General features: G+C 42.2%; 2 protein-coding genes and 1 long non-coding RNA gene across 11 annotated transcripts; 2 read left to right on the top strand and 1 right to left on the bottom strand.

Annotated features, from left to right (window-relative positions):
• Positions 1 to 7,830: 7,830 nt before the first annotated feature.
• TTC33 (tetratricopeptide repeat domain 33) lies at positions 7,831 to 55,242 on the top strand. 4 transcript variants are annotated; one of them, XM_036279895.1, is made up of 5 exons: positions 7,831 to 7,960; positions 12,822 to 13,043; positions 45,733 to 45,814; positions 50,145 to 50,276; positions 53,537 to 55,242. In XM_036279895.1, exons 2-5 carry the CDS (start codon positions 12,823 to 12,825, stop codon positions 53,888 to 53,890), a joined length of 789 nt encoding a protein of 262 aa, XP_036135788.1. In that variant the 5' UTR covers positions 7,831 to 7,960; position 12,822; the 3' UTR covers positions 53,891 to 55,242. The 4 variants fall into 4 exon arrangements, with proteins under 4 accessions (XP_036135788.1, XP_036135790.1, XP_036135787.1 ...); XM_036279897.1 differs by having other exon boundaries at positions 7,831 to 7,951; XM_036279894.1 differs by lacking the exon at positions 7,831 to 7,960 and adding an exon at positions 8,005 to 8,190.
• Positions 55,243 to 62,765: 7,523 nt separating this feature from the next.
• PTGER4 (prostaglandin E receptor 4) lies at positions 62,766 to 76,461 on the bottom strand. 2 transcript variants are annotated; one of them, XM_036279497.1, is made up of 3 exons: positions 75,917 to 76,461; positions 74,580 to 75,492; positions 62,766 to 66,839 (listed from the first exon to the last, which is right to left on the bottom strand). In XM_036279497.1, exons 2-3 carry the CDS (start codon positions 75,447 to 75,449, stop codon positions 66,255 to 66,257), a joined length of 1,455 nt encoding a protein of 484 aa, XP_036135390.1. In that variant the 5' UTR covers positions 75,450 to 75,492; positions 75,917 to 76,461; the 3' UTR covers positions 62,766 to 66,254. The 2 variants fall into 2 exon arrangements, with proteins under 2 accessions (XP_036135390.1, XP_036135389.1); XM_036279496.1 differs by lacking the exon at positions 75,917 to 76,461 and having other exon boundaries at positions 74,580 to 75,907.
• A 2,405-nt stretch (positions 76,462 to 78,866) lies between these two features.
• LOC118642899 lies at positions 78,867 to 112,298 on the top strand. 5 transcript variants are annotated; one of them, XR_004961817.1, is made up of 7 exons: positions 78,867 to 79,037; positions 80,051 to 80,179; positions 82,282 to 82,341; positions 82,979 to 83,107; positions 83,942 to 84,047; positions 85,371 to 85,469; positions 86,442 to 86,506. It is a non-coding gene; the product is annotated as an uncharacterized LOC118642899 (long non-coding RNA). The 5 variants fall into 5 exon arrangements; XR_004961813.1 differs by lacking the exon at positions 82,282 to 82,341 and having other exon boundaries at positions 86,442 to 86,489; XR_004961814.1 differs by lacking the exons at positions 82,282 to 82,341; positions 83,942 to 84,047; positions 85,371 to 85,469; positions 86,442 to 86,506 and adding exons at positions 111,825 to 111,859; positions 112,153 to 112,298.
• The last annotated feature ends 31,881 nt before the right edge of the window (positions 112,299 to 144,179 follow it).

The raw sequence follows: 144,179 nt of genomic DNA on the forward strand, positions 1-144,179 counted from the left end.
TTCCTAAGAGTTCTGATTTAAAGTCTTTTTTCTTGCTCTTAGTAATAACATTACATAACAATGTAAATGAAGATTTAAAGTCACCTCAGATAAACTTGGTATCATGTGTATGGTAATAAAAAATAAAAAGTATTACCCATATTTGCCTTATACTGTTTTCACTTCAAGACATGGACCTTTTTTCCTATTAATAATTTTTCCATTGCAACAGAGCTCTTTTCTTCTTCTTCTTTCTCTTTTAAGACTGTTTTTTGCAGATACAGTGAGCCCCATGTAATGAAGCAGTAGTTTTTGGATGTCATAATAGCTTGCACAGTTACTATAGTTGTAGATTTGGCTCCAGAACCCCTAGAAACATGCACTGAATTCACAAGAAAAATCTTGGCTTCTGTTTGTCCAGGGCTTGTTCTATTCAATTTAGAATCTGAAAGCTGTATAAAATAGTGGGAGTTCCATTTAAATAGAAATTAAAAACTGTATTTTAACTTGTACATGGCCCTCTGTTTTGAAGATACTGCTTTTACATAGGCTCTCTCAATGCAGCGATGTTCCTGATGTGAAGAACAGAGACTGGATTTTTAAGGTTACAAATTTGTATATAGAACCAAGACATTGTTGTGATGTCTCACAAGCTGTTGTGGGGAGGGGGGAACACAAGGAGGAACCAATTAAATAGGACCTTCTGAAAATTGTTCATTTTGTAAACTTTGCTTCTTTTTAAGTTATTGTGATTCCTTTTAGTTACTGAGTTTTATTTTGAGGATATTTAAATATTGCACTTGTACAAATAGTATGATAAATGCACAGCCTATTGCAGTAAATTCTTTTTTAAGCTGGGATATTTGAAATGACAACTTTTGGTTGAGTATGTAAAGGTTGCATCAGAATTTTCACAAATTGTTGTTTGCAAATTCTTACTAATTGAAGATGTAAAGGAGTCAATGCAAATGATTTTTAATCTTTTTTTATTTTTTCAGCAATTTATATTTTTTGTGATTTTATGCAACCATATTTTTACTTTGTTTTGACAACTGAAAGATGTATAAGGTTTTTGTCAGAAATGTACTATATACATAGTTTTAAATATAACAGATTTTACTGATATGTAAAAATTTTGGCATTAAAATAAGTGATTTCTCACTGAGAGGAACTTTTCTACCAGGTTGGGGGATATGGGAGCTTAATATATCATATCTAATTTAAAGTAATTTCACTGAAATAAACTCCATTGCTTTTACTTTGATTATATATTCTCTTGAGATGCTTTTATAATTTTCAGAGTTTTAAATGATTTTATGAAAATCCTGCCCTCTCATACCCTGCCCCACACTGAGTCCTGGTAGGGACTGTGGCGATGTGTAGGGCTCCAGGCGGCTCTGCTCGGACGGGCACCTTGGAAAGGAATGAAAAATGTGTGTTGTTGAAATCTTTCCCCCTTAATGTCTTCCATTGCCCACACCCTCAACAGAAATCCTTCACAGTGTGAGTCTGGCCAGATGAATGAAATTCCACATACAACATAACTGTAAATTGGTAGCAGGGTAGATATCAATCTTCGTGGTGCAATATTCTGAGACATGTTCATGCTTGTTTTGAAGGAGTATATTTAAGTATAAAATTTAAAATACTTTGATTTAGAAATGGATAGTTTAAAAAAAAACAATTTTTCATGTTTTAAAATGTGCTTAACTTTTTTTTTTTATTCCTCACCTGAGGATATTTTTTTCCACTTATCAGATAGAGTGGGAGGGAGGGGGAGAGAGAGACAGAGAGAAACATTGATGTGACAGAGCCGGTTGCCTCCCGCACCACCCGACCAGGGCCAGGGACGAACTGCAACCGAGGCACGTGCCCTTGGCCAGAATCAAACCCGAGACTCATTGGTCCGCGGGCCGACGCTCTAACCGCTGAGCCAAACCGGCCAGGGCGAATGTGCTTAACTTTTTTAACCTCTGGGAAAACTAAATGAAAAAAAACAAAACAAAACACTTTTAACCTCTGTTTACCTTCCTTTTAAAACATGCCTAAATATAAAATACAGAGCTTGAACAAATTTTAGCACTCAAACGTAATTATTGTCTCAACTAAATTAGCTTTGATTTCATCTGAAAATCAACCACCTGAACAAAATATCAAGATCTATGTGAGGAAAGGCAAAGCCGCTACCGTCTCTCTGGCTACTGGCATTAGACTGTTACAGCTCAGTAGTACGTCTGTGTCCCATGGGCGGGGTGTGTCTTAGAGCAGCGATTTTCCACCTTTTTCATCTCGGCAAACACGGGCTAATCACTAAAATTCTTTGGCATGCCAAAAAATATACTTTTTGCCAGTCTGGCAAAAAAATAGGTATAATTTTGATGCGTTCACACAGGACAGCTACTGCGTTGGCTGTTGTCACTTTATTTGACAAGGTAAGGGAGAAGAGGTCAGTGCTCCGGACCAAAGACGTATGGCAGGTTTCAAATTTTTTGTGGCCACAGGTTGAAAATTGCTGTACTAGATTGTTGGCATTCTAAATCTTCAAAATAGCTAGATAACTGTAGCAAAACAGTACCAACGACTATTATGAACTGCACATATATTGTTCTTTTATGGAACTTATAAATTGTTCTAGGTATTTACCCTGACTACACAATTGTATGAAAATTATTTGAAAATTAGCATTGAACTGTTCTATTTATTGTGAATGCCCAGAATTTTAACTACGATAAATTTAGAGGATTTCTAGCAATTAGGAAGATAATCATGTCTGTAGACAGAAGGCATGGTACATGTATTAAATTTATCAATAGGTGTGTCAAGATCATAGACCAGTCAAAGTGATCAGAGAAGTAATGGGTGGGGCAGCCTTTACCAGAGCAGAGTGGGTCAAGGTTGAGGAGACACTTAGGAAAGACCCCTAGAAAGCCGTACAGCTTCACACATCCTTTGGTTACTCTGCAAAGTGCATCCCCTCATTCGGCTACTATGGGCGATGCACTACTAATGTGGACCATGTGGTATACATCCTGCTCTGAGTGTCTTGTTAGGGAGATAACATGCATTTTAAAGATTTTTATAGAGGTATATGCCAAAAAGTACATAAATCATAAGTTTGGCTCAAATTTTCAGTGTTTTAGGTTTGTGGTAAACTGGAGGGGTAAACCTCTATGCAGCTTAAGAAACAATGCCCCCACCTTAGTATCTTCTACAATTAATAACGGAAGTGATGTCCTATAAGCAACACAGAACAACCCTGGTGCAGTGTGGGAAGGAGCCACAGCACTGAATGCCAGTCCAGGCTGGGCTCTTGAGACCCTCACTAAGTTCACTGAGCGTCCCTATAAACAGTGTTTTTAACTGCTTATCTCCATTTTGTTTAGTTCCTTTCCTGGAGTTTTGTTCTGTTCTTTCATTTGGGACATGTTTGTCTCCTCATTTTGGCTGCTTCCCTGTGTTTTTTTCTATGTATTAGGTAGAGTTGCTGTGTCTACCAGGCTTCCTAGGGTGGCCTATTGTTGTAGGTGTCCCGTAGGATCCAGTGGCACAGCCTCCCTAGTCACCCCAGCTGGGCCCTCGAGGTACACCCCTAGTGTGGACTGTACACCCCTCTGTTGTAATTGAGTCTTGATTGTTGTTGGCACATCAACAGGAGGGGTTTACTCAGGCTGGTCAGCTGCAAGGACTGGCTGTGCCCACTGACCACTGACCGCCTTGGAGAACCAGCTGTGCAGGGCCCACAGAGCAAGACTTACCTCAGCAGGGCTCTGGTACCCACCGAGTCCACTCCTTGAGTGTGTTGCTTGTGGAAATGGTTGGGTGGTGGTTCTTCAACATGGTCTGAAGCTGTCCACTGGGTGTGCTGGCTCTGGGGCAAGGTCAGCCACTGCCTGTGTTCTACCTGGGGCCACCAGGCATAAGCTACAACGCCATCTGTAGGTGGCTGCTGCTTGTGCTGGCCTAGGTGCCCAGGCAGAGCCAAGCTGTGAACCAAGGCTGGCTGCTTCCAGTGCCAGGCCTGGGGCCACTTAGCTAGAGGTATGGGGCCCAATGAGGCCAGATGCTGCTTGTTTGAGAGAATTTAGGAAAATCTGAAGCAGGAGCCAAGACAGGCCAATCCTATGGTAAAGCCACTGGCAACAGCTTGGGTGGGCCTGAGAGTTGGGTGGGGCGGGGCCTGAGGGGATCACCAGGGTGGGGCAACCAGTGTGAGCCAGGTTGCTGGAGTCCCAGATACGGTGCCCATTTGCCACCCCGTGGGGAAAGGACTCACCGAGGGAACAACAGCCTCCACCTGTGCTGACATGTTCATAACCCCATAATTGATGGTTGGTAAATTATTGTGCTGACTTGTTTATAGCTCCATAATTGATGATTGGAAAGTCACCGTGTGCCCTCTAGCTGAACCTGTTTTGTAAAGAATCCCTGACCCAAGAACTTGTTGGGAGCCGGCTACATGTCTGACAGAGTCCACGGAGCCTAGAGGTCTTGAGTCAGAGACTCGACCTCCCACACAATCTCAAGGAATTAGGCTTGCATTGTGTTAGTGCAGCTCGGGGCTCAGTGTGACCCCATGTACCTCGAAATACCTGGATGTGCCTGTTATCCGCAAGGCAAACTGATTCTATACAGCATTATTGTAGCCCTGGGCATTACATCAGGATGATCCTATTTTCTTAATATTATTAAACTTTTGCTGTAAGGTATAAAAGGCATGTAATAAAGCATATCAAGGCTGATCTGTCACAGGGGTGTTCAGAAATCAGACGCCGGCCGGCTAATAAATGGCTCTTATTTGGACTTCAATTCTCTAGTGGTCTTTCTTTGACTCTGTCGCACCACAACACACCAGCATGTCTGTCTGGGAGAAAGCTGTCCTTCCAAATCTTGCCCTGATAACAAACAACTCAGTTCTTCCCCATATGTCTCTGATGTCTTTCAAGCTGCCTCCCCCATGCTGGAGCCTGAAAGGAGCGAGTCTGAGTAAATCCATGCGTGGGCCCTTTAAGAGGAGCTGCTTAGCCCTGGCCGGTTTGGCTCAGCAGTTAGAGCATCAGCCTGCAGTCCAGAGAGACCCGAGTTCGGTTCCCCCTAAGGGCACGTATCTTGGTTGCAGTTTGTCCCCGGCCATGGTTGGGTCGTGTGGGTGGCAACCACTCGATGTGTCCCTTTCACGTTGATGTTTCTCTCTCCCCCCATCCCACTCTATCTGAACAAAATACCAAAAAATCTCCTCCGGTGAGGATAAAAAAAAAAAAAGAGGAGCTGCCTGGGGCTACGCAGCCTCAGCCTCAGTTCCTGCTGGTTTTACAGCCAGAAGTTATGGGGACTCTCTTCCTGGCACTGGAACCCTGAGCTGGGCACCTGGTGTGGGATGGGGACCCCTTGCCCCTAGAGAGGACCTTCACAGCCGAGGTGTCCTGATTTTATCCACCACACATGGGTGTGGGACCAGCCCGTCCACCTCCGCCCTTCTACCATGTGGCTGCTGCTTGAATTCCGTAGCTATAGGCCTTCCATTCAGCTGGATTTCAGGCACTTCTGAATGATGGTTGTCCTGTAGTTTAGCTGTAAATTTGATGTGGCTGTGGGAGGAGGCGAGGACCATGTTTACCTACGCCGCCGTCCTGACTGGAAGCCCCTCATTTGTTTTCTTGGAGAAACAGGCTCCCTTTGTTCACTATCCGGAAAAGACCCGTCCAATACCCACGCCTGCAGAAGCAGCTGGCCCGTCAGTTGTGAGGGGAAGCTGTGTTCCAGTGAAAACGTATGCACTTCGGTTTGTAATGTGATCAGATGCTTGTTCTCAGGACATCACACGTCAGGGCGCAGCGCAGGGCCCCTGTCGTGCAGAGTATTACTGAGCAGCGTACTCAGAGGCCATTTTAGTAATCTTTACTGCTTCCTCAAGGCCACTTTTGAGTAACTTGTTTTTCATACTATGAGTGTGTGGGGAGGAAGACAATGACCACTTGTACAGCGTGTTATCATTGCCTTGAGGGGCGCCAAGGGGCCAGCTTTCACCCGCTAATGCTCTTCCACTCAGTGCAAATGTCGACATTGTGAGAAGGGCAAATGATGTCTTCAAAGCAGCATGAAAATAGTTTTGACTGAAAGAGTCTTGGGGTCTCAGTATTACCGGACAGGAACTGCCTAGACAGGGTCTGCCTCAGGCTGACCTGTAGTGTGTGGGTTCTTGATTTCATGTAGGAAAGATTTCACTACCTAAGTCCAGGTGGATTTGAAAATATGTTTATTAAAGCTGGGGACAGTGAAACAGAGGAGGGACTTAAGGTAGAAGAGCAACAGGAGAGTCTGAGTGGTGCTCTGCTCTGGCTCAGAAACGTTATAGGAAAGCAGTGAGCCAAGGCGGGGCTGCTGTGAGCTCACTGGGCAGAAAAAGGGGGGGGGGTCTTGGAGACAGATCAGGGGTGAGCCTGAGCTGAGCTGCCGCTGTTCACTACTCCCCTGATTGCAAGTCTCATGGGGATCCTTGAGTTTAGGAAGAAATAAAAGGTTTATGCCCAGGAAGGAGCATGGGTGCACTTTTAGAGCGAGCCTGCACTGAGTCTGTCCTGGGGGCTTATGATCCCTATTTTTTTTATGCAAGAATCTTAGGGGAGGGTTTTGGTAGAATATTCATCAGCATTCCAGGTGCATTTTTAATGTGCGGATGCATCAAAATGAGTGAATAGGAGGTTTTTGTATTATTCTTTGGTCTGTTTTACTTTTATCTTAGGTCCGTCTGGTTCTAATGGGGTTTTTGTTAAGTGTTCCCGTGGCTTCATCTGTCTTTGGGTTTAGCTGGCACAAAAGGCATATAATTGGGTCTTTGTTCTCTATTTCCCAGGCCAGGGTGATTTAAGCTATGTACTCTCTGGTTAGGGTGGGGAGGTCTAAACCATTTGCTTTCAAGTGCCCTTGGTTGGGGAAGGTAAGATCTTGCGATTCACAAACTGGCTGTAAGTTGTCCAAATTGTTTGGCCTTATTTACTTTTCTTGCCTGTTTCCTTAGCATTTGCCCAGGAATTTTCCCAGCTTCTTACTATTCTGTCACATGAGGATCACCTCTGCAGAATCGCTGGTTCGCATCAGTGGCTCTCAATGGGGCAGCAGGGGGCAGAATTGCTTTTCTTACAGGGGACAGGGGGGCCATTTGGAGACGGTTCTGGTGGTGGTAGTGGTGGTGGACAGGAATGCACCTGGTGGGCAGGGCCCAAGGCTGGGATAAGCACCCTGCAGCTCACAGGTGAGCCCCTGTCCCCAGCCAGGTTACAGCGCTGGGGCAGAGGAAGCTTGTGTGCAGAACTGGTTTTCCTTTGCACAACACAGCTACCCTCAAAACAATCGCAATTCTTCACCTGTCTAAACACTTCCCAGCGTGGCTTTCCCGCGCTTATTTCTTTTCAAGACACGAAGCACCGCTTTTTTCTGACCGCAATTCTCCCTCTTTTGTGGAACTCAGGTTTTCCCATGTGAAGTTCACAGTCGAGCCACAGCGCTCCCGGATCGGCTCCCCTGAACCCTTTTTCAGGGAGTCCGCTGGGCCGGCCTCCATAACTAGGGTGTAAACTCTTTTAGAGCAGGGTCATGTCTTTATGCAAGAAATGGCCCCAGCTCGTTTTTCCCGCGCCTGCTTTCTTTACCTGCGAACCAGCTGGGTCGCGCAATTCAGTCGCGCAGGCTTCTGACCGAGCGCATTTCAGCCCGCGCAGCCGCAGTTCCCCGTGCTCCCTCCCGCGAGCGCCTGCGCACTGGACAGTCCCGCCTGCAGGGAGCGCCCTGCCCGGTGGCCCGGACTACAAATCCCAGAGGGTAATGAAATAGGGCGGCCGCGATGACTTCTGGGATTTGTGGTCCAGGGAAAGGGACTGACGGACGAGAAAGGCTTTGAGAGGCGCCTCTTCCCTGCGTGTTTCTCTGGACGGTTCGGGCGCCGCAAGTGGGCCAAGCCTGTATCTTGGGAGCCCAGGTATTAAAGGTAGGCAGGTCGGAGGTCGGGCATGATGACTTCCGGTTCCCGAGGGCAAAGGGCAAGCGGAATGTAAACACGGGACCGGAGGAGTGGTCCTCAGGTAGCTGGCTCCCGGGTCGTTGCTGGAAACCGGCGGGAGAGCAGGCGAGGCGGGCGAGTGGGTCTTGTGCGCGGGGGAGTAAGGAGCTTCAGAAGTCGGAGATTCAGCTGGGTTTTGGCAAAGCCGGGACGCTAAGGTTGGTGCTCGGGACGAGCAGGTGTGCGGGTCGGGCCTCCCTGGCAGCGGCCGCGGGGCGGCCCCTCAGCCTTCCCGCGGTGTGTGCGGCTTTGACCTTCCCGTGGCGGAGGGACAGCGGCGCCGGGTGCGGGTGTCTGCGGCCGAGCGCGGGCTGGGCCTGGGGACGGTAATGGCAGCCTTGGTGAACTCCGCACGCTTTTGTCGTCGTGAATAATGAAGGAAGTCGCTCCTGCTGGTTGCAGTCTTGCGGTGACATTTTCGGATACATCGTTTCTTGAACCCCTCATCTCCGAAAACATCCCTGTCCCCGGAAGGGGTCTGGTTTGATTTCCTGACCGTGTTCCGCCAGCGGGTTCTCGCGTGGGTGTCGCACTCTCCACGCGACGAAGACGAGCCGCCTCTGGCCGGGCCGGGTGAACGGTCACGCCGGCAGCAGGCATCGAGCGCCTACCGTAGGGACCGTCGTACGTGCAAAAGAATGTAGAAAACAGCGCCGTTGTTTAGAATTTTCATGGCATTCGTTAGTTGTGCGTAAAATGAATGTGTTGTTTTATAACATGAAACACATTTGATTACGAAATAGCCAGATGATTTTTTTTTTATCCTAGTGAAAATGTAAAGGTTCGCGTATTCGTGCCTTATGCATCTAACCACCGATTGAAGAAAAAAAAATTTAGAGAGAGAGGGAAAAAGAGGGAGGGAGAGAGAGATAGAAACATCTATGAGAGAGGACATCCATTGAACACCTCCTGCATGGCCTCCACTGGGGATTTGGCCCACAACCCTGGCATGTGCCCAGACCTGGAGTCCATCTGGCGACCTCTTGGTGCATGGGTCCACACTCAACCCCAGAGCCACACCAGCAGGGCCAAGAAGCCTTCTTTATAAGAAGTTTTTATTTTATTTTATAAACTTGTATTTATTTTATTTTAATTGTTAACAGTATTACACATATGTACCCCAATTGCCCCCTTCCTTAGCCTTCCTCCTCCCAGCCCTTGCCCCACCCCAGGCCTTCAGGACACTATTGTTTGTGTCCATTGGCTATGCATATATGAATATAAGTTCTTTGGTTAATGTCTTCCGTACCCCCTCTCCCCTCCCCCCCTCTGAGATATGAATTCATGCCTCTGGACCTGTTTTGTTTACCAGTTTATGATGTTCATTAGATTCCACATGTAGGTGAAATAATGTAATGTTTGTCTTTCTCTGACTGGCTTATTTCACTCAGCATAATATTGTCGAGGTGCAACCATGCTGTCACAAAGGGTAAGAAATCCTCCTTTTTTTTTTTGCGGGGGGCAGTATGTGCCCCTAGCAGGAACCGAACTCTGGGACTCTCTGGTCCGCAGACCAACGTGCCAACCGCTGAGCCAAACCGGCCAGGGCAAGAAATCCTTTTTTTATAGCTGCATAGTATTCCATTGTGTAAATTTACTACAGCTTTTTTATCCACTTATCTACGGATGGGCACTTGGGCTGTTTCCAGATCTAGGCTATTGTAAATAGCGCTGCTTTGAACATAGGGGTGCATATATTCTTTCTGATTGGTGTTTCAGGCTTCTTAGGATATATTCCCAGAAGTAAGATCACTGGATCAAAACAGCAGTTCCAATTTAATTTTAAATAGCCTTAGAAGAACAGTAAACTTATACTATTTAAAATACCTGAATCAATTAGGAGTGTTAAATTTTCCCAGGTGGAAAGCATGTTGTATATGTTATATGACTTACTCTTCTTTCAAGCCTGGCTAATTTTTATTTTTCAAAATAAAGGCTGAAGTGTTTCTTCTCTGACATCCTAGCATCCTTTGTTTACTCTCTTATAGCACTTATCCTGTATTGTAATTTAGTATACCCATGTGGTCTCCAGACAATTTTGAAGAAAATATAAACTGTAGTAATGGTTTTTGATAAGAGATTCATGTTTTTTAACCTCAGTGCACCCTTGTTTGGCATCTTTACTATCCCTTACTGTTTCTTTTCCTATTCTTCACAGTGACTGTTTCAGATCTTTTCTACTCTCATGTCTCAGATTCATTTCTTTTCCCTTTACTTGGGGCCAATGACTAGCCTCCTATTTCTCTGAAAAAATGTGAAGCTTGAGGTTACGACATTTGCCATTTTCTTTTTCCTCTACCTCTAAAGTTGCCTATACTTTTCATTCAATATTAGTTCTTGTCCGAGAGGAATGTATTCTTGTCCCTCTCTTTAGGGCTAAACTTCAGTTGATAGGGGTTGTCAGGCCATTTATACTCTAAAACCTCATTGTGGCCTGACCTCCCAGCTTCAGATCTGTAGAAGATCTTTAATTAAAGGATTTGTGGAGGAGAATTGTAGAAACACCTGATGCAGCAGGGTGTGTGGCTTGTTCATTCATGGTTGAGGACTACCATCTGGAGCCTTGACCTGTACCTGTCTACAGCATTTAAAACAGTGGTTTAGGTTACAGGATAGAGGATGGTAACGGGAGTCTAAATGAACTATTACTTTTTAAAAAATACATGTGGGTCTGCCTGTCCTTTTTTCCTTTCCTCCTACCCTAATCCCTGCTCCCAGTAATTTACAGACCTGACCAATGAGGTACAATGTAATTTGCCTTTAGTGAACATACCAGGTATTAATAGAGTTCCCACCCATTAATAGGGTGCATCACAAAGTTCCATTTGGACTTGAAACCAGGAAGCTAAATCATTCTCATTCTAGTCACCTTTAGGAGCATGCATAAATAGCCAACTTCTTTCTTTTCTTGAATTATCCTGATATCTTGTGAGATTTTCCAAATGGTCCACTCTCTCATGTTGTCCTCACTCTGCGCCTCTGGACTTCTTTTCCATAGTAGCCACACTTCTACTTTCATCCATTTCTTGATTCTTCCCCTAAGTTACTTATAGTTACTTCAAATATAGGGATCTCATTCTCTCATATTATAATGGGTCTGGGGAGAGAGCTTGGCATTGTCTTAATTCCTGAGTATAGTTTATAATCTGTTTCTTCTTTAGGCTTTTCTAAAAATCTCTGCTCCCTTGGAAAATATCTGGTTCACCCTTATCAGCCTGTACATTTCTTGATTGCTGTAATTTATTGGAACTCACTCATACTCACTAAGAACTTAGGCACGTAACGCACAATTTTCTTAACCTTCCCAGTTCTGCCATTATTTCAAGCCTTTCCATGTGAACGGCCTCACAACTACCCTTGCTTTTTTTTTGGTCCCTTCCCTTCTCACGATTACTTATACTTCACTTCAGCCATGTGCCTCTGTGGTGAAGGCCTTGATATCTACCTACGAGAACTTACTACTTTCATTTCTCTCTCTTCCTTCTTCCCACGGTGCCCGTTCTTTGATAGTTTTATGAAGACTTCTGCTTCATTACTTTCCCTATCCCTCAAGTTGATCAGTCAGTTGATCATAATCTTCTTGGGGTCATAGACTCCATATACACAAGTATATAAAAATATAAGAAATTCAGAGGTTTTTCAGCATTTTTAAGCACATCCATATAATTTGTAAGAATTCTTGGGTCCCTCAGTAAATCCCTTCTCTAACTGAATCTTTGTGGATTTCTTCCAGGGTTTCCTTCAACTTCGTCCCATCAGTTACTCTTTTTCTTATCTCTTACATTTGTATGTCATTGCAGTTTTACAGAACAGTTTAACATTTGTTATCTTTTCTATTCACCCACTTGAATTTGCCACGTGTGAATCTTTTAAAACTTTTTATTATGGCAAATTTCAAATGTATGAAAAGAGAGAAAAGTATCAGGTATCTTATGTCTTTATCAACTAACTTCAACTGTCAACACATCAATCTTCTATATTTCTCCTATACTGCACCTCCACCCCCACTGGTTACATCAAAATAGTTCCTAGGTATCATAATTTCATGTGAAATATTTTAGTATGTATTCCTAAAAGGTAAGTGTTTTTGGAGGGGGGTATGTGCCCCTAGCGGGAACCGAACCTGGGACTCTCTGGTCCACAGGCCAACACTCCAACCACTGAGCCAAACCGTCCAGGGCTTACAAGATAAGTTTAAAAAAAAAAATAAACATAATCAAAATGCAATTTATCTTACCTAAAAAATAACCTTAATGTCATCAAATATCAAATCAGTGTCCTGATTTCTCCTGTTTTCTCCCCATTGGCTGTTTGAACCCAGAGCTAAACAAGATTCATGCATTCTATTTAGTTAGTATGTATTTTAGTTTCTCTTAATCTAGGGGTTACCTCCCATCTTTTTCTTCTTTTTTTCTGGCAATTTATTTCTTGAAGAAACCATCTTTCTTTTTATTTTTTGCTGTCTGCATCTCTGTAGTTATGCATGCTCATCTTGATTCCATATATAGATATATTTTATAAACTAGAGGCTCAATTTGATTCAAGATTAATTTTTGGCAAGAGCACATCATGGCTGGTGTGCCCGTGTCCCTTCTATCAGGGCATGCATACTGTTCATTTGTCTTTCTTGATGTTAGCAGCCTTTGATGATTATTTCCTAGGGCCACTGTTTAATTAGGAGTTAAAAACTAGTGGTAGTCTGATCCTGTTATTCTTCCTTTACCTAGTTGGAATACTTCTATAAAAGACGAAGTTTGAAATTCAAAGCTATTTCTTTGTCATTTTCCAGAATGGCTTCCTTTGGATGGAAGAGGAAAATTGGTGAGAAGGTCTCAAAGGTCACTTCCCAGCAGTTTGAAGCTGAAGCTGCTGATGAAAAGGACGCCGTTGAGAGTGATGAAGGGAACTGGCTTCATGCCATTAAACGTAGGAAAGAAATTCTCCTTGAAGACTGTGCCGAGAAAAGTAAGCAGCTAAAGGATGAAGGAGCCAATCTGGCTGAAAAGAAAAGGTATGTTTTTAGAGTTTTCTTATAGAAAACATTGACGTTTTCTGACTTGCTGTCGGTAATGGGATGAAGAGTTATGAATTCTAGAAGTTCATGTTTTTAAACTCTGATCTAGGTGCTAAATTAAAGAAATAGGTTTTATTTTTTTTTATTATTATTATTTTTTTTAATCCTCACCCGAGGACATTTTTCCATTTTTTGTACAGATAGAGTGGGAGGGAGAGAGAGGAAGAGAGAGAGAGAGAGAGAGACATCGATGTGAAAGGGACACATCGAGTGGCTGCCACCGCACGACCAACCAGGGCCGGGGACAAACTGCAACCGAAGTACGTGCCCTTAGCGGGAAACGAACCCGGGTCTCTCTGGACCGCAGGCCGACGCTCTAACCGCTGAGCCAAACCGGCCAGGGCTAGAAATAGGTTTTAAACATTTCCAAAGAATCTGAAAGTTTGTAAAAAAAAAAAAAAAGTCTTAAAGATGCTTATAATGTCTCTGCTTTGCCATCCCTTTTGTTCTGTCTAGAGTAAAGGCTCTGTAAAATGGAATCCAATGTACTGGTTGGTAGGAGATGGTGGATGGGGTCATTCCTGGAAAATTTCTCTTTGTCATTGTGTGTGTATGTGTATTTAAATAGGTGTTCAGTTATTTCTTTTCCATTGACTTCTTATATGCTTTAGTAAATACGGAATTTGATAATAGCTTCATTTATACTTAGCCCTTCCTCAGCTAAGCTCTTTTTGTTTGTTTATCCTCACCCGAGGACATTTTTTCCATTTTTTGTTCAGATAGAGTGGGAGGGAGAGAGAGAGAGAGAAACATCGACGTGAAAGGGACACGTCGAGTGGTTGCCATCCACATGACCCAACCAGGGCCGGGGACCAACTGCAACCGAGGTACATGCCCTTAGTGGGAACCAAACCCGGGTCTCTCAGGACTGCAGGCCAATGCTCTAACCGCTGAGCCAAACCGGCCAGGGCTCAGCTAAGCTCTTATACGTGTACTTCCCTTATATGTACTGTTATTTCTTTTTTCCTCTGCTCTTTTTCCTACTTTTCTTATTCCTTTTCCCATTCCTCTGCTTAGCTCTTTTTTTTTTTTATTTATGTATTTTTTCCTTGATTGATTTTAGAGAGAGAGGAAGTGAAAGGGAGAGAGAGATAGAAACATCCATGAGAGAGAACATTGATTGGCCGCCTCCCACATGCCCCCCACTGGGGGTTGGGCCCACACCCTGGGCATGTGTCCTGGCCAGGAATCTAACCGGCGACCTCTTGATGTGGGTTGACGCCCAACCACTGAGCCACACTGGCTGGACTGCTTAGCTCTTTCAATGGAACCAAATATCATTCTTCCACAAATCAGTGGGGAAAGGACAGATTGTTTAGTAGATTGTGTAGAGAAAGCTGGAACTTTATATAGAGGAAATAAAGTGATCTGTATCTCATACCACATACAGAATGAACTCTAGACGACTCAGAAATGTGAATGTGAAAGCAAAGCTACACAGTTAAGCAAAGAAAATATAGAAGGGTATCTCTAGAACCTAGAGGTGGAGAATGACTTTTCTGTTTTTAAACATTTCAAATCTATATTAAAGTTGAAAGAATACTTGAATTTGCCCTGTTCTTCCTGTCTAGACTAAAAGATTTTTTTAATTTTATATTTTAATTATAGTTTACATTCAATATTTAAAAAAAATTTTTTTTTCTTTATTGATATTAGAGAGGAAGGGAGAGGGAGAGACAGAAACATCAATGAGAGAGAACATCGATCGGCTGCCTCCTGTATGCCCCCCACTGGGAATTTGGCCCACAACCTGGGCATGTGCCCTGACCAGGAACCAAACTGGTAACCTCTTGGTGCATGGGTTGACGCTCAACCACTGAGCCACACCAGCCGGGCTACATTCAATTTTTTTTTTTTTGCATTAGTTCAAATGTGTATCAGTGGTTAGACAAATATATACTTTATAAAGTGATCCCCCTGATACTTCAAATACCCACCTGGCACCATATGTAGTTATTAAAATTATTGACTGTATTCCCTATGCTGTACTTTACATTTCATTAAAAAATTCTCAATAATTGCTTTATCTCTTCACACTCACACACAATTATATACTTACAATTTTTTCGTTGATTTATTTGAAAGTAAGTTGCAGATACTGTACCACCTGGTTCCTAATTCAGCATACTTCTCCTAAGAATAAGGATGGACCAAACACAAGAGCTATCAGACCTATGAAAATGAACAATTCTGTAATATGATATCCAATTCACATTTAGATTTTTCCAGTTTTCACCTAAGTATCTTTTAATGGTGTTTTATAAAAACCAGGATTCAAACAAAGTTCACACCTTGCATTTGGTTATTTTGTCCCTATAGTGTCTACTTGGGTCCCCTACTTTTATCCTCCATGACTTTGACTTGTTGAAGAGTCCAGACCAGTTTTCTATTTGATTGTTTCCTTAACTTGTTCCTCTATCTCATGTATTTCTTGTATACTGAAAGTTAAGTGTTAATGTTTGACTTAGATTCTGAACAAACATTTTGGGTGAAAATACTTCATGTAATGTTTATGCTTTACACTAGGCCTATGTGCTTTTGGCTGGTTTCTTCCATGTGGTATTGAAGAGTTTGTGAAAATAATAGCAGTGGTGATGCCTGGCGGGTGTGGCTTAGTGGTTGAGCTCAACCCATGCACCAAGAGGTCGCTGGTTCAGTTCCTGGTCAGGGCACATGCCCGGGTTTCGGGCCTGATCCCCATATGGAGGCAGGCAGGAGGCAGCTAATTGATGTTTCTCTCCATCTCCCTTCCTCTCTCTTTCTAAAAATCAATAAAAACATATTTAAAAAAACAAGCAGTAGTGCTGAACAAGTAAGTACTACACCTTTTCTTTTTATTCTGTTCTTTTTTTATTTCTCCTAATTGGTAAGGGTGGTTAGAAGATTTGTTAATCATTTTTGTCATAAATGAGTCAAAGTTGAAAAACAAACATTTTAGTTTCTAGGTCTTTTTATTTTTTATTCTAGGTATAATATTTTATTAATATATTTAAATATAAAAACATAAAAGGGTATTTAAACACTAATATGTCAGCAGCTCAAATTGGGAAAGAAGGGCTGAAGATAAATAACCATCAAGGCAATTAACAGCTTAACAGCGTAATGTTAGATTGTGAATTCTCATTTGTGGTAGTTTAGGCCCAAAGATTTTTTTTTGTCCTGTAAAACTTTGTGAAATTAACTATTCTGTCTTAGTCATAAGAAAACCAACTCTAAAATTTCCACATTTATGAAATCACTTTCAGAACATCCATAAAACATTCCTGTAAATGCCTATTAAAATTTCAACTTTGTTGTTTTTGCCTTTTTCTCTAGACCACACTAGTGTGTAGAAGGGAAAAGCTATTCATTTATTGCCATGGTATTCCCCATGAATGTCCTGTGAAGAGGAGAGATACCAACTTTGTCGATAAACAAACTAACTCTTAGTTTTTTGCTTGCATGTCAAAACATTAAGTCATTTCATTAAAATCAGCTGGATTAGATGCTTTATTTTGAATGAAGACCACTGAGATCAGTATGTTTCTTGCTCATTAGCATTTGTTTTAGAGTAGTGTGTGCACAGATTTAGAAAACAACTAAACAGAATTAAAGGAATACAGTGGAATTGAGTAGTTGGGTGACTTGATGCCAAAAATAAGTAGAAATAATAGTTTAAAATATCTCAGAGAATATTAAACTTATTTGAAAATAATAGAAGTAGAAAATAATATAAGCAGAAATAGTGAAGTTAAGTTATTAATTTCGCCTTATTTACTTATCTTTTTATTTATATGTGCTTCACCTGTCTTCTGTGGACATATAACCTTCAGGACAGGAGGGATTTTGTCTGTGTGTCTTCAGCTCTTAGAACGATTTGTGGCACCTACTAGGCTCTCAGTACATATTTATCAAACTGCTGTTTTTAGCTATATTATGATTAAATAGATTTTTGTGGATTAACTAGCATTCATTATATTGTATCTATGAGAGTATTCTGAGAATATATTTTATTTTACATCCCAACCACAACAGGCCTTTGAGAATAGAGTTTTCCCACCCTCCTCCTGCATGAGAACACGGCATTTGAGGGTAATCGCTCTTTTCTAGGTCTCGTTCCTTTCCCCATAACCCATCATTTCCCCCCTTGTCCTCCAAGTTGTTTTGTGTGCAGAGGCTTTCCTTTTTTTTAATACAATAGGAAAATAACAACAGGTTTTACACTGTAGCAGTTTAAGGGGTTTGAAGGGGTTGGGCCTTAGAGCCAGATAGCTGGTTCCTTATCCCAGCTCTGCCCGTTTACTGGGGTTGTGACATTCGGCAAGTTATTCAGCTTCTCTGTGCTTAGGTTTCCTCTTCTGCAAAAAATACCTACCTCGTAATGCTGTTGTGATGATGAAATGAACTTTTATATGTAAAGTACCTAATATGTTGCCTACCACATAGTAAGTAGTCAGTAAACACTAGCTACTGTTGATACCATTTGCTATAATATTCTCAATTATTCTGCATTCTTTATTGATAGTATATATTCTCACTGGCAATATTGTTTGCTTCATGGGGTTCTTGTGAGGCTGAAATCCTATGATGGATATACAAATACTTTAAGAATTAGGTGTGGACTTCAACTTGCAGCCAGGAGACAGTGTCAAGAACTTGATTTGGACAGCCCCAAACAACTAGAATATTAAACAAAATATATGAAACAACTGCTTTCAAACACTGGATAATAGTCAACATAGGACTCTGATCTTTGAGGGTAGGGACACAAATGAGATGATCCTTATGACCTCCTTTACTTTCTACCTGAAGTCTGTTTCCAGGCTATAAGCACGTGATGGAGAAACCAGACACACCATGGTGGTCGTGCTGAGTTGAGGAGATGCAGATTGCGTTTTGGAAAGGCTAAGGCAGCTAGAAGCTGTGGACTAGTGTACCAGAGAAGAGGGAGCTACTCAGAGAAATTGCTCCAGAAATTTGTATGAGGTTCCCTTGAGTATTTGGGGGGGGAAATTCCACAAATCCCGGTAAGATGACTGGAAGTTGTAAACTGAACTGTTCCCAGAGTTTGTACAGACCAAAGAGATAGATGTTTAAGCTTTAACCAGCCAGAGTGAAGATTCTTTGGAGATCCTGAGGGACATTAACTGGAGTCTGCATGGAATCTGCTGAGCCTTAGTAGAGTGACTACACTCTCCTGGAGGGACGCTGCTCTAGAATTGTCCTAGTGGGGCTTAAAAACAGAGTCTGAAGGGTTCAAACTGATAGTATGTCAGAAAAGAGCCCCAAATTCCAGATAGTAACATATAACATTTACAGTATCCAACATCCAATAAAAAATGATTAGATGTGCCAAGGATGAGAAAATTTTGACCCATAAACAGGAGAAAACTCAGTTGATATATACTGAGAAATGATATAGTTGAGAAAAAAGTTAAAATGATAATGACTGTGTTCAGATATTTGAAAGGTAACACAAACCTAATCAAGAGTGAAATGAATGATGTAAATAAATGGAACATCTAGAGGTGAAAAATGGAACATTCTGTATAAAAAATATACCAGATGGGATTAACAGGTATGTTGTTAGTTCAGTCCTTGGAGAAACAGATGCCAAGACCAGATTAAATACCATGCAAAGATTTACTAGTGGAAACACCTGTATGAGAGAAAATGGTAAAGGAACTGGGTGACCTGGGAGGAGCCGTCAGTCTACAGTGTTCGACCCTCAGTGAAGGAAAGAGAGAAGAAAGGTTGGGTGGAAGTACCATAGGCTGTTGGGCAAGACCTTGGGTAGTCTTTAAGTCAGAGCCATCTAACAGAGAAGTCCCCCGCCCCCTAGGAACTGGCCTTAGCATCCCTGCGGCTCTCAGTCAGTGCAGGGGACAGCCCATGGGAAACTCTTCCTTCCTGCAAATGCGACTGGATTTCAGAGTGTAGCAACTGAGGTGGAGGTCTTTCAGAAATAAGGCAAAGTAACTTTATCAGACAAACCGAAGCTGAGAAAACTCAGTGGTGGTAGGCCTACACTTCAAGAAATGTTTATAAAAAGCTCTTCAGATTATACCAGATGGACATCTGTATTAAAACAGAAAAATGGAGGGTGCTGGAAATTGTAAACATGTGGGTAAATAGGAAGATGAATGTTTTAAACTTTTTCTAAAGCCTTTTAAAAGATCATTGATTTTAAAAAGCTATAGCAACACATCAGAAGTGTTGTGTTCACTTCCAACACATGGTAATAATAGTAATAAAAAAGCAGGTGGAAACAAATGGAATTATATTGCTGTTATGCTCTTGCATTATATGTGAAGTCATGTAGTACTATTTGAACCTAAACCCTAACCAACAACTGAAAAATAAGAGGTCCATAAACCAATAAGGGGATAATAAATAATTGGAAATTTAAATGTAAAAAAGTACTATTTACAGTACCATCCCCAAACAAAATCATTAGGAAGGAAATTCAACAAATTGTGTGTAAGAACTGTACACTGAAAATTATAAAACTTTGCTGAGAAAAATTTAGGAAGACTTAAATAGAATCATATATGTACCATGTTCATGGATCAGAATAAGTTTCGTGAAGACATTAGTTCTCCCCATATCACGCTGTCAACTCAATGCAATTCCAATGGAAATCCTAGCAAGCTTCCTTTTGTAGTAACTGACAAGCTTATTCTAAATTTTATATGAAAATATGGAGAATCTGGACTAGTTAGAACAATTTTATGAAACAAAACATACTTAGTGAACTTATACTGCTTTATTTCACACCACATTCTTGAATGCTAGACGTTTATAGTATTAGTATATGGATAGACATATATAGAGCAATGAAAAGGATATAAAATACAGAAATGGTTCACATATATTTGGTCAGTTAATAAAAAATTAAAACTAGTTGTCAGAAGTCATAATTAAGAAAATGAAACGTCAGGCCACAGACTGGAAGAAAAGATTTACAATATGTATCTGACAGAGGACTTCTTTCTTTTTTATTAATTTTTAGAGAGATTGGAAGGGAAAGAGAGAGAGAGAGATAGAAACATCAGTGAGAGAGAACATCAGTTGGCTGCCTCCTGCATGCCTCTCACTGGGGATCGGGCCCGCAACCTGGGCATGTGCTTTGACCGGGAATCAAACCTGCAACCTCTTGGTGCATAGGTCGATACTCAACCACTGAGCCACACTGGCCGGGCCAGAGGATTTATTTCTAGAGTATGTAAAGAACTCTCACAATTCCATGAGATACTATCCAATTAAAAAATGGACAAAATATTTGAACTGAAGCTTTAAAGAGAAGATATGTGAATGGCCAATAAGCACATGAAAAGTTGCTCAGCATGATTAACCATCAGGGAATTTTAAATAAAACCACGACATACTACTACATAACCACTAGACTGCTGAAATTGAAAATATTGACAATGTCAAGCGAGGATGTGGAGCAACTGAAATTTCATACATTGCTCATAAAAGTGTAAAGTAGTTTTACTACTTTGGAAAATAGTCTGATTATTTCTTATAAAGTAAAACATATACCTTAGTATACAATCCAGCAGTCTAGATATTTACTTAGGAGAAAAGAAAACTTATGTCCACGTGAAGCCTGGTCTGCAATGTTCTTAGCATCTTAGTTCATAGTGACCATGAACTGGAAAGAACCGAAATGCCCATCAACAGGTGAATGGGTAGATAAATTGTACTGTATCCATCGAATGGTATCCTAGTGAGCAATGAGAAGGAATAATTGATGCATCCCAAAATCATTGTGCTCACAGAAATCAGAGAAAGTACATATAGTCTAATTTCATCTGTGCAAATCTCTTAAAGACAAATCTAATCTATAGTGACCAGGAACTAGAGTGGGTGACTGAGAAAGGGCACAGGAACTTTTGGGTTGATAGAAATGTTCTTTGTTGTAATAGTTGTGGTATTTGCATGGGTGTATACATTTACCAAAACCCACCAAAGAATAGGCTTTAAACTGTTTTGGTATAAAACTATACTCCAGGAAATTTGATTTAAAAAAACAAACTTGGATTGTTAAATCTGTATTTGTTTCATATATGTCTATAAATGTTCAGGATGTATTTTTGTTTAACATTTGCTCTTATTTCACATGTTAATTGACAGAAGGAATGATTTAGGTTTCACTGGATATTGCGATTTGGGAGTCTTGGTCATTGTATCACCTTATTAGCCTTCTTCAGTCCATTCTGTTCTGGGAGCAGTGACGGAAGTCCCAGTCTTAATCCAGATGGTGGGTGGGGATTTTTGTCATTGCATGTATTCACAGATCTTGAGTTTGAATCTCATGTCCTTAATTTAGTATTTCAGAGGATGTATAACAGTCATGTAATATGTTTTGGGCTTTTTCTTTTGTTTCCTTCTTTCCTTTCAAATGATGGTGAGCATGGAGTGAAACGACGTACGGAACGGCTTTGAAGTTGGAGTGAGTGGTCACCCTCAGAGTGGTAGAGAAGATGGGGTGCCTCGGAGGGATCGCTTAGAGGAAGCGGCAGGGAGGAAGGTTGATGAGGAGGAAGCCACTTCTGTTCCTGGGATGAATTCTTTTGCTGCTTATGGTTTTCTTCTTCTTCTTTTTTAATTCTCAGCATTGTCTCACTTGGTTTTATTTAGCACAGGGAGAGTTGTCGGAGCACTTTAAATGTAGCGTGACCCCAGTGCGTTCATGTTCCTTCCTCCAGAGGAGGCTCCTCGGTCTCCTGCCTCCCCAGGACTGACTAGAACCACTCTTAGAATATTTGGTTTGCAGTGGGATGGTTTTTAAACTCTCAAGTTCTGCCTTGTGGTACTCACAAGTCTTTGCAACCAAAAACTGGTTTACTGTTCTACTCAACCTCTAGATAATCTGGGTGTTTTATAGAGATGGTATAGTGAGTCTAGTATTTGCGTGTGGATTTTGAAACCATTTTACCTCTTGTCAGATCCTAGCGTTATCATTTCTGTCATTATAAACATTAGCAGGTTATTAACTTTGAAAGTGTCAGTTCCCAGTTCCTCAGGTGTAAGCTGGTGAGATCTCACCGACTCGGGGGATCGAAGTGCATGTAAAGGTTGGGCATGCCACCGGGCACCTGTAAGCACTCAGGACACATACTTTAGATATTATATTTTTGGATTTTACGTGTGATTGGTACATTTTATGTAGCATTAATGTTTTTTATAAGTTATTTTGTTCAGACTTCTTTTTCTGGAATTATTACAAACTAGGATATACTTTCTCAGGAGTTACAGAGCGGGTCCTAACTTTGATATGTTGGCTTTTAAGGTTTCAACCACTAGATGGTGATGTTTGACTATGTAGCTAAGTGGTCTCTTTTTTCTTTGAGAATTAGTGTGCATGTGTGAAGCTGGAATATAGTTAGAATCTACCATGAATTTGTCTTTTGTCTAGAAAACTGTATGTGTCAATGTGAACTTGAGGGTGATTCGGTCGTGACACGCGTTGTCCAGAGTGCCATCGTGGCTGTATTCAGTGATACAGTGATCACATTTTGATGGCTTTGTTTCTCTTTTGGCTCTGTCTCCCTGGTAGACACGCGCACCCTGATGGCATCCATTTAAAGGCTTCCCTTGACTCCACGTGCGCTCCCACATCTCTCCTCGTCACCACCCACTCCGTTCCCGATGAGTCCTCCTGTCCAGTGCAGTCAGCTTCTGTCTCCACCAGTCCTGACCCACTCTTACAAAGATTAGCTCTCTGCTCTCATTACTGTACCTCTACAGCCCAGCACACCACCACCCCTTCCTAAACACACTGCTCCGTGATCTTCAACGCTGCCGTGCTTGTCCTCTGTCCCAGTGTCCACTCCTCCTTCATTTTCTCTGCTTGGTCTTTTCTTTTGCTCATTTTCTAAATATTGGTGGGCCCCAGTATGTAGAAAGTACTTGTTATCCTTTCCAGTCTTTTCCTTCTTAATCTTACGTGATGTCCTGCTCTTAGCACCTTCTCTAGACCAGTGACAGTTGAGTCCCTGTCTGCAGGGCTGTCTTCCCACCTGAATCCCAGACTCTCCCATCTCGGATGCTTGCTTTAGACCCACTTGGATGTCCAGTTCGTATCTCAGACTTAACATGTATTAAGCAGAACTCTTGCTTTTTCTCCCAAACATCTGGTCCTTTCCAGTCTTCCCTACGTCGGTAAAAGGTCCCACCCTTTACCCAGTTACTTAAGCCCAAATGCCAGGGGTCAGTTCTGCTGGTTTATGTGCTAACCAACGTTAGTCTCCCCCAGTCACCTCCAAGTCCCTGCCTTTGAGACCATAAAGTCCTGGCAGCTGCTGCTGTCCTCACAGACCACAGAGCCCCACGGGTGGTGCTGACTGACAGAGAAGACCCTCCCACCTTGACGCTGGCCGGCTTGGAGCTGTGGATGCTCCGGAGGGCCTGGCTCACACACCCAGGAGTGTGAGGGGACTGTGGCCTTATGGGGAAGACTGTGACTGGCCGGAGACGGGGTATGAGAGGGTGCCTGCAGATAAATTCTGTTTCCTTCATCCCCTCGCTGGACTGTTTCCAAGACACAGGTTCCCTACAGTCTGAAGGAATTCTGCAGGATGAGCCGTCATCGGTGCTGGTTTTGAAGCTGTTGCCAGCTTAACATACATCTTGTATTTGTTCTTCCTCCTTCCTGCCTCACTTCTCCTTCTCCCTCACTCTTGCTTCTCTGGGATTCTGCTCCCCACAAAGAGTAAGCTTAGGCCTCAGACTCTCTTTCCCAGGTAATCCAAACTAAGACATCATCCTGCATTTCTTTTCTTTTTTTACTCATATATCCAATCCAAGGTCAGATGACTTTATTTTTTCTTTCTTTTTTTTTTTTTTGTATACAGATAGAGTGGGAGGGAGAGAGAGGAGGAAGGGAGAGAGAGAGAGAAACATCGACGTGAAGGGACACATCGAGTGGCTGCCACCCGCACGACCAACCAGGGCCGGGGACAAACTGCAACCGAAGTACGTGCCCTTAGCAGGAACCGAACCCGGGTCTCTCCGGACCGCAGGCCTACGCTCTAACCGCTGAGCCAAACCGGCCAGGGCAAGATGACTTTATTTTTCAATCATAGTCTAAATCTCTTTTGTCCTCCCCTCTGTTGCAGTGTTGCCATCCTCTCTGCTCTGCAGGCATCTCTTACTAGACTGCTAGCGAGCCTCCTCTGTGGTCTGTGCTCATCCTCACACCCCTGTGGTCCGTTCTTCCTGGGAGCGGGCTGATCTTTCAAAGTGTGAATCCGTGACTGTGTCTGTTACATAAACACTCCACAGGGTCCTCATCACATATATGGTTAAATCATCCTCATAACCATGGCCGCTAGTCCCGAGGTGGTTGTGGCTGTGGTCTACCTCTCACCTCTCACCTTTCATTCCCCCTCCTCCTGCTGTAGCCATGTGGTTTTCTTTCCTTTCCTGAAAACATGGGGTGCTTAGTCCTGCCGTGGGCTCTTTCTGCCCTTTGCCTAGAATGAACTTTCTCCAGATCTTCAGTTGGCTGAGGACTTTTAACACTCAGATCTCAGCTCAGAAGTCTTCCTAGAGACCTTCCTGACCATGCATTCTGAGTAGCCACCAGTCACCCCCCATCACGTCGCTTCGTTCGGTTTTTATCATGGCACTTACCATATTTTAACTATGTTTGTTGTCCTTCTCTGCCTTCTCGCCATATGCAAATATTCTAGAATGTAAGATCTAGAAGAGTAGGGTCCGTTTATATATTTTAAAAAATTTTTATTGAATTTATTGGGGTGAAATTGGTTAATAAAATGATACAGGTTCCAAGTGTACAATTCTACAATATAGCATCTGTACACTGTATTGTGTGCCCACCACCCAAAGTCAAATCTCCTTCCATCACCATTTATACCCCCTTTACCCTCATCCACCTGCTCCCACACCCCCAGGTCCATTTATATCTTGTTGAATGCTGCATCCTCAGTTCTTAGAATCCAACCTGGTCCAGAGTAGGTGCTCAATAAATGTTTATTAAGTGAATAAGATAACTATAGAGTTGATTAAACTTGAAGCTACAGTAAATTAGAAATTTAATTAGGAGCAAAGGAGCTGAGCACTGACATTTCTATCTAGTAATGAGTGTACTATTGAGCTTACGTGGCTTGATCGCCAGCTGTTCCTTGCCTCCGTGCAGGGCATTATCTGGCCCTGCCCTTGTGCAACCCCTGCAGCCCTTCGTTTTGCTTCCTTCCTTGTGCTGGTTCAGTTGGACACTGTTAAGGTTATCTTTAAACTGGCTGATTCAGACTTCGGTCACTTATTAACCATAGTGACTTTAAACCAAGTTTTTATCTTTTAATGCTTCCTATGCAACAGCTGCAGTGGTGCTGTGTCTGCTCAGTGTGTTCCAAAAATGACGTTAGGTGGAGAGACACTGTAGAGCATATCTGCATTATGCTCCGGGAGCCTTGAGTATGCGGCCGTCCATCTACTAGGTGCCAGGTTTCCTGTGACCCTTTATTTGTAGGCTAAGAGAAGTAAAGCAAAGAGAGAAATGAGGGAGTAGGGGGAATTCAACTAGCTGATGACAGTGAAGTACATGCCCACCATGGAAAACAGCTCTCTTGTTCCTGTAAACTTCAGTGTGCCCTGTGGGCAGCAAAGCACATTTCATTTAGCAGTGCCTGCTGTCAGGAATGGTCATGTTGTCATCTATCCATTTATTTATTTAGAGAGAAAGAGAAACATTGATTTGTTGTTTCATTTATCATTTTTCGGTTGCTTCTTTTTTTTTTTTTTTTATCCTCACCCGAGGACATTTTTCCATTTTTTGCACAGATAGAGTGGGAGGGAGAGAGAGGAAGAGAGAGAGAGAGAGAAACATCGACGTGAAAGAGACACATTGAGTGGCTGCCACCCGCATGACCAACCAGGGCCGGGGACAAACTGCAACCGAGGTACATGCCCTTAGCGAGAACCGAACCTGGGTCTCTCCGGACCGCAGGCCGATGCTCTAACCGCTGAGCCAAACCGGCCAGGGCTCGGTTGCTTCTCATATGTGCCCTGATCGGGGATCAAACCCTCAACCGTGGTATATTGGGACAAGGATCTAACCATTTAGCTACCTGGCCAAGGCAGGAATGGTTATGTTTTCAAAATAAAAGCAGTGCGTTTGAGGGGAGAGGACATTTTTCGTCTTCCCTCAAACCCGTGTGCCTGGTTTGCACATGTGCACGTTGGTACGTGAGTGCACATGTTCGTGCCTGCCTGACGAGAAGGGGAATCGGGACTAGTGATGGTCAGTGTCCTCTGGAACTTAGGTCATTTTGTGCTTTGGGATAACATAAGTGTAAGTACCCAAGCAACTCTGTGGGGTGGGGATGGGGTAAGCACCCTAGCCTTCAGCAGTAGTGCCTGTGGCATTTTGGGCAGGACGGTTCTGTGTGCAGGGTTGCCCTCTACCTTGCAGGAGCATCCCTGGTCCCCTGCCACTAGTGCCTCCAGGCCCTCAGAGTGAGGACCGGAAACGCCTCCATGCATTGCCTTAAGTGCCCTCCACGGGCTGATAACTTCTCCGGGTTGAGTTAGGCGGAAAATAGGACTGAAAATGAAAGGACGTTTGACGAATGTGACAGGCTTGAGCAGTAGTCGGGCCAAGCAGAGCAGGGTCGGCAGGCCACAGCCAGCTTTTATAAAGTTTTCCTCGGGCACCACCGCGCACATTAGTTCATGGAGCGTCTGCGACTGACCGTGTGCCGCAGCAGGGTCCAGAGCTGTGGCTGTGACAGACTGTGGCCCTCGAAGCCTACACTGCTCGCGAATGGACCTCTGTCTGCTGACCCTTGGTCTAGGGACCAAAGCCCTTCCTCAGAAGGCACAAAGACTGCTGGAACCTCAGGCATCCGTTTCTCAAGGTCCCTCTGCTGTGCGTGGCTTTCTGATCTCTGGTTTTTTTCTACCCATATTCCCAATCCTGTAGTCTTGGGATTTCTGTATTTTGAATGGTGAAATGGAAAAAGTAAGGATTAAAGAGCTTGCTACTTTGTTTTAGGGTAGAATATTTTGTTTTTCCTCCCTCCCTCTCTCCCTTCCATTCCTTCCTTCCTTGTGAACTGCATGCTAGCTCCTGTCCCCTCTTTTCATGTCTCCGTACTTCTCTCGAGGCTTCCCAAGCCTTCTCTAGGAGAAGGCAGGACGACAAGTAGAGAGATTCTGTGGATTAGCACCACCTGTGTGCCCAGCCATGGTCTGGAGGGCATAGAGAATACAACTAAATCTACCCTTTGGCCTCTGAACTCATTAGGAAAGAGAAGATAAAAGTACGTGGGGGAATTAGAGAAACATTAAACAGGAGACGACACTGGGGACGACGAGAAAGCTTTGGTCTTGTAGTTAAAGAAGTAGCTTCAAGTCCTTGTTTTTGTAAGATTAATACCATGTGCTTTAGGGTTAGCCCGGTAGCTGCTTTCAGCCTTTGTTTCCTCATAAGTAAAATGAGAACAAATAATGCCGATCTTATAGGACTTGCATAAGCACTTACTTAACTTTTCGTGAAAATAGTTGTATGTTAAAAGCATATTTAAAATGCTTTTGAAAATGAAGTACTTTGGAAATATGTGTCATATGTGCTCAGTTAAGTGGTATTCATGGTCTGCATGAAGAACAGGATTTAAAATTAAAATTGGTGGAAGGGTTGAGAGAGAGCCTTCGAAGAGGTGAGGAGGGGACCATCCTGGTTGCACATGTGCACTGGGGACCTGCATGCGCAAGGGCAGCTGAGTGGAGTAGAGGTAGACCCACAAGTGGACAGACAGGCTCGTACTGGAAGAAATCTATCTGCTGCTCTTAAGTCCTGCAGAATTACTGCTACTTCATTTGTTAGAAAATTGTGAGTTAAACAATTATTATTAAGAAACAAGTTAATTTTCCAGAGAAGGAAGACAGAACATCGCATATTTCCAAAGTTTTTCATGTTGTGTCTTTAATGACATTTGGAAATATTATTTAGATAGGCTTGAAAAAACCTACTGCTTTTAGAGGTAATATTGAAGCTTAGTGGATAATAGCACCAAGGGATTAAAACTCATGTATGACTTCAAAGAAACATATATACTTTTTTGGTTAAGGACATTATGGGGAATAGCTATAAACAATCAGAAATGGCTGTTAAATCATTTTAAGTATAGGTGAGTGTCATATACTCCCCCCCTCCCCATTATCTGTTAGATATGAAACCTTTCCTAAATTTTTTTCTGAGATGTACTCTATGTGGTCATGTGGATTTTATACATTATTTTTTAAATCACATTTTTACAAATTTATTTTTATTTTTTAACCTTAAAAGAGGCTAAATGTCTTTTTCTTTCTTTCTCTAAACACAAACAGAGAAGAATGTGAATAATGTACATACAGACGGGGGTTCTATCAATGACAACAGGGACCGTGTTGGTTCATATCAAATCCAAGAACATGAGACAACCAATAGACACAGACAACAGTGTGGTGATGGCCAGAGGGAAGGAGGGTGAGGGCGGGGGATGGGGACACTGTAATAGTGTAAACAATAAAAATAAAATAAATAAAATGCTATAAATTACACCAATGGAAAAAATTATTTTTATTGAATTTATTGGGATAACAATGGTTAATAAAATTATATAGGTTTCAAGTGTGCAGTTCTTTGATACATCATCTGTGTGTTGCATTGTGTGCCCACCACCCAAAGTCAGATCATCTTCTGTCACCATGTATTTGACCCCTGTACCCTTTACTACCTGCCATCCCGTCTCCCACAAGTAACTACTGTACTGTTGTCTGTGTATGAGTTTTCATTTGTTTGTCTTGTTTGTTCCTTTGTTGTTTTCTGCTTTATATCCCACATATGAGTGAAATCATGTGGTTCTTGACTTTTTCTCTGACTTATTTCGCAAGTCAGATATTATATTTTCAAGACCCACCCATGTTGTCACAAATGGCAGTATTTTATATTTTCTGGCTGAGTAAGTAGTACACACACACACACACACACACTACATCTTCTTTATCTAATCATTTATTGAAGGACACTTTGTTTGTTTCCATGTCTTGGCTACCATGAGTAATCCTGCAGTGAACATGGGAGTACATATATATTTGTTATTTTATACTTCAATAAATTGCTGGATTTACTTTGCCAATCCTTTATTTAGCATTTTTTTTTTTTTTTTTTTATCCTCACCCGAGGACATTTTTCCATTTTTTGTTCAGGTAGAGTGGGAGGGAGAGAGATGAACAGAGAGAGAGAAACATCGATGTGAAAGGAACACATTGAGTGGCTGCCACCCGCACAACCCACCAGGGCCGGGGACAAACTGCAACTGAGGTACGTACCCTTAGCGGGAACCGAACCCGGGTCTCTCAGGACCGCAGGCCGACGCTCTAACCGCTGAGCCAAACCGGCCAGGGCTATTTAGAATTTTTGTGTTTATTTTATGGCATAGAAAATTTTCACTGATTACTAGGATTCTCTCTTTTTAAATAATGTATCTTTCTTAGAATAAAAGTGAATTTTACTTTTATTGCTAGATTCTCCAAATATGCTGAGATACACTAGGATTCTTAAGACTACAGTTCTACTTGTGAAGTTTAAACTTTGCATTAGGCAATGACAGCTCTTTTCCTGTCAGGGCCTGTTCCCCATTGTCCTATTTCACCCACAGAGACTGTCCACGTGTGTTAGGTGCTTTTGCGTTGGGTGGTACAGTGAGCATACACACAGAAATAAACGTAAACTTTAAAATTATTCTATAAAGAAAAAGAACTGGGTACCATGAGCCAATATTACCAGAGTGAATTGATAAGGGGCCACAGAATTCTTCTTCCAGGAAGCAAGAAGACAGGTGATTGAGTTCATCCTGGTGAAGGGAGGAAGTCCTATTTGTTGTTTTGCATTTTTCATACTTTGTGATTTTTATGTCATATTTACCATCAAACTAAGGGAACTTGCTATAGTCTTGCCCATTCACTAATATATATATTTATTTGATCCAAATTATTCTATGATACTGAAGTTAATTTCTGGTGAATTTTATTTTGTAAAAATGAATAAAATAGGTGGTAAAATATTTTAAATTATTCCTGTATTTGAGGTAGAAATTGGGAGATTAAAATTGTGACTTTTTACTTATTTCAGAAAATTCATTGTCTAATGTAGCAAGTAGTGTAATAGAGTAGTTGCTTTCAGTATAGTAACAACTAAGCAATGTCCTGCACTAGGTAGAAGTTGGCATCGTTGTTTTAATTTGCTTTGGAAAAAGGCCTTTATTCAGCGTGTATACACTTTCATGTAATTTCAGAACTGCTTCCTACTGTTTCCAGAGTGAATTGATCCATCCTGAATTGTTTGTTCTTGTCTATACTGAATAAGAAACTTTTAAAGACCCATTTGTTGTTTTGTGTAAGTAAATAGTTTAAATTATTACTGAAAGTAGATTTTATGACTTAATCTAATCCTATGTCTGCATACTTTTAATAAATGACAGTGAATAAAACTCAAAGCAGTTTAGTATTTATTTTTGTTTTGTTTTTTATCCTCACCCGAGGACATTTTTCGATATTTTGTTCAGATAGAGTGTGTGTGTGTGTGTGGGGGGCATCGACGTGAAAGGGACACATTGAGTGGTTGCCACCCGCATGACCCAACCAGGGGCCGGGGACAAACTGCAACTGAGGTACATGCCCTTATCGGGTACCGAACCCAGGTCTCTCTGGACTGCAGGCCGACGCTCTAACCGCTGAGCCAAACCAACCAGGGCTAGTATTTATTTTTAAAGTATATTTATATGTTTTACTGGAACTCAAGTCTGCATTTAGCATCCTCTCAGCACTTCTTCCCAGTCCATTCCCCTTTTCCTAAATAGGGCTGTCTTGAGAAAATATGCAATTAGGAAACATGTTTTTTCTCTTTCTTTTTTTCTGCTACTTTTTTCTTTATTTCTGAGCTTTTCTTAAGCTATGGGAAATTATTTTTCTTACAATGAATGTAAGAAATTATTTATTGTATGTAACTACACATTATTTTGTCCTTGGTTTCTTTAGAATGCAGCTCCAGATTTTAGAATAACTCAGAATAATTTAGAGGGGTTTTAAATTTGGGGTTAATTCAGGTAATTGATCATTGTCTAAAAGTTAGAATCTGATTTACCTACATTGGAAATCACATGATTATTAGTGAAGCTAAATCTGCCTACAACAATTTTCAGTATCATTATAATGGCTATTTAGAGGTTCCCACAAAAATCAATGAAGTAAACTAAGCTTTATTTTTTTATTGAAGTATAATTGACATAACAATATAATAGTTTAAGGTATACACTATAATACTTCGATGTTTGTGAATATTGCAAAAAATCATGACAGTAAGTCCAATTAATATCTGTCAACATACATAGTTACAAAATTGTCTTTTCTTCGAATGAGTGCTCTCAAGATCTACTCTCCAAGCTACTTTCAAATATGCACTACAGTATTATTAGCTAGAATCACCATGCTATACATAGTCTCATGACTTACTCACTTGATAACTGGATATTTGTACCTTTTGATCTCCTTCACTCATTTTTGTGCTCCACCCCCACTCACCTCAGGCATCCATCAATTCGTTCTCTATGTCCAGCACCTTGTTGTTTTTTGTTTTGTTTTGGTTTGGTTTTAGCTTTTAGATTTCATATATAAGTGAGATTATACACTGGTTATCTTTTTCTGTTTATTTCCCTTAGCATAATGCCCTCAACGTCCATCTATGTTGTCACAAATGGCAAGATTTAATTCTTTTGAGGGGGGGCTGAATGATATTTCATTGTGTATATGTACCACATCTTCTGTTCATCCTTCAATGGATGTTTAGGTTGTTTCCATGTCTTGGCGATTATAAATAATGCTCAGTGAACATGGGGGTGCACATATCTTTTGGAATTGGTGTTTTTATTTTCTTCAGATAAATACCCATAAGTAGGCTTGCTAGATTATATGATAGTTCAATTTTTAGTTTTTTGAGGACCCTCCATACTGTTTTCCATTGTGGCTGTACCAATTCACATTCCCACCAACACTGCACAAGAGTTTCCTTTTCTCTACCTCCTCACCAAAGCTTATTTCTTACTTTCTGATGCTAGCCATTCTAATAAGGTATGAGGTGATATCTCATTGTGGTTTTGATTTGCATTTTCCTGATGATTAGTGATGTCGAGTATCTTTTTATGTGTCTGTTGGCCATCTGTGTGTCCTCTTTGGAAAAAACGTTTATGCAGAGCCTCTGCCCATTTTTAAGTTGGATTGTATGTGAGTTTTTGATATATTTTGGATATTAACCTCTTATCAGATACATTATTTGTAAATACTGTCCCCCCTTAAGTACGTTGCCTTTTCATTCTGTTCATGGTTTCCTTTGCTGTGCAGAGCTTTTTAGTTTGAGGTAGTCCCGCTTGTTTACTTTTGCTTTTGTTATCTTTGCTTTCAGTGTCAAATCTAAAAGTTCATCACCGCCCTGGCCGGTTTGGCTCAGCGGTCAGAGCGTCGGCCTGCGGTACGAAGAGACCTGGGTTCGGTTCCCGCTAAGGGCGCGTACCTCGGTTGCAGTTTGTCCCCGGCCCTGGTCGGTTGTGCGGGTGGCAGCCACTTGATGTGTTCTTTTCACATCGATGTTTCTCTCTCTCTCTGTTCCTCTCTCTCCCTCCCACTCTACCTGAACAAAAAATGGAAAAATGTCCTCGGGTGAGGATAAAAAAAAAATAAAATAAAATAAAAAAATAAATAAAAGTTCATCACCAAAGCCATGTCAAGGAGCTCACCACCAATGTTTTCTGACAGGAATTTTATGGTTTTAGGACTTACATTCAAGTCTTTAATCCATAAACTTTTAATTTTAAATACTACATGCTGAACAAAGGAAAGTTACGTCTAATAACAAAACCAGACTGAACTAGAACTGTTATTTTTATCATTAAACAATTTAGGGTAAAATTATTATAAATATTATTAGAAACAGTATAAAGCAAGGTAAGACCTTTAAAGTTCATGACAACATAGTTTTTTATTTTTATTTTTTATTCTCACCCGAGGACATTTTCCATTTTTTGTTCAGGTAGAGTGGGAGAGAGAGGGGGGGGGAGAGAGAGAGAGAGAGAGAGAAACATCGATGCGAAAGAGACACATCAAGTGACTGCCACCCGCACGACCCAACCAGGGCTGGGGACAAACTGCAATTAAGGTTCGTGTCCTTAGCGGGAACCGAACCCGGGTCTCTCTGGACCGCAGGCCAGTGCTCTAATCGCTAAACCAAACCGGCCAGGGCCAACATAGTTTTTTATTTATCCTCACCCGAGGACATTTTTGCATTTCTCTTCAGCTGGAGTGGGAAGGAGAGAGGGAGGAAGAGAGGAGAAACATCGACATGAGAGAGACACATTGAGTGGTTGCCACCCACACATCCCCAACCAGGACCGGGGCCAGGGACAAACCACAACCGAGGTACGTGCCCTTAGCAGGAACCGAACCTAGGACTCTCTTGTCTGCGGGCCAACTCTCTAACCTCTGAGCCAAACCAGCCAGGACAATAACGTAGTTTTTAATAAGGAAATAAAATGAAGAATCTTAATATTAGTTACTGACTTGCTATAAATGTAGCTATATAGGAATAATTTACATTTGTTTTGATATTTCCACATAAGCTCATAAACTTGTGTTGCAGATAAACAATAGGAATCAGGAGTCTATTATGATATTAGTGGGAAGTGATAATCATTTGTGGTCATTTATGTTTTATTTGACATAGACAAAAATACTATAATAATCTGAAATATGTTCAATTCTCATTATTCATGGATTCTGTATTGTTTTTTTTTAAGTTTCAGTAATTTATTTTAAACTTATTGACTATAAGGGATTTATGTATTATTTTATATCTCAAATTGCCTACTTTTAGACTCAGTGGATTTTCTATTTGCATCCCTTGCATTCTTATGAAGATTCTTTTTTCTTTTTAATTAATTAATTAATTTTTGTTACAGATGTTTCTCCTTTCCCCCTCACTGATTCCCCATCCTCTCCCTCCCCGCCCTGTCCCCAGCTTTGTTGTTCATGTCCATTGTTCATGCATAAATGCATACAAGTTCTGTGGTTTATCTCTCCCCCACCACCCCTTCTTCTGGGGATTGTCAGTCTGTACCCCACTTCCACGTCTCGGGGACTACCCCATTCCTCAGACTGTTATGTTCATTATATTCCACAAATAAGTGAGATCAGATGATACTTGTCTTTCTCTGTTTGGCTTGTTTCGCTTAGGATTCTGTATTTGTGAGTTCAGTCACTCACTAGCGTGTATCTGTGACTCCAAAGTCAGTACTTGGGTGTTTTCAGTCATTAGCGGACATGCAAGGAGCTGTGAGCAGTTTGAGTTGCCTGATGTGTATGTCCTCAGTTTTGTGGATGATTTTGCTATTTAAAGCCCCCAAGTTTAGTGCAGAAATGCTCTCTAGTGTTCCTAAGCACAAGAAGGCCGCGATGTTCCTTACAGAGAAAATATATGTTAGATAGATAAGCTTTGTTGACGCCTGAGTTAGTTCTGTTGGCCATGAGTTCACTGTTATTGAATCAGCCATATATGTTAAATAAGATTTCTTTAAACAGAAATACACATCAAACAAGGTTATATATTAATCAGTTGATAAAAATGTAACCAGAACTTTGCTGGAACTTAATTCTGCATTTCCCCTAGGAGCAGTGATTCAGTATTTGCTAATTCAGTCTTTATGTCAACTTTATAAAACATAACTACCAGGAATGAGAATTAATTGTATCTAGAGTAAAGCTTTTGAGATTTGTAGAGCTTTAATATATGCAACTTCTCTTTTTATCAAGAATTTAAATAATCAGGACACATAATTAAAATTTACTCTAGCACTGGCTGGTTTGGCTCAGCAGTTAGAGCATCGGCCCATGGACCAAAGAGTCATAGGTTCGATTCCTGTCAAGGGCATGTACCTCAGTTGCAGTTCAGTCCCTGGCCCCAGTTGGGGTTATGTGGGAGGCAACCAGTCAATGTATCTTTCTCACATGGATGTATCTCTCTCTCTCTCTCTTTCTCTCTCCATCCCTCCCCCTCTATTAGCAGATACATGGAAAGATATCCTCAGGTGAGGATTAAAGAAAATGTTTTACTCTAAAGCTGTATAAAATCTAAATCTCTCTGATTCAGCAAAGATAAAATTATGTTCAAAATCATTTGACACTTGTTTTATATTCTTTTAAAAATTTTATTGTTAATCCTCACTTGAGGATTATTTTTTCCATTGTTTTTAGAGAGAGTGGAAGGAAGGGAGATAAAGCAAAACATCGATGTGAGAGAGACACATCAATTGGTTGCCTCCTGAACAACCCCGATGGGGGCCGGGGATCAAACCTGCAACCCAGGTACGTGCCCTTTGACTGGAATTGAACCTGAGACCCTTCCATCCCCTGGCTGACACTTTTAACCGCTGAGCCAAACTGGCCAAGGCTGTTGTTTTATATTCTCCTCCCCTCATATCATCCAAATTAGCTTAGAACACTAATTTCTTACATCTTTTTGTACTCACTGTCACTGAATATTTATTTGTTTAGTCATTCATTCAAGAAATCAAATACATTTTATTTTAGAGCTAAATAGTACAGACTGAATAAAAGAAATTTTTATTCTAAACTATCCCAATAGGTTTTCTCCCCAGAGCTCCATGTTATACCGATTTTAACAGTCCCATCAGTGGCCTTCAGAATATTCACAAAGGATGTATAAAGTGTGTCATTTGGTTGAGGAGTCATGTTTGAAAATAACAATCTTTATGCTTTATTTTTTAATTTAGTTTTTTTATCCTCACCTGAGGATATTTTTGCATTTATCTTCAGATAGAGTGGGAGGGAGAGAGGGAGGAAGAGAGAGAGAGAAACATCAATGTGAGAAAGACACATAGACTGGTTGCCACCCACAGGACCCCAACTGGGGCAGGGACAAACTGCAATTGAGGTATGTGCCCTTAGTGGGAACCGAACCCAGGACTCTCTGGTCTGTGGGCCTACGCTCTAACCACTGAGCCAAACCGGTCAGGGCAATCTTTGTGATTTAGAAAAATAATAATAATAATTATTATCATTTTCTTTATTGATTTTAGAAAGAGAGGAAGGGAGAGGGAGAGAGAGATAGAAACATTGATGAGAGAGAACATCGATTGGTCGCCTCCTACCTGTCCCCCACTGGGGACTGGGCCCACAGTCTGGGCCTATACCTTGATTGGAAATCAAACCAGCGACCTCTTGGTGCATGGGTCGACACTCGACCACTGAGTCACACCAGCCATGTAGAATAATTCTTTTTTTTTTCTTTTCTTTAATCCTTACCCAAGGACATTCTTGCATTTATCTTCAGATGGAGTAGGAGGGACAGAGGGAGGAAGAGAGAGAGAGAGAGAGAGAGAGAGAGAGAGAGAGAGAGAGAGAGAGAGAGAAACATCGATATGAGAGAGACACATTGAGCCCTGGCCGGTTTGGCTCAGCGGTTAGAGCGTAGGCCTGCGGTCCGGAGAGACCTGGGTTCGGGTCCCGCTAAGGGCACGTACCTCGGTTGCAGTTTGTCCCCGGCCCTGGTTGGTCGTGCGGGTGGCAGCCATTCGATGTGTCCCTTTCACGTCAATGTTTCTCTCTCTCTCTCTCCCTCCTGCTCTATCTGAACAAAGAATGAAAAAGTGTCCTCAGGTGAGGATAAAAAAAAAAAAAAAAGAGAGAGACACATTGAATGGCCACTACCCACACGACCTCAACCGGGGTTGAGGACAAACTGCTACCGAGGTATGTGCCCTTAACGTGAACTGAACCTGGGACTCTGGTCTGCGGTCGACACTCTATCTGCTGAGCCAAACCAGCCAGGGCTTGAACAATTCTTAAAACACATTTATTCGAGTAGATGAGTGGATAAAAAAGCTGTGGTACATATACACAATGGAATACTATGCAGCTGTAAGAAAGAAAGATCTCTTATCCTTTGACATGACATGGAGGGACCTGGAGAGTATTATGCTAAGTGAAACAAGCCAAACAGAGAAAGACAGAATCACATGATATCACTTATTTGTGGAATATATTTAACTAAACAAACTGATGAACAAAATTGACCTAGAGACACAGAGGTAGGGTACAGACTGACAAACCTCAGAAGAGGGAGTGTTGGGGGCGGGGAGGGATAAACCACAGAACTTACATGCATGTATGCATAACCAACGGACATAGACAACAAAGCTGGGGATGGGGCGGGGGGAATGGGGAGGAGGGTGTCAATGGAGGGAAAAGGAGAAACATCTGTAACAAAAACAAATTAAAAAATAAAATAAAACATTTATTATGCTCCATGCTCATAACTGGTCAATTAAATTTTTTTTCTAAAATAACTTAGAACAAGGAAATAATTTACTTTATAAATATTCAAAACCATAACTCATCCATTCTCTCCAGGGTTCCATGGTCCGACCAAACAGGTGTAAGAAAAAAGTATGTTTTTTATTTGGGTTTCTGTGTTTTAATGACCAGAAATTAAATCCTTTGTTGTTTGCATGAAAAAAAATTGAGGCCCTGGCCAGTTTGGCTCAGCGGTTAGAGCGTAGGCCTGCGGTCCGGAGAGACCCGGGTTCGGTTCCCGCTAAGGGCACGTACTTCGGTTGCAGTTTGTCCCCGGCCCTGGTTGGTCGTGCGGGTGGCAGCCACTCGATGTGTCCCTTCACGTCGATGTTTCTCTCTCTCCTTCCTCTCTCTCCCTCCCACTCTATCTGTACAAAAAATGGAAAATATCCTCGGGTGAGGATAAAAAAAAAAAAAAAAAATTGAGTACTATATTTCAAAATTGAGTACGATATATTACAATAAAGGGAAAAAAATTGAGTACTATAAAAATTGAGAACTATATATTGCAGTTTTCTTCCTTCAGATCTTGCCAAGGGGTTTTCTTTCCTGGAGCACACAGACTGCAGCGGACGACGTGCACCCAGGTCCTCCTTCAGGCCCGAGCAGGCGCCGCCCCCGTCTTGTCATCCTAACAGGTCTTGACATCCTAACAGGCGTGGCTGTGCCTCCCACTCACTGCAAGGGCCACAGCCGTCTTTGTCACTGAACATTTGTTTAGTGCCTTTGTTAGCCATTGATGCCACCAAGAAAGTACTAGATAAGCATCTTCAATGGAGATAAGCATCTTGAATGGGTGACACACAGAGGAAAACTTGGGTATGGAGTAAAGAGGACTATTTTAGAGGGTTCCTTGGATGGTAGAAAAAGAGGACATTTAGCTGAATGGGGGAGCAGAAGAATTAGAGAGTGCTGGAGATTTTTTTGGAGATGGTATCAGAGCAGAGTCATGAAAGACAAATGGGAATTAGCTGAAGAATGGGCAGAACAATGTGCCATCTGCATTCACAAAGCCAAGAGGAGGCCAGAGCTAGCTCTCCCCAAGCACATCAGAAATACATAGTTCAGCAGAACTGGAATGAGCTACGGCACAGTAGGTGGAAGGGGTGTCTGGGGTGCAGAGACTTTGGAGAGAGACTGCGTCTGCAGTCTGTTGAATGAATGCCTTGCTAAATTTAAGAGGCCTGACCTTCAGTGCCCAGAAGGTAACCAGAAGCTGTTGAAATATTTTACCCAGTAATGTAAACCTGTCAGAATTATGTTTTAGGAAAATCTTTCTGAGATAGAGGAGAAATGGGTTGGAGTCAGGCAAGAGTGATCTCAGGAACAGTAACTGAATTTTGATACTCCCAGCAAGGGTCACTGAGGACCTACACCAAGTGGTAGCAGTGATGTTGGGTTAGAATGAATTCGAGAAAGAATTGATGTCTAAAGTGACCCAGGGCAGGGAAAAGTGGAGTCAGGAATGACTTCAGGGTTTTGTCTTAATGATTTGGTGGTGATATTCTGTAAGCCAGGGATAGAAGAGTAGAGTAAGTTTGGAGTAAAGGAGTTTACACCAGACATGTTTGAGATTATGTATTTCTTCTTACATTCTTGATCTTATTATATTCCTGCCCAGTTATCTTCTCATTTCTCTCTGTAGTGTTCACAGAAAACCTTCCCGAATGAGCTGTCAGCCTTCATTGTTCTGCTGTCTTACTTCCAGTTCACCTTTTAGTCTGGTGTCTGTTCCTGCTGCTCTAAGAATACTGTTTTGGTCAGTGTCACAATGACCTGCATGTTAATAGATCTCTCCGAGATGTTCAGTACAACTTGTCACTCTCTCTATGATAGACTGGGTTTATAGTTCTGATAACTAAACCAACCTGGAACTGAAATTATGTGTATTTAAAGCTGGCAGGTCATATTAATAGAAAATCTGAAGGGGAATAGTATAGATAAGTAAATTTAATATTATTTCTTCCCTCATTGGCTTTTTAAAAAATTAAATCACTGAGGATATCTTGAGTTATACACCCTTCCTTTTTAATTGATCTCATTTCTAGTCAATTTTACATAAAAAAATAATGTGTATTATATTTGACTTTCAAAATACAATTTTTCTTCTTCAATACTTATTATTCATGACCCACTTTCTTCCAAAAGAAAATTGTAATGGCCAAAGGGTAATTTCTTCCAGCTTTATGGTAATAAAATTGACAGATAACATTGTGTAAGGTGAAGATGTACATGATGATTTGATACACATATGTATTGCAAAATGATCACTACAATAAGGTTAATTAATACATCCATCACCTTACATAATTCCTTTTTTGTGTAATGAGAACTTTTAAGATCTACTCTCAGCAGCTTCGAAGTATATAATACACTATTGTTAACTATAGTCATTATGCTGAACAATAGATCCCCCAAACTTACTTATCTTATAACTAGATGTTTGTACCAAAGGGTAATTTTTAATGTCTAGTGATAGAGGACCCATTTGAATGGATTTTGTATTGGAGTAGTAGTGATCAGGCTTTAAGCATTAGAGAGAAGCATTTGATAATTTAAAGACATGGGAAAGTGTGTGTGTGTGTGTGTGTGTGTGTGTGTGTGTGTGATATACAATACGTTAAAATAAACCAGAAAAATATGTAATAAAATGTTAACTGTATTAACTATGGTTATCGTCTTTGAGTGGTGAAATTATGAGTGTCTTTAATTTGTGTGTGTGTTTGTGCACATGTTTTTCTCAGATACCGAATACAAGCAAGATCTGTTTGAAGAACATTTTGTGTTAAAAAAAATTGAATACCCAGCGCAGTCTTCGGCTGCCTTAATAAGTGTAGCTGGGCAGATTCAAGAAGGAAGGTGGGTGGGATCTGCAGGTCAGCTGCCCGCCTCCTTCCCTTCCCTGTCCATTAGCTGTGGTTTTTAATCCCTTCAAAAGTCCATCAGTGAAGTTCAGACATTCTCATTCCTTTTTTTTTTTTTTTTATCCTCACCCGAGGATATTTTTCCATTTTTTGTACAGATAGAATGGGAGAGAGAGAGAGGAGGAAGGGAGAGAGAGAGAGAAACATCGGCGTGAAGGGACACATCGAGTGGCTGCCACCCGCACGACCAACCAGGGCCGGGGACAAACTGCAATCGAAGTACGTGCCCTTAGCGGGAACCGAACCCGCGTCTCTCCGGACCGCAGGCCGACGCTCTAACCGCTGAGCCAAACTGGCCAAGGCTCTCATTCCTTCTTGGTATGTTCTTGCTAAAATATTCCAGCTGAGGTCCTTGCATCTTTTCACCATTCTTCTTTTTTTCAAAGTACATTTTTCTTTCTGTCTGGAAGGCTGGGGAAGGAAGGATGGTAAGAATGGGAACCTTGAGGGTTAGCATAAAGGCCAGGCAGTGTGATCTGATAGGTGGTAACCCTGCTGAAGCAGCTAGTTAATTCTGTATAGTTGACGGTATTTTAGCAGATTAATTGGAATTCATAAATAAAGGATTTTCTTGGCACCTGAAAAAATACCTTAAATGACTTACTTTGAATTGCATTAGGCAGGTTCTCACCTATTATTAACGTGGAAATTATCTAAAATAACTGAACCTCAGATTCCCATTAACTAAGACTCGAAAGTGGGACTCGGTGGTTTAGCCAACCCATGTCCACAACCCCCGAGCAGAGAGTGTGTGTGTAGCATTGGTGCCAGGCGCTCAGGCCTGTGGGGACGAGCTGATGGGCATAGCCTGACACTGTGCCCAGGTACAGGAAAGAGAGCAGCGCAGGATCTGTGAGTGGGGCGGAAGGAAGAGCATTGGCAGGTGGCACCCAGTGAGGCCACATGTCTGCACTGTTACTTCCGCTTTGGGGACCCTGGCTCTAGACAGATCCTTGAGTTTGGCAAAAGCCTTGTTAGAGAAATAATTTTTAGTTAGTGAAGCTCTTAGTGATTTGACTTGTGGCAAAAGAATATTTCTGATGCAGGCAGAAGCAGAGAAAAGTGACATTAGGGTACCACATCATAGAAATGAGGTGAATAATGCTCACACTGTTCAAATCACCCAGAGTTAAACATGGTATTGAAACAGGGATGTGCTCAGGACCTGCCGGGTCCTCTGTTAGGGAAGAGGATACTGATCGCGACCCATGCAGTGGATCTGGCACCTCTCTGCGTGCTCGGATGGGGTTTGCCTGGCAACAACGACTGCAGCCTTGTGGGTGAGAGAGCAGCAGCCACTGCCGCCACCTCCCGTGGCAGGTACGGCGGCTCCGCGAGCACACCTGCTCCCCGTCGGCCCTCCCTGCTGCTAGCCATGGCAAACCCACCCGAGGCTCCCTGCAGCCGTTTGCCATCTGCCGTGAGGGCGTAAGCCTCCAGGAGTGACTTTGCCTCTTCGTCTTACTTACTAGTAAAGGAAGTCTATAGCAAGGTGAAAACAGAGAATGTACTTCTTTATGTTCTTCAACTTTGTATTTTCTCCAAATTTTGCCTTTATTTCTTTAGTTCTCTACTTAAAAATTAGTGCATATCAGCTCACATTTTGGTTGTTATGTTTGGTTTGGATCTTCTCATATTAGGTAAAAAATTATGCACATACAGCATATGAAGGGACTGGCAAATAGGTAACAAGAAGTAATTCAAGAGAAGATAGCACATAATGGCATTTTTATACACCAATAACAAACTCTCAGAAAGAGAAACTTAAAAAAAATCCTATTTACCATTGCAAGAACAACAAAAAAATAAGATGCCTAGGGATAAACTTAACCAAGGACATAAAAGACCTATATACTTGGGCCCTGGCCGGTTTGGCTCAGCGGTTGGAGTGTTGGCCTGCGGTCCAGAGAGACCCGGGTTCGGTTCTTGCTGAGGGCACTGCCTCGGTTGCAGTTTGTCCCCGGGCCTGGTTGGGTCGTGTGGACGGCAGCCACTCGATGTGTCCCTTTCACGTCAATGCTTTTTTCTCTCTCTCTCTTCCTCTCTCTCCCTCCCACTCTATCTGAACAAAAAATGGAAAATTGTCCTTGGGTGAGGATTAAAAAAAATTAAATTAAAAAAAAGACCTATACTTGGAAAACTATAGGACATTGGAAAAAGAAATAGAGGAAGATATAAATAAGTAGAAGCATATATTGTGTTCACGCTTTGGAAGAATTAACATCATTAAAATGTTCATACTACCAAAGCAGTCTATAGATTCAGTGCAATCCCTGTTAAAATACCATGAGCATATTTCACAGATCTAGAACAGATATTCCAAAAATTTATATGGAACCAAAAAGGACCCAGAATAGCCACAGCAATCTTGAGAAAGAAGAACAAAGTTGGAGGGATCACAATACCAGATAACAGGTATACTACAAAGTCATTGTAACCAAAATAGCCTGAGACTAGCATTAGAACAGGCATATAAATCAGTGAAACAAAACAAGAGACCCCAGAAATCGACCCATGCCATTATGGTCAATTAATGTTTGACAAAGTAGGCAAGAACATACACTGGAATAAAGATACTCTCTTCAATAAATAGCGTGGGGAAAATTGGACAGGTACATGAAAAAAAAGTGAAACTAGACTATCAGCTTACACCATACACAAGAATACACTCAAAATGGAAAAAAAGACTTAAATGTAAGTCATAAAACCATAAAATCCCAGAAGAAAACATAGTAAAACCTCAGACATCTTATGTAGCAGAATTTTTGCTAATACATCTCCTAGGGCAAGAGAAACAAAGGAAAAATAAGCAAACAGGACTACAGCAAACAGAAAGCTTCTGCACAGCAAAAGAAACCATCCTCAGAATGCAAAGGGAACCTACTGCATGGGAGAAATATTTGCCAATGAAACATCTGATAAGGGGTTAATTTCCAACATACATGAAGAACTCACACAATTCAACAAAAGGCAGATAGACAGTCCCATTAAAAATGGGCAAGAGACCTGAATAGACTGTTCTCCAAAGAGGACATACAGATGGCTAACAGACATGAAAAAAATGTTCAATGTCACTAATCATCAGAGATGCAAATTATAACTACAGCTCGGCTGGTGTGGCTCAGTGGTTGAGCATCAACCGATGCACCAAGAGGTTGCCTATTTGATTCCCAGTCAGGGCACATGCCCAGGTTGTGGGCCTGATCCCCGGGGTGGGGCATGCAGGAGGCACAATTGATGTTCTCTCTCATCAGTGTTTCTATTTCTCCCTCTCCCTTCCTCTTTAAAAATCAACAAAGAAAAAAAAAATTTTTTTAAGACAAAACTAGAAGGAGGTATTACCTCATACCTGCCAGAATGGCTGCCATCAACGAATCAGCAAACAACAAGTACTGGCCAGGATATGGGGAAAAGGGGACTCTAGTACACTGCTGGTGGGAATGCAGACTGGTGCAGCCACTATGGAAAACAATATGGTGTTTTCTCAAAAAATTAAAAATGGAACTGTTTGACCCAGCAATCCCACTTCTGGGAATATATCCTAAGAATCCCAAAACACCAGTCAGAAAGAATATATGTACCCGTATGTTCATAGCAGTGCTATTTACAATAGCTAAGATCTGGAAACAGCCTAAGTGTCTATCAATAGATGAGTGGATAAAAAAGCTGTGGTTTATTTACACAATGAATAATATGCAGCTGTAAAATAGAAGGGTCTCTTACCCTTTGAGACAGCATGGAGGGACCTGGAGATTATTATTCTAAGTGAAATAAGCCTGTCAGAGAAAGACAAATATCACATGATCTCACTTGTATGTGGAATCTAATGAATAGAACAAACTGATGAACAAAGTAGACCCAGAGACATGGAAACATGGAACAGACTGACATGTCTCAGAGGGAAGAGGGGGAAGAGATGAACCAAAGAACTTATATACTTATATGCATAACCAATGGACACATATAATAGTGTGAAGGCCTGGGGTGGGGTGGGAGCCAGGTATAGGTAGGCAAAGAGGGAGAAAGGGGGGACATCTGCAATACTCTCAACAATAAAAATAAATTTAAAAAATAATAAAAAGAAACACAAAGAGAAGATAGCATATGATAGGGCTTAATATACTATAAGAGATATTAAAAGTGCTTCATACCCCTAGTTTTAATCAGCATTACCTGGGAAACTTTTAAAAAATACAGATGCCTGGGTCCTACTCTGAAATTTTCTGTTTTAGTTGATTTGAGGCAGAGACCAGTGTGTGTGTGTGTGTGTGTGTGTGTGTGTGTGTGTGTGTTTCCCCCTCCATCATCTCCATTCTGTAGATAGCCAGGAATGAAAACTGGTGGATTATATATTTTCTGTTTAGTTCTAGAAAAGGTATAAGATAGAAAAGTACAATGAAAAATGTCCTGATAATTGGAAGTGTCTCCTCATAGAAATATTCAAGTGTACATAAATGTTAACTCTGTGAAGGCTGCTGTGATGATGACTGCTCTGGATAACGTGTAGGACTTAGTCACCCCTTAAGTTGTTTTGTAAAAAGGAGGAGTACTTCTGTGCCTCTGTAGACTTGGCGTGGAGTGCGCTAGGATCAGTTTGGGGTGCAGGGAGTTGGAGATATTTCTGGAACATCTAGGTGGAGATGTTAGTTGACTATATGGCTTTGGAACTCAAAAGAGAGACATGACTAGGAGAACATCTGTGAAAAAGCCATAGTGGAAATGACCATCTCCATACTGTTTTTCATTTATTTGACCCATATCTTATAAACTTGCCATGCAGTAATAGTGATGAGGAAGACATGGTCTGTGTCCATGGAGCTTATAGAAAAGGAAACTGAAAACTGAAGAGTCTGTACAAGATTACCTGACAGCTTCTTAAACTGTCATCTCTGTCAGCCAAATTGTGTTGTCTAGAGCCCAGCGTTGCAACTAGACTGTAAAGTCCTCAGAAAAGTTCTTTGTAATACATCTAAAATGAATGACCACATACGCAGACATGGAGGTTGATGAAGAATAGCACTTCTTGTGGTGACTTCTCAGCCTAGGAAATAAAATCTTCGAGAAAGCTTTCAAGATCTTTTTTTTTTTTTATATTTGGCTTTTTCTCTTTTGCTGTTCTTTCCCTTTATTTCTTAAAATTTCCTGCTTTTTGTAACATCGTTATTATCAGTTCTTGAATAGAGATGTTGCTTGATAAACAATTATTTCTTAGTATCTGGTTTTCACATTTCGTCATGTATTCTCAAGGACGTATTGGAAATGTGATATAAATGTAACTTTAACCACCGCAGATATCGAGAGGCGATTCAGAAGTGGGATGAAGCACTGCAGTTAACCCCAAATGATGCCACCCTGTATGAGATGAAATCACAGGTAAGGACTGTGAAGTTCGCTTTCATCATGAAACTGTATTTGCGTGGTGAGCATGAAGAACCAAAATAGCATTTCCTCCCCTTTTCTTTTTAAAATACAATTTATTTGGGAACAATTTACAACTTTCCTTATGTATCAAATTAGAAATTTGTTTATCTTCACAATGAAGTTAACTATGATTTCAGTGTAACTGTGGTACAATATGAGCAGGTGGACATCTTTTCAGAAGTCACAGGTGCTCTCCTAAATACATGAATGTGTTTGCTTCCCTTGGAAACTAATTGCAGTGGGCTTAGCAATCACTTAGTCTCTTCTGATGAACTGGATTCTAGATGATGATATCTCCCTGCAAATGGCCTCGTCCTTAGCAAAAGGTCAGAATAGACTCAATTTATTAATAGTTTAAAAATAACATTTGTACTTAAAAATACATTTCTGATATTTTGTGGGAAAGTTTATAAAGAAAACCTCTGGGCACTTGGATTAAGTTACCGGAGACTTCAAATCTCAGAGCACTGGACGTGTTTTTGGCAGGAATCGCTGCAGTGCCGCCTTCGTCTACTCACCGAGCCTGCCTTTCCTGGTGATGGTCTCAGACACAGGACACTTTCTGTATCAGCCGTGACTTAGTTTATCCAGGAAAAGGCCAAAGTAGATCTCCTGAATAGAAGTGGTACGAGGACCTTCATGTGGATAAGTCGTTTACAATCTTGAATATGTACCTGTTAAAGGCAGGATTTCTGGTGAACTATATGCTGTCAGTTGTTTAATTTGGAACTTGATAATGATGTTTGTTTCATACATTTTGTGAAATGCATATGGTCCCAAAGATTTTAGACACTATCCAACCCTTTTCCATAGACTGAAAATGGCAGGTTTTGGAACTCACTGATTTTTCTGGTGTGTGGTATGAAGAACCCAGTTGCATGATTTTTATCGCAGGAAGGTGTTCACTAGGGACTGGATGGGTGGTTGAACAAATTTAACTTTACCTAGTTTATCAGCAAGACCTGGAGTGCCCTAACATCCACATTGTGAATAGAATAAATAGAAGTGGCCTGAGAGCTCAAAGAGCTCGGAGCTGCCGTGGCAGGAGTGTGGCTGCATGGTATTGACCAGATGGACGTAGGCTTCAGTAACTGGAAAGGGAATAGTTTACATTTTTATAGTAGGAGGAAGAATCTAACTCCTGACCCTGAATGACACTGGAGAGGGTCAAAACCACTGAAATGTTCAGTTTACCAGACTAAAAGATATTTTTAAAAATAAAAAGGGGGTGGAACTTCCGGTCAAGATGGCGGCATAGGTAACATGGCATCGCTTCCTCCCACAACCACATCAGAATTACAACTAAACTACAGAACCATCCGTCAGAACCGCCTGACATCAAGCTGAATGGAAGTCCTACAACTACAAGATTAAAGCAGCAGCCACATGGAGCCTGGTAGGAGGAGTGGATGTGTGGGACGCTGCTCCCACACCCATGTGTGGTGGATCAAAATCAGAAGGACACCTCGGCTGGGAAGGTCCTCCCTGAGGAGTGAGGGGTCCCCATCCCACACCAGGCACCGAACCCAGGGTTCTAGTGCCAGGAAGAGAAGTGCCCATTATTTTTGGCTGTAAAACCAGCAGGGACTGAGCCTGAGGGAGGCTGAGGCTTCTGGAGTCCCAGGGAGCACCTCTTAAAGGGCCTGTACATAGACTTACTCAGACTCGTTCCTTCTGGGCTCCAGTGTTGGGGAGGCAGCTTGAAAGGCACCAGAGACGCACAGGGAGAACTGAATTGTTTGGCATTTGGGTGAGAACTGGAGAGGTGGCTTTCTCCTGGACAGACCTGCTGTGGGAGGCCCTTGTTCCTTTGGTGAGCCCTTCCCTGGGGCAGCAGACTGATGCCATATCTGGGACTCCAGCAACCTGGCTTATAATGTTTGCCCCGCCCTGGTGATTCCCTGAAGCCCTGCCCCACCCAACTTTTGGGCCCACCCAAGCTGTTTCCAAAGGTTTTACCATAGGATTGGTCTGTTTTGGATCCTGCTTCAGATTTTCCTAAAATCTCTCAAACATCTGGCCACAGCGAGCCCCATATCTCTCTCGTTAAGTGGCCCCAGGCCTGGCACTAGAAGCAACCAGCCTTGGTTCACAACTTGACTTTTCCTAGACACCTCCAAGCCCAGCACAAGAAGCAGCCATCTGCAGATCACTCTGTAGTTTATGCCAGGTAGTCCTGGATAGAACACGGGCAGTGGCTGACCTTGCCCCAGAGTCAGGACACCCAGTGGACAGCTTCAGACTACATCGAAGCACCACCACCCATCCACTTCCACAAGTGACACACTCAATGAGTGAACTCAGTGGGTACCAGAGCCCTGCTGAAGTAAGTCTTGGTCTATGTGGTGGGCCCCTGCACAGTTGATCCTCCGAGGTAGTCAGAGGCCAGTGGTCAGAGGGCTTAGCCAGTCCTTGCAGCTGATCAGCTGAGTAAATCCCTCCCATTGATTTGCCAATCAAGACTCAATTACAAGAGAAGGGTGAACAGTCCACACTAGGGGTGCACCTTGAGGGCCCAGCTGGGGTGACCAGGGAGGCTGTGCCACTGGACCCTACAGGACACCTACAACAATAGGCCACCCTATGAAGCCTAGGAGACAGCAACTCTACCTAATACATAGAAACAAACACAGGGAGGCAGCCAAAATGAGGAGACAAAAAAACATGTCCCAAATGAAAGAACAGAACAAAATTCCAGGAAAAGAACTAAATAAAATGAAGATAAGCAATCATTCAGATGCAGAGTTCAAAACACTGGTTATAAGGATGCTCAAGGAACTTAGTGAACCTTCAAGGAACTTGGTGAGAACTTCAAGGAACTTAAGGAGACCCCAAGGAACTTAGTGAGAACATCAACAACAGAAAAAAGGACCAGTCAGAAATGAAGGATGCACTAACTGAAATAAAGAATAATTTACAGGGAGTCAATAGTAGAGTAGGTGAAGCCAAGAAGCAGACCATAGATTTGGAATATAAGGAAGCAAAAAACACCCAATCAGAGCAGCAAAAAGAAAAAAGAATCCAGCCCGGCTGGTGTGGCTCAGCCCATGCACCAAGAGGTCAGCAGTTTGATTCTCGGTCAGGGCACATGCCCAGGTTGGGGGCCAAATCCTCAGTGGGAGACATTGAGGAGTCTGCCAATTGATGTTCTTTCTCATCGATGTTTCTATCTCTCTCTCTCTTCCTTCCTCTCTCTGAAGTCAATAAAGAAAAAGAAAATTTTTTTTTAAAGAAAAAGAATCCAAAAAAATAAGGACAGTGTAAGGAGCTTCTGGGACAACTTTAGGTGTGCCCACATTCGCATCATGGGAGTGCTAGAAGGAAAAGAGAGAGAGCAAGCAATTGATAACCTATTTGAAAAAATAATGACAGAAAACTTTCCTAACTTGGTGAAAGAAACAGACATACAAGTCTAGGAAGCACAGAGAGTCCCAAACAAGATGAACCCAAAGAGGTCCACACCAAGACACATCATCATCAAAATGCCAAAGGTTAAAGACAAAGAGAGAATTTTAAAGGCAGCAAGAGAAATGCAGTTAGTTACCTACAAGGAGCTCCCATAAGACTGTCAGCCAATTTCTCAAAAGAAACTTTGCAGGCCAGAAAGGAATGGCAAGAGATATTCAAAGTGATGAAAAGCAACAACCTACAACCAAGGATACTCTATCCTGCAAAGCTATCTTTGGAATTGTTGGCCATATAAAGAGTTTCCTATACAAGAAACAGCTAAAGGAGTTCATCACCACCAAACAAGTATTATATGAAATGTCGATGAGTCTTCTTGAAGGATAAGAACAAAAATATGAACAATAAAATGGCAACAAGTACATATCTATCATCAATTGAATCTACAAACAAAAAGAGCAAGCAGAACAGAAACAGACTCATAAATACAGAGAACTTTTTGTTGCTTGCCAAATGAGAGGGGGCTGGGAGGATGGGTGAAAAGAAGGAATTAAGAAATACAAATTGGTGTTTAGATTGATGAACCTAAAGGGAAGGGGGGAGGGAGAGTGGGATGAGATAAACCAAAGAACTTCTATACATATATGCAAAACCAGTGGACACAAGCAATAGTGTGGGGAAGGCAGGAGGAGGGCGAGATTGGGGAGGAGGGGTCAGTGGGGGGAACATAGAGGGGACATCTGAAATACATTCAGCAATAAAGATAAGTTTAAATAAATAAAAATGAAAAGGGTTATTTATGTGTGGTTATCTATTAGTAGTTTGCTAGTTTATGAATATTACTACTGACAGGTTTTGTTTCTTTTTTTGACTGTAGGTCCTAATGTCGCTTCATGAAATGTTTCCTGCAGTTCATGCAGCAGAAATGGCCGTCCAGAGAAATCCACATTCATGGGAGTCTTGGCAAACTTTGGGGCGTGCTCAGCTTGGATTAGGAGAGATAGTCTTGGTAAGGAGGTCATATGATTATAATGCTAAAATTTTATTTTGACGTGTTTTGATCAGTTGAACCCCAAAATTAGTCATTTATAAAATCTGTACAAAATTAAGTAGCAAATTACTTCTTAAAGGTATTAAACCACAAATACAGATCAAAGTTGTTATAGTTATTTCTATCATAAACACCAATTATATCAGGGTCAGAGTATTTTTCAGGTATTTGGAATCAAGGAAATTAATAAAACATTTTACATAAAATATTGGCATTTGGTAAACCGTATTTAGATATAAAATAAATAATTTTGGGGTTAGTTCTTTTTATCTTTAAAGTTACCACATTATAAAGTGGTATGAGAATCACCATAGAGATAAACCACTAAAAGATTATGTTGGAGAAGGAAGAAAGTAGAATATGGAAGCATAATGGTGATAAATATTTGGACTGAAAAGTTGCTAGGCTTAGGGGGAAAATGGGGAATGATAGAAGCTTATAAAAATGAAATACGTATTGTGTGAAGTTTACTATAAACTAGTACTTAATGCATCTGTCAACTTGTTTGGACTGTGCCTTGTAGGTCAGAAAGGCCACATGGGTGAGAGTTAGGTGTGAGAATCATCCTGTTTTGTTTTGGGGGGGCTTATATATTCCTGACAGCTAATTGCCTAAAAAGTGTTTGCACATCTAATATAGTAGTGCCAAATTTCTTTTTTGTCATTAAATTAATATTTTCCTTGTTTTCATGAAACAAACAACAAAAAAACAAGTTTCTTTAAAGGCTAAAATTAGTAAACCCTGAATTTAACTTTGCTGGTAGTGGCTTAGTAAGTTGTAGAAACTTAGGTTTTTCTGGTACTCTTGTAAATATGTTATTTCTAATTACAAAAAAAAAAAAAAGGTCTTTGTCAAATACTCAGAAATTATACATAGGAAATTTTTAATTGAAAAGAATTGATTGGAGTAAAGTAACTTAAAAAGGTTAATCTGAAATGAAATCACAGTAACAGATACCTGTTTAACCAAAGGCCGTTTTCTTTCCTTGCCATTTAACACAGGCATCTTGCTCTCCTACAGACTGAAATCAGACCTGAGTTGGAAAAAAGTTCAAGGAATTTGGTTTTCTAATAGGTTAACAGGAAAACAAACAAAAGTGAATATAGTACTTTTCCCCATCTCTCCTTTATTAAAGATTTACAAGTCGTTATGCTTTTGTGTATGACTGCCTCTGGTAATGGGGAAAAAAATCTGTAGGACAGAATGTTTAACAAAAAATTGTCCTATAAAGAAAATAGACAATAAGTGAGATAAAAGATACTTTGACTCAACCAATAAAAGCAAACTTATTAAAATTTTAAGTTTTTTTTTTTAATCTTTACCTGAGAATATGTTTATTGATTTCAGAGAGAGAGGAAGGGAGAGAGAGAAGGAGAGAGAGAGAGAAACATCGACTGGTTGCCTCACATACATGCCCCGACCAAGATCGAACCTACAACCTAGATATGTGCCCTGACTGGGAAATGAACCCTCAGCCTTTTAGTGTAAAACTTCTAAGTTTTTAAATAAGAGGTACTATTTGTTCAGCTGTTATTTTTTTTCTATTGATATGGTTCTGTTCATTATATTTGGAAATTCTTGGAGGAATTAAGAGTGTTATTTTGTTTTTATTTAATGTTTTTTAGGGCTCTATTTGGAAAAAAATACAAAGTTGTAATTTTTATGTAAACTGTTCTTTTGAAAGACTGGAATGGCGAGAGAGAAAATCAATTATTGTATATATAAAATAAAAACTACTTTTATTTGTTAAAAAAGACTGTAATGGTTAAACATTACTCAATGTCATAATGAAGTGATGCTATGGAAAATATATTGAAAACAAGCTAAAATGTTTGACATAAAATAATTTTTACTACAGGGGTGGGCAAAATTAGGTGGGCAAAAGTTGTTCGAATGGAAAATAATACAGTAATTAATAAATAATAATACAAGAATAAACTCTGTGTTTTGTATAGTCCAAATGTAAACCTACTTTGCCTACCCCATGTATAAAAACATAAGAAAATACATAAATAGAACTGGCAATAAATTAAGTCAATAGTTGGGGATATCTCTATGAGTAATTATTTCAATTTTTATGCAGAATTGGGTGTATATGTTGGAAAATGATTATAGGCTTTGTTTGGTCTTCATTTTCTAATGTTTTGAGGTGTAAAGGTAGGTTTTTTTCCTTTTACTTGAGACCTTTCTTTTTTAATATAGGCATTTAGTGCTATAAACTTCCCTCTTAGTTCTACTTTAGCTGCATCCCATAGTTTTAGTGTAGTTTCATTTTCATCTGTGTCAAGATATTTTCTAATTTCTTTTGATTTCTTTTTGAACTTACTGATTCTTTAAGAGTACATTAATTTCTACATAATTGTGAATTTTCCAATTATCATTCATTTGTAGTTTTATTCCATTTTAGTCAGAAAAGATGGTTGTATGTCTTTTTAAATTTATTACGACTTGTTTTGTGGTGTAACACATAATCTCTCCTGGAAAATGTTCCATTTGTACCTGAGAAGAATGTCTATTCTGCTGCCATTGGGTGAAATGTTCTATGTAGGGCTGTTTGGTCTCTTGCTCTGTAGTGTTGTTCACGTCTTCTACTTCCTTATTGATGTTCTTTCCTTCAGTTATGTCAATGTTTACTTTATATACTTAGGTGTTCTGATGTTGGGTACATATGTATTTATTAGTGTTATATAATCCAGGGGAATTGACTCTTTTGTCTTTATGCAATGTCTGTCTTTGTCACCTGTGACACTCACTACGTGTTAGCATTATTGTGATCTGAACTCTTGGCTTCAACATTGTGCATTCCTGGTACCTTCCTGACCATGGGGTAGCCCAGGAAATCCCTAGATTTATGTCTTTGCTGATCGGCAGAAACTGAGTAGTGTATTTGCCTTGTATATCAGTGCCTCTATTTTGATGGACTTTTAATCCTCATCAGCAGTTGTCAGCTGCTTTCATGCTTTTGTACCCTGTGTTTTTTTTCCTTCATCATAATCATTATCAGTGGTTAGGGTACAGCCCTAACGTCCATCCTTACATTCTTTCATGGTAAAAGGAAGATATATATGTATATTTACATAATGTGTGTGTGTGTGTGTGTATATGTATATATATAGAGAGAGATAGACAGACAGATATAGATATTGTGGATTATGTTAAATATATTATTCATTTTTTAAAACAAAGCAAACGAAAAACCTGACCTTTTCTTTTCCTAGGCCATTCGAAGTTTTCAAGTGGCCCTTCACATCTATCCGATGAACCCTGAGATATGGAAAGAAGACCTCTCTTGGGCGAGAAAGCTCCAGCAGCAGCAGAAGGTGGCCCAGAGGGTGAGAAAGAGCGAAGCACCGGCCGAAGTCACACACGCCTCCCCAAAGTCCATTCCCGACTATGACTTTGAAAGTGATGAGATCGTTGCTGTTTGTGCAGCTATTGCTGAAAAACAAAAGCCAGTTTCAGCAAATAAAACAATGGTTATTGTGTCAGCTTCTGGGACTGTAGAGACTGTAACGGAGAAGGAAGATGGTGCGGCACCCCCAGATGGCTCTGTTTTTATCAAAGCCCGATGAAGCTTAGCAGGAGCTATTTGAATCTACCCTTTTGCTTTAAGGTTTAGGCATACGGGCATTTGCTCTGGAGAAAACTCCTGTTTGTAAAATAAGTTTTTCAGATGAGACATATAAAAACTAAAGGGTAGAATTGTTATGCAGTGTTTGGACTATGCTTTGATAAGTTAATGATATAACTTCTTAAGATTAGTATTCTGACTACAGTGGTTTTTGGCTAATAAACTTAATCCAAATATATGAGTGAATACCTTTAAAGACAAACTTGCAAGTGAATGCTCAAATAGTGACTAACTTGATGGCCAGTGTTATTGAAATGTTGACTTGTTGGCTTTTTGATGATAAAGCAAGTAGGTGATTTTTCTCCCTCCTAAAAATACACTGCTGTTGCTATTCACTCTCTTTAGAGTAACTTGATCACAAAGCTTGAGTATTTTTTATGTTCATTTTGACTCAAAGTTGTTACTTGGTTATATGTAGAGTCTTTGAAAGTTTGGCTGGAAATGCATGCAAATGTATACATTCTGGATGTTTTCTATAGATACTCTTAATTCTGACCTATGCTTGTTTTGACTGTAAAATTATTATAACCATGGTAGTTACCACCTTCAGTATTTGTTGGACCTGGGAAGTGTACTGATAAATAGTAAGAATGATGGTTTTATTTTTTTAATTGTTAAAGTAGATAGTCCTTACCACAAGCGAGTCATTTTTAAGACGTGCATTTTTTAAATGAATGGCTCTTATAGTTACATCATAAATTGTATCGCAATGTTGTGCCAGTCAAAAGCAATATTTTCTTTATTTTTACAAGCTTAAAAACCTTGCCCTGGCTGGTGTGGCTCAGTTGGCTGAGCGATGTCCAATGCACGTGAGAAGTGTCCAGTTCCATTCCCAATCAGGGCACACGCCCAGGTGCCGGCTCAGTCCCCAGTAGGGGGCGTGCAGGAGGCAGCCAGTTGATGTTTCTCTCTCTCTCTAAAATTAATAAACACATATTTAAGAAAAATAAATAAATAAAAGCTTAAAATCTTAAAAGTAACATCTTTTGCTTATACCTTTTCAGCTGATGGTTGAGAATTCCTTTTCTAGATGACTTGTTTGGAACAGCTCAATAAAATGAGAAATAATCACAATTTTAAATAACTAAATTATATCTTTGTAAAAATAAACCATGTAGGTATGTTATTAGAGTTCCAATGAGGGAATAACTTAGGCACAGCATACAAGGAAACTGAAATGTGGTTCATAGTACGATCTCATAAAGAGAAGGATATACTGAAGAAATAGTTAATTGAAACACCATGGTTCCATCCACAAGGCAATATTGTCATTACTAATGTGGATTATTGTTTTTCTAGTGCTCACAATGGAGTGCAGTTTATATAGAACTGCTGGGTGAACTTCTGACACTCAGGATCCTCTTATTGGTGTGAAATTAGTTTTATCCTTTTTGGAGATGAAAGTAAGTTATTTTATATGAAGAAATCTTACCCTGCTGGAGCATGTAAGTAATGGTTTCTGTTCTTCTGAGATGATTTTAAAATTTTTTTCTTCTAGTGGAATGTTTACCTCTCTTCAGAATCAGAGGCCTCGGCACCTGCCTTGCAAAGTATTTCATTTGCTCCCAAAGTTGTCCTACAAAATTAGCTCTGGTTGAAGAGGTTAATTTTAGAGTGATTCCCCCCCAAAAAACAAATATTAATTATATTTTATTTTGTTGAATAAGAAATATTCTCAAAGGGTGGATAGTTGGGTGTCTAGAGAAGTTATGTTGTTTTGAGTTAATAGATATTTGTTTATTGTGTAATTTGTGAATTAGTTTTTTTCTGTATTTTAAAGATTTGCCTATTAATTTGTGCTGTTAGCTTTGGAAAAATTAGATTAATTTATTTCTTTCTTATGTGAAAATAAAATATATAAAGCACTTTGTATCTCGTATGTGAAATACTCGGTAAATGCTCGCTTTTTCTATGAAGAGCTTGAATTAGTTTGGAGATATTTGCCACTTTCTTCTGATTTTAAGCAAGGAAGAGAACTTCTTTGTAATTGTTTTCTTTATCTGAAAGTGAGAAGTCACTGCTTTTGATATTGAGGACCGATGGGTATCAGTCGGGGGTTGCTCCTGGTGTGAGGTTATGCCTCGGCCCCAGGAGCGGCGAGACCCAGGGCCGCATGTCCCACGAGATGCTGCTAGGAACCGTGTGTGCTTCGAATGGACACCGGGGGGCCACGCTCGTCTCTCCTACTCAGTGTAAGACATAAGACGGCTGAGACTGAGATGGAGGGGAAAGAGAAATACTGAATTAGGAGAAGAAAGGCAGCTCATTTCTCTAGGCCCCAAACGATGCTTATGCATGAAGAGGAAAGTGCAAACTTTATTTTCTAAGGATGTGAATACTGATACTCAGACATTTACTAAACTTACTGTAGTAATGAATTCTTCTGAAACAGAAAGAAAAATAATCGATGTTCAAGGTAGCCATATAAAGATGTTTAATATACATAATACTACACACTAAAATTATATTGAATATGATTTGTATTTTTCTTGGTTGAAAATTGTATGCTCAGACACTCATTTGTCAGAACACTATACATTCTATATGCCTGATCATTTGAGAATCATATATTCTATAGATAATAGGTTCTTAGATTGGAGAGTATTTATCTTAAATCTGCTAACATGTGCCACATAAACATTGAAAAGTCGTGCAAGGTATAGATCACAGAACCCAAGTCTGTTGCAGTTGGGGTGCATGTACGACATTTTATGGCAGTAGTCTAAATATGAAAAGCTTTTAACTTGATGTTATATAGCAAAACTATAATGAAGACTTAAATCAAAAAGTGTCTCAGAAAGCTGGAGTTTCCATGATTATAACTGATCAGTATAGCTTTTTCTGTTTGAAAATGATGCTTTATGTCATGATGTCAAAAGGTTGTTTCATTACCCTTCCCAGCAGTAGGAAAATGGTCAATCATTTCTTTAATTTCAGGCTTTGTGAGTCAGAAACCCTTCTAAATTAACTCTGGACTTTGGTTTCATGACATAATGTATCTCAGTGAGTTGTGAGTTGACACAAGAACCATAGTTTCATAATCATCTTCAAATCAATGGCTATATTAAATGTACTTTTTCTGAGACATTATTAAACTGATGGTGTATTTTGTAACTGATGTCATTTTAGGATTGAGAAGGTAATGCATTCCTTTTTAACAAATGATACGGAAAGTTGTAAATGATTTAGTCATTGCTAAAGTAAATTGAAATATGCCCCTTGAGTCACTTGCAATTCAGTATGTCCACTAGGTAGCGTGCCATGACTTGTGCCTTCATGTGTGTGGTGTGAATTTCAGCTGCTGTGTGTGCCAGGGTGGAAGAAAGGTTGGTTGAAAACGTTGGTCTTCACCTTGTTCTCTGGGCATCCTTTGACCAAAGAACCCTGACCTCGCTCTTCCCTCCCACCCCTCAGGAGGGGGCGTTTAGCATAAATAACTGGACAGAAAAGCTCCTTTCTCTCGTTTTGGATTTATCATGCCTGCAGAGAGCCACCACTGCAGATGCGTAAGCTCGGCAGTGAAGGCTCGCCGCCCCTCTGCGTCTGTGCAGGCCTGCCATGCTTGATGAGCAGCTCTGTCTGAGTCTGGGTTTGATATTAGGTGCATTGTTGGCACAAACCTAAATCACATCTCCTAACCTAAGACTTCTTCAGCAATAAATCTGACATACTGATTCTCCATCTGCCTGACTCCTTTCGTCTCTCAAGTGGCTCAGGCATCAGGATGAGGCAGAAGGTATTGTAGGACTTCCTCTAACCCCAACAAAGATTAGTGCAGATTCTATTTCAAAGTAAGCATGAGACAAAAACCAAATTGGAAATATTTTCTAATTTTAGCTTTTTCTTAAGCCATTTTCAATTCTATTGAAAATGGGCAATGTTAATTACAAGGTAACATGTAAACATTTGTTCAGGATATTTAAAAGGCCTACTGACTTGGAATTGTCACAATATCGACTCTAGTTTTACTTGGGAGGAAAGAATGTGAGACGAACCATGATATCCTCTGTGAACACAGTCAACTTTCTTAAAGTATAATTCACATATAATAAAACGCACCCACTGTTTGAGGAATTTAGACAAATGTGAACACCTATGCAATCACCGTTACTATCACGATGTAGAATATTCCCATCACCCAAAGAGTTCCCTTACATTCATGGGTTGTCATTCCCCTCCACCCCAGCAACTAGCACTGTTCTGCTTCCTGCGACTGTAAGTTACATTGGACTTTTCTAGAGTCTCAAATACAATAAGTACTCTGTGTCTGACATTTTTTGCTCAGTATAATAGTTTTGAAATCCATCCATGTTGAGCTTCATCCATGATACTATGCATATCAGTAATATGTTCCTTTTTATTGCTGAGTATTATTCTGTTGTATGGATATACCACAGTTTGTAGCTTTTCATGTTGATGGACATCTAGGTTGTTGCAGACTATCTTGAGTCTTGATCTATTATGAATAAAGCTGCCATGTGTGGGTATATGGTTGCCCTTCTCTTGGGTCAGTGCCTGGGGGTGGGATTGCTGAATCTTATGGTAAGTACATGAGTAACCTTAGAGGAAACCGGGACACTTTTCCAGTTTGCATTCCTACCAGCAATGTAGTACAAGGTTTCAGTTACTCCACATCTTTGTCAATGCTTGGTATTGCCATTGTTTTGTTTTTTTATCCTCACCTGAGGACACTTTTTTTTTTTTTTTTTGCATTTATCTTGAGATAGAACAGGAGGGAGAGAGGGAGGAAGAGAGAGAGAGAAATGTTGATGTGAGAGAGACATATCGAGTGGTTGCCACCCACACGACCCCAAACAGGGCCAGGGACAAATCACAACTGAGGTATGTGCCCTTAGCAGGAACTGAACCCAGGACTCTCTGGTCTGAGGGCCAATGTTCTAACCACTGAGTAAAACCGGCCAGGGCAGTATTGCCATTGTTTTTTGTTTGTTTGTTTGTTTTTAATTTATTAATTTGTTTTTGTTACAGATGTTTCTCATTTTTCCCCCATTGACACCCTCCTCCCCTTCCCCCCATCCCATCCCCAGCTTTGTTGTTTATGTTCATTGGTCATACATACATGCATGTAAGTTCTGTGGTTTATCTCTTCTCCCCCCAACCCCCCTTCTCTGAGGCTTGTCAGTCTGTACCCCACCTCTATGTCTCTGGGATAATTTTGTTCATCAGTTTGTTTAGTTCATTATATTCCACAAATAAGTGAGATCATGTGATATTTGTCTTTTTCTGTTTGGCTTGTTTTGCTTAGCATAATACTCTCCAGGTCCTTCCATGCCATCTCAAAGGATAAGAGATCTTTCTTTCTTACAGCTGCATAGTACTCCATTGTGTACATGTACCACAGCTTTTTTTTTTTTTTTTTTTTTAATCATCCTCACCTGAGGACATTTTTCCATTCTTTGTTCAGGTAGAGTGGGAGGGAGAGAGAGGAACAGAGAGAGAGAGAAACATCGATGTGAAAGGGACACATCGAGTGGTCGCCACCCGCACAACCAACCAGGGCCGGGGACAAACTGCAACCGAGGTGTGTGTCCTTAGCGGGAACCGAACCTGGGTCTCTCCGGACTGCAGGCCGATGCTCTAACCGCTGAGCCAAACCCGCCAGGGCATGTACCACAGCTTTTTAATCCACTCATCTACTGATGGACACTTGGGTTGTTTCCAGATCTTAGCTATTGTAAATAGTGCTGCTATGAACATGGGGGTGCATATATTCTTTCTGATTGGTTTTCAGGTTTCTTAGGGTATATTCCTAGAATGCCATCGTTTTTTCATTGGAGGTACTTTAGTGGATATGTAGCGCTCTCTCCTTGTGGTTTTAATATGCATTTCTCTGATGATGGAGGGTATCTTTTCATGTGCTTATTTGACATTTGTATCTTTTGGTAAGCGGCTGTTCAGATATTTTGCCAACTTTTTTTGGGTTATCTTTTTATTGAGCTGTAAGAATTCTTTTCTGTATTCTGGATAAAAATCTTTATGAGATGTATATATTGTAAATATTTTGTCCCTATCAGTGGCTTGCCTTTTTGTTTATTTGATACGTTTTGAAGAGCAGAAGTTTTAAATTTTGATGAAGTCCAATTTTTATGCATTTTTTTCTTTTATGGTTTATACTTTCTGTGGGCTGAGAAATCTCTGCTTACTCCAAAATCAGAAGGATTTCTTATTTTCTGCTAGAAGTTGTGCAGTTTTAGCTTTTATAGTTAGGTCTATGACTCATTTCAAGTTAATTTGATGTTTGGTATGAGGTAAAAGTTGAGTTTTTGTTTTATTTTTATATCCAGTTATTCAAGCCCTATTTGTTGAAAAATGGCCCTTTTCTGCTGAATTACCTTGGCATCTTTGTTGAAAATCAATTCACCATGTAGTGAAGGTTTGTCTGAGCTCTATTCTAGTACACTGATCTGGATGTCTACTCTTATGCCAATAACACACTGTTTTGATTATTAGCTTAAAAATTGTAGTCTTGCCCTGGCTGGTTTGGCTCTGCAGTTAGAGCGTCGGCCTGCAGTCCGGAGAGACCCGGGTTCCGTTCCCGCTAAGGGCATGTACCTCGGTTGCAGTTTGTCCCCGGCCCTGGTAGGGTCACGTGGGTGGCAACCACTCAATGTGTCCCTTTCACGTCGATGTTTCTCTCTCTCTCTCTCCTTCCCACTTTATCTGAACAAAATATTAGAAAATGTCCTCAGGTGAGGATAAAAAAAAAATTGTAGTCTTAAAAATCAGCGTGGTTTTTCCAACTTCATCCCCCATCCCCCAATTATTTTGCTCTTGTAGTTTCTTTGTCCTTCCATATATCTTTTAGAATCAGCTTTTCTCTATTTAAATGCAAGTCTTCTGGGATTTTGATCGGAATTGTGTTGAATCTATACATCAGTTTGGGAAGAGTTGCCATCCTATCAACGTCATGAATCCACGATCACGGCACAACTGTCACTGTTGTAGGTCTGCTTTCACAATGCTTTTTCGTTTTCTTTGAGTAGCTCTTCCCATATTTTTAAGTTTATCCCTAAATAGTTCATATTTTTGATGCTATTACAGGGAGTGCTTCCAAAATCTTCTTTTCCAATCTGATACTATTACATAGAAATACGGTAGATTTTTGCATTTGGCCTTGTAGCCTATAAGGGTCAAATGTTCTCCTGTGTCTCTTCTGTCTGGTTCCATTTCTGGTGTAGCTGCAGAGCAGTCATGAGATGCCACTTAGAGCATCTCAGGCTCAGGTTTGGTGGTGGTGGGAGTGCCGGAAGGGAGCAAACGCCATGGCTCATTTTCTTTGGAAACTAGTACCGGTAATTCAGGGAAGATGAGTATTTCTGTGTTAAGGTTTATGCCCAAAGGGATAGCTCTCAGTAAATGCAAATTTGCCTTGATTTTTCCATGGCCCTTTGGTTTTCGATTTTTTTTTTTTAATTATTGATTTTTAGAGAGAAAGGAGGGGAAAGGGGGAGAGAGATAGAAACATCGATGAGAGAGAACATCGACTGGCTGCCTCCTGCAGCCCCCCACTGGGGATCGGGCCCACAACCGGGGCATGTGCCCTGACCGGGAATTGAACCAGCGACCTCTTGGTGCAGGGGTCAATGCTCAGCCACTGAGCCACACCAGCCAGGCTTTCCATGGCCCATTGTATGTGTGGCCCCAGTAAGACACCTGTGGAGAGCGGTGGCTGTGCTTTGGGAAGGACTCTTGCTTCCTGTGGTTTTCTGGTCCAAGTGCCTTACTAGCTCCACCAGTCTCTAATTATTCTCTCAAGTATTTGACCTGATTGTTTAGATTGTTTTAAAGATTATGAGATGGTGTTAAAATTACTCATCTGCTATATCCTGTTGGGGCCGGATAAGATTTAATAACAGTCAGACAATCAGAACTTTTCTGTACAGAAAATATGAAGCTCTAAATGGTCTGAACAAGTTTCCCATAACAAGAAATCATCTTTGCATAATAAAGCTCTGCTCAGCCTTGTGAGTCAATGTGGAATAAGGAATACATGTGGATGACAAACAATACTGGAGTTTTTCTTCTTTGGCTTTTTTTGGTCTTTATTTCATTGTATACTCTTGCCTCCTTTGTCCAAAAAAATTTTTTTTAATTTTTAATGTTGCCTGGCCAGAATGGTTCAGTGGTTGAGCATCAACCCATGCACCAAGAGGTTCCTGGTTCGATTCCTACTCAGGGCACATGCCCAAGTTGTGGGCTTGATCCTCAGTAGAGGTGCAGGAGGCAGCTGATTGATGTTTCTCTCTCATCTATGTTTCTATCTCCCTCTCCCTTCTCTCTCTCTAAAATCAATAAAAACATTAAGAAAATAAAACTTTTTCATGTTGACATTATTGCAGATGTCCCCCATTTCTTCCTTTGTCCACCTCCACCCACCCCTCCCCCCCTTGGCCTTCACCACACTGTTGTCTGTGCCCGTGGGTATGCATACATGTTCTTTAGCTAATGCCTTCACCTTCTTTATTCAGTCCCCAACCCACCATCCCCTTGGGCACCATCCAGTCTGTTCCATGTATCTATCTATGCTTCTGGTTCCATTTTGTTCTTCAGTTTATTTTGTTCATTAGATGCCACATATAAGTGAGATCATACGGTATTTGTCTTTCTCTGACTTATTTTGCTTAGCACAATACTCTATATGTCTATCCATGATGTCGAAAAGGTAAGAGTTTCTTCTTTTTTTTTACAGCCATGTAGTATTCCTTTGTGCAAATGTACCACAGCTTCTATATCCACTCATCTGCTGATGGGCACTTGGGCTGTTTCCAGACCTTGGCTGTTGTTAGTAACTGCTGTGAACATAGGGGTGCATATATTCTTTCTCACTGGTGTTTCGGGATTCTTAGGAAATATTCCCAGAAGTGGGATCGCTGGGTCGAAAGGATAAAAGGATATTCTAGTAAGAATAAGCCAGACCCAATAATAAAGACATTTTTATGAGCTGCATTGCACCCCCAGCCCCCATTCAGATGGTGAAGCTCTAACTCCCAATGTGACTATTTGGAGATAGGGCCTTTAAGGAGATAATTAAGGTTCAATGAGGTAATAAGGTTGAGCCCTATTCCAACATGACTAGTGTCTTTATAAGGAGAGAGACACCGGGGTTGTGTGTGCCCAGAGAAAAGGGCGTATGACAATACAGCAAGAAGGTGGCCATCTGCAAACCAGCAGGAGAACACTCACCAGAAGCCAGATCTGCCAGCACCCTGACCTTGGACCTCCAGAACTGTGAAAAAATAAATTTCTGTTCAAGTTGCCCAGTCTGTGGTATTTTATTATGGCAGCCCTAGCAAACTAATACAGACGTATAACCCAACTAAAATGATTTGAGTAGACATTTTTTTTCCAGATAAGATATACAAATGGCCAATAAGCATTTGCAAAGATTCTCAGCATCATTAGTCAAATAGGGAAATGCACATTGAAACCACAGTGTGGCCATGCACACACATTAGGATGACTATAACCAGAAACTTGGACAATAACAAGTATGGATAAGATGTGGAGAAATTGGAACCCTTGTACATTGCTGGTGAGAATGTAAAATGGTGTTGCCACTTGGGAAAATTGGCAGGTCCTCAAATAATTAAACAGAATTACCATATGACCCAGCAATATCACTGCAGATATACAGAATTGAAAACATATTAACACAAAAAGGTGTACAGCATTAATAATAATCATGCTGTTGGCATCATTAATAAGAGCCAAATGTGGAAACCCAAATACCCATCAACTGATGCATGGATAAACAGTAGATCCATGTGGAATATTATTCTGCCACGAAAAAGGAAGTACTGACATACTACAATATGGATGAACCTTGAAGACATGCTAAGTGAAAAAAGCCAGACAGTTAAGGCCACACACATATATTGTTTGTATGATTCCATCATGCCCAGAATAGGGAAATCCATGTAGTGCCTGCCAGGGACTGGGGCAGAGAATAAGGAGTGAATGTGAATGGGTATGTGTTTTCTTTGTAGGATGATGAATGTGTTCTGGAATTAGATAGCAGTGATCATTGCCCTCTGTGAACGTAATTAACATACAAGGCAAATTTTAAAATACGTGAATTACATTTCAGTTACAAATAAGCCAGAATCAGTATGCTGGATGGTGAGCCTGAAGGAAAGGATGATTGATTTTATGTCCTGATATTAGTAATACTAATTGTGAATGAGCTTTAGTTTTCCCCCACGAACATGAGTGTTAATATATTCATTTATATATAAATCCAGGTGTTGTCTCATTGTGTACATGGGAGAAAAAAGCCTTTCACAAGTAAAATATTTTCTTGGGCCTTGGTTAGTATACATTGGTGAAACAACTCTTTCTGCTGGTGAAATAGAACATTTTAGAAGTTTGAGCTAGATGCTCTTTTTCTGAGCCATCCCTGCCTCAGCTGCGAATCACTGTTCCATCAGGTCTGTGAAAATGAGAGTCTTGTTTTTCTGACATCATCCAAAAATACATCAAGAACTTGCAAGTAGCAAATCATGACCTCGCTTCTGGGAACTATTGCTCCTTGAAGTGTGTCCTCCTACAGGCTGAGTCAGCATCAACTAGGAGCTTTTTAGAAATGTGCACCCCCCACTCCAGACCTACTGAACCAGAAACTGCATTTTCAAGCTCACCAGGTGACTGATACATGCTAACGTCTGAGAATCACTGATCTGGAGAACTTACAAGCAGGAAGTCACACTGTCTCTCCCACCACCCATGCAAATGAGTCGTTCTGAGTGTGCCTCACACCTAGGTCTTGGTTTCTAAATACCGTTCTCCACTAAGTAGATCCAAGGCTTTGTGCTATTCTTGCAACTTTTCTCTAAATTTGCCATTATATCAAAATAAAACGTTTTAAATTCCAATTGAAAAAGATGCAGAAGATAACCTGAAACAAAAACTGCACTGTTCTCCAAAACCGAGGATATGGAACTCAGAGTGAGTGTTTATTTATTATAATCTCCAAAATAATTTGAGTTGATAAAACTGCTTCTTGAAACCATATCACTATCAGGCTCAGAATTTAATTACAACCAGGCAATTCACAAAAACACTGTAAGCAACAAAACATGCTTAATATTTCTTTGAGAAAGTTTCTTTCACATACGTGTACAGCATGACAGGGCGTGGCACAAAATTGTCAGAAGGTGACCCTTATGTGCCCACGTCTGTGCCCCGTATCTTGTTAGCTTCTTCTAACAGCTGGGAAAGGCTAATTTAACCAATCCTTCCACATCTCAAAGTAAAAGTTGTTATGGTGCATGCAGTCTGTCTTCCTTTTAAAATTTCAAGGATGCTCTAGATCATTCCTTAGGAAAGTAACACAATGCACAATTTCAGGGGGGAAACAAGCTGTTTCGACTTTTTCCTTTTATATTGTACACGTCAACTATGGGTTGTTTATTCAAGGCTTTTAAAAATTTGTTACATTTTAAAAGTACCAGTCTGTGGGGACAAAAGTAGAAACTATTGGCCAGCATGTTAGGCTCTCCAGAAACCAGCATTCTGGATAAATATATGTAGCCAGCACTAAACATTTTCCCCTAAGTATGCATAGCTTGCAAAAGAACTTGAATATTTTGGGTTGTAATTTTCATGTCTTAAATAGTATTTTTCTTTATTCCTTTAATAGTACTAAATTATTTCTCTTTTTTAAAAAAAAAACCTGTGTCCATTTATCACATATGAATGTCACTGTGCATTTTCAATACCTCGGCCTGAACTCGTTTACGAAAAAAAACTAACATCTAGAACTTCAGCTAGTTATACCGGGAGGAGAGGGGTTACCATAATTTTTATCATACCTTGTATTAGCAATAAACCTTCTCACAGAGAAGAAAATACTTTAAATACCTTAAATCATATTTACAACAGTAAAATTCACATTTCATGCTTTAGTGAGACACTGGAATCTTCCGTAGACGGTCCTCCTGGCTGGCCGGCGGGAGCCCTGCACACCTGGCCCCGTGCGCCTGCCAGGGGCTCCCGATGTCCTGAAAGGAGCAAAGCTCCTGCCATCTTCCCGGCAAGGGAAACGGAGGGTCCGTCTTGGCGATCAAGTTGTGACCGAAATCCACCCTCAAGAGGTGGCAACCAATGTGTTTCAGGCCTCAGGAGCCAGGAGACTCAACCTGATGGTCTGAAAAGTGCTCAAAACCAGATGTCCTCTCACGTGCGTCACAGGACAGACGGACAGGCCTGAGCGCAGCCGGACACTTCACTCGTGTCTATTGCACAGGGTTTAGGAGCTTCCAGAAACAGTGCTTCCCCCTTCGCTGCTATATGCATTTCTCCGACACGTTCAGCGTTTCGCTGGGAAACGTGACCTGCAGGGCGCTGGCCTTGGGCGCCGGCCCAGCGCTGCCCCCGAGCTCGTCCACCAGCAGGACGCTCTCGGAGTCCGGCCCCTGCGAGGAGTCCGAGGTCTCGGAGGCCCGCCACGTCCTCAGGGAGGCGGAGTCCGCGGGGGGCGGGCCCATGCCGGGCACGCCGGGCAGCAGGGTCCGGCCCGCCAGGCCCGCGTCGCTGAGCTCGGGCAGGTAGAGGAGCGTCTGCGAGGTGCTGCTGACCTCCTTCAGCTCGCGGGACAGGAAGGAGCGCGAGTGGCCCGACAAGGCGGAGGAGGTCCGTCTGCTCTCCGAGCAGTGCTGGCCCGAGCGGTCTCTGCGGGAGCCGCCGATGCGGCAGAAGAGGCATTTAATCTTCTCCATGGCTTTACTGAGCACCGTCTTCTGCAGGAGGATATATATCCAGGGGTCCAGGATGGGGTTCACAGACGCAATTCGGATGGCCTGCAGATCCGGGTTTTTGCTGACTTCTAGTTCTAAACTTGGCCGATACAACTGGTTGATGAACACTCGCACCTGCACAAACCAGACGCCCACGGTTAGACTTTCTCACTGAGCAACTGGGGCACATTTGTGTGCAATGTTTAATCGGACAACATTAGGTAACAGCCCTCTTTTCTGGTAATAATTGCTCCCCCTCCCCCCCCAAAAAAGAGCAGCATAAGCCTCAGAAAAACCACTAACTGTGAAATTACATTTCCGTTTTGAGTTAGTAAAACTTTCAATACTTTTGTAACTGTCATATATGTTTCCTAGATCAAAGATGTCAAAGGTGCAGTATGAGTACAGGTGATGTACGCATAAAGTTCCCTTGAGAAGCATTTTATTAACTTCATTTCTGAGTGCTTTTAAGGTTTGGTAATTCTAATGAAGTGTTTTCCCCCATAGCCTTTGATTTCCCTTATTCCAGCTGTCTTTCATATATTTATTTATTTTAATCCTCACCCGAAGACATCCCCTCCCCCCCATTTTTGTTCAATAGAGTGGGAGGGAGGGAGGAAGACACACACAGAGAGAGAAACATGGATGTGAAAGGGACACATCGAGTGGCTGCCTCCCGTATGACCCCAACCAGGGCCGGGGACGAATCACATCCGAGGTACATGCCCTTGGCCAGAACCGAACCCGCATCTCATTGGTCCAAGGGCCAATGCCTTTACCCCTGAGCCAAATCGGCCAGGGCTGTCATTCATATATTTAAATGAAACTCATTTTGTAAATCAACTAAGCTAGTCATCACAGATAAGCCAGAGATTCCTTTATTTTAGAGTCTAGAAAGAATGTATGGGAAATGTTTAAGCCAACTTCTGACTCTCCCATCATCCAGAATGACCAGGGAGGTTTTTTTTTCTACCAGTCTGTTCCCCAGTCATAATAAACTCTTCCTTTAAAAACCTGCCCCAGCACTTTCCATCTGGATCATCACACCAGCCACAAAACTAGCTTGCTCTGCAGTCCGTCCTCCAAACTGCCGGCCAGACTATTTCTGAGATGCAGACCTGATCAGGCAGCTCGGCTCCCTGCTGTTCGCGAACTTTGGTTCTGCTCCACAGCTCCGCTCCGTGACCCCACCCTGAAGCTCTGACGGGAATCCTGCCTCCGTGCCTGTGTAGCATTTGGGCTGGTCAATAGCTGGGGCTAGAAGAGCACTCTGGAGGCCCCAAGTAGGGATGACAGCTCCTTCCAGGGCAGTGTGAGCTGCTGAAGGCAAGAGGCACGTGGGCCAGCCCACACCTTCGGGCCAGTGTGGCTTATGAAGTAAACACAAGGAGACCCTATCAACCTGCTTGCTATTTTGGAATCTTATTTTGGCAGTAAAAAAAAAAAATTGTGCTCTTACTGTAATCACTATTTACTCTTTTTTTTTTGGTTGTAATTTTCATTCCGGAAAATTTTAATTAAAGCGCATTTTAATTAAAGTACACAATCTTGTGAAACAAAGCATCTTGGTTTCTTCCCACCATAATAATCTCTTTTGAGGTTCTCAGCTGTGTGGACACTGAGAGATTTACTTCCCTTAGATCACGGGCCTCTTCTCGGATGAAATGTGGATGAGACCTAGAGGTTTTAAGACAATTATCCAGGTCCCCCACTCTGTTGGTGGCCAACTCTAGTCTGGGCCCCAGGTCTCCAGATGACTGATCTCCATATAGCTTTTTCTGCTCTACCAGGCTGACTGGTTTTCTGTTTAACAATTATTTCCTGGCAATGGAATTATTGGTAAAAAGCATGAGGTTTATATTTTACTCATATCATATACTATTGTTCCTAAGGATAAAGGAAATAAGGGATTCAATCAGGCCTTCTGTGTGTACCTAGATAGATTCTGGGGGGAAAAACCGATGGCAGGGTTTCTAGAACTTGAGACTTGCAGCCTCTAGGTGGCAGTGTTGCTCTACTGGGGACTTTTGGGTCCCACAGAACCTTCCTAAGCAGCATTTTGACACACCATTTCCAAAGACTCTTTTCAGAACAGAATCTTGGTTAAGTCTGAACTTAGCCCGTATGATATTTTTAACACTTAAATGTTTTGTTGCTGGTTGTGCCTCCCACCACTACCTCAAAGAAAACATGGGTACTAATGAAAGGAACAACATTTTTGAGCAGTTAAAATGGAAATAAAAGGAAAGAAATTTGTAGCTATTCAAAGGAATGTATTAGGGGTTAGCATTTTCTTTTGAAATTTCTACGAGTTTTTAGAAAAGCCAGACTTTTGTAAAAGAAAGGTAATAATGGGTTTTCATATTCAAAGGTGATGACAGGCAAGGAAAGAATCATTTCTGAGCCTCACTTCAACCAGGGCAGTCATTTGACTACTGTAGAAGGAATGAAAAGGAAGCCCTAGTTAATTACATTTCTTTATTTTGACAGCAGAAAAGGAATACAAAATTTATTAATATTTTTTTTATGTGCACAGGAGTTCACAAAAAAGTGAAAAAGCTTATATACCCATCTTAACAAAGAAAGGAGGGTTTGGCTTCCAGAGAGGTCAAAAGTGGGATAGTGAAGTAGGGAAAACATGGGCGACTAATGGAAGAGAAGAGTTTTTTGTTTTTTTTTAGGGAGGTTTATGCAGGCTCATCTTGGTGCTGACTCTGTCTCCCATGATAAGGGTCACTCTCCTCCTCATCCTGGTCCTGGGGCGGGAGGGAGGACATTTCTGCCACCTTCATGAAGGGAAATTTATGCCATGTTCTTAGGCAGATAAGGGCAGGAAACGAAGAAAGCCCTATTTTAGAGTTCCATGGGGTTGAAAACACCCTCCTTACAATTAACACAAGGCACTGGCCAGGTCACTGAGCATTGTTTCAGTAACAGGGAGACCACAGGAGGGCAAAAAGATGCGTAGAAAGAGCAAAATTCCAAATTCAGGTAAAAACATTCTCAAAAATATGTGAAATTGTTGCAAAAGACTCAAGACCAGTGAATTTGCCTTTGGCAGTCTGTTCTCAATGGAGACTGACTTTAAGTACAGGAAAAAAAAAAAAAGACAAAAATGAACACAAGCTCCATGAGCTTCATAACATTTGAGAAATCATAGCAACCTCTGCCTCACTTTCAAGGCTGCCTGATTTGCTCTTCCCAAAGGGGGAAACCCCAGATTAAGAAGGGAATAGCCACAGCACTGTGGCGTGAGTAGGTGAAAGCTCTTTGCTGTGGTTCTCCTCTGACGGGCCGTACGTGTTACACAAACAAACACGTCCGGGCAGTGTTCAGGGCTGGAAGAGTATGTGCTGATAAAAACAGAACCTCTGAGTCAGGGGGGAAACACCATAAAAAAGTCCACCAAATATAAACAATATACACAATCTCTTGCAACTTGAAAAGATAATCTACTTTTCAGTAGCTGCCGAGTTGTGCATGTAGTTTATTGCTAAATTGGCATCCCTTACAATATTCTCAACTTCTTGAGGCTGACTACAGTGTAGGGTGATACGTTCAGCAGAATATGGGACAACAGTGACCTTAGGAGCAGGTTATTTGCTGCCCAAGCTTTGGAATCAGACAAATCTCTATTCAGATCCTGGCTCCTTTTAATTTATGTAAAAATTATGAAAGCGCTTAGTAAAATGGCTAACGTATAACATATCTGTTGGCTGCTCTCACTCTTTTGGTAACTTGTATGTAGAAACTTGGCCACTGTGGAATCTCTCAGTGATCGCTTTTGGGTACAGCTAATGACGAGGTGTCAAAAACGTGTACTTCCTGTTTAAGAAGAACCTGTTGGCAGGGAACGTCCAATTGAAAAAGAATGCTGAAGTCTTGATCACACAGCTGTAGGAACTGACTATCAAGGTAGAAATGCTTTTCCAATAAAGGACACGGTCCCGTCAGTGGATTTGTGTGCATCTACTCGGTCTGTGCCTAGGACATCAGAGGAATGCCCGTGTGTGCTCAGCCAACAGCCTTGCCAAGAGTCCAGAGTAGGCACAGCAGTTACTAGAGATTACTACCTTTCTTTTTAGTGACAGAAAACACTTTACATAAAGAAAAATGGAACGAGTTGATTGGGTGGTGGGAGCTCAGTTCACCTTCCCTCAGTTCACCTTTGAAAGGGCCGTTAACTGGCCAGATACTACAGGCAAATTACTTAATCTCTACAGGTCAGTCTCTATTGAAAATTCCTGAAGCATATCTATTAACAACTCTAACTTTCAACATTCTACTAGGAGACTGACTATAAGGCTCACTTCAGCTCTGGGGAAAAGAAATCTTGTTAGTAGATGTTCAATAAAACCAAGTCTTGACAGGTTAGCACAGCGTGGTGGGAAGAGCATGATGGAGGACTCGCCCACGGCCACCCAATACGTTGCAGAGTAATATAAGTTCTTCATCTGCAGTTGAGGAAACAGATGCAGAGAGCGTGAAAATATTGGCCAGCCCTGTTCTCTTCCCAGAGCTTTTTTTTTTTTTTCAATGAGATGCCAGATGTGGAAATACTTTTATGTGACCCTGCAGTCTTCAAGGTACAATTAATAGGTCTGCAAGGTTAGGTTACGACTAAAAAACTGCTTTTAGGAATTGCTATTTTAAAACTCAGCTCAATGTATTTGGGGGGAAAAATCATCAAATCCTGCAGGTTCTGCTGTAATAGTACCCAGGTCTAAGGCAGTCTTGGACCTAGGGATGTGAATTTCACTCACCTGAAATCCATCAGGTGTTTGAAGACTCCTTTGCCTGCGGGGGAAACAGTGTATCTCTTTCCGCAGTTTTCATCTGCCCTAATAAACCTCTGCTGATCAAATGCTGGGAGAGCTTTATACAGACAATTCATTTATGCTAACCAGAAACACTAACAGGAAGCTATTTCCTAAAGACCTGAGATTCAGGCACCAGACTAATCACATTGGCCATTCTAACCCTAACAGAGAAGAATACTTGTTACTTCAGGGTAAAAAGAGAGAAAAACAAACACCGGACTTTATGAGGCTGTCTTGCTTGCATATTTCTAAAGAATACAGTCCCTTTATCCTAAGCATAGACTCTCATTTTTGCAGCTTCTGCATTTAAAAAAACCAGAGACTGCTTGACAAAAAGCACCTGCCCACGACACCTTGTCATATAGTGCTCCTCGTCGTAGGCTGTGCTCACACCTGTTAGGTGGTTATGAGTCACTTGAGAACATTTTGCAAGTTCAGCACAGTTCCTTATCTCCACAACTAACTTCCCAGCTTTTCTCAAATTTCCAATCAGAGCTCTGTTATGAGACATACACATTAATATTTACTTTCATACCGAACTCTGTATCAACAGCCCTGTAATAGTCACCCTGGCTTTTTCTTCCCCGGTTTCCAAACGACGAAAACTTGGCTGCTTTTCAGCAACCGTCAAGCTTTCTGAAATTCCAATTAAATTGTAGGAGCGCTACTGGCCTTTCCAAAGCTTTTCGATGTTTTAAAGAGTTGCTTTCCTCACATAGGATTAGTGACCAACTTGATTTGATAAAGTTAAAGAAAACGAGAGATGCTGAATTAGTTTTTTTTTTTTTTTTTGGAACTGAAGATAGGTCTGGCTCCTTTAAATGTCAGCGTTCTGAAACTTTAAGTTTAAATTACAATATGAATATGAGAAACATGAAAAAAACAAGAAAGTTGTAAATAGAAGCCAAAGAAGACTGGCGCTGTAGATAAGTTTCCCTTTTAATTCTTCCGGCAGTTGCGGAAATGGGGGTGGGTGGGGAGTGTACATATCATTAACTGACAATTAAATTGACTCTGAAATTCGATTTTGGTAGCCAAAGCTAAGGGCTCTCAAAACTGAAGCTATTGCCACTTACAGGAGTGCTTATCACTTAAAATGTGTTTGCTCCTTAGCTGAGCCAGTTGCAATTTTCAGGTTAAAATTACTTACTATGTACTACACGTTGATGACTTTCTATAGAGTGGCCAATATTCATTACTTAAAATGTGGTTGATTTGCAAGCCACAAATACAGCTCCTCCAGTTGCTCGCCTCCAGCTTCTCCAGTAATTTCAAGGCTTTGTGATAAATAGCCCTGCACCGCGGGACCAGTGGGCCCCTTCGGCAGGAAGGAAACAGTTCATCTGCGCCTGCAGTAATCAGTGGCTTCCCATGCTTACCTCCAACTGCAACGCATTTAAAAAGTACGTGCAGGTTGCTAGCTTCTAGCTCTAATTCCTCTGTTCCTTAAAGTGGATATTCTGTGAGTAACAGCCACTCACGCTGTCACTTATGGTTCTGGAAAACACCAGGCAGAGGCCGGGGAAGGAGCCCCAGCAGGAGTGTGGTCTCTTCCAAACCCTCACTTGACTCTGAGTTGCCATCACACACAGTAAAATGTATTTATGTGGCTCAAGTGAGACTTAAGTCTCTAAATTATATTGGGTCCTGGAATGGTTGAAAGGCCCTTTTGGCCAATTATATTTACTCCTGTTTATACAAACTGGCAAGAAGCTACTGTATGCTGGCCGTCAGCCACCTCCAAGTTCCTTCCATCTACAGTCACTTTTATCAGAGATGTAATATTTGTATGTTAAATACCCCTGGAAAGTATTAATAAGGGAAAGAAGGGAATTACATGTTATATTTACTTCCTCTTGCTCTCAACTAGCATAAGAAAGAGAAGTCATCTCCTCTTGACTTCGTAGTTTAGGACTTGCAGGCCTGCAGTGCTTTGAGAGATGAAAAAACTCAGAAGTGGTTGCTTTTAAGGCAAATTCTAGATAGAGTATTATGTGCATTGGTTTCTGCTGTGTTCCATTTTAAGGACAGGCAAAGTAGAGGAGAACTAGGTAGGTTTTCAACTTGTCTGCCTATAGCATTTTAAAAGTTAATCCAGAGGTGATGTCCTATAAACTAAGTGTACCCAAACGCAAACACACACATAGGAAGGCCAAAATTAGAAGCGTTCCAGAAGGGAGGCCTGAAGTAATACTGTAAGGGCAGGGTTGGAGGCAGAGCGGTGGGAGCTTCATTGCCAGCCGCAGAGCTGGACACACAGTAAATAAGACGACCGTCTCCGTCTCCAAAGCATCGTGTGCCCAGAATGGCACTGTACCTTTACGATTGTTGAGAATTCAAATTCAACACCCCATGTCCCTCAGCCTGCCTGTAATAGAGCCCCTGAGAAACCCTGCTTTCCTCACCCCACAGAGACTGAAGGTACCCGTGCCCGCCATCCCCTGTAGCAACTGTCACTCACACTGGCACTGAGATGTCCTCCCAGGCACAGCATGCTAAAGAGCAAGGTATCCAGCTCCACTGTGAAGTTCTGATAGATTATTATAAGCAAGTCACTTCCTATGTAAAGTGGAGTTAGACTAGATTAAAAGCATCTGTCTTCTAGTCCTAAAATTCGACAATCTAGCTCCAAACCCTACATAAATCAAAGCACCCAAACCTCACTACCCTAAGCAATGGTGTACACCCAGAGACCAACACCCTTGGTGTTTTGGATTCTGCTGTTCGGAATAGAGCATGGTTTCCCCTCCACACCGGACAGAGAGGCAGGGTTCCCAGAAGGCTCGTGGCCAACGTCAGGCAGCAACTGGGGACGGGCTGTCCTGGGAGCGAAAGGAAACGGGCTTTCGGGAAGCACCTGCTCCATCCCCTTGGGGAGGCGGCCTGAAGGGAGGCTGGGCCTGCTCTGAGAAGCTGAGTGCGGGGATCCCAGCCCCGACCTGCAGCTGCCCTGGAGGAGCCGTGCCTCCTGCCAAGGAATGAGAGGGAAGGAGGCGCGCAAGGCGAAGGAGGGAGGTGGATGCGGGAGAGGGGCCGAGTGAGGCCCGCCACTCACCACGAGCGGGATGGAGCAGATGAGCACCACCAGGGAGGTGGCGATGAGTAAGATGACCATCTGGATCTCGGCGCCCGCGATGCGGCGGAAGCTCCGGCGGCGGCGAAGGTCGGCGAGGCGCGGCAGGGCCGGGGAGGCGGCGGCCGGGTGGCCCCGGCAGGAGGCGGAGGCGAAGGCGGCGGCGGCGACCGCGTGGTGCTGCTCGGTGCCCAGCGAGGTGCGGCGCACGAACTGCCGGTGCATGCGGAGCAGCGCGCCGCACACCAGCACGTTGCAGAGCACGGTGGCGAGAATGAGGAAGGAGCTGAAGCCCGCGTACATGTAGGAGAAGGCGGCGTGCGCCGTCACGTTGGTGGTCCAGTCAATGAAGCACCAGGTGTCCGGGTACTGCCGCCGGGAGCTGCCCAGGCCCATGTTGGGCAGCGCGCAGAAGAGCACGTTGGACGCATAGACCGCGAAGAGCGTGAGGCCGGCCAGCCGCTTGTCCACGTAGTGGTTGTAGAAGTAGGCGTGGTTGATGGCCAGGTAGCGCTCGATGCTCATGGCACAGATGATGCTGAGGCCCGACAGTCCGAAGAAGAGCAGGATGAAGGTGCTGTACTCGCACAGCGCCTTGCCGCCGGGCCACTCGCCCTTCATGTACGTGGCAATGGTCACCGGGCTCACCAGCAATGTACCCAGCAGGTCGGTGACGGCCAGCCCGCATACCAACGTGTAGAAGGTCGTCTCCTTTTGCTCCTTGCGCGATTTGCATAGCACCACGATGGCCACCAGGTTGCCCACCACCCCGAAGATGAACATCACCGCCGGGATGGTCACCGGGCTGTTTGGGATCAAGGAGACGGACGCATTGGCCGCAGGGGTGGACATGGTGGTGGCCGGCGGTGCGCGGCCTTGAAGTGCGCGGCTGGGTCTGGAGACGGTAGAAGATAGACACAGGCGCCGTGAGCGTAAACTACCACCAGCGAGGTGTCAGACCCGCACCCCAGAAACAATATACTGATGAGACAGAGAGGACACCTCGAGCCTACTTTGTGAATTGTAGCCACTTGCCAACTTTGGCCACCCAAATCTCCGGGCTCCACTCCACTCGCATTAATATTTATAAGTTGATCCTGCCATTCTCTCCTCCTCCCCCCAACTCAACTTCACTCCACTGCCAAGATGAACAAGACCTGTCTCAGGGGAAAAGTGGTTCGCTCTAATTCCCGACAGATTCTGAGTCAATAAAACTCTCATTGAAAACAATTATGAAAGACAATTTGGAGAGAGCGCTTTCGCCTCCCTGGCTCCGCCTGCCCTCTGCTCTCTGCCCAGTGCCCCCAACCCCATCTCACCTGTGGTGCCTGCGGCGGCGGCAGCCAGAGCCAAGCCTCAGGGGTGCTGGACACGCCTTCAGCCTGCCCTCGGCCTCGCCCCGCGCACTGGGGATCTTGTCTAGCCGCCGCCTTCTCAGAGCCGGGTCTCGGGGGCTGCTCGTTCTGGAACTGGGGTCAGAGTGGCCAGCTTTCACGAACTTGCGGAACTAGAAGGGCAGCGGATAGGGGTCTGTGAAGCCTGCTCTTGGGTTTCTTTCTATGTTTCCGTGCCTCCAAGGATGATCCAAGCCTGGCGGAGCCCGCGGGTCCAGTCCGTGGGCGGAGAGCCCTCAGGTGTGAGGCCGCGGGCGCAGGTGGCACTGAGCCTCGGTCCCCGGCTTGGGCCGACCTCCTCGGCAGTCCTGGGGAGCGCGGGAGGCTACCGGGGTTGGCGGCTGCCGCGGAGGCCGCTTCTGGCTTCCTGGGGGCGGCTTGAGGTCCACTGGGCCTGAAGCTCTGACCCGGGACCGCTCATCTTCCTCCTCTCCAGCCGCCGGGTTCCGAGCTCCGCTCTCGCCCTTCCAGCCTCTCTGTACAAACTTTTCTCCTGCTTCAAGTTTCCCTGCGGAGGCGGGATCGCAGTGCGCGGCCGGGGCGCCCATTGGCCGGGGGGCGGGGCGGGGCGCGCCCTCCCTCGGCGCCCCGAGGTAGCGAGGCAGAGAGGGCGGGGCTCGGGCTGCGCGGGTCCTACCACGCCGCGCGGGGACGCTCTCGGCGGCATCCCCGCCTTGCCAGGGCGGGAAGCTCGCGGAACCTGCTTCCCGCGTCTCAGGCTGATGGTGCCGGGAGGCCGCCGGGGGCGGGGCGACTGGGAAGCCCTGGTGCTCTCCCGGGCACCCTCGTGGCCCCTCTGAACTCGGCTTCCAGGGGCCAGCTCCGAAACCAGCGTCTCTAACTCGCTGCTTCCCGCCCCGAGTGGGCTCTTTCTCGCACCTCTACACGGGGGTCGCAGCATCTGGTGGCTGGGAAGGGAGGTCAACTGCTTTAGGACTCTGCCTGGAGCGACTGAGGGGTGTGTGAGCGTGCGCGGGGCCCCGGGTTGGAAGTAAGGTGCGCGCTACCGGCCTGGTGGGTGGATGGGCACCGGGCGTGGGCGGGGAAACGAGGAAGAAGTCATCCTCTCACCATAAATGGGTTTAGTTGGCAGTTCCCAGGCTGTGGGCTGTACTCCCTAGGGCAGCCCCAGGCAAGGAAGGGGCCGGGATGGCAACCTCTCTGGGAGCAGATGGTGGAGCCCAGCAGCCGAGGGGAGAGGTGGCCCGTGGGCACCACGTGGGAAAGGTGGAGAGCGTGGGAGGGCTGTCTGTCTAACTGCCCAGCGCCCGGCCTTTCTCCTCCTCCCGGGATGTCTGCCCTGTAGGAACGATTAGACCGAGCTCGTGCCTTTGCCTCGTACTCACGTTACCTTCACCATGACTTTTTTGAGAGGCTGATGAGGGTGCGACAGCACGGACTTAAAAGTTCTTAGAGGAAAGGAATTCTCCAGTCATTACCTCCATGATTAACTCTTGGAAAAGCCAATTTGCTCTACCTTCTTTCTTTTAATTATAGTTTGATTTCTTTTATGGTGGGAACAGTTTTTCTATTTATGTACTCATTGTTCACTTCTTTCTACTCTAGTTCCTAAAATCAGAACTGAAAACTGAAAAAAAAGAGAGAGAGAGAAAAGATTGTGAAACTTTATGGTATCATTATAACCGTCTCACCATTAAAAAAAAAAAAACACCATAGTGAGACTGCGTGAACCTTCACAGAATTTAAGTTCCTAGAAAAACCTCCTTCCTTGTGCCCTACACATGCATTTTAACATGTTGCATTTCCTCACAGGGTTAGTAACTGTTCTTTTATATGATAAACAGGCACTGAGTCCTTAAATGTTATTTCATGAATGAACAAACCTAAGAATTTATCAGGTTCTTCAGTTATTCTCAACTGGCACAGTAACACATGAGTAATATAAACAAAGAGGGCATTCCATGTTTCAATTACAGGACATTAACTATCTAGACTCCCACTGACTAGTGTAAGGCACCATGTGGATACAGTAATACAGCATCATTCTATTGTTTATATTATTTCTTCATGGATCTCAGGGATTCAGAAACAAAAACACACTTGTTAGCCAACATAAAAAGAACTGAGAGCGACTGGTCCATTTCTCAGCGTCCTCTCTTAATCACCCATGGCCACTTCTGTTGCCCATGCTTCCTTTTTAAGTAGGAACTTCTATGATTATGTCAGCTTTCAAAACACGCTAAAAATAGGAAACTGCACATTCTACCCCCATCCTTCTCTAACCACATTGCATCACTGTCACCCTGTCAGGAGGTTGTCAGTAAATATATGAAGGGGAGGTGGGAAGTCCCACCTGTTTCACTTTCTGCTAATAAAAATATCTTTCCAGTTTTCTTTTGAAGTTTCTAAAATGGAAAACAATGAAGATAGAATATTTTAAATAAAAAAATTGAGGCACACTGCTAGATAATTGCGTAATAATCAGAAATAGTAGGTATTACAGGTATTAGCATTTCATTGATAAATTGGGCTGATCAATGGAGCTGTTTTTCTTACTAGTCCTTTAAATTGTTTTTCCTTGCAGTAGCTTTAGGAAGATACAAATAAATAAAAACCCAGGACACAAGACTAAAAAAAATGTAGTGAGGTTTACCTGTATCCTCTTTTCGTGCACGATTCTTAAAGCTTAAGTTTAGCCTTCAAAAGTAGCAGTCAAAGGTTTGGGAAACAAATCATTCTTAATTTGTAAAACTGGGACAGTGTAGTTCAGTTTCCTGTACGCTCTGCCAGGAATCTTCATTGCAAAAGGAAATGAAGAATTGCTGTGATTATGTGGACACTTGTTGTCACTGTTCATATGTTTCCAGTGAAGAGATTTTTATTCTAAACCTTGTTTTCTATCCTCCCTTGCAGTTTGTGCCTCAATCCCCACTTCTCTGCACTGGGAGACCTAGGTTCAATTCTTCAGAACTGGCATCAACTTCTCGCTGAAGGTTTGAACTAGTCCAAGAATGGCCTGCCTGACCAGTTTGATTGCTCTCGCCTGGCTAATTATTTGACAACTCTTTTGAGTAAACACCATAAGGTGAGAACCCAAAAGCGAAGGCTGCTTGGGGACTACCAACCACATCCCCTTTGACTCGGTTGAATTGTCCTTGGGTCAAAGGAATGGGTCAGAAAGAGGATAATGGCTGGGAGGAAGCCAGCAGAATGAGTCGGGTCTGGCCTGGACCCCTTACCGAGCCCAAGTGGGCCAGGTCTCAGCATTCCTAAAACAATGACGTTCATGGAGCAAAGCCTGTGCAAAGTGTGTTTGCTCTCTGTCTTCCATCCAGGCCACGCGGATACTCAAACAGAGCGGAAAAGGCACCTATCTGGTGCAGTAACACAGCGGCCTTCCACACTCGCCCAGTTGGTCTGGTGAATTACCAGCATGCCCATCCCCTGACCTTGTGTGTGAAAGGCGATCCATGATTGTGTTTGTGGTTCTGATGAGCACACTCCCATTTTAACAGTGCAGGTCAAACGTGTGGCCTCCTAATCCTTTTCATTTCTAAGCATGAATGTCATGCTGAGTCTAGTGCGTGGCGTTGTTACACATGCCAGTACTGTGATTAACTCCCCGACATCTTCACGTGGTGATAAATTACTGCTGGGGAGGCTGGTTGCCACCAAGTGATTGCTTCAGGCTGCCTCCTTCTCTGCCAGTTATCTCCTCCATGTGATGGCTTTCTTTCCTTTTGTTCTTTCCCCGTTTTCTCCAAACAAATGTTTCCACTGCACGCCTATTGGAGATTGAGCTAATGAGCAATTAAAGGGGATTATTGACTTATTGTTGCTTATTTTTGAAGATTCAGCTGGAGAGGTAAAACCTTACGTGTTAGGTGTCTTATCTACATGATGGACATTGTGATTGTATTTCAGTTTCTTCTCACCGTGCCCCCCCGCCCCCCCCACCCAAGTTGCTCTATATTTTAGCACTTCAGAAGATACACACAGACTCCCTGGTTGAATCACCCACACCACCATCATCTGTAGCTTGTTAATCACTTTCCACGGCATTTTCACACTTGCTATGATCTTATTTCTCCTCCTGAGGGTGCTCGGCAGGTGTGATGCAGATTGCCGTGTTTCCGCGTCTTCCTGAACTCAGCTGGGTGTTATTTCTCATGCTTCTTGTGGTTAAAGTGAAGCCCGTGCGACTGGATTCCAGGCGATGGAATACAGGTAGAAGTGACATGTGCCACTTGCAGGCCTGGTCCTTAAAATACCCTGATCCTCAGAGATGCTCTCTGTCTTCCTTCTTCTGCCACCAAGATACAAAGTCCTGGTGTATCGCAGAGCCATTAAATAGAAGGTGACTGGGTCGCTGAATACCTGCATGGAGTGGTGGCCTCATTCCAGTCCCAGTGACCCTCATGAGGTGCAAGAGGAACAATTCACTGAGACTTGAGGGGCTGCTTGTTTCAGCGGTTAGCCTATGACTCATACAGTATGATTGGAGTCATCTCTCTTTAATAACAACAGTGTAGGCACAGAAAAGCTATATGACTTGCTTAAAGGCATGATTAGTAAGACCACTGAAATGTATCCAGTGCTTAGTCTGTGTGAGACACTGTGCTGAATGCTTTATACATGTGCTCTAATTCTCACAACAAAGCTCTGAGAAAGGCATTGCGTAATGACATTCCCATTTTATAGATGAACAAACAGGATTTGGGTTATTTTAATTTTTTTTTTCTTTATTGATTTTGGAGAGAGAGGGAGGGAGAGATAGAAACATCAATGAGAGAGAACATCGACTGGCTGCCTCCTGCATGCCCCCCACTGGGGATCGGGCCCACAACCTGGGCATGTGCCCTAACCGGGAATGGAACCGGCGACCTCTTGGTGCAGGGGTCAATGCTCAACCACTGAGCCACACACTGGTTGGGCAGAATTTGGGTTATTTTTAAAAACACTACACAGCCTCTGGGGAAGGTGGTGCTGAGGTTCCCGCCGTAGCAGAGGCTGGCAGTTGGGCATCCTGACCATCTGTGTGCCACCACCAGCCTTCCCATCGACTCCGTGTGGCTGGTTGTCTTTCCAATACAGCCATTTCCTGCTTAAATTGACCATATTCAGGTTTTTTTTTTTTTTTTATCCTCACCCGAGGATATTTTTCCATTTTTTGTACAGATAGAGTGGGAGGGAGAGCGAGAGGAAGGGAGAGAGAGAGAAACATCGACGTGAAGGGACACATCGAGTGGCTGCCACCCGCACGACCAACCAGGGCCGGGGACAAACTGCAACCGAAGTACGTGCCCTTAGCGGGAACCGAACCCGGGTCTCTCCGGACCACAGGCCGACACTCTAACTACTGAGCCAAACCGGCCAGGGCCATATTCAGTTTTTATTGCTTGTGAATCATAACCTCACCCACCACAGGGAGGTTGAATGAATTACAGATCACATTTTTGATAAATGACAGGGCAAAAATTTTAACCTAGACCTATCTGATCCCCAAGCCTGCACCCCAACCTCTGTATTTCTTAGCCCAAGTGGAACTCCAACCATATAACTCTCAGTCTCTTTTCTTTCTGCTTCAGTATCATGGGCTTTGAGATAAAAGCCATGGTAGGTAAGCTACCGTAGTGAAAAGTCGTTTTTACTAAGTTGGTTCTTCTGAAGTTTAAGTAATATAATAATGAATACAAATAAAATGAAATTTCCGTATTAAAAACAAACATTAGCCTATTATTATAGTTATTATTACAAACAATTATGTCCCCAAAATTCACTTCTAATGATTGATTAGTTGTTGGGTGTAAATTGTTTAGAGGGGGTTGTGATAAGTTGAGTATATATAACTTTGATAGAACTTAGTTTTGCCTCGGCTTGGCCCAAAGCATCCAAAGACTGGTTGTGTACATAATCACAAAGAGAGAATTAAGGTAATTATTCAGATAATTTAGGCAATCCCTTTCCCTGCCTTTTGATGTGAAGGAAATAATTAATTTCAATGAGATGATTTCGATGGCTTACATATACTGCTGAAGTGCATTAGATAATTGCTCAGGAGTACATTTAACATCGACGATGTCATCACAGTGTTAATTAAAGTGGTATCAGTGCATTTTAACCCAGATGCAGGATTCACCTGGGTCTTTTCCAGAATAAGTTTCTGATTTTTTAAATTTTATTTGGAGATACATGTTTGAACAAAAAAATGAGACACATTTGTTTGGGAGAGATGAATACAAGTCTGCCTGAAGCAAGGAGTCAATGTGATGACCTTGCAGGGGGAGGGGACTAACCAATGAATTAAGCCACGTGCTCCCCTTTCCCAGGGATCTACTCTAGAACACCTCTCCAAGACCAAAGCCACCACATTGCTGTAAAAGACAAAGGTAAACTTCTCTGTCTAATAATGGTGTGGTCATCTAGCCACTCACCACCCCTCCTGTGCTCCCAGGAAGTAGGTGCCAAAAGCAGACAGCAGACAATACTTCTGACAAGCTCATAGCCACTTGATTTAATTTTCTATTTTATGAGAAATAGTTTACAACTTCTGTAACCACCAACAGGACAGTCGACAACTTCTGTGACATTTAAATGATCAAATATTTTCTCATGACATTCTGGCTTATTCTGTTCACAAACACACAGCCCAAAATCAACTTTCTTGCTTAGTTTGAGGCAACGCACAACAATAAAGTGGAGGATGTTGTCAGTTGAATGAAAAAACACCAATCAAGTATAAGCTAAATGCCAGGGATTATACTAAGCCCTTTATCTTTATCTTTATTTTAGCTTAGTCTATGGTAAACTTTCAAGGGAAGGGACATTATTATACTTGTAGCTCTATCAGGATGTAAAGGCACTGAGAAAATCTGCATTCATTTGGTGGGATGGGGATAGGCATAAACAAGGGTTGGCATAAATTTCAGGGTGCAAATGAGGGGAGCGGGAGATGATCATCTAATCCCTTTTTGTCTCTCTCTCCTCATTCCAGACCTTGCTAAACAACATCTTCCTTTCCCGCAGGGCCCCAGCACCAATCCGTCAGCGATGGCAGAAGAAAGGAAACTCCTTCGCCATGCTGGATCTAGCATATGATGTGTGCAGAACTGATTCGAACAGATGCTCATGTGGTGGTATTGGAAACCTTCGTAGGTATGTGTGTGAGGTCTTCCTTGCTTGGCAATTCTGGAAGGGCCACAAGGACATTCTATCAGGATTTTATATGTAACTAGAAAAAACATCTCATTTAGGATAGAGGGTCCTGCAAAGCATATGCACCTATAGAAAAAGAAAGTTCAAGAATGTCCAGAATGTATCTAACTGTATAATAAATGCTTTCATGAAAAATACTCACATTTGCAATTTGGGGAGCAGCAGGACATGCACTGAAGAGGCAGGAATGGGTTGTACTTGGGTCAAATTATGACATTTTAGTCTCAATGTTTTCAGCTCTTAATGAAGTAGCTAAATCTTTCAATAACTCACATAGAATTTGGGGAGCCAAGCAGGGAGTAAATGACTGGGAAATAAAGATGAATGGCAACCATTAAAACCTAAATTTACTTTATTCGGCAGATACTTTATGATGTTTCAACATACATAAAATGAATATTTGGGAAATTAATTCATTTAAAACCAGTGTCATACAGTTTTCTATAGTAATGGAGTCCTTTGGGTAATATTTCCCCAAAGGATCAAACATTTATTACTTATATCTATTTTATCTTTTGTCCTTGATGCTTGTGGACTTTAATAACTCTTACTCGTGAAAAGTAGAATATATTTTTAAAATTCTATTTATACAAGATGAACTCTTGCTGATCTCTTTGCCAAAGGGTAAAATGCTATTCATTTCTTGATTATCAATGCAGTGTAGTGCACATTTGACTCTAGCACCAGAGAGGAGAAAACTCAATGTCCATTCTCAGTTTGTACCTGCCTTAAATATTTCAAAGGATTGAGCTTCTCGGGCTGATCTGTTTGCAGTGCATCAGCGTTCAGTGTTGACACTTGCAAGAGCTGAGTCATTCTCTGACATGCTTTTCTGACCTTCAGTGTTTGCTAAGGAACCTCAGAAGAACACAGCTTTCCAGTTAAGAAATATTTTTGAATAATGTGTTATCGGTGGGGTGCTCTCTATGTCCCCACCTGTTGCTGGTGGAAGCGGGCTTCTCGGGGTGCTGTGGGAACAAGAATTTCCTGAGGTCCCCATGGGAGGATAAGATGTCCTGGGAAGTAACATTAGGGGGTTTCCCTCCAGTGTCCCTTTCCCTTCCTCTCACCATGGAAACAGTTCCATCTTGTCTTCAGCAGGGCCAAGATCAAAGCCATGGCGCAGTTTCCAGTCCATATTTACACAGTCCTGTCCGGCGTCCGGTTAGGTTAGCTTGTGTTCCCAGCTTCAGTCCGCTGCGTGCGGGGTCCGCGTGGCCACGGGTCACGCAGCTTCTAGAGCCCCGTGGCTGTGGAGGGAGCATGGGCGAGTGTGCGGAAGCAGGAGCGAAGCAAAAGGAATAAGAGAGAACGGATTCCTTTGGGATTATGTTTTCCCAGATTTCCATGGGCTTGCACTGGCTCCACCCTCTAGCCAATCTATGGTTCACCAGGCTAGACTGACAGGCAAGCATCTTTCCTGTCACCCCGACCTCACTGTGCACGTGTCCATTTCCCTCTTTGTTGGACCCCTTTCCCAGTGATGTGCAGGGAATGGACTGGTGGTTCCCTGTGGAGCATGAATTGTAGTTTCCTGGTGAAGCTGCCCAGACGACCATGCTTATATAATGTCTGGCCTTCCCTTTGCTTTCTTCCTATTGTTAACATTAATAACCTAGCTAGTTATGACAGTAACAAAAGCATTTTATAGAATAAAGGTTCACTCTGTAAGTTGATACCTTTATAAGGTATGGAGGAAGAACATGGTGAAACCTTGATTGTTGGGAAAAAGAACTATTTAAGAGTAATATACTTAGGAAGGTCTGTGAACTGGTGTATGGTTGGGTGAGGGAACACCTTGTTTTTAATACATCAGTGTTCTTCCTTACTAAGTGATACTTAGTTTTATTAACATGAAGATATTACAGCATTTCTTTTGCTTTGAGTCTTATTTCTTTATTGTATTTGAAAATGCAATAGAAAGAAATATATGCTTTGGCTCTAAAGCATTGATTTAGTAGCTATGGGATGTTTTCTTATGATAACACAAATACTTAAAGGTAGAAGTGCCAAAGATAAAAAATTCCTTTTCATTTTTTTTTATCCCAATCAAAGCATTTGAAAGGTGGGAGATCTGGAAAGAGAGAAAGGAAGGAGGAAGCGAGGGAGGAACCTGGGGAGGGGGAGGTAGGAGGGGGGAGAGAGAGAGAATGAATGAGAATGAATGGATGGTCAATCAGTTATACATTTCTAACACCCACAGATCAAATGTGGTCTTACGGGGTTCTACCTAGAAGTTTTCAATGCAGCAAAAAACAAACCTGAAAGGAAAGCCTATGAGTCATCAAGTACTATTAATAAGGTAGGAGATCCAAATTATTGACTTATTAGAAGTTATTTATATTTTAGAAGTTTCAATGTCATTGCATTTGGTTAGAGCAGTGTCCCAATACACCAGAGGTTCTTTTTGAGTCTTGTTTCTTAATAAACAGCTTAAGATCAATTTCTCAAAAAGGCAGCTTCAGGGTGGCAGAACAAGTTAGTAGGTAGCTAGTTAGTTTTAACAAAGGAAGGGAGCAAATGCAGTCAGACATTAAGCCTAATAAAGTAGGGAGCTGGATCGGACATTAAATGTGACGTATTGAGAAGTTTGAACATTCACGGGCTCCCCAGGGGAATGCCACATCCTTTGGGACTTAATCCCTGAGCAATTGGCATTTCACCGGCAGGTGGGTACAGGGATTATTGGGGAGCGGGGAGGTCTGGGAGGAAACTCCCCAGCTGGGCGCATGCTCGGTAGAAGCCAAGATCCTGACCATAAAGGCGAGGTGTCTAACCTGGGGGAAGAATCAGCTTGGATAAGGGTGTGGAACCCTGGAAGGTCCAGGGAGGGGATTGGTTAGGGAAGGGCCCAGCACAAGGCGGGGAAAACCCAGGAAGTAGGTTGGATAGTTTGAAAGAAAGCCTGCTCATTCCTGAAAAAAAAAATACATGGACAATTATCAAGGATCTTGGAGCAGCTGCAGCTAGAGGCTGCCCGTCCATCCTCAAGGACATACTTCCCTTCACCCTCTAGAATCCACTCCACCTAAACTTCTCCCAGGCACGTCCCATTGAGATTCCTTTCTCAAACCACCTCAAGAACCTCTTGTCACAGGCAACAAACCTACTTTTGCCCACCCCCTGTGTTCGGTGGTTTGGATGTATATGTTCAGAGAGGTCATCTGGAAACCCAAGAAAAGGCAGGTCGTTGACCTTCTAGTTGTGGCTGAAAATAATTTTGTGACCTGGGAGGAGAAGCCCGTCCTAGACCTGTTGTCTTATCTGTCAATAGAGAAGGGGAGGACACCTGTGGTTGACTTCAGCTCGACAGCGCTGGCGTGAATGGGACTCATTTCTGCACAGCTGGAGAACGTAAGGGCCATTGCTGTTCTTACCAGGAAGACGGTGGGCGCCTGTTCCGCTGACCGACCCTTAGTGACTGTTGACCAGGCTGCATGCCAATACTTTGGTTCCAGGGTATCAGTGGAGCAGCGTGTTTCCTTCCGTGGCATGTCATTTTTTTTCTTTTTTGATTTTAGAGAGAGAGGGAGAAAGAGAGAGAGAAAAACACTGATGAGCGAGAACATCGATTGGCTGCCTCCTGCATGCCCCCCACTGGGGATGTGGCCCACAACCTGGGCGTGTGCCCTGACCAGGAATCGAACCGGTGACCTCTTGGTGTATGGGTTGACGCTCACTCACTGAGCCAGGCGCCTTGGCATGTCATTATTTGGGAATTCCTTAAGCCCTTTTCTCAAGGCAGCTGAACCAGATTCCTAGAGTTGAGCTACCTTTTGTGAATGGGGCACCTCGCTCCAGGTGGTCCCCTAGGTGTCCGGCTAGAGGACTAGTGTCTGGACTGCAAGGCTTACTCTCCTTTCATTACCCCACAGTTTTTTCTTATTTTGGAGACGTGATGTTCATATAATATAATATTTAGTCTTCTAATCTGGTTTTGTTTTAAAATGTAAAAAGTATGATTTTGGGGGGACGGTTCAATTTATCCCTTTTGGTTATGTGTTGACTTTTGTTTCTTTTAAATGACTCTTGGTTGTTTTATGAATGGGACCCTGTGTCCTGCTACATTTTCTAACTGCTTATTGTCAGGGCAGAATAATGTAATGATTCTGTGCACAGACTCTGCGACGAGCTAGTGACCTTACACAGTTTCTTAACCTATCTGTTCCTTAGGGCGTTTTTAATTTTAAAAATCAAGATAGTAATACTAACCCCTTTCAGGATTGAATAAGTAAATAAATTAAAAAGCACTTAATACAGCTTTGGTACATATTCCTCAAAAACTGTTAGCTGTTATTATGGCTGTGGCTAGCACAATTTTTGGTCAGATTACTTAACTGTTTCTGCATGTTGGCACCTTGTCTGTTCATTGTCTTGGAAGTTCTAGGTCCATAATTATATCAGATGACACGAATAGTAACTTAGGTGCGTTCTTCCTTTCTTTCATTTTTCTAGAGGAATTCTTTCTAGCATCTGTCTTCAGCACATTGTCACATAGTAGTTGGATGATTCCTGTGTCGTCGTAGTGATGATCTCAGCCTTCTTCGATACAATCTATATACCATAATTTGTAATCAATTGTATGTCTTTTTTTACTCTGTTTTGACATGAGCACTTCTGATGTTGATAAACATTATTTGTTCTGGATTACATTAAAAAATTGCATATTATAATAATAATATTAGTAAATAAAACCTATGTAAAGTTTAGAAAATGATACTAATAGGAATATCTATGTGTGCACCAAGCTTAAATCGAATATTAGTAGACACTTAAGGGCCCCTTGTACCTTCCCCCAATTGTATGGAGAATTTTTATCAATTATTTTCTTGCTTTTCTTTTTTACTTTTGCTGCCAGTGTATACATACCACCATAAGGTGTATTACAATTTACTAAATAGTTTCCTTATTGTGATTATTTAGATGGATTTATATTCTGAATGTCAGAAATAGAGCTTTTCCCACATTGAAGATTACTTCCTTGGGATAGATTCTGATAAGTGAAATTACTAGCTTAATGGGTATGACTGTTTTAAAAGCGTTGAACAAATATTGATCATCCAATTGTTCTCCAAAAGGTTTGCATTCATTTTTATTTCCAAAGAGCAATGTATATGAAAAGAATCTAGTTCAACAACTGTCCACACTGAGGGTTATGAACAGCTGGTAATTGGATTATTTATAAAAGGGTTAGTAATTCAAATTTCTAGTAAAAGAAAAGTTGAGAAAACGATCCCTCTGTTTCCTTTCTCTAGACATTGAGCACCACCAGAATTCATATATTTTTGGAGAAAGCAGAGTGATTACTACAGTCAGATATTAGGTAATCACTCAGAAAAATTTTAACGGTGTTTGACTTTCGTGTTCAGTGATCTTAAATAAGAGGCTTTGCTTGTTCCGCTGGACTCGGTGGATTAAAGTCTGTTGATTCTACACCCTTCGATGTTTAAATATCACACTCACTTCTCTCCATCTCGGCCACCACCCTGGGCACTCCGCCTCCTGTGCACAGCCAGAGGCTCCTGTCGGGTCCCCCGCTGTCCCTGCTCCCCCCCAGTCCGTCCTCCACACGACCTCCAGAGTGGTCTTTCCAATAAAATGACTTGGATCGTGTCATTCTTCTGGCTCTGACCCTTCGCTGCCCCGACGAGTCCTCACGACGGCCCACAGGTTCCTGCATGACCTGCCGCTGGCCTTTCTTTCCAGCCTGAGCTGAATCCCTTCCTCTTGCTCCTGCCACCTGTCACACTGCCTCCCGTGCCCCTCGGTTCGCGGGCCCCTCCCAGCCTCCCTCCCTCACGTCTTGGTGCAGGCTGTGCCCTCTGCCCTCCCCGGTTTCACCGGCTAAGCCCCGCCCCGTTTCAGGTCTCTGCTGATGCCACCCCGTCGGGGCGATCCTCCCAACCCGAATTCTGTCTCCTTTTTCTCCTCATCGCATCTTCTCTTCTCTTCGTACTCTCCTCAGTCTGTACATGTAAGCGCGTGTGTCCATTAATATGTCTTTCCCACTAGTGCATTTGGAGAGGGTTACAGCTGCGTTGTTCATCACCACATCCTCAGTTCGTCACCGGGTCCTGCGTGAGCCTGGCTCCGTGTGTGACTTACCTACTGCTGTGTAATACATCAACGCACAAACTTACACTTTTATTTAGAATAGTTTTGGTGGGTAGAGAATTGGGAGCGGCTTGTCTGGGTGGCTCGGGTTCGGGGTCCCAGGAAGTTTCAGTGGCGATGTCAGCGGCTGTGGGCGCCTGGGGGCCTGAGGGGGGCTGGAGGGTCTGTTCCAAGAGGGTCGCTACTGGACTCCGTGGTTTATTAAGGCTGTTGGCAGGAGCCTCCGGTGCAAGCCAGGTGGGCCACTCTGTCGGGCTGTCTGGGTGCTCTCTCACATGGCAGCCAGCCGCCTCCAGAGAGGGCAAGGTTCAAGGAGGAGTCGGTCATTGCTGAAGCAGATCCTAGCTAGCCTCAGCCATCACCTGTTGTCACTTTGACTACATCCTGTCCGTTAAAAGCAAATCACCAAGTATAGGTCAAGGGAGAGGAATTTGGGAGGAGTATCAAAGAATTTGTAAGCTTATTTGAAAACCACGGTTCCTCCTCTGGCCACAGATTACTTCATTGCCTCCATGTGCAAATATGCCAGACTCCTCCCACTACCCCCACAAGACTCCAAATCCAAGAGGTTGGCTTCAAAATCAGGTCCAAGTGTGGCGAGTCTCCTGGGATGTAGTCCCTGAAGAACAGCTGCTTTAATACCATTCCTCTTGATCTTAAGACCTTCGAACTGAAGGGACAAGTTAGCTCCTTCTCCCTCAGCCAGCCTACCTGGTGGGATAGGACTCGCCTGACCACTGTAGACGATCTTGTTCAATAGGGAGAAAGGACTGTACACAAGAATCCTTAGCTCACGGTAATTCTGACACCTAGCTGGGCACAGGTCACAGTTCTTGATGAGGAATCAAGGCCTGGAAACAATTCTTCATGGCTCTTGGCTCCACTTCCTGCTCTTATTTCCAACCTCTGAGCCATGGTTTTTTTGTTGTTTTTGTTTTGTTTCATGAAAGGCAGTATGTATTTGCAGCTGAGTAGTTTTTTTGTTTTTTTTTAATCCTCACCCGAGGATATTTTTCCATTTTTTGTACAGATAGAGTGGGAGGGAGAGAGAGGAAGGGAGAGAGACAGAAACATCGACGTGAAGGGACACATCGAGCGGCTGCCACCCGCACGACCAACCAGGGCCGGGGACAAACTGCAACCGAAGTACATGCCCTTAGCGGGAACTGAACCCAGGTCTCTCCAGACCGCAGGCCGACGCTCTAACCGCTGAGCCAAACCGGCCAGGGCTCAGCTGAGTAGTTTTTTGCAGCCTACTTCCTGCTTGTAGAGGTTTGAGGATCTAAGATCTCTTTTCATTTTGTATTCTCTCTGTCCTTCTCAGTCCAAGCTGGTGGTACCTCTGCCGATGTGATATATGTAAAACTATAAGTATTAACAAGCATAGAAATTACATGGAGGAAGGGATTAGTTCTGTGGGCAAGGAAGGGATGGGAAGGATCTAAGATAGATGATGTCTAAGCAGCATTTTCAAGAATGACTAGAAATCCATTAGAAAAACCCCACACAGAGGAACGATCTGAATGTCGGAAAGAGCATTGCAGAAGTATGATGGACTAAAATTCTAATACATATTCAGGTACATACATATAATTGGTAATGATAGAACATCTGGCATGCCAGGATATGTGTGTGTGTGTGTGTGTGTGTGTGTGTGTGTTGCTCAGACTTTGCAAAATCCTACCTCAAGATGCAGTGAGATAGGACGAGCTTGGGACTTGGAGCCAGATGGCCAGCTCACCAACTTCACAAACTTGTGTCAATGATATGGCTCGAGGCAATTCACTTAGCCTTTCTCGGCCTTGATTTCCTCTTCAGTACAATGGGGACAAGATACTACCTCAAAGGGTTGTGGTGGGGCCGTGACTTGTTTGGCTCAGCGGCTAGAGCCTCGGCTGTGGACCAGAGAGTCCCGGGTTCGGTTCCCACTGAGAGCATGTACTTCAGTTGCAGTTTGTCCCCAGCCCTGGTTGGCATCGTGTGGATGGCAACCAGTCGATGTGTCTCTCTCCCATTGATGTTTCTCTCTCTCTCTTCCTCCCTCTCTCCCTCCCACTCTATCTGAAGATGAATACAAAAATGTCCTTGGGTGAAGATTAAAGAAAAAAAGGGTTGTGGTGGGGATTAGAAGAGTTAATCTATGTATATGTAAAGTACTCAGCCATGCCTGGTACATAGTGAGCACTCACTAAGTATTAGCTATGTTACCCTTAAGGGTGTGTCCCCCACCCCATGAGATATGTAATTCTTTGCACCTAACATTACACATATTTTCATATTAATTATCTAAACAGTTACTTTAATTCTCTTGTTTAATTTTGTGTGTATAGCCACAGTCACCTTTCCCATGTAGATATGTTTGACTCTGCAAACAAAATGTAGCATTCCTCCTTGTCTGCTCATTAATACTACTTTCTATTTCTTCAGTGTCATTTCCAGCAAGTTTTCAAATAGGTTCAACTATCACATGATTGTGGGAATGAACACACACACACACACTGCAATTCTCATGAAAAAAACCTATAATCATATATATAATACACACACACACACACATATATATATATATATATAGAGAGAGAGAGAGAGAGAGAGAACTTTTTTTTTTTATCCTCACCTGAGGACATTTTTTCTTTTCTTTTCTTTTCTTTTTTTTTCATTCAGATAGAGTGGGAGGGAGAGAGCGGAAGAGAGAGAGAGAGAAACATCAACATGAAAGGGGCACATCAAGTGGCTGCCACCCACACGACCCAACCAGGGCCGGGAACAGACTGCAACCAAGGTACATGCCCTTAGCGGGAACCGAACCCGGGTCTCTCTGGACTGCAGGCCAACGCTCTAACCGCTGAGCCAAATGAGCCAGAGCGAGAACTTTATTTTCTTAAAGGCTCTGCATCGTTTTCCTGAGGACTGTCTTGATTTCTTTTAGTTCCTGGTAGTATGACTAACATTCACTTGCATGACTGTATTAAGATATTATCGGCACTCTTTAATGGGACAAAGCAGTCTTTAGAATCCCAGGACGATAGCTCTTGACCATAAAAAAGGTGATTAATGTGGTATCTGTTACTTGCTATATATTGTCTGGGACCTGGCTGGCCACCTTGGCTTTAAGGAGAAGGCTGAACTTGACCTGCCACGACCTGCCACTGTTGGGAATCGGGGGGAAAGTTCCTTGGCTTTGCCTTAATTAAACCAGAGCCATATCGCAGGAGCGAGGCTATCACTGCCCCTTTGTTACCCTTGGCAAACCTCCCTTTTCTCTTCTGCGATAAATTACCTACCCTTTGGCCTCTGATTCTGTACCAGGGAAGCAGGTTATTGCTTTGTGGAACAGACAAGGAAGTGTATTATTGTTTAATTTTCAACTGCAAGGGTTGGCATAGTGTATCAGGAACAAATAATCCTGAATAGTTACTCATCTAATGTTAAAGCAATTCTGGGCTTCTGTTATTAGGACTTTATGGAAGGCTGTCTGCAAAGGTGTACATGCTTCTCTGGTGGGCAGACACTGAGGTCGGGGAGCCAGGAGTGGGTCTCAGCTCCAGGAAGCAAGAAGGGGTCTTTTCTCTCGGGGGGGGGGGGGCATTTGCTGGTGCAGTGCTCACAGAATGTGGATGCAGTCGGGAGAGGATTGCACATGTGTTTTAAGGGAGACTCCTCCATGACAAGCAGGAGATTTAGACACTACATTGCTGACTGGATATTTTTTTTCGGAGAAGGATTTGGTGGCTTCTGTTTTTAACTTTACATATACTCATTGTTTGGTACTTGAAAAATAATGGGCGCAAATTACATTTGAAATAAAAATGACCGTGACCAAAACTACTGGCTCTGCAATGCTTCTGGTTTGGGAGAGGCATGCTGACCCTTTGTACTGTCCTTGCTGAGAATAACCAAGGTGTCAGCATCTGTGCACATCTTTCGGAAATGGTCCTCTCCCCAGGGCTCCAGGTGGCACTTTAAAATCCAGCGTGACCGAGAGAAGAGGAGAAGAAATCCGGCACGAGGAGGAGGTGAAACAGGAGATGACAGCAAGGCCAGCCTTCCAGAAGCTTCGACTGTCAGGAACGGGCTCTGGGGGCGGGAACAAGCTTCTCCACGGGTGTACTAGTTTGCTGGGCTGCCGTAACCAATGCCACGACGGGGGCTTAAACGACGGAAATCTATTTTCTTACAGTTCTGGAGGGTGGAAATTGCAGGTACAGGTGCCAGCAGATTCTGGTTTTGTTGGGCCCCCTTTACTTGGCTTGCGATGGCAGCCCTCCGTTCCCTGACACGCTCTCCTCATGGGCGCACATCCCAGAGGTGTCCTCACCTCTTCTCATAAGGACACCGATCGGATTGGATCAGGGCACAGCCTCATTTCACCTTAATTCCCCCTTTAGCTGTCTTCTCTCCATATGCAGTCACAGTCTGAGGTTCATGCTTCGACATATGAGTTTTGGGGGTCACAATCATACAATGCATACTTTCTCTTGGAACTTTTTATGTATTTATTAAAAAAAATTTTTTTTCTTTATTGATTTGGGAGAGAGAGAGAGATATCAATGAAAGAGAACATCGATTGGCCGCCTTCTGCACGCCCCCCACTGGGGATTTGGCTCACGACCTGGGCATGTGCCCTAACGGGAATCGAACCGGCGACCTCTTGGTGCATGGGTCGATGCTCAACCACTGGGCCACACCGGCTGGGCTCCTGGAACTTTTTATTCTTACAGATTTCAGTGACAAGAGTTGGGAATGAAGATGACTATAAACATTCAAACTCAAACTATCTGATTATAGTTTACTGAAGTACAGCAGGTAATCACTAATCCATTGTGCAAAATGAAAAAAATACAAACTGAAGATTTAACTGAGATGCAGGCAAAGTTATGCTCTACATTCACGGCATGAAGGATAATTAAGAAATGGTACATTTACAGGGGAGGAAACAAGCGTGTTACGTATGCTGGCATTTCGAAAGTTTGTGTGGTTTATTTTGAAATCTTGCTACTATTATAGTCAAGGGACTTATGTTACTCTATTTTTTTTTTTTTTTTAAAGAAAAGCAGACATGAAAAGAAATATAAACATTAAGCACATGGAAGTTTTTTTTTAAATCCTCACCCGAGGATATTTTTTTCCATTTATCTTCAGGCAAAGTGAGAGGGGGTGAAGGAGAGAGAGAGAGAGAGAGAAAGAGAGAGAGAGAGAAAGAGAAAGAGAAAGAGAAACATTGATGTGAGAGAGACACATCGATTGGTTGCCTCCCACAGGAGTCTGATCAGGGCCAGGGACGAACCGAGACCGAGGTACATACCCTTGGCCAGAATCGAACCTGAAACTCTTTGGTCCGTGGGCTGACTCTCTAACTGCTGAGCCAAACCGGCTGGGGCCAGCACACAGAAAATGTTATTCAATAACAAAGGAAATATTTACCTGGTACCCAATTCATAATCCTTTGAAATGCATAATCAAAGAAATTTAATTATAGTATATATTTAGTAAAACGTTTATAGGATTATATCACGATTTGAAAAGTAGCACCACCACAGTGACAGAAAATATAAAACTCTTCACAATTTTCTTTGACTTATTCCAAGAGGTTTGTGTATTCCTTAGTGTTGGAATGCTGAGCGCTCAAATGATTTCTTGGAGCGATCGCTGTACACTGTTGCCGGCCTCTGAGTTTGATGTGTACCATGCTTTACTTGTGCTGCTGCATTTTTTCTGTGTTCCTGGCACCCAGGAGGTAGCTTGTGAAATATTACCAAGGTCAAAGTAGTAAAGGAATTTTCTCACATATATGACTCCGTTTTGTAGAACTGAACATGTAAAGTGAATTATAAAAACTGCATGGTACTTGTGTGGTTAAGTCTTTGGCTATTAAGTCGGTTGTCCTAACAGTTGTCTTACGTTGCAGACACTTTAACCTGATGTGCTTATAAAGTTATGTCACTGTGAATGTATCCGCAAGCCCAGTACACTTTGCCCTGGGAAATGAAGATTTATGCCTCGCAGGCCTGTTCTGAGCCAGCAGCAGCAGCAGCGTGTTCCTCGGAAGGGCAGAGCGCTCTGGTCTCAGCAGGGGCTGCTGTGCGCGCAAATGCTCCGAACATGCTGGGAGGGAAGGAAGTGCGGACGGGCCTGGCCAGGGTTCGGGTGTGGAGCACAGAGCGAGCTCTTCTCAGCGCTCCACAGGCAGGGCCCCACGCGTGGGCCACCCCCCGAGAGGGTGGGGACGGGGGGATCCCAGGGGCACGCACTCGGCGGCCTCTCTGGGGCCAGCCGGGCAGGTCCAGCCGTTAAGAATGACATTCTCACAGACAGCTCTATGGAAGCACGAGGAAGCTGTGTGCACGGGTCTGGATTTGTAGCAACTGAGACTCACTGGGGCCGGCGGGAGGTGCTGGGGCATCAGGACGCCTCTGGGCCCAGGCCTGCGTTGACCACCAGGAGTTACCGGAGCTCTGACGCGGGCTGCAGGCCTTGCATTGGTCCCTCACCGCTTCGGGCTTCCGCTCCCCCTGGGTGGGAGAGGGGTGGGGCCCGGCCTTCTTTAACTTGTCTCCCGAACCCCGACCCCGTGGTCAGCGATTCCACGGGGCAAAGGGAAGCGCAGTGGGTCAGGGGCCTTCACTAGCCCGCGACACCTGCGCGTGGAAGCAGAGCCGCGCTTCCAACGTGACCGCCCACCGTACTGAAAACAAGCCGTCCGTGATGGTGAGACATGGAAATGAACTAGTTTGGACTTGTAATTTAGTTTTATTTTATTCTTTTAGCATTTTGACTTTTCAGAAGAAGAAGCAAATCCAAAGAAAACGATTTATTATCAAAACCAAATGTCTGCATGGTCAGGGCCTGGCATCGTTCAGTTCTAGCCCCTATAATTTCCACCCCTTCACCCGCTACAGTTGGAGTGATGCTCAGTAATAGGTTCCTAAAATGCCAAAGGAAAATCGAATTACTTTAACTGGGCTACACTTCGAACTAAAGGTCCCGGTGTATTTTACATCCTTGGAGATATATTAGCGAAAGCTTGTGGATCGTAGCTGCAAATCACATGGGGTGCCTGTAAAACTTCAATGAGGAAATCCAGTTTACCGGCCCTGAGTCTGATGAGCGTATCCCTGGACTTTCACTTAATCTGTGTGTGTTTAGACAGGTTGGACTCAGTTTTCTCAAACCACACAGGGTAAGTGAAGAGACAATGTTTACCATGCTTTTCCATTTGTAAAATTCTGTTTGAAGTCCAGTCCTCTACTTCTTTCTTTTGTTTAAAAGACAGTTTCATTTATTTTTATTCTGATTCTGCCCCCAAATTCTCTCTGCCCCCCTGTAGTCTCTGTAATACTGTGGGTACTATTATTTGCTGACAAACAGTGTGTGGTAAAGGACATGTTGACTGTTCTTTTTTTTTTTTTTATCCTCACCTGAGGACACTTTTCCATTTTTTGTACAGATAGAGTGGGAGTTAGAGGAAGAGAGAGAGAGAGAAACATCGACGTGAAAGGGACACATCGAGTGGCTGCCACCCGCACGACCAACCAGGGCCGGGGACAAACTGCAACCGAGGTACATGCCCTTAGCCGAACCCTGGTCTCTCAGGAACGCAGGCCGATGCTCTAACCACTGAGCAAAACCGGCCAGGGCTCCTTTTTTTAAGGTATATTTTTTATTGATTTGAAAGAGAGAGAAGCATTGATACGAGAGAGAAACATTCATTGGTTGTTTCCCGCATGTACTCCAACCAGAGACTAAACCCACAACCTGGGTATGTGCCCTAACTGGGAATCGAACCCACCACCTTTTGGTGTACAGGTTGATGCTCCAACCAACTGAGCCATACCAGCCAGGGCCAGCTTTTCTTTTGTGCTGCTTGCAGAGACTTACATTGGGTGGTCTAATCACCCCCATACACCCTGTTCAGAAAGCAGGTGAAGAGATTAGCAGATGACTGAAACCTTAGTTGCCTAATGCTAGGCAGAAATCTTCCATAAATTTTCAATCAACCAAATACCTAGCAAATATTTGACAGAGCAGATATAAGGACTTATAGTCCTTAGCCCTACGAAATGTATCTTCTTAACCAAGGAAGTTAGTGCCGGTGTATGTGACATATTCAGAGAATCGTAAATGCCCAACTTTATGATGCTGACTGTACCTGAGTTAGAAGTGCACAGAGGCAGGGATTTGGTTTCGGGGTGGTCATCAGAATCTGATGGAGGACATTTGACCTGGAGAGCAGCTTTAAGAAAGAACAATGTGGTCTGGCCGGTGTGGCTCAGTGGTTGAGCATCAGCCCATACACCAAGAGGTCGCCAGTTCGATTCCTGGTCAGGACACATGCCCAGGTTGTGGGCCCGATCCCCACTGGGGGACATGCAGGAGGCGGCTGATCGATGTTCTCTCTCATTGATGTTTCTATCTCTCTCTCACCCTCTCACTTCCTCTCTCTCTCAAATTAATAAAGGAAAAAATTTTTTTAAAAAAGAAAGAATAATATGTATGATACTTTAATGCATTCATTCAGTCAACAGATATTTATTTAGTGGTTCCAACGCACTGAACTTCTCTAAGTGCTGGTAACACAGCAGTTAATAAAGTGGGAAGAAACTTGGCCCACACGGAACTTTCATTCTAGTGGAGGTAGGTAAGAAAAAAATGAATAAGTAAAATAGATGTTATATCAAATGATGATAAATACTGTGAAATTAGAAAATATTCAGGTTAGGAAGGTAGGCATAGAGAATGCTCTAAAAAGTGGTGTAGTCAGATAGTGTCAAGCTAACCCTTTCACTTTACAAATGAAGAGACTGAGCCTCAGATGGGTAAAGCAGCATAGCGAAGGGCACCCAGTTTAGAAGCAAGAAAGGAGGGAAGGAATGAAATCCACACTTACCATCCCCCATCTAGAGTTTCTGTCAATATGCACACGCCTCCTAGATGCTCAAGTCACTGGGTCACAGAGGTGGGAATGGGCGGGGCTGGCGTGGGCTCCGAGAGCGCAGAACTTAGGGTCGGGGCAAGGTGGAGGATACGATTTGGGAAAGCCAGACAGAGAAACTTAGATTTGCTATGCAATGAAGAAAGTGATCCTCAGAAAAATTGGAAAATATTTAGTTGATTGTTAATGCATACTTCTCATGTGATTGCCTTCTTCTCCCAAAGTTCCCTGAGAAAATCATTCCTTTGTCTAATGCTATTACCATCGGGGAGATCAGTGATGTTTTCTGAGAACATCAAAGACACTATGCTATGGTTTGTCTCAAAATTAGAAATAAGGCATTTTGGACAAATGCGAATATTGGGTTGCAGCCCCACATTCAGGGATTAAACTGCTGGTAAACTGAATGTAGAGTGAGAACTGAAACTGAACATTAGATTTGGATAAAATTAGCAAGTTGGATCAGATGCGGATTGAGAGATGTTGTTACTCATACTCTCCGAAATTGGGAGTTAAGTACTTAAGTTCCTTCAGGAGCCAACACATGAATTATAAACCATACATTTCCTTAAGTGCTGCAGTCATTGTTGCTGATTCATTTTTACTTGAAGTTTCCAACAGTTAGAGAGAGAAAGAGAGAATCTACCAACACACTGTCGAGTATTTATTTGCAGATATAAAGATGTTGTAACAACAATGTAGGTACAGAAATAGCTTTAGTTTTTACTTTTCTTTGAGAAAGGACAGGAGCTTTAACTAAGAAGAAAATATATACATTAAACTGTTCACCATAAGTTCAACAATCAGAAAATCATCAAATAGGGCAAATACTAAATCTTATGGTTGCAGCTGCTGATAACACGTGAGAGACAGGTGCTTACTTTGGCCTAAATTTAAAAGCCTGCCTTATTTTGGATATTGGGAAAGGTTCCCGGAGCTTGTGTTGTCGCCAGAGGAGTGTGAGCCTTTATTATTTAGGGGTCGCGGAATACATTCCGGAACCTAGCCATGCATTTTGGAGCCCAAGCAAATATTTAGGGACTGATCTAAGCCCATGACTCTCTAATTCCAAACAGCTATTCAGTGCAATACAAACGCTTCTTAGATTTTATGTCATATGATCAGGTTGGGGGTGGGGATATTAACCCTAATACTCACTTGTAGGTCATTGCCTATTGCAATTTTTCCCACCTAGAAATCAGAATTACGGTGTAATTAATGCAAAGTAACAGTTACCCAACAAGAGGGTCCCTCCTACACATTTGCTTGATTTCAGCCTTCGCCTTCTGGCCACTTTGGGGTTCATGATCCATGAAACAAAGAGAGCTGTAAGCAGTGAAAAAGGTATCTGTTACTGAATTTAAATGTGCTGTTGGAGGTCAGGAGTCATGCTCAGGACTTTATCGGGAGGACGCAGAATATACACAGAAAAGTTCCAGTGTCTGTTCGCATGGAGCACTTACAGAAAGGTTTGGCACAAACGGTCAGTACTTTTAAAAATGCCTCTTAGTTCTTTATGCCAAGTGCTTGTGTCTGAGATGATTGACTATACATGGGAGGGAGAGTTCAGATACCCCTAAACCCTCTCAGGGGGCTGGATGATGCTGCATAGCTCGCCGGCTGGCTTATAAGAATGGTTCAAAGTGGTCAAGAAATGATATCCATCCATTTACTCTGTTCAGCACGGTACATAAAAATGTAACGTTCAGCGAAATTTCTGTCAAAACGGTTAACACGAAAAGTTTGTGTATCCACAGAGCTGATGGTCGCCAGATTGGGGGTGGGCGTAGGCAATGGGCAAACAGATGAAGGGGGTTAAGAGGTACAAATTGCCAGTTATAAAAACAGTCAAGGGGATATAAGGTACAGCACAGGGAATATAATCAATAACACTGTAATAACTATATGTGGTGCTGGGGGTACTAGACTTACCGAGGGGATCACTTCATAAGGAACATAAATGTCTCATCACTGGGCTGTACACCTGAAACTAATATAATATTGTGTCAACTCTAATTGAAAAATAAGTTTAAAAAAAGAACAAAAGATTTTGTGTATTTAAAGAGGTGCACTTAGGTTACTTAGAAAGTTCATTTATATTAAGGGCTTCATTACAAGATCAGGAGAAAAACTAGTCCTTACACGATACGCTCAGCAAAGTGGCAGGTACCGTGAGGGGCGGTGGCTCTGGGAGGTACCTGAGGGTGCGAGAGCCTCGGGGCCTTGAAGATCTGCCTGGCTTATCGGCCTGCGAGATGATGGGGTTAGATTCCATCTGGGGTGTGTTACATTCGTGGGTTCAGTTCTAATGGCAGCAGCTAACATTTCATGCCTGTTCTGCTTACATGATGGAATCCACACTTCCCTGTCCCTCCTGTATTTGGGTTCTCTGGTCATGGCCACAGACCCTTCCCCAACCTTGCTTGGGGTCTTGTTCCCATTCTTTCCTTGACCACATGCTACTCAGACTTAAGGTTCCCTTAAGCACATTTTTCTTGCCAGGCCGCCACCCAGATTCACTCCCTGTTACACTGTTCAGCATCTCGTCTGAAGATGGTTCCTGCATAACCGCGTCATGTTGTACGTTAGCGGTGACTTGTTCAAGGGCTCGCTCCCCCACTGATGCTCACCTTCCCCTGGGCAGAGACCTTGTCGGCTTTGCTCACCGTCATGCTCCCAGGGTCCAGCGCCGTGGCCAGCATGTCGTAAGTGCTTGATTAGCTGAATGAATACGTTGGAAGCATTTTGCCTGCAGTATCTCATTCAGTCCTCACCGCAATTCCAAGCACCTAGTATCACGAATCTAATTTCACAGGGAAGGCAAGAGATCCTAGCCAAAGTCACACAGCTGGTGTGTGGCGAGGCTGCACCTTGAGTTCTGGCTTCTCTGGTTCCAAAGCTGGGCTTTTTCATTTCCGGGCTATTTAGCCTCTGCCGGGTGATTGAACCTCTAGGAGCCTGGGGGCGTGAGCACATCTGTGAAAAGACAGAACGAAGGAGGTGTAAAAGGAAGAGTGTGGAGTTGTAGGGAATTGGAGATATTTGAACTTGAAGGGCGCTTCAAGTTCATGGAAACCAAGCCCTTCACTGAGCAGGTGAAGAAAATCAGTGCAGAAGCTTAGATGCCTGAGCCGCACCCACACATTGCTGCTTGTTTGGAGTGTACAACATCCCAGGCTCCCAACCTCTGCTTCTGTGCCCCTCGACAGACCGGGCAGATGGGGGCAAGTTGTTTGGGCTCAGTGAACGGGCAGGTCGCTGTCCCCATGTTGAAGACCAGAGGAAAGGAAACGGGGAAGGACCCGAACCGAGTACTGTGAGTAAACGAAGTGTTTTGTGGGACCTTGTGCAGCTCGGGTTACATCATGACTCTCCCTTGTTGTAGCAACAGAATTAACTTGCCTTTGATTCTAGTGCCTTCGGTCCTTGCACGTCGGTCTCCACACTTGGCCAGGATGGCTGGGGGAGGGAGCGAACAGGTATGCCTTTGCTTCATGAAAAAGTGAGGGGCTTCTCTAACACTCAGATCTGTGGTTGCCGAAATATAGTCCCTGTTTGACTCCCAGCTGCCCCACCAATGTTGCCGAGGAGTAAATGAACATATATAAATATAAAAATGTGGTGAAGTGACTTGTCACTTTTGGGTAATAAAGCGGGGTAGCTAAGAGTAATACAGAAGAGAAGGGGGGTATGCTAACCTGTTACCAGGATTAAATTTGGGATAGATGTCCTATGTTTTATAGGTCTGGGGTGACACAAACCTGTTAATTTGACATAAACGAATAAATTTCTTGTTCTTGAGCGCACCTGGCTGGGCACCTACCTTCGCGCTTTCGCTGGGGTCAGGCTGATGCGTCCAGACCTCTTCGCCTAGGTGTGGACCTGTGGGGTTAGGCAGAATTAGCTCCACCTTGGGAGGAAGGAGGTGACGCGTCCTCTTCGGGCCCTTCTCCTGGAGTTGCCACGGAACTGCTCACACCACTGCCAAGCCCAGAACGGAGGGACAATTAGAAACCAGAAGTGCAAGGTTCGGTGCCCCGAGGTGAACTTTATTTAAATGAATTCAAACAATGGAGACTGCTTTTACTTTATTTATCTTCAAGGTTATTCTCTATGTCCCAAACTTGGCTGCCCGTGCGACAGTTCCCGGACTTCAATGCTGGGTGCCCTGCCCGGGGGCTGCCTCCCGTCCCTTCCCAGCGCTGTCGCGCGAGAGCAGGTGGGTAAGCAGAGGGAGCTCCTGTTATTCCTCTGGTGTGTATTTGGTGGGAGCTGAAGGCTCCATTAGGATCATTTCCCTGAAGTTCTGACTGGTGAGAAATTCTCCTACAGCCTGGTCTTGGCGACGTTTCTCTAACAAAGCCAGGAACTTATTTGGCATCTGTTTCTCTGGAACTCAAAACGATTAGCAGATGTGATCCAATTACCCTCCTCAGTCCCCAGAGTAGCAGGCAGCAGGGCACATCCGCCGTTAGAGCTGTAGGATCCCCAGGATGGAGGCGAAAGGTCCCTTCCAGGTCATGTGTTGATTTGTGGTGGAAACTTGGGATCTCTTGCCTTTCAGTCAAGTTTCTTGTGGCCTGGTCTTCACAGGGCATGGTTTGCTTAGTCTCCAAAGACACACTCCCCCCTGAGGGACTGTAGTCCTCCATAAAGCTAGGATACAGATGGAACAGGAATACAGTTCTCAAGGTCTACACTTATTCTACCTGCTCAGAGAATAAAATAAATTCGGAACTGTAGCCAGAATGTTCTAGAATTCCTTACCCTAGATGCAACCGCAAAGTAGAATGACTGTGACTAAGGCTTATAATTAGGGCAAATATTTGACTTATCTTGCTGAACATGACCCTTTGAGAACAGAAGAGGTTACCATTACCGTTCAGCAGGTTTACACTGAGGCTGTCCTGGGTAAGCCAGGGTTGTGTAGTCATTGTACTTACGATGGTGGTGGCGTGGGTATTATCTCCCAGAGTGGGTGCTTGGCACATTCCATTCATTAAGTTAAAATGGAATGAAATCCTATTGTCGGTGCTGTGAGAGAAATAGATTTATAATAGGCATGTGCCTGCTATTCTCAAGCAGTTTACAGAGTTGGGAAAGAGAGAGCTCCTACTGAAAATCAGGACAGCACCGGTGTGTTTTTTCTATCAGTCTCTACGCTCGTGATTTTAATCTCGTAGATTATCAGCACTTCCTTATTTGAAAGGAAATGTCGTCAGGTCTTTGTTAACTTCATTAAGTGAGATATATATTACAGAAATTCTGTTAGTTTTAGAAAGTGTTTTCCTTTTGCAGTTGATTATACAGATGTTTTCAATTACATTCTTTTTATGGACCATAACAATACGAGGTCTGATGGAAATATTTTAATGGTAAAATATAAATTTTTTTTTATAAAACTGTATTCACTTAATGTAAATAAACGTATTACTTTGTGTAGTGCTTTTTTTTAATCCTCACCGGAGGACATTTTTCGATATTTTGTTCAGATAGAGTGGGAGGGGGAGAGAGAGAGAGAGAAACATCGATGTGAAAAGGACACATCGAGTGGTCGCCACCCACACGACCCAACCAGGGCCGGGGACAAACTGCAACCGAGGTACATGCCCTTAGCGGGAACCGAACCTGGGTCTCTCAGGACCGCAGGCCAAGGCTCTAACCGCTGAGCCAAACTGGCCAGGGCGCTTTTTTTTTTTTTTTTTCTGTATTGATTTTAGAGAGAGAGGAAGGGAGAAGGAGAGAGAGATAGAAACATCGATAAGAGAGAACATCGATTGGCCGCCTCCTGCACGCCCCCTCACCGGGGACTGAGCGCACAACCTGGGCATGTGCCCTGACCAGGAATCGAACCTGCCCTCGACCTCTTGGTGCATGGGTCAAGGCTCAACCACTGAGCCACATCGGCCGGGCCCTTGGCGGTGCTTTAAAGTTTACAAATCAGTTTAACATAAATACTCAAATATTCGCCAGGGGAGGGACCTTCTTCACCTTCCAAGGAAAACTTCAGTACCTAGAACAATATCTGGCGCATACAGGCTACTCAACAAACGCTTGAAATGACTACATTTTTTATAACATTTTCATTTATTTTGTCCTGGGAACCATTTATTCAAATAAAACTACATAGATTTAACAAACAAAACCAGTTACAGTAGAATTTTTGTGGCGAAAAACAGGGCATGGCCTTGAGGTTGATCCCCCCCCCCCCCTTGTAACCACCACCCTCAGAGCAGATATGAAAACTACTCATCAAAGATTTGCAGTCTTGGAGACAGAAAGAGCATTAGATCACATAGAGAGCTCGTTTTGTCTACAGATGGACAAAATGGAGCCCAGTGACTCTGAATAAAATGCCGAAGGTCTCTGCTGTGCGACATGGCCAGGACAGGCCCTCAGATGTCCTGGCTCCAGGGCAGACATTTTCCCATTATAACCAGAGGTAGATTAAAGGGAGTGTGAGCTGGGTGAGCCAGGTAGCTCTGGGGGAAGCCAGTTTGCTAGGGCGCTGGACATTACTGGAAAGGTAACAAAGATGGAATAAATTATAGGTGACTGAAAGCCTACCGAATTCGGTCGGAAGAAATATTTTGATAAGTCATATACATGAAAGGTGAGGTCCTTCCAGGTGATGTGTTTGAGAAACTGCAGATAACTAGTCTCCAAACTGCTTTCCAGGGAGGATGGGTCTGGTTACCCACAGGGCCTTTGTGTCACTAGTTTGAGTGGTCAGATTTGAGGTCAGACTTACTGATTGAAGAACTGAGCAGAGGGCTTTCTTTCAAATAATTGTTAAACAATTGCTTAAAGAAACTCAAGGCTGGGTGGGTCCAGTAAGAGAACTACGGTTTTCTCACTTGCATGTAAGGAACTGAGACTCTTCCCTTTAGAAACAAATGTGATAGGTTGTAATACTGCAATATAGATAAACTGAGAGACTGCAAATGTTTTTCCAATATTGCCCTCACCAAAAGAAGGTAAAAATATGTCAACCTGATGATAACTTTTAAAGAATTGTACCAAAAATTCAGGCTATTTTAAAAAGTTTAAAATGGGCTTCAGTCCACAAAAATAAATGAATCAGTATCATTGAATGTTTCTCATGCTATTACAGTAATGCTTTTGATTATAGCATGCTGTAGAAATACGTTTGATGTCACAATTAGTATATATATATGTGTGTGTGTGTGTGTATGTGTATATACACACACACACACACACATAAAACTATTGACAAAAACAGCAGTATTATGAAGCGGTGCTTACCTTTACACATATTGCACTTTTATGGATTTTATTCTATTTTATTGTGTTTAAAAAGTGCTATTCTTGACTCTGAAGAAGTGATTTCACTATTATGTAATGGGTCATTATGCAAAGCTTGATAAACAGTGCTGCAAACAATATGAGAAGAATCAAAGGTAACCATTCTGCTGAAGGACTTTGTAGTCTACTTGGGGAGAGAAACTTAACTTATAAGCCATTGGAGAATATTTTAAGACTATAATTAATTAGTTGTGTGATGTAATTGAAAAATGATGGATATTCAGCTTTTATCGTGTGTTTGCTATTTTGAAATATGCACGTCTGAGGCAAAAAAAACAGCTTCTCAAAAGTATGCTTAGTTTATACTGTGTGTCATGTTCCAAAGATGCACCTTTTTACGTATTCTAACATCTCTGAAACTGGGGTGCATCTTACAATTGATGGTATTTTCCAGTAACTACTTAGGGCAGCTCATTCATTTGTCATTGTCTGGGCATAGGCCATCTTGATTGTCACGGCTGGTGGTGTGGCTGGGCAGCCGAAACCTCACCATCTCATGCTATTAGCCGTCTGAGGAAGGAATGTGACTTTTCTAACAAGGAATTCAGTCCTAGTCTAGTAACAGCAGGTGAGTGTCAGCATCAAAATGTGCACAATGTTGTTAGCAGCTTGGAGAAACATCTCAGAAGCGACAGTGGTGGCGACCTCTGAAGTAAAAGGCCACCCCCCCAAGACCACTGCTGACACGGAAGCCAATGCTATGTGGTGAACCCAGGGGAAGCTCTGAGCCAACAGGTGATCTGGGGTGTCTGTTCTCATTCACTATCTATATGTGAAGGGTATATGATAAAAGTCTATGTCTACATAAGTCTAAGAGAACTTTGTAAAGGGGGTATAAAATAAAATTTCTATGTGATAAGAAAGCATTGTATTGTTTAATCAACAGTATTTTTCTTAGTGGCACATAAAATATTAATGGCATCTTATACTCATGATTAGTCATAAGTAAATGCATGTTAAATACCACAATGCAATACCTCTACACAGCTACCAGAATGGTTAAAATGAAAAAGACTGACAGAACTAATTACTGGTACGGGTGTGGTACAATTGGAACTCTCATGCGTTGCTCGTGGGACTGAAAAATTCTATAGTCACTTTGGAAAACAGTTTGTCACTTTTAAAAATAGTTAAACACACACTTAGCATATGACCCAGCAAGTCCGTTTTTGAGTATTAAGGAAAGAGAAACGAAAACATGTTCTCACAAAGACTTGTATGCAAATGGTCATAGTAGACCCAAATTGGAGACCATCCAAATGTCTATCAACTGTCAATAGAAAAATAAATTGGGGTATGCATGTATAATGAATAGTATTCAGCAGTAAAAATGAATAAATTATACACACATACAGCATCATGGATAAATCTTAAAAATGAAAACGCCAGGGTAGCTCAGTTGATTAGAGCACCATCCTGATACACCATGGTTGCAGGTTCCATCCCTGGACAGGGCACATACAAGAATCAACCAGTAAGTGCATAAATAAGTGGAACAACAAATCCAAGTCTCTGTCTCTGTCTCTGTCTCTGTCTCTGTCTCTCTCTCTCTCCCCGTCTCCCCCAAATCAATGATGAAAAAAAAAAAAAAAAGCCAGATGCAAAAGTCTTCATATTATGTAACGTCAGTTATATGGCATTCTACCATTGATGATAGAAAACAGATCACCAGTTGCCAAAGAGCAGGGCCTGGGGTGATGAGGCCACAAAGTTGTTTGAGAGAACTTGCTGAGATAGTGTAATTGTTCGTTGTCATAACTGTGGTGGTCATACAACTACATCCACTTGTCAATGCTCTTTGAATCGTATACTTAACACTCGTAGTTTTTTCTGTATATAAATTATACATCACTAAAACTAATAGAAAAGTAAATGAAAAATGATGGTATCCTACATTTTATGAAATACGGTTTTTTTTTTTTTTTTTTTTTTTTTTTAATGAATTTTTATTTATTTTTTTGTTACAGATATTTTACCTTTTTACCCCATTGGCACCCCCCACCCCCACCCCTCCACCCTGTCCCAGGCTTAGTTGTCCATGTCCATTGGTCATGCATACATGCATATAAGTTCGGTGGTTTATCTCTTCCCACCCCCCCACCCCCCATCCCCTCTTCTGAGGGATGTCAGTCTGTGCCCTACTTCCATGTGTCTTGGTCTACTGTATTCCTCAGACTGTTATGTTCATTATATTGAAATACGGTTTTTTTCTTTATTTTAAAACAAATATTGAGAATAACAAAAGCAGAGAAGGATAAATCACTTAGATTTGCACTATACAAAAATAACCATTAAAAAATGTTAGCACACTGCTGGTGCGAATGCAGACTGGTGCAGCCACTACGGAAAACAATATGGTGTTTCCTCAAAAAATTTAAAATGGAACTACCATTTGACCCAGTGATCCCACTTCTAGGAATATACCCTAAGAAGCCTGAAACACCAATCAGAAAGAATATATGCACCCCTATATTCATATCAGTATTATTTACAATCACTAAGATCTGGAAACAGCCCAAGTGCTCATCAGTAGATAAATGGATATAAAAGCTGTGGTACATATACACAGTGGAGTACTATGTAACTGCAAGAAAGAAAGATCTCTTACCCTTTGAGACGACACGGAGGGACCAGAGAGTGTTTTGCTAAGTGAAATAAGCCAGTCAGAGAAAGACAAAGAAAGTATCACATGATCTCACTTATTTATGGAATGTAATGAACAAAATGCTAACAATCAAAATAGATCCAGAGACATGGAAGTAGTGAACAGACTGACACACCTCAGAGGGAGGGGAGGTGGTGGTGGTGGGAAGAGATAAACCAAAGAACTTATATGTGCCTAACCAATGGACACAGACAACACTGTGGTGAAGATGGGGGGGTGGGGGGGTAGTGGGGAGGAGAGTGTCAATGGGGGATAAAGGAGGAACATCTGTAATAAAAAAAAAAAGTAAAGTGTTTGCTTAGTACTCTAGAAGGTCAAGAAATAAAATATACAAAGATATACAGAACAATTTTTGAAAAAAAAGATTAGAAGCTGTCTGGTGGGTAGATTTTATGCTATGTTAATTTTTGACCTATAATTAAAGTAGTAAAACAAACAAAAAAAGTTATTGTTTTCCCTTTTAGTCTATTTTCACATTTTCCCCCTCTGTGTAGTTATAGTACAAATGGCTTTCCTAACTTTTCCTTGTGGGGTTTATATTAGACACTGTATAAACTGAATGAGAGGTTTTCTTACTTTCCTATGGTTGACCTTATTTAGGCTAAAGTATCCAAAGGTTTTTTATGTTTGGATTTCTATAACATCTCTCTGTAGAATGTGACCTAAAGAATTGGAAATATTTATAGTACTTATTTTAAATCACCTTTTTCAAGAATATTGGATTTTGGTCATTGAGAAAGAACTGTGGTACAGAACAAAAATATATTATTTAGCCCGGCCGGTGTGGCTCAGTGGATTGAGCATCACTCCATGGACTGAGAGGTCCCAGTTCAGTTCCAGCTCGATCCCGGGGGTGGTGAGGTGGTGGTGCAGGAGGCAGCTGGTCAATGTTTCTCTCTCACGTGGATGTTTCTCTCTCTCCCTTCCTTTCTCTCTAAAAAATTCAATAAAAACATATTTAAAAATGTATATATTATTTAGAGGGAATTTTAGAACCAAGGCCTAAAGATAGGAATCATTAGATATATACTGAGATATATACCATAGTTCGGTGATGCATGAACCTTGTTGAGTGGCTGTTCATGGAACCTTTCAGTTAATTTTATTATTAGCTTTAAAAAATCTTGTAACTGATTCTGTAGGCTCTCCTTAGCAAACAAAGGGATCAGCAGTGGCATAAATGGAATTATTCCCAACTTGCCCTCCTGCTAGTACCTACCTCATAGACTTGCACAGGGGACGTGGCTTCAGCATGTTTGCTTTTAACCTGTGGTTGTGAGCTCAGGCCCAGCAAGGGCTGCGATGAGGAAGTTTAAAGGAAGAGAAGGTCCAGACCCTCGCCCTTGGGATGCAGGCTATTCTGACACTGACTTTTGATGCACTTTGTTTTGTACAATCAGTTGTGTTTCACAGATGGCCCTCTGGCTGTGAACGGGGTGAAGGCCCACGTGGGCTCAGGTGACTTGCTCCTAAGAGCCAGGTAGACGCAAACATTCCTGGGCCGGGACATGGGCGGGGGAAGTGGGTTCCAGCTATGACCCTCTTCTGGTGCAGACAGGGGCCAGGAGCTTCTGAATGTGGAGACTGAGTAACTACAAGGCTAAAGGCATCTGCAGTCTAGTTCCTGAGCCCACGGTCTCTCTCTCTTTCATTGAGGATTTAGTGGAGTGTCCTTTACTCTGTGTCTTTCTTTAGCGACTGTTACATACTAGGGGCCTTCATAGGGTATCTCATGTAACCCTCACTACCACCTCAAGAGAAAGCTTCTCGTTCTCATTGTAGAGATCAGGAAGCTGAGGCCCAAGAAGGCCCAGGACCTTGCTCACAGCCACACGATTGGTCAGTGGAAATGGGCCGCCTTTACCGCAGCGCGGGGCCTTCTTCCCGCTCCACTGCGAAGGGAGCCGGTGCCTTCCGACGGGGATGAGAGGGAGGAATCTGATCTCATCACCCTGCTTCCATGGAAACGAATTTCCTCAAAAGTTTAAAATAGGAAATTCTATTTTCTTATGGTGTGAGGTCTTGGACAAGTCTCCCTTTTCCCCTTTTTCCATAAGAAGAAAAAAAGTTACCTACAAGTTACTTGATGTCTCTGAGCCCCCGTTTCTCTCTCTGTAAAATGGGGATAATGACAGTACTGATCTCACAAGGTGGTTATGGAAGTCGGGTGGAGAAAATGTGGGGAACGCTCTGAACAAAGGCAGAACTTCAGGTGGTTGTTACGATCACTGCTGTGCCCAGAGAGTGTTTTACAGGCAGTGGGAAGTGGGGGCAGATGTTTGTATGTGGAAACACCCCCCTTACTTTTGCACTTAACCTCACTAACCAGAGAACTTTTTTAATGATATTTTTGAACTGAAAAAAGTCTTCTAACGTCCTTACTTTATTATTATTTTTTTTGTGTGTGATGAGAAAATGAATGTAGAGAAAATTCAGTAGCTAGGAAGATTATTGACTGAAGATGCTTTGGGAAATTATGTTCAGTTTTCTCTCAATTTGACTTTATTAAAAAAAAAAGGAAAGCCTTTTGCTGTCATTCAGTGTTGAAACAAACTGTAGAGTTTTGGAATACAAAGAGTGTTAATAGATATGAGTATCTAATTTTTTTTTATCTTCACCCGAGGACAATTTTCGATATTTTGTTCAGATAGAGTGGGAGGGAGAGAGAGAGAAACATCGACGTGAAAGGGACACATGGAGTGGCTGCCACCCACACAACCCAACCAGGGCCGGGGACAAACTGCAACCGAGGTACATGCCCTTAGCGGGAACCAAACCCAAGTCTCTCCGGACCGCAGGCCGACGCTCTAACCACAGCCAAGCCGGCCAGGGCTAAATTAATTTTTTGATGTCATGTAGAATTGTTGAATTCCCCCCTCGTCCCACTTTTACTTATTTATTTTGCATTAGAATAAGAAGAAAAGGCTTTGACAGCTAAATCTCACCTCATAAAGGAGCAAGTTTGAAGACAAATATTCAGATTACGGACAGATATTATTTGAGTGCTGTATATAAAACATGACATCCTACCCATCGACTTCATGCAAGTCCCACGTAGTAGTTTTGCAGAACTGGGCTGAAGGTACAGAAATAGATCGTCCCATCGGTGTGTTTGCAATGAGAAGACCCTTGCTGATAGCACAGCATCCACTTAGAACGTTTAGTTCCACAGCATTTCTCGCAAAGCACTGTATTACAGCGACAGAAAGACGACCGGACACCTCGTCTCTGTGGAAAGCAGTCACTCAGGAAAGGAAAAAGGGAGAGAAGAACACCATATGCCCACAGCTGATTGGGCAGGGAAAGTCTGGGCTGCATGCTGGGCACGGAGCTTGGCAAGTGTGGTCTGCTGAAGCCAGGACCTCGGCTCATCTAGATATGGAGGGTCTGTGACCGCTGGGACCCTCATGGGGGATCAACTTCGGGCCTGGCTGCCTTCCCAAAACACTTTCATTTCAATGAACCAAATTTAGGCGAGGGCTTGGCCTCTCTTGGTGGTGTCGATCTCCAGCTGGGGTTTGGCGGTTGTACTGTAGCAACTGTTTTATGGTTTGAGTTCTGCCTTTGATTACGTAATCTTTGCACTATTTTAACACAGTTCACTTCCCTTTTTCTTTCAGTTTGGAATGAAGACTAGGACACAGAGTGTATAACGGTGAGAGATGTCGGGAGCGAAAATGGAAATAAATGGAATTTACAGCTATTATATAAAGTGACAGTCTTACTGGACTGTCATGTCCCCAACAGGGACGATTTCTGTCTGCTCTGCACAGCCCTTTCTCGGCTGACCTACAGAAAAGCCCCGATCTTACATGCTATAAGTTAGAAAGACCCTTCCACCCTAAAATTACCTTTCCAGATGATGCAGGAGACTCAGTAGTAAGTTTCCCTGCCAAAGGGCACTGAGCTAGTTCTAAAGATCGCTAATGGAACTTTCTCTTCTTTCAGAGATGGTCAAAGGGCATTTCGAGTATCCCCAGTGAAGAATTCAAGACAAATATGAAGCTCCCAGTAGGGCACTGAAGCTTGGATACCAGTGATGATGCCATTTATAATGGAAAGAGGGACATTAAAAAATTGGTATTTAAAAATATGAGCACATTTTATTAATGAATGAATATTTCAGAGAGAGTAGTTACTGAGACTGAGCTAATTCAAGGTTTTCAGTGATAAGGTTATCATATAAAAAGGAGGGAGAGTAGAAAATGTGTAAAGGTTATAATGATTTTTGTGGTTAAAATTACAAAGTGAAAGTGTTTTAAGGAGAGAAGAACTCAGCTGTATTTGTAGTTGGCAATATATTGCAAACTGTTGTTCGAGTAAATCGGCTCCTGCTTATCCCTAAATACAGAGCCTGTCTACAGTTTCGGTTTCTGTTTTCCCGAAGAAATCACAAAGCAGTTACTGCGTTTAGCTTGACTGCATCAATCTTTCTCCTGGGCGTGGCTAAGTTATTCCTTTTGTAAACTGAGGTCTTTGACTTATCCTTGGTGGAGGGTAATATTGCCTAAAATGTCCTCAATTTTACTTTTTAAGCAAATTTACTGTTTTGAGTGGCTTGTCCTCTTGTAGTTCCTAGTATAAGGTCATCCAGTGCAACTTTTTAAAGTCGATCACAGTCTTTAACAAATGAGCGCGAGAGGATTAGTTTCTTGTTTCTGTTGACATGTAAGCCTGACCTATAGTCTAGATAACACTGGCGTCAGACAGAGTGGAGACATTTCTTGTCAGACAGCACTGAAGGGTGAAAGGGAAAAGCTTCTTTAAATGTGAGCAGAGAAACAACGGATGGCAAACATTCCCCCCTAAATGGTAAAGCAGTTGTATTTCCTATTTCAAAACGAAGTGCAATGGGACATGTTTTCTATTACGTTTCTAATAAAATCCGATGTGAGAAGAGTCAAAGCAATAGAAATGATTTTCTAGAAACATCAGATGTTGACCCATCTCTGATTACTGTTAAGAGCTCTGATCTTGTAGTTAGGTAAACATATTAATTAAATCACATGCCACTTCCGCAGCATCGGTCAAAGCTGGACCTCCGTCCAGAGATGTGGGCCCGCGTTGGTTTGTGTACTGTTTGCTCACATCCTTTTAGGAACCATTGCGTCATTCTGGGAGAGCCAGATTCCAGCTTCGCTGCTAATAAACCCTCAATTCTCTCATTTGAGATAATAATGTCCACTTAATAGACTGGCTTGAGTCCGAAACAACACACTGCTTGTGAAATGCCCGGTACATGGGGAGCACAGTAGATGTCAGCTACTGCCCATCTCTCTTCCCTTCCGTGTAACACTGACGTCATCTCTCTTAACCGTTATCATCATCTCATCTGTTGGGTCTAGTGCCTACAGTGATTGTTTTTCACTTTTTGTAGTTGTTCCTTTATTCAACCATTTATTCAAAAGGTCTAGTTTAATATTATGTTTGTACAAAACGAGTCAAAACATGGTTCCTACTTCCAAGGAATTCACAGTCTAAGAAGCCAAATTAATTATGGAGTTTAAAACCGTCTTTTAACTAAGTTGCAAATATCCGGCTCCCGTTTCAAGTACATCATCTCCCCATATTCAGTTACATGATCTTTTTACCCCAGGGCCCTCCACGTTGGCTGAACACCAGAACTGCTTGGGTAATTTTCTTAAAAATACGAATGCCCGGGCCCTGCCCAGGTCAGTGAAGTCAGAGTCTTTGGGTGTGGGTGTGTTTTAAAGCTCCCAGGTACAGTCAGAGTCTGGAATCACTGGGCTAGAGTCCAGCCACGCTCGGTCTCCTGGTCTCGTCCTGCTCGTCCTTATTTCCCTCCGGCAAGCGCCTTTCCCTTGTCGCGGTCCCCGGCCCTCACTACTTTCAGCATGCAGCTTCTAATACACTTTTGCAGAGAACGTCCCATGATTCCCACGCTAGATTATGCTCCCTGTTCTGTGTGGTGTCCTCTTGATTTTCACATACCGTTGCTCCATTTGCATTTATTGATAAGTGAAACTTACACAAGTTTCCTTTAAATATTTATTTTGTGATGTTTGTTTCCCAAATTAGTGCAGAATCTTCTTGTGGGAGATGATTGGATGTTCTTTGTGCACTTTTTTATTTTTATTTATTTTTTATTGTTGACACTATTACAGATGTCCCTGATCCCCACCCCCTTGTCCACCTCCACCCAGCCCCGGCCACACCCTCTCCCTTGGCCTTCACCACACTGTCGTCTGTGTCTAAGGGCTGTGCATATATGTTCTTTGGCTAATCTCTTCACCTTTCTAGACTCTTCTATCCCTCTTCCCTCTGACATCCATTAGTCTGTTCCATGCATCCATGCCTCTGGTTCTGATTTGTTCATCTAGTTTATTTTGCTTATTAGATGCCACATATAAGTGAGATCATATGGCATTTGTCTTTCTGTGACTGGCTTAGCTTAATAATCTCCAGGTGCATTCACACTGTTGCAAAGGATACGAGTTCTTTCTTTTTTATAGCTGCGTAGTATTCCATTGTGTAATGTACCACAGCTTTCTTATCCACTCATTTACTGATGGGAGCTTGGACTGTTTCTAGATCTTAGCTATTGTGAATAATGCTGCTATGAATGAATGGATGCATATATTTTTTCTGGCTGGTGTTTTGGATTCTAGTTCACTATTTCACAGTGCCTTTACATTGTGTCTGGCTACAGTGGGCACTCAAGAAATGGTTCTGACCAACTCATTCACTGCTGCTAAGCTGACTTCTGCCTTCAGCCTGTGCTGGTGTTAGCAGCTGTGGGATCTCAGCATGAATTGATGAACTTTTAACTTGACTTTCTAACTGCATATTTTAATCTTTTTTATCAGCCAGTCTTTGGAATTTAATTTTTGTTCCTTCCCACTAGTCTAAGTGAAATATTTTAAAATTTCTTATCTTTAGGCAGTTTTCTGGAAGGTACCTGCATTAATTAAATCCAGATATAATAAAAGCCATAGCACTGCCAAAGCCTTAGCACTGCTAAGCTTCTTGAAGGCAGGGAACAGGTCACATTTATCTTTGTGTCCTAGACACATGGACAAGTACCTGGTACACAGCAGGTTCTCAATAAAGATTTGCTGAATTTACTAAATTCGTCTCTTGGTTAGATTAAGGATCTGAATTCATCTGTTGTGCTGAGTATTCAGAAGATGAGAAGCGTTGTTAATAGTGCATTTTCTCAGTATTTATCTTTTTATTACTCATAAGTCCTGGGAATCTATCTTTCCTGTTTTATGTCACTGTGCCTCCCTTAGCTGTTCAGCTCACTGACATCTGTTTGGACTTTGTGTTGGCTCATGTTGGCCATTGATCTGTCTGGCTGTCTGTGGATCTGTGAATATCTAACACCATGCCTAAACAGGGCCACTCCAAGTTATTGCATTCAATGCACTTAATTTTATGTTTTGAACTTCATTAGAGAAAACATAAGAAATATTATAAGTAAAAATATCAATGTCAGTCAATTAATTTTACTCAAAGGCAACCACTGGGAGTTTTTTAGGTGTATTTTCTGTTCTTCTTCTTCTTCTTCTTCTTCTTCTTCTTCTTCTTCTTCTTCTTCTTCTTCTTTACTGGTTTTAGAGAGAGAGGAAGGGAGAGACATAGAAACATCGATGAGAGAGAACATCGACTGGCCGCCTCCTGCACGCCCCCGACTAGGGATTTGGCCCACAACCTGGACATGTGCCCTGACTGGGAATCAAACTGGCGACCCCTTGGTACATGGATCGACTCTCAGCCACTGAACCACACCGGCTGGGCTCAATCTTTTTTTAAATGCGTTTTTATTTTTAAGTAATTTATTTATTTACTTTTATTTATTTTTAAAATTTTTTATTGTTGAAAGTATTACAGATGTCCCCCTTTGACCCCCTTTTCCCTGCCCCCAACCCCCTCCTGCTTTCCCCAACCTAATGTCTGCGTCGATTGGCTGCGCATATATGAGTATGAGTTCTTTGGCTTTAAAGCATGGTTGTGGTAAAAAACTCAACTGTTTATTCAGTTTTGCATTTTGAGCTATTCCTTTAACATTGTAAACTATGTGTATTTCAAGGTTTCATAAATTCTTTGTTAAGTTTTACTTGAGGATCTATTGTATACTAAGATATAAATGTACAATAATTTTAGTAAACCATTCTCTTATTGTTAGAATTTTGGATTTTACTGCATGTTTTTACCATAAACTACCCTGTGATGATCACCTTTATGCAAAAAGATTTTTCTATAAGTAGGGTTACATCCCAGAAGCTGTGTCCAAGAGTCTGAACATTTTCAAGTGTTTGATACAGGGGAGTCAATTACTTTCCAAAGGGTTGCAGTCTTCCAGTTGTAGCCGTGCCAACAGTGCATCAGAACTCCCACTTTGAATCAGCTCTTGCCAGACAGAGGGTTTATTTTTCATATAAACAGACTAGTTTTCGTTTGCTCTAAGATCCCACTGGAGGGTCTCATTGTGCGTGTCTTTGAGGTTTTATGCCATTCACTTTGGCACATTGCCACACCAACCTGTGAATCTTTCCACACCAATACTATCCCGATGCAGTTGTTGCTATGAAGAAATAGGTTAGTTGGCTTGGATTCAAAGCGCTGCTGTGTGTATTGATAAAGGCAGGTTGGAGGGTACAGCTCTGGGCGTGTCAGTGGAGGCAGGTTGGCGTGTACAGCTCTGGGTGTACTGATAGAGGCAGGTTGGCGTGTACAGCTCTGGGCGTGTCAGTGGAGGCAGGTTGGCGTGTACAGCTCTGGGTGTACTGATAGAGGCAGGTTGGCGTGCACAGCTCTGGGTGTATTGATAAAGGCAGGTTGGAGGGTACAGCTCTGGGCGTGTCAGTGGAGGCAGGTTGGCGTGTACAGCTCTGGGTGTACTGATAGAGGCAGGTTGGTGTGCACAACTCTGGGTGTGCTGATAGAAGACTTGTTTGGAGTGTGCTGCTGTGGATGTCCTAATAGAGATGCTGGAGCCACCATGTCACAGGTGTGTCAGTACATGTTCTTATAGGTCGACAATATCCCCAAAGAGAAATGGAAGCTTAACTCTTTGGCTAGAGTTGCTTACCTAGGAGTTTGCGTATGTAAGCTGGCGAAAGCGCAAAGTCCCAGAGCATCTGCAGACTTCTACAGTGGAGTTTGCTAATGAGACAAGGAGACCCTGAGCTCTTTGGATGGTGTCAGTTGACTGTATTTATATCTTCAGGCCACTTCCCCATTCTGTTTAATTCACTATTTCTAATTCATTCGCACACTGAAAGGGAGATGAAATGTGGTTTTTACTTTGGCACCTGGTCAGCAGGGAATTTTATTTAGGGCCATGGTCAAGTTCATTGGAGCACTGTTTTTTAATTAATTAATTATTATTTTTTCTTTTTTATTAATTAATTTTTGTTACAGATGTTTCTCCTTTTCCCCCCACTGATTCCCCCCTTCCCCCACCCTCCCCGCCCTGTCCCCAGTTTGTTGTCCATGTCCACTGTCCATGCACACATGCATATAAGTTCTGTGGTTTAGCTCTCCCACCATCCTCTCTTCTGGGGATTGTCAGTCTGTACCCCACCTCCACGTCTCTGGGACTACCCCATTCCTCAGACTGTTATGTTCATTATATTCCACAAATAAATGAGATCATATGATATCTGTCTTTCTCTGCTTGGCTTGCCTCACTCAGGATGATACTCTCCAGGTCCCTCCATGTCATCTCAAAGGATAAGAGATCTTTCTTTCTTACAGCTGCGTAGTACTCCATTGTGTATATGTACCACAGCTTTTATATCCATTCGTCTGCTGATGGGCACTTGGGCTGTTTCCAGATCTTAGCTATTATAAATAGGGAGCACTGGTTTTTAAAATGTCATGAAGGAAGACTAAATACCCATTAAAGTAGTAGTGAGCGAAGAGAAGGACAATATTATGCAAAAATAAGAAATATTCACCTTTCAGGGCACTAGTCAAATGTCACATCCTGTGTGAAGTCTTTCTGATCACCCTAATTCCTGTTTGTTCTCCTGCAGCACTGGGACCCTCTCCCTGCTACAACAACGACAACATTGCGTTAGAGGTACTGGTTTACACGACTGTTATCACGCCCCATTATGGTCTTGCAGAAGACAAAAGTAATGTGTTTTTTTTTTTTTTTTTTTTACAAATTGCATTCTTAGTTCTTTAGCAAGGGGTGACATGAGGTAGGGACTGATCATTGACTAGTGGGCGATGGGAAGATGAAGATGTAACAGAAATGGAAAACATCCTTAAATGGATCATCGATGGCGTGTGTACTAAATTCGCTTTTTCAGTCAAAGCAGACAATAAAAGATATGCTCTTCATTTTATAGATGAGAAAGTGGGTCATAGAGTTATGTGACTTCCTCAAGTGACACAGCTAGCCAAAGCACAAAGCCAGGTTCAGTTCCATGTTCTTTCTAGTCTTCCTCAATGTAATTAGCTTTAGAACAATTGATGAAAATAAGTTATCATCTGATTATGTAAAGAAAACAGCCATAAACATAAGCTTCCATATGTTAGGGATGCATGTTGATTCCTTCTGGGATGTTTTAGAACAATACGAATGGTGAGTTGCTGCCCTGGCCAGTTTGGCTCAGTTGTTAGAGCATTGGTCCACAGACAGAAGAGTCATGGGCTCAGCTGTGGGCAAGGGCATTACCTGGGTTGTGGTTTGGTCCCCGGCCTCGGTTGGGATCATGCGGGAGGCAGCCAATCAATGTGTCTCCCTTGCATCAATGTTTCTCTCTCTCTCTCTCTCTCCCCCCCCCCTCCCCCTCCCACTCTATCTGAAGATAAATGGAAAAGTGTCCTCGGGAGAGGATTAAGAAAAAAAATTTTTTTAATAGTGAAATGCTTTTACATTTAGTGTTAAATTCATGATTTTCCAAAGATTGAAGAACTGAATTCTCCGAGAAACACTATTTAAAAAAAGATAATGTTTTCATGTTAATGTCACATAACATTTTTATTACATGTCATATTTGCACAAATGTCACACCTATATTTATACTTCATAATTTTTGTGAGTTAATTAGATGAATAAACTTATATAATATAAACAAAACTGTATTTGGCTCATAGTGTATTAAGTGCTCCCTATATTTTTTTCTTAACATAATATTTTATAACCAGATTGTTTTCTGTTGTGAGACATGCAGAGGAAGCAAACGAAGTGCTTGTTATAGTAGCTGGAAGATCCAATGGACAACTTTGAAGAAGTTATTCTGAGTAAAGTAAGGTTTCAGTAGAGAGAGCTGGCCTAATAAGAACCAATCAGTTCATACTCTTGACAGACTGAATAGAATTTCACTGGGTCTCAAAGTGCAAAGACCATGCAATTGGTCACTGTCTTTCTCTCTCTTTTCCTTTCAAGAGCAGCCATTGAAGGCAGCCAGTGGCAGAGGGACCCTGAGCAGGGCTTCTGGTCTCCCAGCAACTCAGAGGCAACAGGTAGATCCATGGAAGCAAATCCAAAAACCAAAACTAAACTTACTACCTTTTGAGAACTGGAAAGTGACATCTGAGAATGCCAATGGAAAAGGACACAGAGAAAGAACATGGGGACTGGGAGGGAGCACAGGCCCACAGGTGCACTCTGTGGGCCTGTTGGGCTTCAGTCTAGTACCTCTTTCACGTTTCCCACCCCTCAGCTTTCCACTAGTAAGAAGAGTGTGAATGACAACAGAAGGTTCCCTGGTCTTTTGGAATAAGATAAAGGAATGAACATACTGGCTAAGATGACAATCTCACCATCATCCTACTTCTAGCTTATGGTTTTAATTAGCTTTATTTTCTTTGATTAGTTTTAATTACCCTTATTGCCCCTAAGCACTTTGGCAGGGTTGTGGTGGGGAAAGTTACTATCAACCAAATTATGAAATTTATTGCTCTAATTGTAGTTGAAACTCATGGCATCAATTAAATTATCATTTCTTATTTTCTTGGTTCATGTGATCATCATTGTAGGTATGTATAAAACCTCAATGTGGCCCTGGCCAGTTTGGCTCAGCGGTTGGAGCGTCGGCCTGCGGTCCGGAGAGACCCGGGTTCGGTTCCCGCTAAGGGCACGTACCTCGGTTGCAGTTTGTCCCCGGCCCTGGTTGGTCGTGCGGGTGGCAGCCACTCGATGTGTCCCTTCACATCGATGTTTCTCTCTCTCTCTCTCTTCCTCTTTCTCCCTCTCACTCTATCTGTACAAAAAATGGAAAAATATCCTCGGGTGAGGATAAAAATAAATAAATAAATAAATATAAAAAAAATAAAACCTCAATGTGGAATAATTATTTAATTCCTTAAGCAATGCAGCCCCAGTCCATTAGTAACACTCTGGTGAGGAGAGGCAGGAGTCTCAACCCTTACTGGGGGACATCTCTGTGAGCATTGTGAGAGCCTAAACTGTCCTTTTCCTCCTTGTCTCTCCACATTACGTAACTCAGGCCAGGAACACAGGAGTTTAATAAGTGGTTCTTAGGCAGACAGTGGTCTGCCATGTGACCCCCATGTTCAGTTGTTGATAGTGTGTCACAACTTGTCAGGCAGTTTTCAAGTCTATGTTCAAGCTTCAAATAGCATTGAAGTCACAGCGTCTTCTGTAGGAATGAGAGTTCCAAGACGTATTGGATAATCGGTCCAGGCTGTCACAGCAAATAAAACCTTGAAATCTCATAGACTTACCAAATAAATGCTTCTCTCTTCCTTACTTCCCAGTCCATCTTGCAGCAATGAAATCTGGATCACGTGTCACCTGCAGAGGAGCCTTAGCCTGGAAGTGACACGCATGTCCATTCGGAGTCTGTCTAGAATTAATCACATGACTCCAAATGTACCTGCAGTAGAGGGTATGACATACAGAGGAGCTCAGGGCGTATTTGATAAGTGTGAACTGTCTGACACATTGGGATTCCTGGGGAGCCCTGGAGATTCCGCTGTAGCTTTAGATACAGATGAGCCAGCCAGCTAGTTCTCTGGGGAATCCTTCTATTAAAATAAATGCAAGCCAATTACCAAAAAAAAAAAATCAAGTTATCCTTTTGTGACCCCATGATTCTCCAGGATCTTTAACTGGACTCTTCTATGGAAGCCAAACTGAATCTCTCTCTCTCTCTCTCTCTCTCTCTCTCTCTCTCTCTCTCTCTCTCACAATGAAACTATACAATCAAGCTCTGTTGCAGATTTTAGCCTGCAAATAGTCTTGTGGTCCTCATCAAACGAGTAGAATACTTCCTTTTTTTTTAAATTTATTTTTGTTACAGATGTTTCTCCTTTTCCCCGCAGACACTTCCTTCCTATGAATACTTTCTTTTTAATTTGGTATATGTATTAGTCTGCTAAGGCCGCCATAACAAGATATCATAGAGTGGGGCTTAAACAACAGAACTTTATTTTCTCACAGTTCTGGAGGCTGGGAGGTCCAAAATCAAGGTGCCGGCTGATTTGGTTCCTGGTGAAGGCAGAAAGCCACCTTCTCGCTGTGTCTGCATTTGGCAGAGCGACAATGAGCAAGCCCTCTGGTGTCTCTTATAAGGACACTAATCCTATCAGGATCAAGGCTCTGCCCTTATGACCTTATTTATCATTAATTACTTCCATAAAGGTCCTATCTCCAATTACAGTCATTTTGAAGGTTAGACATTGAGCGTATGCATGTTGGGGGGACATAGACATTCAGTCTGTAACAGTGTCTAAGAATTCCTGATTAGAGATGAGATCCTCTTGCCTAAGGGAAGAAAGAGAACAGAGGAGAAGCTACCAGAATATCAATTAATCATCTTCCTTAAGCCAGGAGAGGACCAATGTTTCATATTAGATTTTTTGTTGTTGTTTAGGTCATTGAAATAACTAATCCTTAAGGAGGCTGGTTCAAGTTGTTGCTGCAAAACTTTTAAGGCCCATCCATCTGTTAAGAGATTTGTTGGTTACATTCTGTCTCTTTCTTAAATGGTTGAGAGAGCTGTTTTCTTGAAAGTTGCACGTGGTCACATTTCTTTACAAACTTTTATTGAGTTTGATTAACACGTGTGTGTCTGTCCGCTCTAGGAACCCAAGAAGGGTCTCATATATTTCTCTAGAGTCAGTTTCAAAGTTGTGCCCGTGAGAGATCAAGTTTTCATGCTGATAACAGTCATCTGGAAATCCTTAAAGGAAGTCTTCAAAAAATAGAGAAATGTTATGCTCTTTAACTACCAGAACACGTTACAATAAAACAGTGGGTGAAATTGGCCCTGGTTCCACGTAGAAGCCAGCACAGAACCAGAGAGAGAGCTGGTCATCTGAAGCAGGGCTGCAAGCCCTCCAGGTTGGAGCGGACTGGCTGGCAGCAAACTCAACATGTGTTTACACTCAGCGTAGTCTTTTATCCTCCGGGAGTCAACTGTGGTATATGATAGTTCGCAGTATTTCAGCTGTCCCTTACATCACATGCCACATCTTTGTAATTGATGGAAGCCACCTTTCAAAATGGCAAATTATATGGCTGAAGGAACATTTGATCAAAACAAGCGCCTTGTGAACAGCAGGGCTACTAGGCGGAAAGATTTCCATAAACGTCCAGCCCTCGTTCCCCTCACTTGCTGCTCCAGCCTCGCTGTGCCCAGGAGCCGCTCCCCACAGGGAGAGTCAGAAGCACTTTTGCCTTAAGACACATTTGCTTCCACAGGTTAGAAGACACAATATTATATTACAGTATTAATATGTAACATGTTCTCGTAGTTAAATAATTAAATATTAAAGCACCAATTAGTCGACAGGTGTAAAGTTCGCTGAGAAGAAAGAGCACCCGTTGTATGAGTTGAAGGAGTTATTGTTTGTGAATATTTACAAAACACGTGGAAGTATAATTATTCTTGTTTGTAAAAGAATATTTTATGTGAACTCAGCAGGACGTCATGATTATTGTCTGCATCAGCGAGTCTTCTAAGAGCTCTGCTTAGACTAGGGGAACCAGAGGAGGCTGGGATAGATCGGACGCTTGGCCAGGGGCCGGGGCTCGGAAGAGGTCCGTGCAGGGGAAGAACTGGGTCTGGAGGAGATGACTGCAGTGGTTTCCTTCCTCCACCAGCTCTAGATGGCAGAGCGAAGGGGCTCTGGCACGAATCCGCTAACCTATAGCTTTGTCGTAGCTCCAGCACTCTCCTGGCCTCAAGGATTACAGTGTAGAAGGAGTATGGACTTCGGCTTCAGGGAGCTCTGTGGGAATCTTCCCTTTGTTTCTGAGGAGCCGTGTGACCTTGACAAATCACTTAACCCCGCTGAGCTCAGCTTCCCAATCCATGAAATGGGAAAAGTATTACTTTGCAGTGTTACATTAGCATTAGAAATAATGTGTGTCAACTACTAACTAGTGGGCCCAATTTATTATGGGTGCTCGATCAATTGTGTTGATAATCATAATCATTACTATTAATAGTAACATGAGAAAAAGACAAGGGAGTTAAGTCCGATCAACAGTGACCGGTATTTATCTGAAGTTGGGTCTTGCATTATATTGGTTGAATCAGGTAAAACCATTGATTCTGACAGGTTAATTGGTTACTCCACATCTGTCATACTTTCAACAATAAAGATAAATAAATAAATTAATTAATTAACTAAAAAAAAAAGAAAGCCACTATTTGTATTTCAGAGAGCGCTCCTGCAGGCTTTACAAGTTTAACCCGGAGAATGGTTTTGGTAGGAATTTCAAGCGCAGAGTCAGGCTTGTAGAGAGTTAGGGAGCATGCCTGACTGTTGACTTCTAGATCACATTTTATGGGGGAAAGTTGACATTACAAACAGACACTGGCGTTTGACATTATTTAGTTTAAGAGTTTGGTGTTTGAAGTGGGGATTAATGCAGTGCCCAGAAAAGGGCATGATATATTTATACCAGCGCATTTATAAATCAATCTTGTTACATTAAGATAAAGCATGACAACATTAGTCCTTTGTTGACAGGTATAATGGGCTTTTCTACCCCTATTATGGCACCTCATAGTTTCCTGATTTATGCTATCACTGTTCCAGAAAGAATAAAAATTAATTGATATGGATAGTTTAGGAATAATTTAATTTCTCTGCTGGTCATACTTGTGTTTTAAGTTATTCAAATAATACCTATATTCTAAAATGTCCCAACGATTCAGAAGTACATAAAATAAGAATAGAATATTTTTTTACCCCAAAGAAATTCATACCATTTTAACTTAAAAAATGGTATGGAAATAAATTAAATCAACATTTCACTTTTCCTTGGCATTCTGGAGAAAGTTCTCAAACTCTAAGCATGTGAGACAAGCACACTGTAATCTCGTTTATCCGTGGATTCTTTTAGGGTGACTCCCCAGCACAGGGTGGCAAGATTAGAACCCAAGCTTCTGGCCTGGGACTCTCCACACAGGTCTCAGCAATTTGTCACACATAAATACATGCATGGCAGAAGAATTTAAAGTCCCGTTAGGAATAACCAACTAGTAAAAGTAATGTAGAATTAGCCTGTGGCCACAGTGTGGTGCATTTTGTTGTTGGGGGGAGGGCATTGAGAGTGGCTTCGGGTTTCAATACTGGTTAGAGGAAAAAAGATGACCTGAGACTTCGAAGTGGCCTTTCTTTCTGAGATTCCATTTGTAGACTTCTCAGTATGGAGAAGTAGCAAGACGTATGGAGAACAGTGTTGCTGAAGGCCGCTGCTGAAGTTATTATGGCTGAGAATCCTTTAGGAAAAACCTGTTAGAGTTCCTGGCTCCTGCCCAGCAGGTGCTTACACTCTATGACTGCATGGATGGCAACAGACATGGAGCACATGTGTACCGCTGAGAAAGCGTTGAGCACATTTATGGGTGTGTCGTTGTATATAGGAAGGGGTAAGTGTATGTTGGAGTGTGGAATGACTGATAATAATTTAGGCACTTCATTAAAATTATTTAAAAATCATTATCCACCCTTTCTTTGTTCAAAGGAAGGATTGGGCCAGCGTTTAGGGATTTTTTCAGTCATCTGTTGCAGTGGAACAAACCACTCTGAAACTTACTGGCTTAAAATAATAACAATCTGTGGACTGAGCTCAGGAGGGTGGTTTTTCTGCAGGTTTCATCTGGGGTTATTCATGCATTTTTCAATTATCTGGAGGCTTTCTAGGGCTGGAAGTCCAAAATGGTTCTACTCACATGTCTGGTACCTCAGCAGAAATGCCTGGAACCGTTAGGGGGCTGGCTGGATATCATTCAATCTCTCTGTCTCTCTCCCTTTCTGTCTCTCTCCCTCTCTGTCTCTCTCCCTCTCTTTATTTTACAGAGTGGCTTAAGGCTCCAAAGAGGATCAAAGCAGAAGCTTCCACACCTCTTAGGGCCTAGGCCAGAACTGGCAAAGTGTCATTCCCACCGTACTCTGTTGATCACAGAAAGTCACAAAGATTCTATGTCAGAGGGGAAAGTAGACTAATTTCTTGATAAGAGGAATCACAGAGAATTTGGATTATGTTCTGTTCACCATAGGGTATTTAATATACAGCAAGGCATGCAATAATAACCTCTAAAAATTGCTGATAGCTCTCACCAGTGTGGCTCAGTTGGTTGAGTGTCATCCATGCACCAAGAGGTCATCATTTTGATTCCCAGTCAGGGCACACACCAGGGGTTACAGGCTCATCCCCAGTGGGGGAGGGGGACGTGCAGGAGGCAGCCGATCTATGTTTCTCTCTCTCTCTTTCTCCCTCTCCCTTCCTCTTTCTCTCTCTTTCTAAACTCAATAAAAAAATAAAAATAAAAAACAAACACATTGAAAACTAAAAATAATTATAAAAATTGCTATTAAACTTTTTGATTGAAGAGTAACTATCAGATCTGATATGTTTACACCCAATAGCATCAATGCAAATGGTCTAATTCCAAGGGCCCCAAAGATCAATTTGCCTACTAGTTTGGCCCAACGTTTACAGTTTTTCTGATCAGAGTTACCTATAAATTTTATGTTATAGTTGGAGGAGAACTTGAAGATTACTTAGCCCAAGCAAATATCTTTTGACAAAAACCAGCGTTTATACAACATTGCAGACATTAAGCTGTAATACATCAGTGTACCACATCTGCTAGCTAATTGTTTATATGAACTTATTTATTGTGGTTGAGGACAGGAGCTAGGGACATAGAACAAAGGACAGAAACATTTTACATGGAAAGGAAGAGGTAGGAAAATATAAGGTGTGTTTACACCCTGGTAAGGTCTTAGAAACGGAGATGCGATTTGGTTTGTCACAGAAACAAAAGGCATAGAATTGAAGAGCGATCAGAAAATCTGTAAGACGTGTTTTACCAAGATGACACGTTTGCCTGAGAGAGGAACTTTAGAAGTGACTTTCTACATGTCTCTTCGCATTAGTCAGAGGGAAGACTTCTTGGAAGAAGTGTTTCAACATCATTGGAAATGAGAAGCAGCTTTCCTGTGAACTGATCAGCTAGCGTTAGAAAAATGCTTAATTTTCCTCGCAGAGATTGTCTTTTTCATATCCTTGTATTAGCTCAAGGACTACCAAAAGATAGACGTTTGACCGATCACCGTTGCCTTTCGCTAATTCCTCTTCCTCGTCCTCCTGGAGGAGCGTGTTCATTGAGTGATCTGAGATAGTGCTGCTCGCGGCCTCCCCTGTTATTTCCAGAATGCATTGTTTTCGGTGTGGGCTAGCATTCTACAGCCAGTTATCATAACAGAGCCCAGGGAAGCCCAGTCTGCTGGCCTTTGGCCCCTGGGCTTATTGAATACATTTTCTATTTCATTCTGCAGTTGTCCTTGTGAGCTGGGCTTAACAGCTTTGGTCTTCTCATTTTCTGAAAATTATGGGAATGCTTTGCATTATCACTATGCCTCCACATTGTCTTCGGGAAGCTTTCAGAGGAGCTGGGGCCCTGTGAAGCCAATATTTCGGCTGAAGAAGGAAAACTCTGTAAAAAAGAAAATAACAGGCAAGGGACTTCCCCCTGAACTGGCTGATGGTATTGAGTTCCTGTTTCCATAGTTTCTGGCCTCTCTTTCTCCTTGTTGACCAGTCCAGAGTCCATAGCAGAAGTCTCTACAATGAGAGAGAGCTCCTTTTTGTAAAATTAGCTATGTTCTTTTTGTAGCTGAGTAACTTTTTTCTTATTGGTATACCAGTACTGCAATTGCCGAGCTGCTTTAGAGAGAATGTAGGAATATAGTGGTTGTATAAAAAAACCAAAACCTGATTCAATTACATATTTTTCATAGATACAGAATGATTTCAAGTGATCCTGAAGTAGTTAAAATGTCTTAATATTTTGGGGCAAAATACTCAGGTCTTCGCCTGTTTCTCCATGTAAAAGATTTATGGAACTTGGAGCTTAACTCACAGCTCTGGGTTCTGCTTCAGCTGGTCCCTTATTATTGAATTAGCTAAAATATGAACTATTTGAGGAGTTTAAAAGACAGATTTCCTGGTCCCACATGTTATATTTGCACAAACTTTAGATGTCTATTTCAACAAAGCTTAAACAGAAACATCGCTCCAATTCTATGCAATTAATCTGATGGGCCTTCCCCAGAAACCTGGCCACTGTAGACATGTGTCTCCATCGGGGTCTGATTTTTCTTTTGAAATGTCATTAAAGTACAACAAGGGTGAATCAATACCTACTGACTCACAGTTTTGGTTTCTCATTTGTCCCTCTGATCTGATGAGATGGCTTTTTAACCCATTTAGCACCATCAGAAAGGACACCTCTGGCTAGAAATGTTCCTGGCTGTTTGCAGTATCTCTCAATTTGCTTCTTTTTCTTTATTTGCCCTCCCTCTTCCTATCTGATCCCTGGAGGACAGATTTTCTCAGCGACATTCTAACCTGGTCAATACCAGGAAATCTTGGAGGTCATCAGAAAAAGTGGTGTCATAGGGTTCTGTGCCCCAGAGAGATGTCAGGACTCTACAATAATTTAGCCAAAGGACAAAAACATATCTACCAAGGTCTGCTTGTCAGATTCCTTGGGAACCCGAGCTAGCAGAGGTCTGCCAAGGGTGTTCTCTGAAGTCGATTCACTTGCATGGACCTAAGTGAGTTTAGAAGGGAGGGGGTGTGACATTCATAAAATGACTGAGAACTCACACTTTCCTTTATGGTAAACTGAGAGATGAGTCAACTTACCCCACCCCAAGCTTGGGCTCCAGACCTGCAGTCCCTTCCCCTTGTCACCAGAGAGCAGATTTTAGTGATAGTCTCTCGGACAGCAGCGACCTCCCCACAATTAGCAGAGATTCAAGGACCATGCTAGGACAAGAGGCTTGGTTGCCATCCAGTTTTGGTCAAACTCAGGTTGGTTTAGCCCTCTTGGGGAAAGAGAGCAACTCCCCCTGGAGTCATTTCTGGGACTGGTGACAGGCTGAAGAAGTCAGAGGGACAAGCAGCACCTGACCCGGAAGGATGTGGGTGGTAAGGAGATATGTAATCAGTAGGCCTAGATGAAGAGAGGAAGAGGAGAGAAGAGGAGAAAAGAGAGAGAGAGAGAGAGAGTTGGGCTATGGAGGTTTTCCAAGTAAGCAGAAGTAGAAGAAAGGATTCGAAGGTAAAGAAGGATCCTTGAGGGACTCCTGCCCCCAATGACAATTCTAAGAATACATCTTCTATGCTAAGGTGTCATTTGACTCTGAAACAGTTCTGTTTTCTTTTAAAGTCATGAGACACACTTCTCATCTGGGTTCCTGGCATGTGGCATAATGTCTTCCTTCTCTGGGATACATTGTTTCAGTAAACTGCTCAAACTCAGCTCTGTTATTGTCTAAACTTCTTCACGTCCTAGTCTCTCTTGAACCCACTCCAGTTAGACTTCCTTTCCCTTCATGCCACTGAAACTTTCCTTACCAAGGTCTCCATGTGCTCCGCGTGAATGAGTTCCCCGGTCAGTCTCGTTCCGCCTGTCTCTTGACTTCTCTACAGCATGTGATACGAGTCATCTCTCCTTTCTTGAAATACCTTCTTCACTTGGCTTTGGAGCACCAACACCTCTGCTTTTCTGCCTGTCTCATTGGCTCTCCACCCCCACCCCTAGTCCCTTCGCTGGATCTGCCTTCCTTTTCACTACCTCTGGCTATGAAGAGTGGCCCAGGACCTTCTCTCTCTCCTAGATTATCAGGAATTTCTGTGGCTTTAAATCCAGGGCCTCTAACTCAACAGCTGGCCGTTCTTTAGAATTCCAGACTTGAATTTCAGTAGTCGACTCTCTCCACTTGCATGTTTAAAAGGTACCCCAAAGTTAATGTTTCTAACACAAAACTCTTAATGCCATATTTCCCCTCTCCCTCCTCAAAGAAACATGTTATTTTTCTGTGCTGCACTCTCTAGCCAGCTGCTTATGCCAGAAGTCTTAGGGGGAGTTCATGAACCTTTCCTCATCTTATAGCTCCATATCTACACCACCGTCCAACAGGCTGGTCATCATCTCTACCACAGCCGCCTATTTCAGACCCCCACCACTGTCTTCTGGACCGTTGACGCATTCTTAACTGGCTTCCTGCTTCCATCCTGTGTCAACTGACATGTTTAATTTATTTTGTGAAATGCCTGTGCACGTCTTTCACTTAGGTTTCTACTGAGTAGTTATAACATAATACTCAATTTACAAAATGTCAGTAATTTCAGAAACAGTTCAGTAAAAAGCAGAAGACCCTGTTGCGAACCAGCCTAATTCTTGTTAGTTATATAAAACATTTAGGTTTTTTTTCTTTTTGGTAAATAACAGTAGCCACAAAAGACATTCGAGGTGGCCATGGTTAGCTGCTTTCCCACAACCTCACTCCCAGGTTATAATAAATACGTGTCTCAGACCAAATTCTGCTATGTACTCAAATGTGTATTCAACAAACCTTCATGAACAAGGAGGCACAACGCCGTGTATAAACTTGATCTGGAGGGTCCAGGAAGCTCAGGAATCTGTTCTTTCAGAGGACATGTTGGCATGTTACTGTGTCCTCTTAGTCAGCCTTATGTCATCAAATCAATGACTGGAGACAGCATTGATTAGCCTTAGGTTCCATCCTAAGAGGGGACAGGATACCCCCTTCTCTTGTGCACATGAAGGTGGACAGATATTTAACAACTCTAGGCAATCCATGCCCTTTGAATACCATTAATTAAACCAATGGGAGAACATGTCTAGCATGCATTGTGTAAATAAGCAGTCATTAGTTTCACCAATAAAAACCTATTTTTGACATAATATGCTAATTAGCAAAGAATTAGTTGTCAATCAAGATTTGAATAACAGAAGGATTTAGAGTAGCCACCCATGGAAAAGGGCACTTTCTGGTATAATGCAGCTGGAAACTTCGAACTAATTGTGCTGATTATCTCCAGAATAAAAGATTGAGCTAATCAGCACTTATGTAATATCACAATACTGATAATAAAGTCCTTTAAGGGAAATAACAATCACTGTAACAGACTCTGTTCTCCACTAGATATTTTTTCACCAAATGAATGGGAAAAACTAGATAACTACTATTGGATGTATACTTTGATAAATGCCTAATTTTTTTCTGGATAAAATTTATTTAGTTTAATGAATTCTAAAACAAATAACAAATATCAGTATATTAATAGTATATTTAAAAAACACCAACAGTAAAGCCAAGAAACAGGACATTGCTGGCATCTACCTGAATGACCCCACCCGATCCAACCTTCTTCCTTCCTCCCACAGGGAAGTATCGTGACAAGGACAGCAAGGCGGGCCTGTCCTTGTTCTCACTGTAGCCTTACCACCTGATTAGGTGCCCTAAACAACATATTTGTTTGCCTTAAAATTAATGGTCTGAAAAAGAGGCATTTTGGAAAAGTAATCTGGGGGGGAAGAGATAAACCACAGAACTTATATGCATGTATGCATGACCAATACACATGGACAACAAAGCTGAGGATGGGGTGGGGAGGGAGGAGGATGGGGAGGAGAGTGTCAATGGGGGAAAAAGGAGAAACATCTGTAACAAAAACTAATTAAAAAATTTTAAAGAAAAAGAAAATATAGCATTAAAATAGTAAAAAAGAAGAAAAGTAAATTGTGAAAAGAGTTTAAATGTTATTTTTTTCTACTCCCACAAATTTGCTGTGCTGTCTATACGCCCATCAGTCAGCAATGGTTCCCTTTGCATGCGGTGAGTAGATGCCCATTTAGCCCGTACAGCACCCAAGGAAGGATTAATAAGTAGCAAGATGAATACATTGAGTGTTTGCTAAGTATCAGGTAAATGTTAATTACTTCCCATACAGCATCTCAGCTAATCCTCATGGTAACGCTGGGAGGCAGATATTGCAATATCATCTACCTCATTTTACAGTTAGGAAACTAAGCTAACGATTTAGGTGGTTTCCCCAAGATTATATATTTAGTTAGTGGCAGACCCAGATTTGAATCCAGATTTGACTCAAAGGTAGGTGTGCTCTCAATTACCATTTATTTCCACATCCTGTGAAAGTGGTTAACGTGTCGCTCTAGGAAACTGGCTTTTCTGTGGCTCGGAAAAGGGTTCCATGGTGAGAATGTGGAACCGGCCACCTCTCGGGTCTGGAGTCCATTGTGGAAAGCAAAGATGTGGCCGCGTCCTTTTTGCTTGTTTTGAATGGTTCATTACATGTTTCATTGAGGTATCAGAGAACTCTGCGTCCAACTTTTGAAATTTATGGAGCAAATGTGTGTTCACCCCTGGCTTGAGACAAGGCACTTCGATTAGTGCATAAAATATTCTAAGTTCCTGGGGTATCATCTGGCTTTCTGTTGTCCTATAATGAAATATCCTTTACAAGTGCTCAATATATTATTAAAAACAAACAAAAATAAACCATAACTCACCTCCTCGCCCCCATTATCTGAAACTGTGTATCTCCATTTGCTAATTTCAAGTAATTGAGAATTTATTGGATTTCTAATGGTATAAAGGAAGCATTATAGATCAGATGGCCCCGTATTTCATCCCAGCTCTGCTCTTTACTGATTGTGTGACTTGGGACAGCTTACTTAACCTACCTGAGCCTCAGTTTTGTTTTCTATTAAATGAGAATATGTATTAACAATTACCTTGCAGGGTTCTGATGCTATATACGTCACATTCTCCTCTGAACTCTGGTCCGGTTTCAAGAATTATGTAGTCCTTTAAAAAAAGGGATTGAGAAGTGCAGATTGGTAGTTACAAAATGGTCATGGGGATGTCAAGTCCAGCATAGGAAATTAGTCAATAATACTGTAATAACTATATATGCTGCCAGGTGGGTACTGGAAATAGCAGGGGGAACACTTTGTAAAGTTTATGATTGTCTAACCACTCTGCTGTATACCTCAAACTAATACAAAATAATACTGAATGTAAACTGTAATCGAAAAAATTTTTTATTTTAAAAAAAATTTTTTATTAATAAAAAAGTGATTTTTATTGAATAGAATTCTAAACTCTGAAGGTTAGAAAGAAACTTACAGATCACCGAATGCAGATTTCCAAAACTATCTGTGTGTCACCATCACTTGAAGAGCTTTAAAATATGCACATTTCCAAACTTCAATGCCAAATAATCCTGACTTAGGTTTGGGGTGGCGAGCTGGAGGTCTGATCTTTAGAAAGTTCCTTTGATAATGGTGGAAATACGTCATTATATATTGGTCAAACCCCGTGGAATGTACAACCCCAATAGTAAACTCTAATGTTAGTCATGGACTTCAGGTGATAATGATGAATGAATGCAGGATCACTGATGATAACAAGTGCCACTCTGGGGCAAGATGTTGCTAGTAGGAGAGACCTTGTGTGGGGGAATGTTGAGGGGGTGGATATTCTCAGTACTTTTAACTCAGTTTTGCTGTAAATTGGACACTGCCTAAGAAATAGTCTGTCTTGCCCAGCCAGTGTGGCTCAGCAGTTGAGCATTGACCCATACACCAAGAGGCTGCCGGTTCGATTCCTGGTCAGGGCACATGCCCAGGTTGTGGGCCAGGTCCCCAGTGGGGGGCATGCAGGAGGCGGCCAATCGATGTTCTCTCTCATGGATGTTTCTCTCTCTCTTCCTCTTTCTTCCTTTATCTCTAAAATCCATAAAGATTTAAAAAAGTCTCTCTTAAAAAGAGCTCCATTGAGGATCCAGATGAACATTCAGATTTGGGAGCCACTGACCTCTCGCGGTCCCACTGGAGCAGACACCTGCCACGGCAGCAGTCTGCTCTGAGTCACAGCTGGCTTCCTGTGGCACTTCCCGAGGCTCAGGGTTCTCACAACCCGGCTCCATTGTTGCTGAGCACCGGCATCCCAAAGTTACTCCTTATATGGAAATGACTCAGCCTCATTGTGACTTCCAATCCTTGTGCATAGTCTCTCCAACTGGAGCCAAGTGGAATACATCGATCTGTTTCCCACAGGAGCCTGTGTGTGTACTTAAAAGCAGTGCTCAGCTTCCTTCTGTCCCTACCCTATCTCAAGTCTTCTTTCAAGGCTAACCTTCAGTGGTTCTTCCTTGGGTATAATTTCTAAGCAACTACCACTCCTGGTTAGTAGCTTTTTTGGTATTTGAATTTTGAGAATATTAACAATACGCCTGGCACAGGTAGTCACCCATCAGAATGGAGACCTGGTTTTGGTCTGGGGTGGGGACGGGTACTAAGGCACCCCAGGACTTTAGCAATCTGGCCATTGGCTGCATACTTGCTGAATGTCAGGCTGGTCAACCCCCCACTTAGGCTATAACTCCAGTTCAGGACATGGCTCTCTACAGGAGTTCTGAGCTGGTGGATGGGACTGTGTCAGCCTGCAGATGCCAGTAGGCTCTGCGCTGGTGGTGAATGTCTAGGAGATATTTCCAGCTGGAGAGCTGTGAAAGCATTTTTTATCACAAATGTTTATTGCAGTTTCGCCTTTGACTTTTGAACCCGAAGGCAGGTTCATTTATCATGGGATTTATGGTTCATTTTTTGCTGCCCATATTGGACTCTTGGGTTAGTCAGGCAACATGTGCCCCTGTCTCATGTCCACATCCTGTCTACTTGGAGGACTTTTGATATCATTATTGAGAATAAGATTGCAGGCGCCAGGGCCGATCCAGCCACACACGGCTAGAGCCCCCTCTGAAGCAGGTGTTCAGTTTATTCATTCTGACCTGGCTTGGAAATCACTGGGAGAATTGCAAAGGAAAGATGCCCAGACTCCACCTCCGGCCTCTTGAACCAGCATCTCCAGGGAATCAGTTTTGAAAAAGCTCCTCAGGTAACTGGCACTTGGTCAGGGTTAGGGACCACTATTATGATGCATGCCCTTTAGGTGTTATTTTCAAACTTTATGAATGCACTTACTAGATAGATTTTTACTTCTTTTCACTAAATTTTGTCAAAACTAATACCTTTAAAATAATCTTTAGGTACTATTTCAAAAATACTACTACTTTTAATATCCTTTCTGACTTCAAGTCATTACTTTCCCCTGAGGGGAATTTTTCAAATGAGGGATGGAAGTGGTTAAGCATCTTATTTTAGCTCATTTGAGCAGGCTCTAAAAATATTTTTCCTCTTCAAGCTCACCGTTCAACCAATTTATCTTAATTTGGGTTTTTCTGAATCCATAGTCTTCTTTGAAAATGTCACCAACATAATTCTAAGAACATTGTCTCCATCATCTTTTACTTCCCTAAGTGAATGGAGTGGGCTGATGCTATATTGATTTTTTATTTTATTTTATTTTATTTTATTTTATTTTATTTTATTTTATGTATTCAGCCAACACCTATTTAGAGCTCACCATGTGGGGACTCTTCTGAGAGTTTTACACATGTTAACTCATTTAATGTTCATAATTAATTAATGAAGCTATATTATTTTATTTCTAAATGAGGAAACCGATGCAGAAAGAGGTCAAGTAACTTGTTGAAGGTCGCATGTAGAGAGAACAGATCTGGTTGTAGAATCTGTTTGCTTAGTCACTAACAAATACAAAAAATAATAGCAATGAACCAAAATGGTTTTTAATTTGAGGTCTTGTTCCTTTTTGGTGGTGGTCTCAATACCTGTCACGTAAATGAACAAAAACCAAAAGTCGGAGTAGTTTCTAGCAGGACTTTTTGTTTTTTATTTACATACATTCATAGGTTCTAGATATTGAATTCCATATAGAACATTCTCCATTTGTGTAAATGCCCTCACTCTATAATGTTAAAGATGTGTTTTGGAATGAACAAGTGAAATGGAAACATAAGAATTTTCTTCTTTATTTCTTCAATATAATGAAAAAACAAAAACAAAAATAAAACTCACACCCCACAGGGACACATGTGAATGTGAGAATGTGGCTTCCAAACTTGCCCTCATCTGTACCTATTTCTGAGCAGACTTAGCGTCACTTCTCTTATTGCCCCTGTTACTTGGCCATTTATTTTTTCTTTTATTCATACAACAGATAGTTTTTGAGACCCAATCATGTGTTGGGCCCTAGGGAAATAGTGACCAGGAAAATCTAGATCCCTGCCCTCATGGAGCTTAGAATCGAGTGGAAGAGAGGCATAAGCAAACAATCACAATGTAATGCATAACTAACCTGGGTATAATTTGTTTTATCCTGGAAATGATTACGGTGAATTGTGAAGTCGAAGTCGAGTTACCGAATGCTCTGTTTTGTTTCCATCACATTTTCTGTTTCTACTAAATATTTTCTGGGCTCTTCTGCCCTCAGCAACTCACATCTAAGAAAGTGGAATCATGTTTCCTTCTGTGATTGGCGTTGCAGCATGGAGCGGAGGGGTGATCTCCTGCGACGTCACTTAGCCTCGTCTTGCCGTCTCAGCCTTCCACGCCCGTTCTAACTTCCTCCCACCCCCAACGAGAAACCTCACACTGTCGTCCACCGCCTCCATTGCTTTTCTTTATCTTTTTTTAAATCAATCTCCCTCTTCCTCTGTAGAGGTTCTTACCTCTATGAACATCCTTTAGCTGTCCCATCTTAGGCAATAAAACCTCATAACCCAATATCCAACTCCCTGTCACCTCTCTCTCTTGAGTTGGTATTCACTTGCATCAACACTTTCTCGCCCCCTGTTCATTTCTTGGCTTGTGACCTTCTGCCTTCATCTTTTCACCAAAACTACTCAAGCTTGGGTCAAAACTGACTTTCCCTGTTCCCAAATCTAACAGACACCTGTATTCCTTACTTCATTGCCCTCTGCAGAACGTGAGCCACTCCACTGCTTGGATTGGGCCTCGCTGCCACACCCTCCAAGGCTTCTCCTCACCCCCAATTCTCTTTCCCTTTCCTTCAATAGGCTAACGGCTCTGTACCTTGAAGATCCAGAGTGGGTCACTGAAGGCCATCCCCAAAGTTCTTAGCTTCAGGCTGATCTAATGGCTCCCAGAGCACTCTGTCTTTATCATAGCATGTACCACTTTCTATTAATAACGTGCATGTTAATTCTACTTTGGGTAAGGATTCTGTGTTCATCATATATAAGTTCAAAAATCCACTGAAGATGAAGAAGAAAGTCTATAATAACCTCACAACCCTCAGAGGATCACTGTTGGTATTTTGGGTTTTATCGTTCCGATGCACATACATACACACATGTTGATGTAGCCTGTTTTTTTTGTTGTTGTTTTTTTAAATATGGTCAATCATAAATATATCTGGAATATTGTTCCATAATCTACATAATCATTTCTAAGGCTTCAGTGTAATCACTTTGGATGTTTCTTAGTTTATTTAAACTGTGCTCATTTCATCAATATAGATTGCTCCCTCTTTCTCATTGTTATTGAACACACTGCCATAAAGATCCTTGTACAAGCATCTTTGTAACTTGTCTCAGTACAAACTAAGGATACATTTTTTACCACTTAAGAGGAATTGCTGAGGTAAGGGTATTTACAATTTTAGGACTTTTGATATATTTAACTAAGTTAATCTCTAGAAAAATATTATAAGAATGGCTGACCATATACTATTGGAATTGATAGCTTATTTGCTCATCTTCCTCCCTAAATGTTTGGTGCTTCGGTGCATGATGATGGAGATTCTTACCAGAGCATCCAGCAATTATTTGTTAAAGGGACCAATCTATATTAATTATTTTGTGAGTTGTGTGTGTGCAGTTTTCCAAAGAAGCATATTCATGCCTGGCTATGGGAAAAATTCCCCAAAATAAATAAATTAGGATATATTTGTAAGTAGAATATATTGCAACCATTGCAAATGTTGATGTAGATGGATGAAAGTTGTTTACAATGTGCTGTTACCTAAAAATAGCAGGCTATAAAACAATATGGATGGTATAATTCTATTTTTGTAAGACACACCTATATGTGTAAGTTCCATTTACACATTCGAAATTGCCATGTACCATGTTTGATTATTTGTGTTAAAAGAGTGCCCACAAACCATTTTATAACATATAAATAAGCAATTTAATTCATCCATTTTACCAGTGATAGTTCCCCCATCATTGCCTTTTCCATTCAGTGAGATATAACAAGAATGACAGGGTTATAATCCCAGTTTAGCCACCATGTAGAGGAAGGTTTATTCAGCTTTTCTTGAGTAACTCCTCTAACCATGTCGGAGAAGTGATGGTGTCCATCTGTACCCTCTTCTGAGGAATGTTGTGAAATAGAGATCACTGGGTGGGTTTTTTTTTTGAAAATTGGTGTAGAAATCTTGTGCATTTTATTTATTATGAATATGTCCTACTTTTGAAATAACTTAGGACTTTTTTTCACTTCACCAGAGGACATTTTTTCACTTTTGTTCAGATAGAGTGGGAGGGAGAGAAAGGAAAAGAGAGAGAGAGAGTGAGAGAGAGAGAGAGGAACAGAGAGAGAGAGAGGGAGAGAAACATCGACGTGAAAGGGACACATTGAGTGGCTGCCTCTTGCATGACCCCAACCAGGGCCAGGGACAAATTGCAACCCAGGTACGTGCCCTTGGCCAGAGTCAAACCCACGACTCATTGGTCCGAGGGCCGACGCTCTAACCACTGAGCCAAACCGGCCAGGGCTGACTCAGGACTTAATATGACTTAATGTGTATAACAGGAGGCTACTTGGGAAAAAGGAAGGAATCTGATGAAATATAACATAGTATTACTGATAAAATAGTTTTTTGTTTTTTTTTAACCACTTTAGAAGACTATATCATTTTATTTTTTAGCATGACATAATGATACACGTGTTTTCTGTACTTTCCTCTCTGGTAATTTTACCTTTTGAAACATAAAAAAAAGTCATCTTTCTGACTGTGTTAAGAGAGAAACTTTGCAAGTTTCAATTTATGTACCTTTGTATACCACCCTTCTATCAACATAAAAAAACAGCTACCTGGAAATATTCAAGGTAAACTGATTTGTCTTGCATTCTGTTTACAATAACGTCCTTGACTTTCCGTTGATGAAACACCAAAAAAGAGAGGTGCATAATTCTATTGTAATTATTAGGTAAACCACTTTTCAGGACAAACTCATAAAAATTGCTGCAGATTGCTAGCATCAATGAATACTGCATCTTTTTATTAAATGTTCAGGAGATAAATGATAATTTTTATTTTATGTTATGCCTTTAGACTTTTTAGGAGCTGTCTCATCCACGGCCATAGTGCGGTCGAGCTAATCTTATTAAGCTGTATAATGATAGTAATTACTTATATTGAGAGCTTATGGTGTTCCAAAGATTGTTCCGTGTGTCTTACATGTGCTACCTCATTTATTATTATTGCTGTTATTAACTATTTGGTACTGTTTTTTAATCATTTTATGGATTTTTTTTTAACTTTTCTTCTATGCTCCACACTTCCTGGCGTTTGTACTCACTTAAAAGCACTTTGCAAAATCCACGGCAACAAGTAATGAAAACAGCAGTAGAAGCAGAAGTGAAAGCAATAGAAGTAGAGGAAGGCGAGTGGCAGGGACCGGGCTGGCACTGTCCCATCTAGCCGCGAATGCAGTGACGCCCACTCGATTGTCCAGACCCGGTCGGTTTCAGCTACGACAGAGGGAGCTCACTGTGCAGTGCGCCGAGACACCTTGAGTAAACTGGGACTCTCTGGGGCAAACTGGTGCATATGGTCACCCTAGTTCAAAGGAGGCACAGTAGGCAGCTACTGACACAGGACTTGTTGGATGTGGGAAGGTGACTACCTTCTGTCTGCCCTGGAATATGAGTATCTCTATAATTCATTCCTAGAGAAATTTCTGGTTTAAGCCTCCTAATTCATTTGTTAAGACCCTGTTGGTTTGTTTTTATATTTCGTAGCTTGATACATTGTAGTTTAACTACCTTGACTTCATAACAGTCACTGGCAGAACCCACAGAACATGGCTTTGCTTCAGGAGCAGGGCCTCGGATGCTGTCACAGTCCCCTCTGTCTCCAGCCTCTGCTCCTCTCTGTACATGTGACTTACCTGTTTTGCTGCCCTCATAGATCACTTCTTCTGTTTCTCCAGCTGAAGGTGGGCATTTGGCTGTCGACGGTCCGTAAGCCTTACATCTAACAATCACAGCCACCAAAGAAAGACTCTCAATTCTGGGGTTTCATGTCCTGAAATCCCCAAATTGTTCAACTCGGTTTAGAAGCTGTGACCATGGGTAAGATTATGGAAGGACATGGTGGCTTACTTGTACAATTATTTAAGGGGTGCCTTACTTTTTAAAATTGGTTTATAATTTGATCTATTTGCTAAAAAATGAATAAGCCAGGTCCTAGAAATACCTGCTCTTCTGAAAGTTTTACTAGATCATTGGGCAGATACAATTCACGTTTAATTTACTCAACATTCATTGAGCACCTTCTACATGCAATCAATCTCTGATTTTACAAAGAAGTCACAGACACATGGGAGTGGAGGATGTTGCAGTAAGGAGGGGCCTTAGAAATCACGCCGCCTGTTAGTTGTCTCTCTGGGTTCTCCAGGGCCTTTGGGTTCAGTCAAGGGTTATCTGTGGCCATCTTTGTTTACGGAGAAGAAGTGAGGGGATCAAAGAGGAGACTGATAACAGAATTCTCTTTCTGTCCTGCTCATTTCAGCTAGAGCAGCTCCAAACTTTTATTTATTGGCTCTTCTGAAGTTTCCTCCTTTTATACAGATGAAGAAACTTAGGGACGGTGAGTGTCTGAGGTCAGCAACGTGGTGGGCTAAGAAGCCGCAAAATTAGGACCCTTCCATTTGCCATACCAATGAGCTGCATTCTTTTATAGTCTTTTTAGGTGTGAGTTTAACCTTCATCGTGTGTCTGAGATGCTCATCCAAGTCAGTCATACTAAACTCAGATGTCCACGTTATAGTCACCTATGAATGGCAAATGTGGTGACTTTGGGTTTATTAAGAAATTATAGTTAATGAGTGTGATGTAAATTGCTCTTGCCCTTTATTGACATTGTTGCCAGATCTTAACAAACTCCTCTGGGTTTGCTACCCATGTCTCCAGTTGAAGTCCTGAATTTATAGTAAAAAATTTCAAGTTGATGTTCTTAGCAATAGGCTAAGAATTATCATGCAAATTCAATTTCACGTCCCCTTAACAGACACTAATAAAGGAGGAGATTTTGGGTTGGGGAAATCACCATCAAGTCTAGCTATTTGTGCTCTAACACTATCTATAATTTTGTAGTTTTTCTTGGAAATTGTATTTGAAGAAAAGATACATCTCATTCTATCTTTTTAATATTCTACCTCATTCTCTTATCTGTTAAAACAATCAGATGACATGGAAACTCAGATATTTCATATCGAGCCAAATACTGTTTAGTCAGTATTATGAAAATTATGTTAAATTGTTGAATAGAAGGAGTAAAATTTGTTCTACTTAGGCTTTAGAGCTCAAGACATGGACTTTGCTGCTGCTGGATCTGAGCATAGAGGCAAGGAGGCCGACTTGGACCGCGTGTTCGGAGACCTCTGCTGGAGTGGAGGAGAGAGGGGAAGGAGCTACATTCAATTAGGACTAGGAGGAGCACATCAGATCTGCAGCTGGAAGAGATCATCACGGTGCCTGCAACCCAGACGAGAAAAACAGTATGTGGGAGGCAGTCTGCCTGCAGTTCCCTTAGGCCAATATCAATACAACATTAGGGCTCACTGATATTTTTCATGAAGGATAAAAAGTTCACCAAAAATAAATCTTGATGGATTTTTTTTTTGAAGGACAAAAAATAACTTTCATTCATAAAAATCCTTATTTCTAGATATTTAGGCAGTTTCCCTTGTAAACTTTGCTATGAAAAACAATACTATGACAGCACTCATTTATTTATTTTTGCTATTTCTTTTGGGGTGCATCATAATTTTTTCCTTAGGATAAAAACCTAGAATTAAGATGTCTGGGGGAAAGAGATAAGGTAATTCCGTATACACACACACACACACACACACACACACACACACACACACAATTAAGATTTTTGGTATGCAATAAAATTATTTTCTTGTATGAATTTCCTACATGTAATGGGGATTCACAGAAGTTAAGGATACACTGTTGCTTCAGGGACTCCTGGAACTCTCAGGGGGCCAGATGGAGAATTTCTACTGTATTATACTTTCTGAGCACCGTCTCCTTGCCAAAGCCATCGCCTCTTCTAAGGTCAATGCTCAACCTTCTCTTCTGCCCTGTCTGCCCCCACAACTAAGTGAACTATTGAGCCAATTCAGGACAATCAAATTTCTCTTGAGAATTTCAACCAGGAGGCATAAAGTCTAGACACTTAGACTATGTAGCTAGACACACCGGATCTGGAGCCGTAAGGTCCATAGAATGAGGTGGAAGTGGTCATGTGGCCATCTACAGCCGCGCTGAAGTAGAAAACCTTTCTGTGGAGGAATGCAGAGAAAGGAGCAGCCACTGACTAGCAGAAACCACACAGCCTGAGAGTCAGCAGTGCCGTCCCTGTTAGACCCATCAGTAGATTCTGTAGTTTGTCCCATAAGATGCACCCTTGCTTTCTGGAGTTTGCTCTGGGCTGATCCTCGTCCAAGACACCTCATCCAGATAAACTGCAACACATTTACTTCAGAAACACCATCATTCGTAGGGCTGATCTTAGCAAATTCAGGGTCCACAGGCCTCCAAAAGTAGAGAACGGTATTTTCTGAAATGTAAATTGGGACATGTCTAAGAAAGGATTATTTTTCATGTTGCTACAGTTACAAGAAAAATTACCAGACCAGATCTGCTCTTAATTGTTTGAACATATGGGCTTTTATTCACCCAACTTCACTTTAATTTATCTAGTACAGTGGTTCTCCAACTTGAGCACACATCAGAATTCCTTGGGGGGCTTGTTAAAACACAAATTGTTGGATCCCATCCTAAGTTTCTGATTCTGTAGTTCTGCGTTAGGACCCAAGAACTTCTATCTCTAAGAAGTTTTCAGGAAATGCTGATGCATCTAGCTTTGGGGCCATGCTTGAGACTGAGAACCAATGAACCAATAAGGATGTGAAAAAGTCCCTCAGAGAAGAAAATAATACGATTTCTCATATTTTTAGTGTAGTTACTCTTACTAAGATCTTAGCGTTAACGTGCTTCCTTATCCTTTTGTCCCCTCCACGTCCTGCATCCCTCAGCCTCTCAGTGTCACGTTCCACCATGGCTCTTACCACACTGCGTGGCGGTTGCTGTCTGCCCAGTTAACTGCCAGCATCCCGAGGGCAGGGACCAGTGTATTTCATTGGTGTGTCTCCTTCTGCCCACTAGCACCATACCTAGGCAGGGTAGGCATGAAACACAAATGTGTTGGATGAATGAGAATTTTTTTCTTCTTTTTTTTTCATCCTCACCTAAGGATATGTTTTTATTGTTTTTTTTTTTTAAAGATTTTTTGTTGTTGATTTTTAGAGAGGAGAAGGGAGAGGGAAAGAGAAACATTGATGTGAGAGTGAGACATTGATTGGTTGCCTCCTACATGCCCCTACCAGGGATTAAGTCCTGACTAGGTATTAAACTGGCAACATGTCAGTGCATGGGATGACACCCAACCAAGTGAGCCACACTGGCCAGAGCTTTTTATTGAGAGAGAGAGAGAGAGAGAGAGAGAGAGAGAGAGAGAGAGAGAGAGACATCAATGTGAGAGAGAAACATCTATCTGTTGTGCCCTGACTGAGGATCACACCTCAGTCTAGGTATGTGCCCTGACTGGAGATTAAATTCAAAACGTTTTGGTGTATAGGACAGCATTCCAACCAACTGAGCAACCTGACCAGGGCTCCTTTCTCTTCTTACTGATTCTTTAGACCCTTGAAAAAGTCCATCTTTGGTGAACACGATCCCTCCATTTTCTTTGGTAAAATTAAGAGACTGTCGCTTGTCTCTTTCTTGACCTTTATTCTTAGGAGACTAAATGGTTTGTTGGGATGGAATAAAGGATGGAGAAAGAGAGCATGTGTGTGTTCTGTTTTTCTTTTCTTATATTTCCTTCTTGGTGTTCATCTTGTGATACAACTGTGCGAGTCAGTGGAGTTGGTCATCTCCACCGGATCATGTACACCTTGAAGAAAGTCCAGGTCATAAATGGTTTTATTTTACCCTCTGTGACTTGTGATTTCTGGTTTTGCTTGAGTAGTGATGCATAACCCACAAAACTAGATTGTCACTCATTCGTGTAATTTCGTGCAACTCAAGGGCATCTTGATGTAGTACAGCAAAGTATTAGCTTAGGAATCAACAATACTGGATTCTAGTCTTAGCTTAAGCTTTAATTAGTTGAATTCCCTTAGTCAAGTCTTTTTATTTATTTATTGTTAACAGTATTACAGATATCCCTATTTCTTCCTCTTTACCTCCTCCACCCAGCCCCCACCCCATCCCAGGCCTTCCCCACATTATTGTCTGTGTCTATGGGCTATGCATATATGTATATATGGTCTTTGGTTAATCTCTTCCTGTACCCCTCCCCCCCTCCCCTCTGAGATCTGTCAGTCTGTTTCATGCATCCATGCCTCCGGACCCATTTTGTTCATCAGTTTATTTTGTTCATTAGATTCTACATATAAGTGAGATCATGTGATA

The sequence above is a fragment of the Molossus molossus genome, unplaced genomic scaffold (assembly GCF_014108415.1).
Source record: "Molossus molossus isolate mMolMol1 unplaced genomic scaffold, mMolMol1.p scaffold_m16_p_3, whole genome shotgun sequence".
Taxonomy (NCBI): domain Eukaryota; kingdom Metazoa; phylum Chordata; class Mammalia; order Chiroptera; family Molossidae; genus Molossus; species Molossus molossus.

What these genes read in the sequence shown, in the direction of transcription:
- TTC33 (XM_036279895.1), top strand. Translation starts at nt 12,823, where the DNA reads ATGGCTTCCTTTGGATGGAAGAGGAAAATTGGTGAGAAGGTCTCAAAG. An exon ending in TGTATGAGATGAAATCACAG is followed by an intron (nt 45,815 to 50,144) that starts GTAAGGACTGTG and finishes TTTTGACTGTAG; the next exon opens with GTCCTAATGTCGCTTCATGA. An exon ending in GATTAGGAGAGATAGTCTTG is followed by an intron (nt 50,277 to 53,536) that starts GTAAGGAGGTCA and finishes TTCTTTTCCTAG; the next exon opens with GCCATTCGAAGTTTTCAAGT.
- PTGER4 (XM_036279497.1), bottom strand. Translation starts at nt 75,449, where the DNA reads ATGTCCACCCCTGCGGCCAATGCGTCCGTCTCCTTGATCCCAAACAGC. An exon ending in TCTGCTCCATCCCGCTCGTG is followed by an intron (nt 66,840 to 74,579) that starts GTGAGTGGCGGG and finishes TGGTTTGTGCAG; the next exon opens with GTGCGAGTGTTCATCAACCA.